This window comes from Rhinoderma darwinii, chromosome 1 (assembly GCF_050947455.1).
Source record: "Rhinoderma darwinii isolate aRhiDar2 chromosome 1, aRhiDar2.hap1, whole genome shotgun sequence".
NCBI lineage: Eukaryota > Metazoa > Chordata > Amphibia > Anura > Rhinodermatidae > Rhinoderma > Rhinoderma darwinii.
Window position 1 is genome coordinate 54,509,500 of NC_134687.1, and position 144,179 is coordinate 54,653,678.

Here is a 144,179-nt window from a genome sequence, read left to right on the forward strand (position 1 = left end):
TAAAAAGAAATGACACGTCGATTGGTAGAGAAAACAAACACGGCGAGGGGGAAGGAGATGTCGGGAAAGAGGTTGGGGGGGGGGGGGCGCCAAACTGAATCTTTGCCCCGGGTGATGGAGAACCTAGCTACGCCTCTGCTGTAACCATAGAAACACATAGTTCTGTGTAGAAGCTGTACACATAGTATGGTATGATATTTTTCAACTGTCTAAATAGGTGGCTTCATTTTCTTTATTTTAACTGCATTTGAAAAAATGTAAAAAACCACATGGTTTTTGAAGTGTATTTACCCTTTAAAATGTACAAAAATATCAGGGAATTGCATATCTAGCTATTTGCTATTTTATGAGAGATATTAATCCAGTGATAGAGGAGATCAGGGGTATTCAAGTTCCCTCAGCTCCCCCATTATCATGATAGCGGACATGGGATTGTTACAGCCACCTATCCCTGCTGCTCCATGGCTTTAAGTTCCTACTGCTGCTCTAGTATTGGATTGATTCCATTAATAAGGCTGGATTCACACATCGCGTATTTGTTGCAGATTTTGAAGCAGATTTTTTTTTAGCCAAAGCCAGAAATGGATCAAGGAGGAAGGAGAAGTATAAGTTCTTCCTTTTATATTTCCCATTCCTTTTGAAACCACTTCCGGCTTTGGCTCAAAAGTCTGCACCAAAATCTGCAACAAATACGTGATGTGTGAATCCAGCCTAAAAGGGACTTGACAATGCCTTCAATGGGAAGGTGAAATGTTGCCTGTATGTTGGGTGATTAAACTTTTGGGATTTTTCTACTACATTGGAGTGCTGCCTCTTCTCTTGGATTGCAGCCTAAGGCCCCATGCACACAACCGTAAAAACACCAGTAATTACGGGCCAATAGACTTCTATTGGCCACGGGTACTTTTCCCGTTTGCGTACGGGAAGGTGCCCGGGCCGTTGAAAAATATGGAACATGTCCTATTTCAGGGGGTAATTACGGCACAGTTAGGCCCATAGAAGTCTATGGGGCTCCCGTAATTACGGGTGGCTACGTGTGTGTGCACACATAATTACGGGAGCGTTGCTAGGCGACGTCAGGGGATTTCAATTTTTGAATAAAGAGAAGCTGGGAAAATGGCATCTGACCCTTTTAAGAGGTTTGGACATGATTGGGACATCATTTCCAGCCCCCCTTTTTTTACGGGTCCGTAAATACGGATGACAACGGTTAAATACTTGTTAAAAACGTGTGACAAAGGACCCATATTTACGGGAGGGAAAAAATACTGTTGTGTGCATGGGGCCTAAAACGGAGATACGCCAATAACAGACTAGAGGTAGACACAGACATCCGGGTGAGGTGTTTTTAATTTAGCAAATGCAAAACCATGGGTGGTTTTTGGTCATAAAGCGCGTCAAAAACTGCTCCAAACGAACGTCCGCCTTTAAGAAGAGCGTGACACTTTTTTTTCCGCAGGTGGACAAAAACGCTCCCTAGAAAATAACGTCCCTACCTCCCATTGAAATCAATTGAGGGAGATTTGGGCACTTTTTTGGAATAGGGCCTCAGACAGAAGAAGGTTGCTTTAAGGTAACAGTCGGCCCCCTTACCTACTGGGCCCCGGTGCAGGTTTGCAGGTTGCACCAATGGTATGTCCACCCCTGTAGCAGATGTATATTAGGGTATATATATTGTATATGTATGCAATTGCCTAATCTATAAGCATGTCGTTTAAGTAAAGCGAAACCTTCACTTTAAATCCTTGGCACACAAATTATTATTTTTTTACAAAAATACTAAATCTTTGGCCATGAGGATAAACACACTCCAAATTCTGAGCATATTGTTTGTTCATCTCTATTCCACAACCCTCTGATATTATCACTTTGCTACGCTGAGTCTAGACTGCATGGGAAATGACACTGTAGTTCATCACAAATGACACTAGATGGCAATATTTAGATGCAAACAAGGATCTTGCATATTACATGAGGGTCATTAATCACTTTGGCAGTGTCATTTCTGTAAAAGTTTCTGTATAATTCAAAGGCACCAGATAAACACGCTTCCCACTGTACTTTATTTTTTATTTTTAATGTGTTAACTAATGCAGTCTGTACAATGGTGTGCAGCAAGTGTGAGTGCCGGAAGATAAAGACCAATGTCTGAAGGTTACACAGGTGTATTCAATCACACGGATGTTGGAACAAGTTAAAAAGCACAAATAAAGATATAGTTCCAAGCAGTGAGCAAGGACGTATAAAAGCAAATAGGAGACAAAACATCATTTGTTACTTGGCAAGGCTGAATGTAACGGACCATTTGTTCGATTGGGGCTGATGGGGTGGCAGGTGAAAAGACATGTGGAGTTGCCATCAGCGAGTTACTTTCTAAGGGCACCATGCCCAGATATGTGTTTGTCAGCGCCAGCATTAAGAAACGACAGCAAAACAAGTCTATGAATATATATATAAAATTAGATAAATTAACCATATAATACATAAAACATTAAATAAAGGTAATTATACTTTAGTAGCTAAGGTTCCACTCCCATTCCATATGTCCTATTAGGGCAGAATACTGCTGCAAACATCAGCACTCGCCCTGGCAGACTCAACACAGCCATGTATTACATGGTAGCCCGTGAATTTAAATGAATATTTCCGCTGCGTATTTGCAGCAAATTTCACAGCTTAAAAAGAAACAATAAAGGCCAATACTCACCTCTCCTAGCATTGCCATAGTAACGTGTCCCCGCTCTTCTGGTTCTTCTGTGTCCAGGCTGCACTCTGTGATGACATTTCATCATATGTGACCCCTGCAGCCAATCACAGGCTGCAGTGGTCACATGATGAAACGTCATCACAGGAAGGCATCTGGACGCAGATCAAACAGAAGAGCAGTGACGCGTTGGTATGGCAACGCTAGAGGAGGGGAGTATAGATATTTATTCCAGCGGTCGCTTTTTGCAGTGGTCAATCCAGAGGAATATTTTCACCAATATTCATGCGAATATTCGGCCTGATCTTCTTGCGAGTTCTGGGTCACATATGCCGCAGACTTTTCCACAGAGTATCCGACACGTATGAACACAGTCTCATGATAGAAACCCACAGTGACGACGGAACCCATTTGACTTTAATGGGTTCCATCGAGTTTCCCTCATGGTGCCCATTATTTTGCCAGACAAAATAACTGCATGCTGCACTATTTTGCACGGCAAAAAGGGATGGACGACGGACGCTCCTAATGGAGCCTCGGACGCAGATGTAAACAGAGACTTACAGCTGCCCATAGAAGTTTATGGGGAGGGGAAGGACGGAGCAGAAGCAGAGTGAGTGAGAGAGAGGCAGAGACACAGTGTAAAGGATCTGCCAGGCACAGCTTCGGGGTTAACTCCCATAATTAATCAGTCAGCACCTGAATCTACATCCCTGAGACTGACTCCAGCTTCCACCACTCAGGCTGGCAGGCTTAGGAGTGGGAGAGCCTATCGCAACCTGGCCAGACTCAGCTAGCTCCCGCCCTCGGTCTATTTAAGCCTGCCCTTCCTGTCCCTCGGTGCTTGTGATTCTTTTCGTGTGGTTTCCTGGCCCAGCTACAGCTCCTTCTATTTTGATCCTGCTCCATACAGACCCTGGCTTACTGACTACTCTTCTGCTCTTCGTTTGGTACCTCGCACACTCCTGGCTTGACTCGGCTCGTTCACCACTCTGGTTGCTCACGGTGTTGCCGTGGGCAACTGCCCCTTTCCCTTGCTTGTATTCCCTTGTATGTTTGTCGTGCACTTACTGAGCGCAGGGACCGCCGCCCAGTTGTACCCCGTCGCCTAGGGCGGGTCGTTGCAAGTAGGCAGGGACAGAGTGGCGGGTAGACTAGGGCTCACTTGTCCGTTTCCCTACCCCCCGTCATTACATAATCACAAGCCCATACCTAGTCTACCCTGGTCCCTGACACCACTATGGACCCCCGTGAGACCCTGGCTCAGCAAATGCAGGGTCTCTCCCTACAGGTCCAGGCCCTGGCTCAGAGGGTCAACCAGCCTGATGCTACCTTGGTAGTTCCCCTCACCTCACCTCTTGAACCCCACCTCAAGTTGCCCGACCGGTTCTCAGGGGACCGGAGGGCTTTTCTCTCCTTTCGGGAGAGTTGTAGGCTTTACTTTCGTTTAAAGCCCCATTCCTCAGGTTCTGAGAGCCAGCCGGTGGGTATAATTATGTCCCGGCTCCAGGAAGGGCCCCAAGAGTGGGCCTTCTCCTTGGCTCCTGACACCCCTGAACTTTCCTCCGTTGATTGTTTCTTTTCTGCTCTCGGACTTATTTATGACGAGACTGACAGGACTGCCTTTGCCGAGAGTCAGCTGGTGACCTTACGTCAGGGTAAGAGACCTGTTGAGGAGTATTGTTCTGACTTTAGGAAGTGGTGCATAGCTTCTCGGTGGCATGTTTAGGTTGGGTCTGTCGAATGCCCTGAAAGACCTGCTAGTTAGCTATCCCTCTTCTGACTCCCTAGACCAGGTTATGGCTTTAGCGGTACGACTTGACCGACGTCTCAGGGAACGACAACGTGAACATTTATGTGTTTTCTCCTCCGACTCCCCCATGATGCCTCCCGAAGTTCCGTTGCTTCGTTGAGACTCAGAGATACCTATGCAACTCGGGCCTCCGTGTCCCCCCAACAAAGTAGAGAATTCCGCAGGAAGAATGGTCTCTGCTTCTACTGTGGGAATGACAAGCATCAAGTGAACAACTGTCCTAAGCGTAAGAATGCAGCCAGAGAACTTCCGCGCCTAAGTGATCATCGGGGAGGTCACTTGGGCGCACAGGTATTTCCCGTAAATAGGAAACGTACTAAGATCTTGCTTCCCTTTCAGGTCTCTTTTGGTGGTAGGTCTGCTACCGGCAGTGCCTTCGTGGATTCAGGGTCCTCTACTAATATCATGTCTGTGGAATTTGCTATGTCTCTTGCTATGCCTCTGATTGATTTGCCTAAACCTGTCCCGGTAGTGGGTATCGACTCCACTCCTCTTGCTAATGGTTATTTTACACAGCATACCCCTGTTTTTGAACTCCTTGTTGGCTCCATGCATTTGGAGCAGTGCTCTGTACTGTTGATGCAGGGATTATCGTACGATTTGGTTCTAGGCCTTCCCTGGTTGCAGTTGCATAATCCCACGTTTGACTGGAATACTGGGGAGCTAACCAAATGGGGTAATGAATGTTTTACGTCATGTTTTTCTGTTAATTCTATTTCTCCCCCTGAGGAGGCGAACACGCTACCCGAGTTTGTTCAGGACTTCGCTGGTTTTTTTCTCTAAGGAGGCCTCCGAAGTGTTACCTCCTCATAGAGAATACGATTGCGCTATCGAATTGGTACCAGGAGCTAAGCTTCCTAAGGGTAGGATATTTAATCTTTCTTGTCCCGAACGTGAAGCCATGAGAGAGTATATCCAGGAATGCCTGGCCAAGGGTTACATTCGTCCCTCTACTTCTTCGGTAGGTGCTGGCTTCTTCTTCGTAGGGAAGAAGGATGGTGGTCTTAGGCCATGCATTGACTACCGTAGCCTGAATAAGGTCACGGTAAGGAACCAGTATCCCCTTCCTTTGATTCCTGATCTCTTCAATCAGGTTCAGGGGGCCCAATGGTTCTCTAAGTTGGATCTACGGGGGGCGTATAACCTTATCCGCATCAAAGAGGGGGATGAGTGGAAGACTGCGTTTAACATGCCCGAAGGCCATTTCGAATACCTCGTCATGCCCTTTGGGTTGTGTAATGCCCCTGCAGTCTTCCAGAATTTCATAAATGAGATTTTGAGAAATTACCTGGGGATATTTCTTGTAGTGTACCTTGATGACATACTGGTGTTTTCCAAGGACTGGTCCTCCCACATTGAGCATGTCAGGAAGGTGCTCCAGGTCCTTCGGGAAAACAAACTGTTTGCCAAAACCGAAAAATGTGTGTTTGGGGTACAGGAAATACAATTTTTGGGTCAAATCCTCACTCCTCATGAATTCCGCATGGACCCCGCCAAGGTTCAGGCTGTGGCGGAATGGGTCCAACCTGCCTCCCTGAAGGCGTTACAGTGTTTTTTGAGGTTCGCTAATTATTACAGGAGATTTATTGCTAACTTCTCGGTAATCGCTAAGCCTCTTACGGACCTCACTCGCAAAGGAGCTGATCTCCTGCACTGGGCTCCTGAGGCTGTCCAGGCTTTTGAGGTCCTTAAGAGGTGCTTTATCTCGGCCCCGGTGCTGGTTCAGCCCAACCAAATGGAGCCATTTATCGTGGAAGTTGACGCATCTGAGGTGGGAGTGGGGCTGTCTTGTCCCAGGGTACCAGGTCCCTCACCCATCTCCGCCCCTGTGCCTACTTCTCCAGGAAGTTTTCGCCAACTGAGAGTAACTATGATATTGGCAACCGCGAACTCTTAGCCATTAAATGGGCATTTGAAGAGTGGCGCCACTTCCTGGAGGGGGCTAGGCACCAGGTAACGGTCCTTACCGACCACAAGAATCTGGTTTTCCTAGAATCTGCCCGGAGACCAGCTCGATGGGCGTTATTTTTTACCAGATTACATTTTTTGGTTACCTATAGGGCTGGGTCTAAAAATATTAAGGCTGATGCACTGTCGCGTAGCTTCATGGCCAGCCCTCCTTCGGAGGAAGATCCTGCTTGTATTTTGCCTCCAGGTATAATCATTTCCTTGATCGATTCTGATTTAGTCTCTGAAATTGCTGCTGATCAAGGTTCAGCTCCCGGGAACCTTCCTGAGAACAAGCTGTTTGTTCCCCTGCAATTCCGGCTAAGGATACTTAGGGAAAATCATGACTCCGCACTATCTGGTCATCCAGGCATCCTGGGTACCAAACACCTCATTACTAGAAACTATTGGTGGCCTGGGTTGCCTAAAGACGTTAAGGCCTACGTCGCCGCTTGTGAGGTTTGTGCTAGGTCCAAGACTCCCAGGTCCCGTCCAGCGGGCTTACTGCGTTCGTTGCCCATTCCCCAGAGACCTTGGAAACATATCTCCATGGATTTTATCACCGATTTGCCTCCATCCCAAGGCAAGTCGGTGGTGTGGGTGGTAGTAGACCGCTTCAGTAAGATGTGCCACTTTGTGCCCCTCAAGAAACTACCCAACGCCAAGACGTTGGCTACCTTGTTTGTCAAACACATCCTGCGTCTCCATGGGGTCCCTGTCAATATTGTTTCGGACAGAGGGGTACAATTTGTTTCATTGTTTTGGAGAGCCTTCTGTATGAAGTTGGAGATTGATCTGTCCTTCTCCCCTGCCTTCCATCCTGAAACCAATGGCCAAACTGAGAGGACTAATCAATCTCTAGAACAATATTTAAGGTGTTTTGTCTCTGACTGTCAATATGATTGGGTCTCATTCATTCCCCTCGCCGAATTTTCCCTTAATAACCGGGTCAGTAACTCGTCAGGGGTCTCTCCCTTTTTCTGTAATTTTGGGTTTAATCCACGGTTCTCCTCCGTTTCACCTGGTAGTTCCAACAATCCCGAGGTAGAGGTCGTTCATCGGGAACTGTGCACAGTCTGGGCCCAGGTTCAGAAGAACCTAGAGGCGTCCCAGAGCATACAAAAAAGTCAGGCAGATAGAAGACGTTCTGCTAACCCCTTGTTTATGGTCGGGGATCTGGTGTGGTTGTCGTCTAGGAACTTGTGTCTCAAGGTTCCGTCCAAGAAGTTTGCTTCCCGGTTTATTGGGCCGTATAAGGTCATTGAGGTCCTCAATCCTGTCTCCTTCCGGCTGGAGTTACCCCCGTCTTTTCGTATACACGACGTGTTTCATGCCTCCCTCCTTAAACGCTGCTCCCCGTCCTTGGCTCCCTCGAGGAGACCTCCTGTTCCCGTCCTCACCCCTGAGGGGGTGGAATTCGAGGTGGCCAAGATTGTGGACAGCAAGATGGTCCAAGGCTCCCTCCAGTACCTGGTCCATTGGAGAGGATACGGGCCCGAGGAGAGGACTTGGGTACCCGCCCGGGATGTTCACGCTGGGGTATTGGTCAGGAGGTTCCACCTGCGTTTCCCCAGTAAGCCAGGTCCACTTAGAAAGGGTCCGGTGGCCCCTCATAAAAGGGGGGATACTGTAAAGGATCTGCCAGGCACAGCTTCGGGGTTAACTCCCATAATTAATCAGTCAGCACCTGAATCTACATCCCAGAGACTGACTCCAGCTTCCACCACTCAGGCTGGCAGGCTTAGGAGTGGGAGAGCCTATCGCAACCTGGCCAGACTCAGCTAGCTCCCGCCCTCGGTCTATTTAAGCCTGCCCTTCCTGTCCCTCGGTGCTTGTGATTCTTTTCGTGTGGTTTCCTGGCCCAGCTACAGCTCCTTCTATTTTGATCCTGCTCCATACAGACCCTGGCTTACTGACTACTCTTCTGCTCTTCGTTTGGTACCTCGCACACTCCTGGCTTGACTCGGCTCGTTCACCACTCTGGTTGCTCACGGTGTTGCCGTGGGCAACTGCCCCTTTCCCTTGCTTGTATTCCCTTGTATGTTTGCCGTGTTTGTCGTGCACTTACTGAGCGCAGGGACCGCCACCCAGTTGTACCCCGACGCCTAGGGCGGGTCGTTGCAAGTAGGCAGGGACAGAGTGGCGGGTAGACTAGGGCTCACTTGTCCGTTTCCCTACCCCCCGTCATTACACACAGATACTGCACCTTCCTGGTAAGGGTTACTGTCTCGTCTCACCCCAGTGCTGGATTCCCAGCTACATTGCTCATTACTGCTTTATAATCTCCATGCTTCAGCAGCCCATATATGTATATGTATATATATATATATATATACACACACACATATACACTACGGTTCAAAAGTTTGAGGTCACCCAGACAATTTTGTGTTTTCCATGAACACTCACACTTATATTTATCAAATGAGTTGCAAAATGACTAGAAAATATAGTTAAGACATTGACAAGGTTAGAAATAATGATTTTTATTTGAAATAATAATTTTCTCCTTCAAACTTTGCTTTCGTCAAAGAATGCTCCATTTGCAGCAATTACAGCATTGCAGACCTTTGGCATTCTAGCTGTTAATTTGCTGAGGTAATCGGGAGAAATTTCACCCCATGCTTCCAGAAGCCCCTCCCACAAGTTGGATTGGCTTGATGGGCAATTCTTGCGTACCATACGGTCAAGCTGCTCCCACAACAGCTCTATGGGGTTGAGATCTGGTGACTGCGCTGGCCACACCATTACAGATAGAATACCAGCTGCCTGCTTCTTCCCTAAATAGTTCTTGCATAATTTGGAGGTGTGCTTTGGGTCATTGTCCTGTTGTAGGATGAAATTGGCTCCAATCAAGCGCTGTCCACAGGGTATGGCATGGCGCTGCAAAATGGAGTGATAGCCTTCCTTATTCAAAATCCCTTTTACCTTGTACAAATCTCCCACTTTACCAGCACCAAAGCAACCCCAGACCATTACATTACCTCCACCATGCTTGACAGATGGCATCAGGCACTCTTCCAGCATCTTTTCAGTTGTTCTGCATCTCACAAATGTTCTTCTGTGTGATCCAAACACCTCAAACTTCGATTCGTCTGTCCATAACACTTTTTTCCAATCTTCCTCTGTCCAATGTCTGTGTGCTTTTGCCCATATTAATCTTTTCCTTTTTATTAGCCAGTCTCAGATATGGCTTGTTCTTTGCCACTTTGCCCTGAAGGCCAGCATCCCGGAGTCGCCTCTTCACTGTAGACGTTGGCACTGGCGTTTTGCGGGTACTGTTTAATGAAGCTGCCAGTTGAGGACCTGTGAGGCGTCTATTTCTCAAACTAGAGACTCTAATGTACTTGTCTTGTTGCTCAGTTGTGCAGCGGGGCCTCCCACTTCTCTTTCTCCTCTGGTTAGAGCCTGTTTGTGCTGTCCCCTGAAGGGAGTAGTGCACACCGTTGTAGGAAATCTTCAGTTTCTTGGCAATTTCTCGAATGGAATAGCCTTCATTTCTAAGAACAAGAATAGACTGTCGAGTTTCACATGAAAGCTCTCTTTTTCTAGCCATTTTGAGAGTTTAATCGAACCCACAAATGTAATGCTCCAGAATCTCAACTAGCTCAAAGGAAGGTCAGTTTTATAGCTCCTCTAAACAGCAAAACTGTTTACAGCGGTGCTAACATAATTGCACAAGGGTTTTCAAGTGGTTTCTAATCATCCATTAGCCTTCTAACACAGTTAGCAAACACAATGTACCATTAGAACACTGGAGTGATGGTTGCTGGAAATGGGCCTCTATACACCTATGTAGATATTGCATTAAAAACCAGACGTTTGCAGCTAGAATAGTCATTTAGCACATTAACAATGTATAGAGTGTATTTCTGAATAATTTAATGTTATCTTCATTGAAAAAAACGGTGCTTTTCTTTCAAAAATAAGGAAATTTCTAAGTGACCCTAGACTTTTGATCGGTAGTGTGTGTGTGTGTGTGTATATATATATATATATATATATATATAATAGAAATAGAAGAGCAGGATTCTCCTCGTCTATGTATGCAGTATATAGGAGACAGGATAGCCGTTAGACTCCGCCCACTAGCTGAGAGAAAACTGACAATTAGAGATAGATCCTGCAGTGGGAAAAACTGCTAAAGAATGCAGAACACAAATCATAGTGTTATTCCACATGTACACACATGCAGTATATGACAGCTTATTCTGAAAAGTTCGGTGCGCTCTAACTCTGGTTCAGGGGAGCTGTACAGAAATAGTTCTGCATCTGCTATTCTAACTGCCGTTGTCTGTATCTAAAGTGCCGCCGTCTAAGGCTATGTTCACACGGAGTATTTTGGGGGAGGAATATCTGCCTCAAAATTCCGTTTGGAACTTTGAGGCAGATATTCCTCTCCCTGCACGCCGATTTTCGCGGCAATTATCGCGCCGTTTTTCGCCCGCGGCCATTGAGCGCCGCGGGCATAAAACAGCGAGATATACGCTTTCTCCTGCCTCCCATTGAAGTCAATGGGAGGTCAGAGGCGGAAGCGCCCGAAGATAGGGCATGTCGCTTCTTTTTCCCGCGAGGCAGTTTTACTGCTCGCGGGAAAAAGACGCCGACGCCTCCCATTGAAATCAATGGGAGGCGTTCTCGGGCCGTTTCTGCCGAGTTTTGCGACGCGGTTTCCGCGTCAAAAAACTCGGCAAAATACCCCGTGTGAACATAGCCTTATGATGCACTTTCAGAAAAATAATATTTTTTTCAGCTATGTTCTCACTGGCATTCTTCTGCCACTAGATTATTTTAAGCAAGGAATTTGCTTTTCTATCCAATGTAAAGACTGAGAGGAGCACGCTCACTTACCAGCGTGCGTCACCATTTACCAATAGTGTCTGTAAGTCCTAAATATTAGGAAGGAGTACAACAGAGACTTCTTGATGGAAAAAGTGGGGTAGGCCACAGCTTTATTGATAAATACAAAATATGAGAGCATAAATATTTGAAGTGGTCATCTCGAATATCGGCCACCGCCTATTTGCGGTGAACATGTATGACGATGTTAGGGCAGATTCACACGAACGTTGCGTTTTTGCGCGCGCAAACAACGCGGCGTTTTGCGAGCGCAAAAAACATTTGACAGCTGCGTGTGTCATGCGTGTCTGATGCGCGGCTGCATGATTTTCGCGCAGCCGGCATCATAGAGATGAGGCTTGTCAACGCCCGTCACTGTCCAAGGTGCTGAAAGAGCTAAATCTTTCAGCACCCTCGACAGTGAATGCCGAACACAACAGCGAAAAACCTGTAAAAAAAAAAGATAAAGTTCCTACTTACCGAGAACTTCCCGGCCGTTGCCTTGGTGACGCGTCCTTGGTGACGCGCCTCTCTTGACATCGGGCCCCACCTCCCTGGATGACGCGGCAGTCCAAGTGACCGCTGCAGCCTGTGATTGGCTGCAGCCTGTGCTTGGCCTGTGATTGGCTGGAGCTGTCACTTGAACTGAAGTGTCATCCCGGGAGGTCGGACTGCAGGAAGGAGACAGGAGTAATCGGTAAGTTAGAACTTCGGGTTTTTTTACAGGTTCATGTATTTTGGGATCGCAAGTCACTGTCCATGGTGCTGAAACAGTTTAACTCTTTCAGCACCATGCACAGTGAATGTCTCCCGACGTCGCGGACCGGAATTTTTTTTGCCGGGTTCGGCCAAAACGAGTTTGGCCGAACCCGGTGAAGTTAGCTTCGGTTGTCGGGGTTCGCTCCTCGCAAAGACACTCCGTTTGGATGCTTGGAAACAGAAAAGCACGTGGTGCTTTTCTGTTTCCATTCATCCTTTTGACAGCTGGTGCGCTGTTTCAGTCTGTTCGTACGGAAGTGCTTCCGTGCGACCTGCCTGGTTTTCACGCACCCATTGACTTCAATGGGTGCGTGATGCGTGAAATACGCAGAGTTATTGAACCTGTCGCGTATTTTGCGCAGCGAACAAACGCTGCGCAAAATACACGGACTGTGTGTACTGCCCCATAGACTTCTATAGGGCATTGCGTGCCGCGCGAAAACCACGCGGCCTACACGCTGCCAAATCACGTTCGTGTGAATCCCCCCTTAGAATCAGATGACCCTTCTTTATGAACACTGCTCTCTCCGCTCCAGCCGTGACAAATGGAAAACAAATATCAATAAACGTCATCTGTACAAAAGATCAGAAAAACCGGAGGCCAACGTGCCTACATTGAATTTCATTGTGAAGAAGAAAAAAAAGGTATACCAAGGGCATCCTGTAAGGGTAAATTTGCATAGGGCGGATTAGCTATGGGTTTTCCATCCAGATTTGTGGATGGAAAATCCAAAGCGTATTACAATAGCAGCACAGAGGATGAGATTTTAACAGATCCACAAATGGAAAAAATCAGCGGAGAAATTGTGCATATATTGACCTGCTGTGTGGATTTTTAATCCACAGCCTGTCAATTTATGCTGCAGAATCTTTGCATTTGTGTTGCGGATTTTCCCCCTTGGGTTCAATAGGGAAATGAAAACTGCAATAAATTGAAAAAGTTGCGAATTTTGCTGTAGAAAAGCTGCGATTCCGCAGTAAAAATCGCAAGTAGGAAAAAAACATTTCCTGATTCAAAATAAAAATAAAGTGCACACTTCTCTCCCTGCTATAGCAACGGCTCCCTGTTCCCCTGGCTCTTCTCTGTGCTGCTGGCCTCCTGGGATGATGTTTAATCCCTTTTCACTGCTGCAGCCAATAACAGGCCGCAGTGTCGCATGGGATGCAGCTCCATCATAGGAGGCACAGAGACCAGACGTGGGGAGCAGGGTCTCGTCGCTATTGCAACACAAGGGAGGTGAGTATGCACTTTTTTTGGTATAGACTTTCGGCTGGAATTTCCTGTGGATTTTCAGTTGCAGTTTTGCGAAATCCATGTGCATGCTGCAGAATCAACCCCATTAAGATCCGCACATGCACGCCCACCTCTCTGTTTGGCCTCCTCCTGTATGTGCCCACCTTTACAGAACTGGGATCAGTGTGCACTGCAGCCTTCTCCAGATAAGTGGGGGTCTCAGAGCTATTCTATCTATCTATCTATCTATCTATCTATCTATCTATCTATCTATCTATCTATCTATCTATCTATCTATCTATCTATCTATCTATCTATCTATCTATCTATCTATCTATCTATCCTTTTATATAATGCCATAGCCCCTGCAGCTGCAAGCACATGGATCCCACCGTACAGACAAATGTTGACAGGTGGAAATAATAGAGTTAACTATGGAAAATTCATGATTTAAAAAAATAGGTTCCCTAGGACAGAAGAACCATCAGAAAATACAGGCAAGTTTCTATATAAACACAGAATGAAATGTAGAGATAAGTTCTCTTTAACAGGTGCCAAAACAAAGCACAAAGCTGGTAGCTGAGAAACGTCCCAGCAGCCGTACATTATGTAGCCGTCTGCAGTGTGCCAGCATGCTACTCTAAGTTCAAGCAGATAAAGGCACGCTCCCCATCTCGGCGGACATGGCTGTTTAGAAGATTTCTCAATGCACCCCCACTACAGTTACATCTTGAAGGTTTTGTCACTAACAGTTTGTTTGTTTGTTTGCTTTATTTTATTGTGCGAAGAACTGTTGTTAAAGTGTAACTCTATTAATTAGAATTGGACCCGTGCTCGATACTCTCCGGGCATTGTACAGCTGCCACGGCAACTGAACCGCCCAGCATACAGGATAGTTTCTCCATGCCCCATGTCAGGACGGAGATTACAAGTAGAGATAAACTATAAGGGTAAGGCCCCATGGGGCGGCACTGGTGCAGCCACAATGTGGCCGGCAGCCCGGCTGGCACCCTGTTCAGCGTGGTTGTCAAATTGCTTGTTAATGGCCGCGCGTTGTTGCGGTTAAACTGCTATGTACCTGCAAAATCGAGCAGCCATAAAAGATATATTCATTAATGGCCGTATGGTTTTGTGGGGTTGCAGCCATTTTACCCGTAACAACATTCGGGCCATTAAAGAGCAATATGAAAGCCGCACTGAACAAGGTGCAAGTGCGAATGTCGGCTGCGTCACTGCTGCTCTGTGGGGCCTCACCCTAAAGTAGCCTTAATTTGCAGGAAACTTACAGTGTGTTCTCCTCAGAGGCGTAACAAGTAGCTTCTGGGCCCTTATGCAAAATCTGTAAACGGCCCCCGCCTACAATGTGTAATTTATTATGTAGCAAAGGAACTTTGCCCAGATGCGACTACTACCCCTGTACCTCTTATAGCTACACCCCTGGATTTCCTGTTTTTACCCCATGACATAGAACTTTAAAAAATGTGTTCAACATAAAAACTTGGTGTAAACAATATGTCACTTACTGACGATAGATTCCCTTTGATATAAAAACGTAGAGTATATGGCTATGTTCACATGGCGCGGGTATGCTGCGTATCCACCATATTGTGGTACAGTTTTTCAGTTTTAATGTCCGCTGCCAAAAACTGTACTAAAAAGTACAAAAAGTTTCATACTTGCGTAGCCATCGTGATGCGTCCTGCAGGCTGGCCCCCTGGGATGACGTTTTATTCCATGTGACTGCCGTGATTGGCTGCAGTGATCATGTGGGATAAAACGTCATCCCAGCAGGCCGGCCTGGATGAAGAAGTTTTTTTTCTGAGTTGCGATTTTTGCGGCGGAATTGCAGCTTCTCCGCCGCAAAAATTGCAACATCTGCTATTTGTGGCAGGTTTTACCTCCCCATTGAATTCAATGGGGAAAACCCACAACAAAAAAAACAGTAATTACGCAAATACAATTGAAATGCTGCGAATTAAAAACCGCAGTGCAGGTCCATTTCAAGTGTTTCTTCCGCTCACCATTTATGCAGCATGTGGATGAGATTTGTTCAAATCTGTATTGTGCTGCGGATTTTTAGCAAAAAAATCCCAGTGGTGAAGCCCCCCAGCGATCAGACAATCCTGTAGATAGGTGATAATTGTCCGATTCTGGTAAAATCCCTTTAAAGTTTAGAACGCTGCAACCTGTGTCACGGCCAAAGACGCAGTGTAGCCCCAGCCTTATGGGGCTTGATAACAACTTAGATAACGTTTGAAGAACTAATACTCCAGAACTGAAATTCGACATTCAATTCAACCCTAACCAAAAACACATAACACCACTTATCCTTACAAATGCGCGACCTTGTTCATAGACTAAGGCCGGATTCACACGAGCGTTGCGTTTTTGCGCGCGCAAACAACGCAGCGTTTTGCGCGCGCAAACACTATTTGACAGCTGCGTGTGTCATCCGTGTCTGATGCGCGGCTGCGTGATTTTCGCGCAGCCGGCATCATAGAGATGAGGCTTGTCGACGCCCGTCACTGTCCAAGGTGCTGAAAGAGCTAAATCTTTCAGCACCCTCGACAGTGAATGCCGAACACAACAGCGAAAAACCTGTAAAAAAAAAAGATAAAGTTCCTACTTACCGAGAACTTCCCGACCGTTGCTTTGGTGACGCGTCCTTGGTGACGCGCCTCTCTTGACATCGGGCCCCACCTCCCTGGATGACGCGGCAGTCCAAGTGACCGCTGCAGCCTGTGATTGGCTGCAGCCTGTGCTTGGCCTGTGATTGGCTGGAGCTGTCACTTGAACTGAAGTGTCATCCCGGGAGGTCGGACTGCAGGAAGGAGACAGGAGTAATCGGTAAGTTAGAACTTCGTTTTTTTTTACAGGTTCATGTATTTTGGGATCGCAAGTCACTGTCCATGGTTCTGAAACAGTTTAACTCTTTCAGCACCATGCACAGTGAATGTCTCCCGACGTCGCGGACCGGAATTTTTTTTGCCGAGTTCGGCCAAAACGAGTTTGGCCGAACCCGGTGAAGTTAGCTTCGGTTGTCGGGTTTCGCTAATCGCAAAGACACTCCGTTTGGATGTTCGGAAACAGAAAAGCACGTGGTGCTTTTCTGTTTACATTCATCCTTTTGACAGCTGTTGCGCAAACACGCAGTTCGCACGGAAGTGCTTCCGTGCGACATGCGTGGTTTTCACGCACCCATTGACTTCAATGGGTGCGTGATGCGTTGAAAACGCTGAATCAACGGACATGTCGTGAGTTTTTTGCAACGGAGCAACGCTGCGCAAAAAACGCTGCCATGTCTGCACGGCCCCATTGTCTAATATAGCTACGGGCAACGCACGTGAAAATCACGCGCGTTGCACGCGCGTATTTTACGTTCGTCTGAATAAGCCCTAAGAAGTGAAGACTGCACCAAGGAAATTTGGCATCTCATTAAAGGATAGGTCATGAATGTTTGATCGTTGGCGGTACATACGGCACTGTGTCTGTATATACAACGGCTATTTATCTGAATTTATATAATCTTATCTGTCATTTGTGTATTATTTTCATTCACAAAAAAATTTATTAATCAAAAGCGAAGTTGTGTGCACAGCTAAGACCTTATTCCAAACAAAACTTTTATTACAGAACATTTTAGAGAAAGGACACATAAAGGTGCTGCTATTTTAGAAGAACATGCAAGGGTGTAGATAAGGGTGTAGACTTCAATCCATGTTACTAACACAAGAATATTCCATACATACAATAAAGTTCTTCGGAAGTAACTTATTTCAGCCCTACGTCAGATCGTGCCCATGGCACATACACTGGCATCTATGAAATTATACAGACAGTCTTGGTGGGTGATTGAACTGAATTCAGATCTGCGGCTAATGAATAATAATGTAAGAACAGACACCGTTCCATGATTGATCTAGCAAGGATTATCCAGGCTGCCTTCATAACATCCTTATTAATATAGTCTATTTATAAAACGCCAACGTAATCCACAGTGCGGTATGAAGTTTTCCGTCCAACAATAACATACTGTGATCGACTAAACCAATGTTTATAAATGCCTCACAGTATTTTATTTAATGGGATCCCATTACCTGCTCATGTTGGGGCAGTGGCCGTAGCAGAGATGCTTATGTTGGTGTAGGTGTACCTGGATAAGGAAGCCCCAGTGGTTCTGCCATCTTCTTCTCCCACTCCTGGCACCGCCCCTCTGCTTTGTACATCTCTTCCTGGGCAACAATTAAAAGTAGCCAGAAATCCAAGCCGAAATCGCTTGTTCATGAAGCAATAAATAATTGGATTGACACAAGCTGAGGTGTAGGAGAGCAGGTGGATAAAAGAGATGGGGGCTCCGGACAGGAGGATTCCAGCAGTGTTGGCGTCGAAGGCTCTCCAGGCATTGACACTGAAGATAGGAGTCCAACAGAGGAAGAACAGAATGACGATGACGATCAACATGCGGATAACTCTCTTCTTCGCCATTAAGTTGGCGGCTGAGCTGTTGCTGCGAACTCTTTCAATCTTAGTGCTGCTGTGGACTGAGGACAGCTGACGCATTTCCACTTTCTTCTTCCTTTTCGTCTTCTGGAGATAACAGCCGTCTCCGTTTTCGAATTGATTACTGCTTATACTGCTTGTCCGTTCTGTACGGAGGAGGCCGAAAAGGAGGAAACAACATAATAATGAATGAAATAAATACACATAGCAACAAAACAACCTGTAATATCCATAATCACCGACATCTGCTTGTTACGTTACCTAACAACGTCTGCACCACAAACTGAATGGCAGGAATGAGCTTGATATTGAGTTAAAAAAATAGACATGACCTACACAAAACTCCAATAGAATTCTAAACATCAGGACATTTTTAGTGAATGCCATCATTTTGTTGGCTTTGTTTAGTGCAGTGTCTAGTAATATTACAATTATTACAGATGTGGCTTATTTACTATCATTTTCACTTATTACTTACTGATTTTATTGTATATAAAAATTAAAACTACTCCCATTACAGGGGACATGTAGTATTACATAGCGACCATTTAAATGAATAGCTGATGATGTAATACATTGACGGGCCGGACCTGTCACGGTGAGAGTCGCTCCTTATTAGCTGCTCTCCCGAGCAGGAGACCCCCCTATCTGCAAGGGGTTGTCTTCATGAGACGTCTTCTTAAACCCACTCTAAACATTGGAGTGTAGCAACAGGTGTGCAAGAATGTATCTTTTATGTAATATAGGGAATTGGATGTTGGTTTTGTGTAGGGGGGGATTGGGGATGACTACCAATATCCTTATATTTTATAGTTAAAAAAAGTATGTCATGTAACTGCGTATATTTTGCTGGCTATTGACTAATAACACTGCCTCGTACATGTAAACTTCCAGAAAAATATTACAATTATACTAAAACTATACTGGAAACCTGCTCCGATCGTCTACAGTCACAATATTTATACTGTACTTTCCCAAAAGCTTTATGTTAGTTCTGTGAAAATTTGCACCTGTTTTTCTTGAATTGAGTATATTTGCCCCATGCACTTCATAAAGTAAGAGGCTGCAGCATAACACATTAGTAATAACCTCGTATGGAGAACTGGATACTTAAAGGGTAACTTTTAAAAAACTTTTGACATGTCAGTGATGTGTCAGAAGTTTTGATTGATGGGGGTCCAAGCACTGAGACCCACTAAAACGAAGCGGCGGAAACGCTCGGATGAGCGATGTGCTGCTTAGTTTCTAAATGGCTTTCCTCGGAAAGTCGGGCGAGCGGTGTATGGACCCATAGACTTTCTGTGATCCTGTACACCACCCCGAGGAATGCCGATCAGAAACAAAGCGGCACAGCGCACACCCACTTTTGCTGCTTTGTTTTAGCAATCAGTGGGGGTCCGAGTGCTCGGACCCCCACGGATCATAAATTCTGACATGTCACTATGACGTCAAAAGTTTTTTAAAAGTTTAGTTACACTTTAAGCAAAGAAGACATGTAGCAAAAATTAATCATTTGTGAATTGAAACTTAACAGAACATTGCAATACTGGCAAAACACACAAACATGGTGAGTACATAAACGCGCTGCATTTCCCTCTCTTACTCCACCCTTACCTTTCTATTTACCTCTCAGTACAGATAACTGTAGGCATTGCATTTCACATACAGGTGCACTTGACACCAGTTTTCCTTTGACTCATGGGAACTTCACACCACTACACTGTGAGGTCTGGAATTCTGATCTTGCAACTTAGACTATGTTCACACGTAGCGTAATTGCTGCAGATTTTCTGTCCGGATTTAGGGGGGCCGAAAATGGTATGACAGCAGCAGCAAAGTGGGAAATTTATGTTCAGAAATTGAGCTGTGGTGCAGATTATTTAATCCGCATCATGTCAATTTATGCTGTAGATTGATTTCGCAATTAGAAGGAAAAAAAACTGTTTTCTACTTCTAAATGAAAAAAGACCATACTTACCGCCCATGGCATTCCCGTAGCATTGCGTCCCGTGCTGGTCTGTGTTGAGCTGGCTTCCTGGGTGGACTTTCTGTCCCATGTGACCGCTGCAGCCAATCACAGGCTGCAGTGTCACATGGGACGAGACGTCATCTCAGGTGGCCAGCTCAACACAGACCAGCACGGGGGAGCAGGGACTCTTCGCTTCGTTAGCGCCAGGGGAGAATCATGACCTATAAAAAACTCTAAGGCTATGTTCACACATCACGATTTGTTGCAGATTTTGATGCATATTATTGATCCACAGCCAGAAGTGGATTCAGGAGGAAGGAGAAGTATAAGTTCTTCCTATATATTTCCCATTCCTTTTGAATCTACTTCCAGCTTTGGCTAAAAAAAAACCCATCAAAATCTGTAACAAAAACTTGTTCTGTATTTCTAGCCTATGGCCTCATTCACACCCTTGTATTTGCCTTTATAGTCTGTCCTTATGGAGTCAGTACAGAATACGCAGCCAATGTTAATTTATTCCGCTATTTGCATTTTGGCGTTTCTTTTCTGCGTGTTTATCTGTATGCATGGCATATTTTTCAAAATGCAGCGTTCCACTAGACGATGTTTTTTGCACCGTATCTCCCTTAGGTGCAGTTTTACAGAGCCATACTGGCCGCAATGCTGTTCCGTATTGGGCCCCGAAATTCACATGCAACTCTGAATGAGGACTAAATCTCAGCTTGAATCCCCTGCTACTTCTTCATTATAAAGTGGAAATCAGAAGCCCTTAGTACGGTTATCCACAATTATTTAATTAGTGAATTGTTAATAAAAGGGATGTACTTGCCATGGAGGCCGGCCACTCCACTGATATTGGGTCTAGGAGATGTCAGGACCCGCTGCCAGGCCGTGCTTTTACCAACTACTGATATTAACCACTGCTGCCAAACTCGGGGAAGGGAAGAGAGGGGTGCTGAGCATATATCTAACGTCTGCAGGCTGAGAGTGCCTGAGGTGGATGGAGGAATTATTGCAGGTGCAGAAGTTTGTATGTTCTGGAACAAAAATGTACAGCGTGGCGCCAAGGGGGTTCTCTGTTTTTTTAAGGCCCTGATGATAGGCAATATTTGTCTATGTAAGACCTTTGTAATTACTATCCTGGTATTTTCACATGTGAGGTCACATCACCCAAGCAATTCCTGTAGCTTCACTTTAACCCCTTTCCGCTGTAAACAAATTTCAGATTTTAATTTTCGTTTTTACCTCCCCACCTTCCTTCCTTTTTATTTTCCCGTCGATATAGTACTATGAGGGCTTTATTTCTGCGGGACGAGTTGTAGTTTTTCGTAGCACCATTTATTTTGCCATATAATGTATTAGGAAAAGGGGAAAAAATTATTTGTGGGGTAGAAAATGAAAAAAAAACAGCGATTCCTCCATGGTTTTTTGCGTGCCGTTTTTACGGAATTCACTGTGCAATTAAAACAACATGTTAACTTTATTCTGCGGGTCAATACGATTACGGCGATACCAAATATATATAGTTTTTTTCTATATTTTACTACTTTTACAAGTAAAAACCTAAGTGTAAAAAATAAAATTTATTTTGTGTCGCCAAATTCCGAGAGCCATAACTTTTTTATTTTTCCGTCGATTTAAGTGGTATGAGGGCTTATTTTCTGCGGGATAAGCTGTAGTTTTTAATAATACTATTTTTGTGTAGATCCGACGGTTTGATCACTTTTTATTTCATTTTTTGTGGGAGATTAGGTGACCAAAAGATAGACATTCTTTACAATTATTTTTTTTACAGCGTTCACCGTGCGAGTTAAATAATTATATATTGTAATAGTTCAGACTTTTACGGACGCGGCGATACCAACTATGTTTATCTTTTTTTTTTTTACTATGCTCTAGGGGGAAAATGGGAAAAGGGGGGTTTTTTGAACTTTTAATATTTTTTTAATTTTTTGACACAAAAAAAAAACTTTAACACATTTTTACTTTTTTTATTAGTCCCCCTAGGGGACTTCAACCAGCGATCGTTAGATCGCTTGCACGATATACTGCAATACTTAGGCTGGGTTCACACAACCTATTTTCAGACGTAAACGAGGCGTATTATGCCTCGTTTTAAGTCTGAAAATAGGGCTGCAATACGTCGGCAAACATCTGCCCATTCATTAGAATGGGTTGTGTAGACGACCTGTAATTTACGCGTCGTCGTTTGACAGCTGTCAAACGACGACGCGTAAATTGACTGCCTCGGCAAAGAAGTGCAGGGCACTTCTTTGCAACGTAATTTGAGCCGTTCTTCATTGAACTCAATGAAGAGCAGCTCAAGATTACAGGCGTCAAAGACGCCTCGTATATTACGAGGAGCAGCAATTACGTGTGAAACGAGGCAGCTGTTTTCTCTTGAAAACAGTCTGTCTTTTCACACGTAAATGCCTGCTATCGTGTGCACATATCCTAATAAATTGCAGTATATCATGATTCTGACAGGCATCCATTAGGCCCCCAGGCAGCCATAGCAATCATCACCCCCCCCCCCCGCGATTGCGTTGCGGGGGGCGCGATGAGCTGTTAGAGGGGGTCGCCGCCCTCTTTCTAACAATTGAAATGCTGCGGTCGCTATTGACTGCAGCATTTAACGAGTTAAACGAGCGGGATCGCGCTCGAGCGCGGATCCGCTCGTTACTCTGAAGTGTCGGCTGTAACAAACAGCCGAAACCCGCATCGTATGGAGCGGGTTCACTCCGTGAGCCCGCTCCATACTTCCCCTACCCGGCTATGACTTAACTGTATGTCATATGTCGGGAAGGGGTTAAAGGGGTTTTCCCATCAGGGACATTTATGGCATATCCACAGGACATCAAGAGAAAAAGGATTTTTGAAGCAGCACTAATCCAGAGTATGGTGCGGTGCACGCTGTCAAGCCAGGCAAACCCACTCCGGCACGATGTAGATTTCAAAGAAGTAGAAGGACAACAGCACACGTCTTCAAATCATCAAAGTGGTTTTATTGTCAAGACATCCACAAACGACAAGCAACGTTTCGACCCATAGTGAGTGAGGGGTCTTTGTCAAGCCTAACATCATGTCTAAAAACATCGTTATAAATAGGTGAATACAAGTAGTCACATGGTCTGTTTCAACCAGTGAAATTCGTGAACCCGGTCTCCCAGGTGAAGCATACATTAGTTTTAATGATGTTCTTCAATTAGTTATATAATCCTCAAAAAGTGTAAAAATGCAACATACAATACATCTTCAATACATCATCAACATCAATATGTCAGTCACTGTTGTTACAATGAAAAAACAAAGGAGGGAAGTTCACCACACTCCAGGTTCCAGTTACGATCCTAAAGCGCTACTGCGCATGCTCCGCAGTCAGTCGTCTCTGCTGCATAAATCGAAACCAGCATTTGATCAAAAAGAATCACAATCGGATATATGTAAATATAGTAATATCTTCAATCATGGTGAGAATTCATCGAGACGTAGCTATATATATAAGTAACTTGAGCCAAACGCAATTTGTGCTATTTAGCTCGTTGTTAAGGACGCCTTCACTAGGTGACCATAAGTCACGTGTGACTAGGTCTCCGAGGAATCAGCAAAACAGAAGGGAAAAAGGTCAGGTTATTTCTGCCCCTAGTTCATAATATAAATCACAAAGTGATGATATTGTCAAATAATCTATTGTGTTCAATCGCCTACATAAATTAGATCACTGAAATGACCCAAATTTTTTTTAGGGGAATGCTCGTAATATCAATTGAGATTTAGGGCAATAGATTGTGTACCGATACTTAGGATGGGAAGGGGATAGACAGAAGCTATTGAAAAAGAAGGCATTACGTTGGATCTTTGAATTAGATTCCCTATACCCCAAAGGTTTGAATCTAGAATATAAGATAATACCTGGACTCTGAGATCCCATTGCTGTTTTTAACATTTTTTTATTAACAATGTACACATGATGGGTGATTTCTTGGATTGCATCTATTTTTCATCTTCCTGTTTTCTTAATGTCTTTTTAAACATTTTTCGAATATTTCTTACAGCTTAAGAATATTCTTGATGGAGGCTCATTCACCACACACCAGCGGATATATGACCAGAATGAAGACCATAATGGCTCCTCCCATGTTCTCATCCATCGGGAGTTTTTTGTGCATTGACTTTTGAGCTTATAGGGACCTTATTAGGGAGGTCACAGATGATGATTGATCATTATTCTATAGTCTTGTGTTTTCTTTGCGGTATAATTGTCTGATGTATCTCGTCGGATAGATATTACGAGCATTCCCCCAAAAATTTTTTTGCTCACTTCAGTGATCTAATTTATGTAGGCGATTGAACACAATAGATTATTTGACAATATCATCACTTTGTGATTTATATTATGAACTAGGGGCAGAAATAACCTGACCTTTTTCCCTTCTGTTTTGCTGATTCCTCGGAGACCTAGTCACACGTGACTTATGGTCACCTAGTGAAGGCGTCCTTAAAAACGAGCTAAATAGCACAAATTGCGTTTGGCTCAAGTTACTTATATATATAGCTACGTCTCGATGAATTCTCACCATGATTGAAGATATTACTATATTTACATATATCCGATTGTGATTCTTTTTGATCAAATGCTGGTTTCGATTTATGCAGCAGAGACGACTGACTGCGGAGCATGCGCAGTAGCGCTTTAGGATCGTAACTGGAACCTGGAGTGTGGTGAACTTCCCTCCTTTGTTTTTTCATTGTAACAACAGTGACTGACATATTGATGTTGATGATGTATTGAAGATGTATTGTATGTTGCATTTTTACACTTTTTGAGGATTATATAACTAATTGAAGAACATCATTAAAACTAATGTATGCTTCACCTGGGAGACCGGGTTCACGAATTTCACTGGTTGAAACGGACCATGTGACTACTTGTATTCACCTATTTATAACGACGTTTTTAGACATGATGATAGGCTTGACAAAGACCCCTCACTCACTATGGGTCGAAACGTTGCCTGTCGTTTGTGGATGTCTTGACAATAAAAACACTTTGATGATTTGAAGACGTGTGCTGTTGTCCTTCTACTTCTTTGAAATATCCACAGGATATGTCATAAATGTCAGATGCGGTTCCCACCGCAGGGACCCGCACTTATCTCTAGAACGGGGCCCTCTTGACCCCATTCTACCGCTCTGTGTTGTGTCTGAAGCGTGTGATTTCCGACCATGAAGAAGAAAACAGCGTAGCTTGCTGAGCTACGTTGTTTCTGTAACTCCCATAGTAGTGAATGCCAGTTACAGAAGCAGCGTAGCATGTGAGCTACGCTATTTCCGTAACTCCTTTTCAGTTCTATGGGACTTAGGCTGGGTTCACACGACCTATTTTCAGACGTAAACGAGGCGTATTATGCCTCGTTTTACGTCTGAAAATAGGGCTACAATACGTCGGCAAACATCTGCCCATTCATTTGAATGGGTTTGCCGACGTACTGTGCAGACGACCTGTTATTTACGCGTCGTCGTTTGACAGCTGTCAAATGACGACGCGTAAAAATACAGCCTCGTCAAAAGAAGTGCAGGACACTTCTTTGGACGTTTTTGGAGCTGTTTTCTCATAGACTCCAATGAAAACAGCTCCAAAAACGGACGTAAAAAACGGCGCGAAAACGGCGCGAAAAACGCAGCGAAAAATGCGAGTTGGTCAAAAAACGTCTGAAAAGCAGGGTCTGTTTTCCCTTGAAAACAGCTCTGGATTTTCAGACGTTTTTGGTCACTACGTGTGCACATACCCTGACAGAAACAGCGTAGCTCAGCAAGCTTCATGGTTTTCTTCTTCATGGTCGGAAATCACACGCTTCAGAAACAACACAGAGCGGTATAACAGGGTTTAGGACCTGCATCTATCTGACATTTATGGCATATCCTGTGGACATTATCGTTTTCGGCAGCACCTGTGTAAATTATAGAATTGTATGAGGAGGAGCGATTGTAATATCGAGCGCTCGTGCCCATACATAGCTCCTTGTGAAAGGAGCAAACGAGCGCCAATCAACAAGCTGTCTCGTTGATCGGCGATCGTTTACACAGCCGACGTCTGGCCGTGTAAGAGGACCCATACTTTAGGAAAGACTTTTCTTATCTCACAGGACAGAATCTGAACCAGTCACTGGCAAAAAATATACGGCTCCCACAGGAAGCCTAAAATGGGGTTTCCACGACTGGACAACTGATGACCTATCCACAGGATAGGTCATCCAGTGGCGGATTATCATTAGGGCGTTTCGGGCGGTCGCCCGGGGCCCAAGACTGCCAGGGGGCCCAAGGAGCCTATGACCGCCCGAACCCCCTCATGCCCAGTGGCGTCGCTAGCACCGGAGGGAGCCCCGGTGCCAGGACCGCACCTGTCAGGCGAGGGGAGCTTTGCTTCTACTTAGCAGCCGTGGTCTGTGCTGCTTTAGAAGCTCCCCCTCCAGCCCCCCTTCCCTGCTCTAAACATCTCTGCTGCTAGCTGTCGGGACATGGGGGAGGGGAGACTGTCGGCGGGCTCTGTGCTGTGAGCAGGAGAAGAGCTGCAGTGAAGACATAAAAGGTAAGTGCATGTGTGTTTAATATCCATATTCATGTGTGTTTAATGTCCATATTCATGTATGTTTAATGTCCATATTCATGTATGTTTAATGTCCATATTCATGTGTTTACAAGGTGTACTTTGTGTATAATGTGCATACTCGTGTATAATGTGCCTACTTAGTGTATAATGTGCATACTCGTGTGTACTTTGTGTACTATGCATACTTTGTGTATAATGTGCCTACTTTGTGTACTTTGTGCATAATGTGTGTACTTTGTGTACTGTGCGTACTTTGTGCATAATGTGCGTACTTTGTACTGTGCGTACTTTGTGCATAATGTGCGTACTTTGTGCGTACTTTGTGCATAATGTGCGTACTTTGTGCGTACTTTGTGCATAATGTGCCTACTTTGTGCGTACTTTGTGCATAATGTGCCTACTTTGTGCATAATGTGCGTACTTTGTGCATAATGTGCGTACTTTGTGCATAATGTGCCTACTTTGTGCATAATGTGCGTACTTTGTGTACTTTGTGCATAATGTGGGTACTTTGTGCATAATGTGTGTACTTTGTGCATAATGTGCGTACTTTGTGCATAATGTGGTACTTTGTGTACTGTGCATACTTTGTGCATAATGTGCGTACTTTGTGTACTTTGTGCATAATGTGCGTACTTTGTGCATAATGTGCGTACTTTGTGCATAATGTGCCTACTTTGTGCATAATGTGCGTACTTTGTGTACTTTGTGCATAATGTGCGTACTTTGTGCACTTTGTGCATAATGTGCGTACTTTGTGCATAATGTGCATACTTTGTGTACTTTGTGCATAATGTGCGTACTTTGTGCATAATGTCCTTACTTTGTGCATAATGTGCGTACTTTGTGCATAATGTGCGTACTTTGTGCATAATATGGTACTTTGTGTACTGTGCGTACTTTGTGCATAATGTGCCTACTTTGTGTACTTTGTGCATAATGTGGTACTTTGTGTACTTTGTGCATAATGTGCGTACTTTGTGCATAATGTGCGTACTGTGTGTACTTTGTGCATAATGTGCCTACTTTGTGTACTAGTGTTTAGGTAGTGTTAGCAATAGTTACGGCGCGGCAGGGTGGTGGTGGAGAAGGGGGGCCCAAGTTTGGGTAACAGCCCAGGGCCCATGGTCTTCTTAATCCGCCACTGAGGTCATCAGTATATGATCGATGCGGGTGTGAAATCTGGATCCCGCACTGATCAGCTGCTCCGGCTGCCAGATGTTTTGAATGGTATACTGACCACTGCATAGCGGCCGTTCTGCGGAACTGCAGCTCTACTCCTATTCACTTGAATAGGAGCAGAGTTGCAGTACTGCAGTACGTCTGCTATTCCGCGACCGTAGCCATCTGCTTAAAGAGGCTCTGTCACCAGATTATAAATGCCCTATCTCCTACATAATCTGATTGGCACTGTAATGTAGGTAACAGCAGTGGTTTTTATTTTGAAAAACGATCATTTTTGGGCAAGTTATAAGTAATTTTAGATTTATGCAAATTAGTTTCCTAATAGTCAACTGGGCGTGTTTTTACTTTTGACCAAGTGGGTAATGTACAAAGGAGTGTATGACGCTGACCAATCAGTGACCAATCAGCGTCAAACACTTCTCATTGTTCCAGCCCATTGTGCACAGCATTATTGTGCAGTGAAAGAAGCTGGGCTGGAACAATGAGAAGTGTATGACACTGATTGGTCACTGATTGGTCAGCGTCATACACTTCTCTGTACAACGCCCACTTAGTCAAAAGTAAAAAACACGCCCAGTTGTCTATTAGGAAAGTAATTAGCATAAATCTAAAATTGCTCATAACTTGCTCAAAAATTATTGTTTTTCAAAATAAAAACCACTGCTGTTCTCTGCATTACAGCGCCAATCAGATTATGTAGGAGATATGGCACTTTATAATCTGGTGTCAGAGCCTCTTTAAAGCTCCAACTACCAGTCAAAACATCCAGCAGCATGAGCAGCTGATCGGTGCGGGAACCGGATGTCGGACCCACACCGATCATATACTGATGACCTGCGGATAGGTCATTAGTTGTCCAGTCGTGGAAAATTCCTTTAATGCAATCATGTGCACAGAGATAAAAGAGAAGGAATTTTTGAGATTCGAATAATATAAACAATAATTTACTCCTTTGTTCTTTATCTTCTGCTACAAATGTGTTATTTCTTTCAGGGAAGGACACATTACTATCCCAGTAAATTGAAATGCAGTTAAGGGGGTTTTACACTGGACGATTATTGGGCAGACGAGCATTCATATAACGCTCGTTGCCGATAATTTCCCTGTCTAAACAGAGGAACGATCAGCAGATGAACGAGCAAACGCTTGATCATCTGCTGGTCGTATCGTTTTACAAAAGTTAAATATTATCGTTGTCGGCAGCACATCTCCGTGTGTAAACAGGGAGACGCGCTGCCGTCATGATAATAATGGATGGGCATGAGCGATCAGAGTAACGACCGCTCGTCCCCATCCATAGCTCCGTGTGACAGGAGCAAACGAGCGCCGAATAACGATGTCTCATTGATCGGAGCTCGCTGCACCGGGCTTATTGGCTGGTGTAAAAGGGCCTTTACTAGCAGATTTTTCCTTAGCAGTCATGACACAGCTGTACAGATAAAACTAAGGATAAGTAATAAATCTGAAAATTTTAGTTTAACCCGTTAGTGACCGCCAATACGCCTTTTAACGGCGGCCACTAACGGGCTTTATTCTGATGCATATGCCTTTTTACGGCACTGCATCAGGATAAAGTAAACAGAGCAGGGAGCGTCAAATCTCCCTGCTCTCAGCTGCTAGAGGCAGCTGAGGGCTGGGAGCGTCCCTGCTCTGCCGGGTGAGATCGATATTCGTATCGATCTCACCTGTTTAACCCTTCAGATGCGGTGCGCAATAGCGTGCACCGCATCTGAGTGGTTTTGGAGAGAGGGAGGGAGCTCCCTCTCTCTCCCACCGACACCCGGCGATACGATCGCCGAGTGTCTGTGTCTCTAATGGCAGCCGGGGGCCTAATAAAGGCCCCCAGGTCTGCCTGGAGCGAATGCCTGCTAGATCATGCCGGAGGCATGACCTAGCAGATGCCTGTCCGTTTTAAACGGACAGGCAGTAAGTAATACACTGCAATACAAAAGTATTGCAGTGTATTATAATAGCGATCGGAGAATCGCATATTATAGTCCCCTAGTGGGACTAGTAAAAAAGTGAAAAAAAAGTTTAATAAAGTTAATTTAAAAAAAAAAATTGAAAAAAAAATGAAAAACCCAGCTTTTCCCCTTACATAATGCTTTACTATTAAAACACCAAAATAAAGTTACAAAGTTACACATATTTGGTATCGCCGCGTCCGTAACGAACCCGACTATAAATCTATTACATTATTTAACCCGCACGGTGAACGCCGTAAAAAAATGAAATAAAAAACTATGGAAAAATTGCTGTTTTCTGTGAATCCTGACTTAAAAAAAATGTGATAAAAAGAGATCAAAAAGTCGCATCTACTCAAAAATGGTACCAATAAAAACTACAAGTCGTCCCGCAAAAAAAAGCCCTCATACGACCGCATCGGCGAAAAAATAAAAACGTTACGGCTCTTCAAATATAGAGACACAAAAACAAATCATTTTGAAAAAAAAGCGTTTTTACTGTGTAAAAGTAGTAAAACATACAAAAACTATACAAATTTGGTATCGTTGCAATCGTAACAACCCGCTGAATAAAGTTATTGTGTTATTTATACCACACGGTAAACGCCGTTGATTTAAGACACGAAAAAGAGTGGCGAAATTTCAGGTTTTTTTCTATTCCCCCCCCCAAAAAAAGTTAATAAAAGTTAATCAATAAATAATATGTCCCCCAAAATTGTGCTATTAAAAAGTACAACTTGTTCCGCAAAAAACAAGACCTTATACGGCTATGTCGATGCAAAAATAAAAAGGTTATAGCTCTTGGAATGAAAAGATGGAAAAACGTAAAAAATGGCTTGGTCATTAAGGTCTAAAATAGGCTGGTCATTAAGGGGTTAAAGGGGTTTTCAGTAATATTGATGGTATATCCAAAGGATAGACAAACAATATCTGATCATGGGGCCCGACACTGGCTCCCTCGCCAATCAGCTGCATGAAGGAGCCATGGTGTTCCAGCAAGCTCCGCGTCTCCATTGTTTACTCAGGCACAGCACTGTACATTTAGTTGTGGCTGTGCCTGGTACTGCTTTGTACATCTTCGAAAACGATTTATGTATTTTCTTTATATATAAAAAATGTCTATCACTGTGTTTGGTGCAACTTTCTAATTACATTTTATTAAAAACTATTTTTACTTTTGACATACAGCTGCTTTGTATCCTGTATACAAAGCAGCTGTATCTAGCGCTGATACCTGTATCTGTCAGGTCCGCGGGACTGACGGGTTCAGTGTCAGCGGGTCCTGCACATCTCTGACATGCAGGATCGAGCTGATACTGATGACATCTAAGTTGATAACTTAGATATGACCAATTACCGCGTGGACCTGCTGATACTGAACCCGATAGTCCCACGGACCTGACTGATATAGGTCTTGGCGCACTATACAGCTGCCCTGCATACAGAATAGCAGCTGTATTTTAAAAAGTAAAAATAATTTTTAATAAAAAAGTATTTTTAAAGTTGCACCAATCACACTGATAGACATTTTTGTTTTTATATTTTATTTGAAAAAAAATAATGTTTTCAAAGTTGTACATAGCCTAGGGGTTGTCCCAAGTTGACTCAAATTTTTTTTTTGTACATTCTAAGCAGGAAATGAATTTGAAAACATATGGTGTTAAAAAAATTTAAAAATTCATTTCCTAAGTGCCTTTTTTTTTACACTTGATAACTCAGCAAGTGCTGGTTATCTTTTCTAAAAAGGGGCGTGAGCGGCTCGATGTCAATCAAGCCGCTCCGCTCTGCAGTGTGCGTGCTCCCGATGTTGCTAGATACTGTAGTTCTAGCAACATCGGGAGAATGTTCGTCTCAAGCGGGCATGGTAAGCCCGATTGAGACGAACTTACCGTGAATGTACTGTACACTACACTACACTACACTACACTACATTCACCCCGTTTCGGCAAGCCACTTTTCCCTCCCCCACCCTGTCACTACATTTTTGTACCCGCCGAATCGGTGCTGCATCGGTGCTGCATCAGCACCCGGCGAACAACTAAAAATATATAAAATAAAATAATAATCACCTAAGACGTTCTAAAGGCGCTCTGAACGGTCCCGTCACTTGCCATCTTCCTTCTTCTTGGCGCCGCTCGCATTCATAGTAACAGTGCGTTGTGGTGCAGATGACGTAATCATATCAGGCCCACGTGATTACGTCATCTGCGCCCACCGCTCTGTTATTGTGAATGGGAGAAGAAAAGTGACGGGACCGTTCAGATCTTCGTGGGAACGTCTTAGGTGAGTTTATGTATGTATGTATGTATGTATGTATGTTGTCATGTTTGTATGTGTATATGTGCATGTATGTGTATATGTGCATGTATGTTTTCATGTATGTTTGCATGTATGTATGTATGTATGTATGTTTTCATGTATGTATGTATGTTGTCATGTTTGTATGTGTATATGTGCATGTATGTATGTTTTCATGTATGTATGTTTTCATGTATGTATGTATGTATGTTTTCATGTATGTATGTTTGCATGTATGTATGTTTGCATGTATGTATGTTTGCATGTATGTATGTATGTTGTCATGTTTGTATGTGTGTATGTTTTCATGTATGTGTTTTCATGTATGTATGTTGTCATGTTTGTATGTGTATATGTGCATGTATGTTTGCATGTATGTATGTTTTCTTGTATGTATGTTGTCATGTATGTGTTTTCATGTAGGTATGTTTGCATGTATGTATGTTTGTATGTATGTTGTCATGTTTGTATGTGTATATGTGCATGTATGTGTATCCAAAAAAGAGAGATAGAAGCAGCACTCAAAAAAACTCTTGTTTATTCATGCTGGATGAATAAACCAGAGTTTTTTTGAGTGCTGCTTCTATCTCTCTTTTTTGGATACACGTTTGTGCAGGGAGAGGTCACTCCCTGTTTGTAAGCTGAGCACCAGCCTTAACAGGCAAGGAATCACAGTGCTGCTCCTACCCTTGATTTGTCTATGTGCATGTATGTGTATGTGTATATGTGCATGTATGTTTTCATGTATGTATGTTTGCATGTATGTATGTTTGCATGTATGTATGTTTGCATGTATGTATGTATGTATATTTGCATGTATGTTTGCTTGTATGTTTGCTTGTATGTTTGCTTGTATGTATGTTTGCTTGTATGTTTGCTTGTATGTATGTTTGCTTGTATGTATGTTGTCATGTTTGTATGTGTACATGTGCTTGTATGTGTATATGTGCATGTATGTTTGCATGTATGTATGTTTGCATGTATGCATGCATGTATGTTTGCATGTATGTTTGCATGCATGTATGTTTGCATGTATGTATGTTTGCATGTATGTATGTTTGCATGTATGAATGTTTGCTTGTATGTATGTTTGCTTGTATGTATGTATGTATGTATGTTTGCTTGAATGTATGTTGTCATGTTTGTATGTGTATATGTGCATGTATGTTTGCATGTATGTATGTTTTCATGTATGTTTGCATGTATGTATGTTTGCATGGATGTATGTTTGCATGTATGTATGTTTTCTTGTATGTATGTTGTCATGTTTGTATGTGTGTGTTTTTCATGTATGTGTTTTCATGTAGGTATGTTTGCATGTATGTATGTTTGTATTTATGTTTTCATGTATGTATGTTGTCATGTTTGTATGTGTATATGTGCATGTATGTGTATATGTGCATGTATGTTTTCATGTATGTATGTTTGCATGTATGTATGCATGTATGTTTGCATTTATGTATGTTTGCATGTATGTATGTTTGCATGTATGTTTGCATTTATGTATGTCTGCATGTATGTATGTATGTTTACATGTATGTATGTTTGCATGTATGTTTGCATGTATGTATGTATGTTTGCTTGTATGTATGTATGTATGTTTGCTTGTTTGTATGTATGTATGTATGTTTGCTTGTATGTATGTGTATATGTGCTTGTATGTGTATATGTGCATGTATGTGTATATGTGCATGTATGTTTGCATGTATGTATGTTTGCATGTATGTATGTATGTTTGCATGTATGTATGTTTGTATGTATGTATGTTTGCATGTATGTTTGCATGTATGTATGTTTGCTTGTATGTATGTTTGCTTGTATGTTTGCTTGTATGTATGTTTGCATGTATGTATGTTTGCATGTATGTATGTTTGCATGTATGTATGTTTGCTTGTATGTATGTTTGCTTGTATGTATGTTTGCATGTATGTTTGCATGTATGTATGTTTGCATGTATGTTTGCATGTATGTATGTTTGCATGTATGTATGTTTGCATGTATGTATGTTTGTTTGTATGTATGTTTGCATGTATGTATGTTTGCATGTATGTTTGCTTGTATGTGCATATGTGCATGTATGTGTATATGTGCATGTATGTATGTTTGCATGTATGTGTGCATGTATGTGTATATGTGCATGTATGTTTGCATGTATGTATGTTTGCATGTATGTATATATGTTTGCATGTATGTATGTTTGCATGTATGTATGCATGTATGTATGTTGTCATGTTTGTATGTGTACATGTGCATGTATGTTTGCATGTATGTATGTTTGTTTGTATAAATGTCTGTATGGCCATGTATGATACTGTCTGCTGGCGCCCTGTATCTAAGCCAACTTTGCCGCAGGCTTCTATACATGGTATAACAGTCAGTATCACACATGAAAGTGAAACTAAGCCTACGACATGTTTTATTTCATTTTTTTTTATATTTTTGATTTTTTACAGGTTTGGTGTTTGGACTACGTCGGTTTCGAGGACTACTTAGATGACGCTTTTTTTTTTTCATCAATAAAATGGTTAATGAGGGTTGTGTTGGGGGTGCTTTATTTCAATAAAATATTTTATCTATATCTTTGTCTTTTCTTTTCAAGTTTTATTACTATCACTTTAGTAATGGCCGCTGTCTGAGTGACAAGGTCCATTACTAAGGGGAGGCTTAGTGTTAGCCGGTACAGAGGCTAACACTAACCACAATTATTATCCCGGTACCCACCACCACCAGGGGTGCCGGGAAGAGCTGGGTACGATCCAGTACCCGACCATCTGTTGTGATGGTCGGGCTCTGGGGCGGCCGCAGGCTGGCACTATGAGGCTGGGAAGGGCCAAAAACAGTGGACCTTCCCACCCTTGTAATGCTAGGCTGCTGCTGCTGTGTTGTATCTGGCTGGTTATAAAAATGGGGGGGACCCCACGTCATTTTTTTAAATTATTTATTTATTATTTTTATTAAAAAGACATGGGGTTCCACCCAATTTATCATAACCAGCCACAAACAACACAGTGTTATTAGCCTGGGAATGTACTAAACCAGTGGCCCTTCCCACCCATGTAATTGCCAGACTGCTGCGGCCTTGTATATGGCTGGTTATTAAAAATGTGGGGGACCCAACGTCTATTGTTAAATTTTAAAAAAAAACGACGTGGGGGTCCCCCACATTTTTATAACCAGCCCGATACAACACAGCAGCAGCAGCAGCCTAGCATTACAAGGGTGGGAAGGTCCACTGTTTTTGGCCCTTCCCAGCCTCATAATACCAGCCTACGGCCGCCCCAGTACCCGACCATCACAACAGATGGTCGGGTACTGGATCGTACCAAGCTCTTCCCGGCACCCCTGGTGGTGGTGGGTACCGGGGTAATAATGGGTGGTTAGTGCTAGCCTCTGCACCGGCTAACACTAAGTACCGCCTTAATAATGGACGCTGTCAATCAGCCAACTACCAAATATCTAGGCACTAATAAAGTTTGAAAAAAAAACACAAAGACAATTTTTTTTTATTGAAATAAGAAATCCCCAACAAAACCCTCATTAACCATTTTACTAAAATTTTCAAAAACCGTAGATCTACGCAGTAGTCCAACGAATCGAAGATGTAGTCCAATTGGTACATCAAAATCTGCAACAACATAAAAAAAAAGTTATCAATGTGAACAATACCGATACTTATACTCACCTACACACACACAAACAACCACACACAAACATATACACAAACACATATAAACACACCAACACATACACACAAACATAAAAACAAACACACACATATACACACAAACACACACATATACACACAAACATATACACAAACACATGTACACAAACACCCATATATACACAAACACATACGCACAAACATATACACAAACACACCCATATATACACAAACACACACACATATACACACACACACACATATACACACAAACCTATACACATATGCACAAACACACCAATATATACACAAACACACACATATACACACACACATATACAAAAACACACAAACATATACACATATGCACAAACACACCCATATATACACACACACACACATAAACACAAACACACACACACACACACACACACACACACATAAACACAAACACACACACACATAAACACAAACACATGTACACAAACACACCCATATATACACACACACATACACAAACACACAAACATATACACAAACACACCCATATATACACAAACACACCCATATATACACAAACACACACACACACACACACACACATATATACACAAACACACATACATATACACAAACACACACGTATACAAAAACACACACAAACATATACACACAAACCTATACACATATGCACAAACACACCCATATATACACAAACACACACACATATACAAAAACACACAAACATATACACACAAACATATGCACAAACACACCCACATATACACAAACACACAGATATATACAAACACACACACACATATACACACAAAGATATACACAAACACACACATATACACACAAACATATACACAAACACATGTACACAAACAAACCCATATATACACAAACACACCCATATATACACAAACACACACACATATACACAAACACACCCATATATACACAAACACACACACACATAAACACACCAAAAAAACACATATACACATATACACACAAACATATACACATATACACACAAACATATGTACACAAACACACCCATATATACACAAACACATACACAAACCCACACATATACAAAAACACACACACACACACACACACACAAACATATACACACAAACATATACACAAACACACCCATATATACACACACACACCCACACCCACACACACACACACACACATAAACACACACCCATATACACAAACACAAAAATATACACAAACATATACACACAAATACACCCATATATACACTCACACATAAACACACACACACATATACACAAACATATACATAAACACATATACACAAACACACCCATATATACACACAAACACAGACACACACACACACACACACACACACACACACACTTACCTTTAGCGGAGCGCAGACTTCTCGCGACGGGTGCCTTCCACTGCATCTCCTTGCATCTCCTGCGCATGCGCTGAGATGCGCGTTCATGAGTAAATAACATCCTCTGCTCAGGACGCAGAGGATGTCATTACGCATGCGCGGCCACCGCTAAAGGTAAATAGCGGTGGCCGGGAACCTAGGCAACGAGCAGGATACAAAGAGGGACCGACCGCAACTTCAATCAACGATATCAAGAAAACGACATCGCTGGACAACGGACAGGTAATTAGAATTCTTCTTATTTTTACATGGGGGAGCTTTATAACTCCATTTATCAACTTGGGACAACCCCTTTAAGTGAAAGGGATTGAGCTGCAGTACCAGCCACAACTACATTTAAAGAAGGAAGGACACAGTGAAGCTGGAGCAACGTGGTCTCTTCAACCAGCTGGCGTGTCGGAAGTCAGACCCCCTCCAATCAGATACTGATGGCCTATACTAAGGATAGGCCATTAATATTAGTCCTTTTAAAACCATTTAATAGAAAAATATACATGGATTAATTCAGTGTTTAAAAAAGAAACAGCATCTTGTGTTATTTCCATTATAAGCATATTAGAATTCATGAAATACTCCATTCTATGCAAATTTGAAACCTCTTTTCTGGAGGATACATGGTCCGATATCTAAACACACAACGTTACTATGAAGACTGTGTTACCTTTCCTCTGATTTGCATCAAACCGGATCCCTCTGTATAATTCCATGGATATTAAGGCATATGCAATAGTCATAACAATCCCAGGAACAAGGAAGAGAATTAACAGAAGAAAAATATACCTAAAATCATAAAGAAAAGAAACAGTCACATAGTATATGAATAGAATATGATAAATATGTAATATTATATCATTGAATTGCATCCATGAACACTGCAAACATAAACACAGAATAATCACCTGTTTTAAATGACAGGTTTTTATTTCGAGCAGTTTCCAAGATCTCTGCTTGCAGCCCTCCAATTAGAACCTTCATTGTTTATTTCCAGGGTACAAAATTGTACCCTGGTCATGTGATCAGGGCCGTATTTAGAATTGATGCTGTCCTAACCAATTTTAGTGTGGACGCCCCCTATAATTCACAAAGTTACGGAAACCGCGTAACTCGCTGATGTTGCGGCTACAGCGCTAGACCCAAGAAAGGTAATTATGATAATTGCTTTGCTTTTTGTGATAACCATTTTACATTTTTTGTTTGTGTTTTTTTTTTTACTGTTGTTGGTCCACTTCGGATTCGAGGACTACTTCGATGATAGCATTTTCTTTATTCTCCAAAAAATGGTTAACAAGGGTTGTGTGGGGGTTTTTTATTTCAATACTTTATTACTACTGCCTTAGGCCCCATGCACACAACCGTAAAAAAACCTCCGGAATTGCGGACCGCAATACGGTCTGCAATTATGGATCCGCCCGGTTCCATTAGCCGTGGAAGGGTGTCCGTGCCGTATAACCGTGCTTTGAAATATGGAGCATCTTACTTTTCGTTATTTGCGGGCCCTGCTCCATACTTTGTATGGGAGCACGGCACGAAAAAGCGACACCGCGGGTGTCAGCGGTGGGCTGTAATTACAGGCACAGCCGTGTGCATGAGGCCTTAGGCCCCATGCACAGGACAGTATTTTCATCTATCTACCGTAAATATGGATCAGTAAGCATCTATATTTCATCCGTATATACGGAAGGGTACAAAAAGGGGAGGTTACAAATGATGTCATCAACGTGTTGCCTAGCAATGCTTCCGTAAATACGGACGTTTTACGGATGCACATCAGTAGCCGTCTATATTTACAAAAGCACCCATAGACTTCTATGGGAGAGTCCTTGCCGTAATTACTGACAAGAATAGGACAGGGTCTATAATTTTTTCAGCACGGACACCCATTAGTAAAAATACTGAAAGGTGTCCGTGGCCAATAGAAATTAATGGGTCCGTAATTACTGATGTTCATCCGTAAACCGTCCGTATTTATGGAAGCATTGCTAGGCAACATGTTGGTGACATAATTTGCAACCTCCCTCTTTTTGTATGGATCCTTATATACGGATGGAATACGGATGCAATACGAACCGTATTATGGACACCCTTCCGTATATACGGATGTAATACAGATGCCTACGGATCTCTATTTATGGACAGTATTTCGGGATAGATGAAAATACTGTCGTGTGCATGGAGCCTCAGTAATAACCGCCGTTTGATTGACAGCGTCCATTGCTAAGGTGGGGCTTAGTGTTAGCCGGTGAAATAGCTAACACTAACCTCCCCATTATTACCCCGGTACCCACCGCCACCAGTGGTACTGGGAAAAGCCGGGTACGGACCAGTACCTGACCATCTGTAGGGATTTTTTTTTCACAGTCTCCCAGTACTATATATGGTGTAGTAAATGATGCCATGAAAAACTACAACTCGTTCCCCAAAAATCAAGCTCTCATGCGGCTATATAGACAGAAAAATAAAAATGTTATGGCGTTTGGAAGGTGGGGAGAAAAATTTGAAAATGAAAATCCGTACAATGGTTGCCGCTGGAAGGGGTTAACCATGTGCAGAAAATATTCCAATCACTACTAGAAAATGGTCTGTGAAAATCACGTATTAAGTATTTGAAAACAATGTGTGAAATGATAAAGCTATTACTTTGTAGTATAATATTTTATACTTTACATAGAACAAATCTTTTTAGAAATTTGCATTCCAGTTTAATCCCCATTACAGAAGTAATAAAATGTGTAGAAGTTTCTATACAAGATTCTACATATTAATAAGACTTCCATGTCACTGCAATTTCCTAGTCACATTATCAGACAAAACCGCTGGCAGAAGGCAAGTAAATACAGCTTTATATCGAGCTCACGACAGTGACATCCAGTGGACACATATTGAATCTTAGTAGGCATCAAGACTGGCAGCTTCTGCTGGAGATTGGCAAATATTTCTGAACATTACTTTCTAGGCAGTATCAATAACATATAAGATACACTATATTGACAAAATTGGGACACCTACACATACAGGAGATTTTTTGATATCCCATTCTAAGCCCATAGACTTTAATATGCACTTGGCCCCCCTTAAGGCCTCACTCAAACGAGCGTGGCGTTTTTGCGCACGCAAAAACGCGGTGTTTTGCGTGCGAAAAACCACTTAACAGCTCCGTGTAGCAGCAGCATATGATGCGCGGCTGCGTGCTTTTCGCGCAGCCGCCATCATTATGACACTCCATTTGGATGTTTGTAAACAGAAAAGCACGTGGTGCTTTTCTGTTTACATTCATCCTTTTGACAGCTGTTGCGCGAATCACGCAGTTCGCACGGAAGTGTTTCCGTGCGGCATGCATGGTTTTCACGCACCCATTGACTTCAATGGGTGCGTGATTCGCGCGAAACGCCGTAAGAACGGACATGTCGTGACTTTTTTTCAGCGGACTCACACTGAGTAAAAATCACGCACATGTCCGCACGGCCCCATAGACTAATATAGGTCCGTGCGACGCGCGTGAAAAGCATGCACGTTGCACGGACGTGATTCCCGTTCGTCTGAATAAAGCCTTACAGCTAAAACAGTTTCCACTCTTATGGGAAAACTTTCTACAAGATTTTGGAGTGTGTCTGTGGGAATTTTACCCATTTATCTAGAAGAGCATTCGTGAGGTCAGACACTGATGTTGCAGGAAAGGGCCTTGTTCACAATCTTCATTCTAGTTCATGCCAAAGATGTTGGTATACCTCTCAACTATCCCGGATTCAGTGGGACATTCACGGATTCCGGGTGTTGTTTCGCTGTCCCGGACGGCCGGGGATATGTCCCACTGTCAACTGTATCTGTGTCCTCAGGATGCAGATACAGTTGAAACCAATACTGAAGCAACGAACTGTCAGCTCCCTGCTTCAGCATTAGTTCAGAACAGGGGAACAGATGGTGCTCCTCCGCTCCCTGAGGACTCCCTGCTCACAGCGCTACTTTAAGCGCTGTGCCCGGGGAAGCCCTTGTCGTCACTGTCCATATATGGACAGTGACGTCAGTGGCTACTGATTAAGCGGAATCCCCATTGCTGATGATCTGGCCAGGCATTCCGCTCCTAGAGAAAACCCCTGTGGTCACTGTCCATATATGGATATTGATGTCATGGTCTCCTCCTGGAGCGGAATCCCCGGTAGGAGTAGCCAATGACGCTTAAGTAGTAGCCACTGACGTCACTGTTCATATAGAGACAGTGACATCCGGGCTTCCCTCTAGAGCGGAATTCCTGGCCTATGCTCTGGCTGGGGATTCCACTCCTAGAGGGAGTCCCAATGGCGCTATCTACAGGGGGGGTTGCGCTATCTTCAAGGGGTGTGTGGCACTATCGACATGGACACTGTGGCACTATGTTGGGGCACTATCTACATGGGCTCTATCTACATGGGCACTGTGGCACTATCTAGAAGGGCATTGGCACTTTATATGTGGGCACTGGCACTAGGGGCAGCTAGGGGGCATTATACTGTATGAGGCAGTTATGGGGCATTATGCTGTATGGGGGCATTAAGCTCTATGGGGGCATTATACTGTATAAGGAAGCTATGTGGGTATTATGCTGCATGGGGCAGCTATGGGGCATTATGCTGTATGGGGGAATTTGTTTGGGTATTATACTGCATGGGGTATCTGTGGGGATTATACTGTATGGGGGCATCTGTGTGGGCATTAAACTGTATCAATGCATCTATGGGGGCATTATACTGTATGATGTTAGGTAGAGGGCATGATACTGTGTGAGCTGAACCTGGTGTGTATGGGGGGGATTGGGTGGCATTAGAGCTGTGGTATCAGTTGTCCCTCTTTGTGTTACTTGAATGTTGGGAGGTATGGTGTGAGATGTTGTTGAGGTCAGGGCTCTTTGCGGCGCAGTCAAGTTCTACCACACCAAACTCACCGAACCATGCCTTTATGGACCTTGCTTTGAGCACTGGGGCACAGTCATTGTAACTGCACTGTCATTTTTACGGCGGCCGCCATTACCTCTCCATGGCGTCTTCTGGCTCCTGGCCGCTGCATTCCTCCATCACCCCGGGTGGTCGTGCTCTTCATCGCTTCTGCACTTCCAAGTGTCCGTGTGCTGATTCTCCCACTGTTAAAAGACCAGTGCACGCCTAATTATCCACCCAGCTTTTCCAGGGTATAAAGGGATCTTCCCTGGTTTAATCACTGCCAGGGCAATTTGGATCCTCCTATCTTGCTAGTAATATCCTGTTGATCGTTTGTTTGGAATTCCTGTGTTTTGACTCTGCCTGTACCTTTAATTATACTTGCCTGCCGCCTGCCCTGACCTCTTGCTACTGACCCGTGATGAACTTATGCCACCTGCCCTGACCACTTGCTCGACCAACCGTAAGTGCCTGTCTGCGGCCTGCCCTGATCTTTGCTATACCTGTCCCTGCATACTGTCTGCCGATTTTAGTCCCATGCCTATTTAAGTAGGATGTCGCCAAGGGAGACAACTCTGGGGTTCCAGATCCCTGTATAGGGGTTGAAGAATGATTACCTGGGGTTCTCATAGACTCCGCTCAATGGTTTAGCCCTACATTAAATCCCTCGGTGCAAAAGTGAGTTTACACCATCCTCTGCAGACCCTGTGACAGTCTCTCTTTCCACGGTCCCCATGGCAGTCATGCTAGAACAGAAAAGGGTCTTCCCCAAACTATTCCCATAATGTTGGAAGCATACAATTGTCCAAAATGTCTTGGTATGTTGAAGCATTAAGATTTTCCTTCACTGGAACAAAGGGTCCTAGGCTAACCCCTGAAAAACAACCCCCATAGCCTTAACCCTTCTTCACCAAACCTTACAATTGGCACAGTACAGTCAGGCAGGTAACGTTCTCCTGGTATTCACCAATCCCAGACTCGTCCATCAGACTGCCAGATAGAAAAGCGTGATTCATCACTCCACAGATCACATTTCCATTGCTTCTGAGTCCATTGGCGGCGTGCTTTACACCACTCCATCCGACCCTTGGCATTGTGCTTGGTGATGTAAGGCTTGCATGCAGCTGCTTGGCCATGGAAACCCATGCCATGAAGCTCCCGGGGCACAGTTTATGTGCAGATGTTAATTTTAGAGGAGGATTGGAGTCAGCAGGGCAATTGCGATTTTTATGCGCTATGTGCCTCAGCACTCACCCGCTCTGTAACTCTACGTGGTCTGCACTTTATGGCTGAGTTGCTGTGGCTCCTAAATGATTCTACTTTGCAATAATATCACTTACATTTGAGCGTGGAATATATAGGAGGGAAGAAATTTCACTATCAGACTTGTTATGATGATGCCATTCTATTACATATCACATTGGAATTTAGTGAGCTCTTTACAACGACCCATGACTCAAATAAGTTGAGTCATATGCCACTTACCATTTAATAAAGCAGACACCAAAACAGAGTTGGATCTTAATGGCCGCAGCAGCCATTTATTATCTTAAATAACAAGGAATTTTTAATAACAAAATAAAATAACTTTTGAATTCCCACAGAGGAATTCATCATATACATAAATAACACACGGTGACCCTATCAGGGTCATAACATTACCATTTTATCCAAAGAATGACAGGGGCAAGTCCTTGAAGCCACCGATATTTTATTTACTGCTCATCTGCCCACCAATACCTAACCCCCAGACGTAACCCGGCTCGGGGGCACCGATTACCTTTTGCAGATGACCTCCACCATATATATCACAGCCTTCAAAAGGGGTAACACCCTAAGAAGTCGATTTCCAACTAATTGGAGGGTGCATGCCGTGATACATTCCCTTCTTTCTTTCACAAATTTTAGTAAAGGCGACTGCATGGCAATGGGACTGAATACACCTATGGCAATGGGACTGAATGAAACACCTTAATTCAATGATTAAGAGGTGTTCCTCAATACTTTTGTCCATATAGTGTATATTGATGAATGTTCCAAACACAAAATAAGTTTTAGTGCAATTATTTAAAATATGATGTATATTGATAATGTAATACATTATTTGTAGACAGTAACCGTTGTACTATTGTGTTTACCTATAAGTCTTGGCAAAATATATCAGTTCTTACCATGATTGTTGGGTGAGGTCGTTGGGCCACTCAAGACGACACATGTGTCCGGTTGTATTTTCAAACTTTGGAAATGGCACCAATGTGCTATAAATTGGATACGGTGACATAATTGTAAATGAAAGGAACCATGTAACTGCAATCACCTTCAAGGCATGTGACTTTGTCTGCCATACTCTTGACTGTAGTGGCTTACAAATTGCACTATATCTCTCCAAAGATATGGCAACCAGATTAAATGTTGACACGCTTACGGAGATGCCTATCCAAAGAAACAAGAATACATTGTTATCTAATGCATTAAATAACTGGTAACAAATTAGGAGGTGGCGGGAAATGCATCATACATTGACATCACATAACCCTATTAGTATTCAGAAGCTGATATTATCAGATGTGATTTGGGAGTACTGAATAATGAGTGACTCTCATTAGTTTTGGCTGACAAGTACATAATTATGTATGAGATAGTAAAAGTGTGGGTTATGTTTAAATAAATAACTTTGGAATTCTTAATTACTAGAGACGGCATCACTTGGAAATTGTTTTGTTGTTTCCAAAATTAGTATACAGCACCTTAGTGCCAAATCATAGCTGTATAATCTCTTCCATGTTGCTGCAGCTATTATATATGTGATAAATAGACATAGCAGAGCAGGATTCTTCTCTACTATGTGAGCAGTGTACAGAAGACATGATAGTCGTTGGGCTCCGCTCACTAGCTCAAAGACAACTGAGAATTAAAGATAGAGCATGCAGAGGGGAAAACGGTTAAATAATGCCATATACAAGTAATATTGTGGCCAGAAATAGTGTTATTTCTCATGCACACACATATGAACGCTTTAAGTAATTTTAATCACATTTTCTGTGACCTAAAAAAGAAATGATAAGAAAATATGTCAATACAGTCTTACATGTTCCAGACCAGATTTGTCCGTAAAGGAACATTAAAGAGGCTCCTTCACCAGATTTTCAAACCCCTATCTCCTATTGCAGCAGATCGGCGCTGCAATGTAGATAACAGTAACATTTTGTTTTTTCAAAAACTAGCATTTTTGCCCAAGTTATGACCATTTTTATATTTATGCAAATGAGCCTTTCTTATGTACAACTGGGCGTGTTTAAAGTTATGTCCAACTGGGCGTGTATTGTGTTCGTAACATCTGGGCGTTATTACTTGTTTTACTAGCTGGGCATTGTGAATAGAAGTCTATGATGCTGACGAATCAGCATCATCCACTTCTCTTCGTTACCACCCAGCTTCTGGCAGTGCATAGACACACAGCGTGTCCTTGCTCATCCAACGCGATGAAGTTCCTGTGGGAGGAAGTGAGTGACGTCACAGCGTGATCTCGCGAGGACACGCTGTGTGTCTGTGCACTGCCAGAAGCTGGGTGGTAACGAAGAGAAGTGGATGATGCTGATTCGTCAGCATCATACACTTCTATTCACAACGCCCAGCTAGTAAAACAAGTAAAAACGCCCAGATGTTACACACACAATACAAGGCCAGTTGGACATAAGAAAGGCTCATTTCCATAAATATAAAAATGGTCATAACTTGGCCAAAAATGCTCGTTTTTGAAAAATACTAAACGTTACTGTTATCTACATTGCAGCGCCGATCTGCTGCAATAGGAGATAGGGGTTTGAAAATCTGGTGACAGAGCCTCTTTAAACAGACAAAATACACAAGTAAACTCCCAACAATTCTTTCCTTATTCTTCTCCTTCCCTTAACCCCTTAACAACATCCAACATACTAGTACGTTGTTGTCGTTAAGGACTACTGGTACGTTGTGTTGCTGATGCAGGCTCAGAAGCTGGATGTCGGATGTCGGCTGTATATTACAGCTGACACCCTGGGGCAAGGCCAGGACCTGAGCTAGTCTTCTATCTGGCCGATTAACACCTTAGATGCAGCGCTCAAAAGCGAGCTCTGCATCGATCGTGTTTCCTAGCAGATCGGAACCCCGCAATGCAATCACAGGGTTCCGATGACTGCTCTGGCAGACCGGAGGCCCAACAATGGCCTCCTGTCTGCCAAGTACAGAAGCCTGCTAGGTCCTGCCTGGAGGCAGGGCCTAAAAGGCTTCTGGACGCAAAAGAAAGATGGCGCAGGCTGAGGAGCTGAGCCTGCAACATCAGCCGCTGGTGTCAGCTGTATTTTACAGCTGAACCGTGCTGTAGCAGCAGGGAACAGAGCTAGCTCCGATCCCTGCCATTTTAGTGGTTTTTAGCGATCGGCATCAACATGATGTTATCGTGAGGATTCCGATCGTTACTATGGCAACCAGAGGCCTAACAATGGCCTCCTGGTCTGCCACATATCATAGCCAGAGACGGGACCTAATAGGCTTGCTGTCAGTGAATGACTGACAGCTCTAATGCATTGCACTACGTGGGTAGTGCAATGCATTAGAGAATAGATCAGAGGTGCAAACCTTCAAGTCCCCTAGTGGGACAAATTTTTTTTAAAATAAAAGTGTAAAAATAAAAGTTTCAAGTTAATAAAAAACAAGACAGATACTGGCTTTTTTTTCTATAATAAGACTTTTATTATGGGAAAAAAATGAAAACTTTAAAAAAAGTACACATATTTGGTATCGCCACATCTGTAACGATCCAAACTATAAAACTATAATGTTATTTTTCCCACACGGTGAACACTGCAAAAAAATAAAATAAAAAATCAATGCCAGAATCGCTATTTTTTTTATCACCACCCCTCCCAAAACATGGAATAAAAAGTGATCAAAAAGTCGCATGTACCCCAAAACAGGACCAATAAAAACTATAACCGGTCCCGTGAAAAACAAGTTATGGCTCTTAGAATATGGTGAAAAAAATTAATAAAAGTGATTTTATTGTGCAAACGCTGCAAAAGTAAAAAAAAAAAACGATATACTTATGTTATTGCCGTAGTCGTATCGACCCACAGAATAAAGTAAAAATGTAATTTATAGCCCACGGTGAACGCCGTAAAAAAAAGAATAAAAAAACATTGTCAGAATTGCTGGTTTTTGCAAACTGGGCACAACATATTGTGCACTAAAATGGCATATCCGTGGAAAATTTTAATTTTCACTTTGCACTATCCGCTGCGCATTATGCAAAAACACCCGTGGAGTCAAAATGTTCACTACACCCCTTAAAATGCCTTAAGGGCTGTACTTTCCAAAATAGAGATCACTACTTCGGGGTTTGTTTTACTATTTGACCTCCGAGCCCTGCAATTGTGGGCCAATGCTGTGAAAATCACCAAAATACACTTCAAATGCGCATGGTGCTCTCCACTTCTGAGCCCTGTCATATGTCCAGGCAAATGATAAATGCCTTGAGGGGTGTTGTTTCTAAAATGGGGTCACTTCTTGGGGGCATCCACTGTACTCTGGTACCTCAGGGTTTTGAAAATGTAACATGGTGCACAAAAGCCAAGCCAGCAAAATCTGCATGCCAAATAGCGCTCCTGCTTTTCTGCCCAAAAACCATTCCAGCAAAACTTGAGCTTCGAAAGCCAAATGGTGCTTCTTCCCTTCTGAGCCCTGCCGTGTGTCCAAACAACAGTTTATTACCACATGTAGGGTATTGCTGTAATCGGGAAAAATTGCTTTTCTAATGTTTGGGTGCTTTTTCTCCTTTTTTCATTTAAAATTTCCGCGTTTTATCAGAAAAAATGAAATTTCCAATTTCACAGCATAATTCCACTAAATTCAGCAAAAAAACTGCGGGGTCAAATTCTCAGTATACCCCACGATAAATTCCTATCAGGGGTGTAGTTTCCCAAATGGGTTCACTTTTGGGTGGTTTCCACTGATTTGGTCCCGTAGCGGCTTTGCAAATGCGACATGGCGCTGCAAACCATTCCAGAAAAATTTGAGCTCCAAAAGCCAAATGGTGCTCCTTTCCTTCTAAGCCCTGCCGTAGGTGCAAACAGCAGTTTATCACCACATATGGAGGTATTGCTGTGCTCAGAAGAGTTCATGTTACAAATGTTGGAGTGCTTTTTTTCTCCTTTATCTATTGTGAAAATGGAAAAAATCTGAGCTAAAACTACATTTTTTTTAGAAAAAACTTAGATTTGAATTTTCCCAGCCTAATTCAAGTAAATTCAGCAAAAAACTCGTGGGGTCAAAATGCCCACTATATGTAATGGCAGGGGGTAGGGAGACGGACAAGTGAGCCCTAATCTACCCGCCACTCTGTCCCTGCCTACTTGCAACGACCCGCCCTAGGCGACGGGGTACAACTGGGCGGCGGTCCCTGCGCTCAGTAAGTGCACGACAAACACGACAAACATACAAGGAACACAAGCAAGGAAAAGGGGCCGTTGCCCACGGCAACACCGTGAGCAACCAGAGTGGTGAACGAGCCGAGTCAAGCCAGGAGTGTGCGAGGTACAAAACGAAAAGCAGAAGAGTAGTCGGTAAGCCAGGGTCGGTATGGAGCAGGATCAAAAATAGCAGGAGCTGTAGCTGGGCCAGGAACCACAAGGAAAGAAACAAAAGCAATAACAAGCACCGAGGGACAGGAAGTGCAGGCTTAAATAGACCGAGGGCGGGAGCTAGCTGAGTCTGGCCAGGTTACGATAGGCTCTCCCACTCCTAAGCCTGCCAGCCTGAATGGTGGAAGCAGGAGTCAGTCTCAGGGATGTATTCTCAGGTGCTGACTGATTAGTTCTGGGAGTTAACCCCGCTGTGCCTGGCAGATCCTTTACAGTACCCCCCCTTTTATGAGGGGCCACCGGACCCTTTCTAAGTGGACCTGGCTTACTGGGGAAACGCAGGTGGAACCTCCTGACCAATACCCCAGCGTGAACATCCCGGGCGGGTACCCAAGTCCTCTCCTCGGGCCCGTATCCTCTCCAATGGACCAGGTACTGGAGGGAGCCTTGGACCATCTTGCTGTCCACAATCCTGGCCACCTCGAATTCCACCCCCTCCGGGGTGAGGATGGGAACAGGAGGTCTCCTCGAGGGAGCCAAGAACGGGGAGCAGCGTTTGAGGAGGGAGGCATGAAACACGTCGTGTATCCGAAAAGACGGGGGTAACTCCAGCCGGAAGGAGACAGGATTGAGGACCTCAATGACCTTATACGGCCCAATAAACCGGGGAGCAAACTTCTTGGACGGAACCTTGAGACGCAAGTTCCTAGACGACAACCACACCAGATCCCCGACCATAAACAGGGGGTTAGCAGAACGTTTCTTATCAGCCTGAGTTTTTTGTACGCTCTGGGACACCTCTAGGTTTTTCTGAACCTGGGCCCAGACTGTGCACAGTTCCCGATGAACGACCTCTACCTCAGGATTGTTGGAACTACCAGGTGAAACGGAGGAGAACCATGGATTAAACCCAAAATTACAAAAAAAAGGAGAGACCCCTGACGAGTTACTGACCCGGTTATTAATGGAAAATTCGGCGAGGGGAATGAAAGAGACCCAATCAAATTGACAGTCAGAGACAAAACACCTTAAGTATTGTTCTAGAGACTGATTAGTCCTCTCCGTTTGGCCATTGGTTTCAGGATGGAAGGCAGAGGAGAAGGACAGATCAATCCCCAACTTCATACAGAAGGCTCTCCAAAACAATGAAACAAATTGTACCCCTCTGTCCGAAACAATATTGACAGGGACCCCATGGAGACGCAGGATGTGTTTGACAAACAAGGTAGCCAACGTTTTGGCGTTGGGTAGTTTCTTGAGGGGCACAAAGTGGCACATCTTACTGAAGCGGTCCACCACCACCCACACCACCGACTTGCCTTGGGATGGAGGCAAATCGGTGATAAAATCCATAGAGATATGTGTCCAAGGTCTCTGGGGAATGGGCAACGAACGCAATAAGCCCGCTGGTCGGGACCTGGGAGTCTTGGACCTAGCACAAACCTCACAAGCGGCGACGTAGGCCTTAACGTCTTTAGGCAACCCAGGCCACCAATAATTTCTGGTAATGAGGTGTTTGGTACCCAGGATGCCTGGATGGCCAGATAGTGCGGAGTCATGATTTTCCCTAAGTACCCTTAGCCGGAATTGCAGGGGAACAAACAGCTTGTTCTCAGGAAGGTTCCCGGGAGCTGCACCTTGATCAGCAGCAATTTCAGAGACTAAATCAGAATCGATCGAGGAAATGATTATACCTGGAGGCAAAATACAAGCAGGATCTTCCTCCGAAGGAGGGCTGGCCATGAAGCTACGCGACAGTGCATCAGCCTTAATATTTTTAGACCCAGCCCTATAGGTAACCAAAAAATTGAATCTCGTAAAAAATAACGCCCATCGAGCTTGTCTCGGGTTTAGCCTCCGGGCAGATTCTAGGAAAACCAGATTCTTGTGGTCGGTAAGGACCGTTACCTGGTGCCTAGCCCCCTCCAGGAAGTGGCGCCACTCTTCAAATGCCCATTTAATGGCTAAGAGTTCGCGGTTGCCAATATCATAGTTACTTTCAGTTGGCGAAAACTTCCTGGAGAAGTAGGCACAGGGGCGTAGATGGGTGAGGGACCTGGTACCCTGGGACAAGACAGCCCCCACTCCCACCTCAGATGCGTCAACTTCCACGATAAATGGCTCCATTTGGTTGGGCTGAACCAGCACCGGGGCCGAGACAAAGCACTTCTTAAGGACCTAAAAAGCCTGGACAGCCTCAGGAGGCCAGTGGAGGAGATCAGCACCTATGCGAGTGAGGTCCGTAAGGGGCTTAGCGATGACCGAGAAGTTAGCAATAAATCTCCTGTAATAATTTGCAAACCCCAAAAAACACTGTAACGCCTTCAGGGAGGCAGGTTGGACCCATTCCGCCACAGCCTGAACCTTGGCGGGGTCCATGCGGAATTCATGAGGAGTGAGGATTTGACCCAAAAATGGAATCTCCTGTACCCCAAACACACATTTTTCGGTTTTGGCAAACAGTTTGTTTTCCCGAAGGACCTGGAGCACCTTCCTGACATGCTCCACGTGGGAGGACCAGTCCTTGGAAAACACCAGTATGTCATCAAGGTACACTACCAGAAAAATCCCCAGGTAATTTCTCAAAATCTCATTTATGAAATTCTGGAAGACCGCAGGGGCATTACACAACCCAAAGGGCATGACGAGGTATTCGAAATGGCCTTCGGGCGTGTTAAACGCAGTCTTCCACTCATCCCCCTCTTTGATGCGAATAAGGTTATACGCCCCCCGTAGATCCAATTTAGAAAACCATTGGGCCCCCTGAACCTGATTAAAGAGATCAGGAATCAAAGGAAGGGGATACTGGTTCCTTACCGTGACCTTATTCAGGCTACGGTAGTCAATGCATGGCCTAAGACCACCATCCTTCTTCCCCACGAAGAAGAAGCCAGCACCTACCGGAGAAGAAGAGGGACGAATGTAACCCTTGGCCAGGGATTCCTGGATATACACTCTCATAGCTTCACGTTCGGGACAAGAAAGATTAAATATCCTACCCTTAGGAAGCTTAGCTCCTGGTACCAATTCGATAGCGCAATCGTATTCTCTATGAGGAGGTAACACTTCGGAGGCCTCCCTAGAGAAAACATCAGCGAAGTCCTGAACAAACTCGGGTAGCGTATTCGCCTCCTTAGGGGGAGAAATAGAATTAACAGAAAAACATGACGTACAACATTCATTACCCCATTTGGTTAGCTCCCCAGTATTCCAGTCAAACGTAGGATTATGCAACTGCAACCAGGGAAGACCTAGAACCAAATCGTACGATAATCCCTGCATCAACAGTACCGAGCATTGCTCCAAATGCATGGAGCCAACAAGGAGTTCAAAAACAGGGGTATGCTGTGTAAAATAACCATTAGCAAGAGGAGTGGCGTCGATACCCACTACCGGGACAGGTTTAGGCAAATCAATAAGAGGCATAGCAAGGGACATAGCAAATTCCACAGACATGATATTAGTAGAGGACCCTGAATCCACGAAAGCACTGCCGGTAGCAGACCTACCACCAAAAGAGACCTGAAAGGGAAGCAAGATCTTAGTACGTTTCATATTTACGGGAAATACCTGTACGCCCAAGTGACCTCCCCGATGATCACTTAGACGCGGAAGTTCTCTGGCTGCAACCTTACGCTTAGGACAGTTGTTCACTTGATGCTTGTCGTCCCCACAGTAGAAGCAGAGACCATTCTTCCTGCGGAATTCTCTACGTTGTTGGGGGGACACGGAGGCCCCGAGTTGCATAGGTATCTCTGAATCTTTCGGGGAGGAACGAAGCAACGGAGCTTCGGGAGGCATCATGGGGGAGTCGGAGGAGAAAACACATAAACGTTCACGTTGTCGTTCCCTGAGACGTCGGTCAAGTCGTATCGCTAAAGCCATAACCTGGTCTAGGGAGTCAGAAGAGGGATAGCTAACTAGCAGGTCTTTCAGGGCATTCGACAGACCCAACCTAAACTGGCACCTTAAGGCAGGGTCATTCCACCGAGAAGCTACGCACCACTTCCGAAAGTCAGAGCAATACTCCTCAACAGGTCTCTTACCCTGACTTAAGGTCACCAGCTGACTCTCGGCAAAGGCAGTCCTGTCAGTCTCGTCATAAATAAGTCCGAGAGCAGAAAAGAAACAATCAACGGAGGAAAGTTCAGGGGCGTCAGGAGCCAAGGAGAAGGCCCACTCTTGGGGCCCTTCCTGGAGCCGGGACATAATTATACCCACCCGCTGGCTCTCAGAACCTGAGGAATGAGGCTTTAAACGAAAGTAAAGCCTACAACTCTCCCGAAAGGAGAGAAAAGTCCTCCGGTCCCCTGAGAACCGGTCGGGCAGCTTGAGGTGGGGTTCAAGAGGTGCGGTGCGGGGAACTACCAGGGTAGCATCAGGCTGGTTGACCCTCTGAGCCAGGGCCTGGACCTGTAGGGAGAGACCCTGCATTTGCTGAGCCAGGGTCTCACGGGGATCCATAGTGGTGTCAGGGACCAGGGGTAGACTAGGTATGGGCTTGTTATTATGTAATGGCAGGGGGTAGGGAGACGGACAAGTGAGCCCTAATCTACCCGCCACTCTGTCCCTGCCTACTTGCAACGACCCGCCCTAGGCGACGGGGTACAACTGGGCGGCGGTCCCTGCGCTCAGTAAGTGCACGACAAACACGACAAACATACAAGGAACACAAGCAAGGAAAAGGGGCCGTTGCCCACGGCAACACCGTGAGCAACCAGAGTGGTGAACGAGCCGAGTCAAGCCAGGAGTGTGCGAGGTACAAAACGAAAAGCAGAAGAGTAGTCGGTAAGCCAGGGTCGGTATGGAGCAGGATCAAAAATAGCAGGAGCTGTAGCTGGGCCAGGAACCACAAGGAAAGAAACAAAAGCAATAACAAGCACCGAGGGACAGGAAGTGCAGGCTTAAATAGACCGAGGGCGGGAGCTAGCTGAGTCTGGCCAGGTTACGATAGGCTCTCCCACTCCTAAGCCTGCCAGCCTGAATGGTGGAAGCAGAAGTCAGTCTCAGGGATGTATTCTCAGGTGCTGACTGATTAGTTCTGGGAGTTAACCCCGCTGTGCCTGGCAGATCCTTTACACTATACCCCTAAATTCCTAGCAAATGTGACATGGCACCTGAAAACCATTCCAGCAAAACTTGAGCTCCAAAAGCCAAATGAGCTTCCCTTCTGAGCTTTACCGTGTGTCCAAACAGCAGTTTATTGCCAAATATGTGGTATTTCCATAATCAGGAGAAATTGCTTTTCAAATGTTGGGGTGGTTTTTCTCCTTTATGCCTTGTAAATATTGAAGATTTCTAAATTTTATTGGAAAAAATTAGGATTTTCATTTTTACATCCTAATTCCACTAAATTCAGCAAAAAAAACAAAAACAAAACCCTGGGGTCAAAATGCTCACTATACCCCTTGATAAATTCCTTGAGGGGCATAGTTTGCCAAATGGTGTCTTTTTTTTTGGGGGGGGGGGGGTTCTATTGTTTTGGCACCACATAGCCTCTTCAAACCTGACATGGTGCCTAAAATATATTCTAATAAAATGGAGGCACCAAAATCCACTAGGTGCTCCTTTGCTTCTGAGGCCGGTGTTTCAATCCGTTACCACACTAGGGCCATATGTGGGATGTTAATAAAAACTGTAGATCTGGGCAACAAATATGGAGTGGCATTTTTCTGGTAAAACCTTCTGTGTTACAAAAAAAAATAATTAAAACAGATTTTCTGCAAAAACTAAATAAATTTGTAAATTTCACCTCCACTTTGCTTTAATTCCTGTGAAACACCAAAAGGGTTAAGAAACTTTCTAAATGCTGTTCTGAATACTTTGAGGGTACAGGTTTTTTTACATGGGGTGTTTTATAGGGTGTTTCTAATATAAGAGGCCCTCAAAGCCACTTCAGAACTGAACTGGTCCATGAAAAAATAGCCCTATAAAATTTTCTTGAAAATGTGAGAAATTGCTGCTAAAGTTCTAAGCCTTGTAATGTCTTCGAAAATTAAAAGGAATGTTCAAAAAATGATGGCAACATAAAGTAGTCATATAGGAAATGTTAACTAGTAACTATTTTGTGTGGTATTACTATCTGTTTTTTAAGTAGATACAAATGCTAATTTTTGAAACATTTTCTCTACATTTTGGTATTTTTCACAAATAAACACTAAATGTATCGACCAAATTTTACCACTAACTTAAAGTACAATGTGTCACGAGAAAACAATCTCCTAATCGCTTGAAAAAATAAAAGCATTCCAAAGTTATTATCAGTGACACATGTCAGATTTGAAAAAAATGGCCTTGTCCATTAACAAAAATCGTCTGTGTCCTTAAGGGGTTAAATCATTTTCTGTCTCATATTGCAATCAAAATTGAGAAATATATAAAGTATTCTTCTTAATGGTTACAGGAAATCACCACATTATAAGTGCCCTATCTCCTACATAAGGAGATGGGCACTATAATGTATGTGACAGCAGTGCTTTTTATTTAGAAAAACTATCTATTTTTACCACGTTAGGAGCGATTTTAGCTTTATGCTAATTACTTTCTTAATGCCCAACTGCGCGTGTTTTTACTTTAGACCAAGTGGGCTTTGTACAGAGGAGTGTATGACGCTGACCAATCAGTGACCAATCAGCATCATACACTTCTCTCCATTCATTTCCTCAGCGCATAGGGATCCTGCTAGATCCTTATGTGCTGTCTTATACTAACACATTAACATTACTGAAGTGTTTAGACAGTGAATAGACAATCCTTCCAGCCAGGATGGGATGTCTATTCACAATCCCGACACTTCGCTAACGTTTGTGTAAGACTTACAGCAGAGCAAAGCGTAATCTCGCTGTAACCTGTCATTTACAGCGTGATCTCGCGAGATTACGCTTGCTCTGCTGTAAGTACCACAGAAACGTTAGCGAAGTGTCGGGATTGTGAATAGACATCCCGTCCTGGCTGGAAGGAATGTCTATTCACTGTCTACACTTCAGTAACATTAATGTGTCAGTATAAGACAGCACATACTGATCTAGAAGGATCCCTATGCGCTGACTAAATGAATGGAGAGAAGTGTATGACGCTGATTGGTCAGCGTCATACACTCCTCTGTACAACACCCACTTGGTCTAAAGTAAAAACACGCCCTGTTGGGCATTAAGAAACAAATTAGCATAAAGCTAAAATTGCTACTAATGTGTTAAAAATAGATTGTTTTTCTAAATAAAAAGCACTGCTGTCACCTACATTATAGTGCCCATCTCCTTATGTAGTGCCCATCCAATACAAGTAAAGGGGGTTTTACACAGGACGATTATAGGATAATTGAGAAACACTCGATCATCTGCTGGTCGTATAATTTAAAAAAAGAAAAAAATTATCGTTGTCGGCAGCACATCTCCCAGTGCAAACAGGGAGACGCGCTGCCGACATGATAATAATAGATGGGGACGAGCGATCGGAGTAACGACTGCACGTCCCCATCCATAGCTCCGTGTGACAGGAGCAAGCGAGCGCCGATCAACGATGTCTGCACCGGACGCTTATCGGCCGGTGTAAAAAAGCCTTAAGGCTAGGTTCCCGCCATGTTTATGCTCCCACCATGTTTATGCTCTATATTCAGCATATACACTGGGAAAATACATATACATATAATGTGCCCATAGACTATCATTAGATAATTGAATGTTAAAAGAGTATTCTTTTGGCATATGTTTTTTTTGTCAGTATATATCTGCATACCTCTCCCACTGAACCTAATGCCTGAACACAGAACCTAGCCTAAGTAGGCTGTATCACGATTAGAATACACACACAAGTGTCAGAATAATATCAATAGTGCAAGATAAGGTCTTCACAAATGTTGAGTCCAAAAGGTTGTTGAGTATGTAAAGGACTCATTAGGAGTGTCACAACACTTTTATTTTCATTTCATGACGCTTTGAGGGTTACATGCCTGGTAACAGTGGCGGATTAAGTAGACCATGGGCCCTGGGCTGTTACCCAAACTTGGGCCCCCCTTCCTCACCGTAACTATTTTTAACACTACCTTTTTGGGCAAGCATTAACAGTGTTACGATTCCCCTTGTCACAGCGCGGTGTCCCTACATACTGACAGGATCACACTGTGCAGGGACACAACCTCCTGACAAGGGGAATTGTCTATCAGTCCTGGACCGCAGAAAGACTTTTTGTGAAATACAAGGATTTCCTATAATAAACATGTCAGGAGAGGTGACAGATTCTCTATAAATCTAGTGACTCACAGGTGACGACGTCTCAGATTCTAGTAGTTTTTTTCCTCTTTTCTTCTCCATCCGGTCCAGCGCTCATGACGACTTCTCCCGGCCATGACTCATTTCTGCAGAATTTGCCACTTAGACGTCTCCTCACTTTTCCAACATTTCCACACCTATAAACGAAAATAAAGTTATCATGGTGCCACATAGTGTACCCCTAAATATAATAGCAAAAAACACTGCGCGCCTGAATATAATACCACACACTGTAAAACACCATACACACAGCCCCCTGTACATAGTGCCACACACAGCCCCTGTAGATATTACACACCCCCATAGATATCGCCATACACAGCCCCCTCTATATATCACACATCCCCCTCGTAGAGAGCGTTACACACAGCCCCCTATAGATAGTGCCATACAGCCCCCCTGTAGAGCGCCACACAGCCCTCCCCCTCTTGTAAATAGCACCAAAAAGCCCCCCCTATAAAGAGCGCCACACACATACCACGGTGGATAGCACTACACAGCCCCCCCTTGCCTCACAGCGCTCCCCCTTGTATATAGTGCCTCACAGCGCTCCCCCTTGTATATAGTGCCTCACAGCGCTCCCCCTTGTATATAGTGCCTCACAGCGCTCCCCCTTGTATATAGTGCCTCACAGCGCTCCCCCTTGTATATAGTGCCTCACAGCGCTCCCCCTTGTATATAGTGCCTCACAGCGCTCACCCTTGTATATAGTGCCTCACAGCGCTCCCCCTTGTATATAGTGTCACACAGCGCTCCCCCTTGTATATAGTGCCACACAGAGCTCCCCCTTGTATATAGTGCCACACAGCGCTCCCCCTTGTATATAGTGCCACAAGGTTATGTACACATTTAAAAACTTTATATTATAATTATATATATATATATATATAGTATGTCTGTGTATCAGTGTGATTGATTGATTTTATTAAAAAATATTTTTACTTTTTGAGATACGGCTGCTTTGTATCCTGTATCCGTCAGGTCAGCAGGACTGACGGGATCAGTGACACGCAGGATCCACCTCAAATCTATCACATCTAAGATTATAATTTAGCGCAGGGCCCGTTTCACTGATCCCGTCAGTCCTGCTGACCTGACGGATACAGGATACAAAGCAGCTGTATCTCAAAAAGTGAAAATATTTTTTAATAAAACGTAATTACAAAGTTGCACCAAACACACATTTTTATTAAAAAAAAATAAAACCGACGTTATTTTTGCGACGTTTTTTCCGTAGACAATGCAGGTTTCGTTTTTTATCGTTTTTATGCACACATTTTTTGCCATTTTAGAATTTTTATTCATAAAGTTTGAAAATAATAGTAAAAAAAGAAGCTTTTTTACGTTTCAGCTATTTTTTTTTGGTAATAACATTGTTTTACCCTAAAATAGACCTTTTATCTGTGATCGTCATTGTCTACCGTAAATTTTAATATATTACATGTCTATATTAGGGTAATTGGGTCAGCGCTAGCGTTACAACAATGATTGGCGGGGGGGGGGGAACGTTTTTTTTGGGGTGGGTATTTTATGTGTATTTATTATTATTTCTTTTTTTTGCACTTTACTATTTTTTATTACTATGTTCTGATCCTCAAAGGTCAAAAAAGACCTTTGGGGAACTTTATATCTACTTTCTCTTTGTTTTACACCATGTTTTTCCACTGTAACTGGAGCTGCACAGCAGCCCCAGTTACAGGGGAAATAAGCCCTCTCATAGTGACGATTGTCACTAATAGGGCTGTGCTGGGTCTAGTAAGACCCAGCAACAGTCTGCCACTAACGGCACCCGGCGATCATGTGACCTGTCACATGATCACCGGGAGGAATAGAGACAGCGCCGCTGCTGCTGTCTCTATTCCTGTACACAAGCGTTCATTGAACGCTGTGTAAGAAGACATCGGAGAAGACAGAAGCAGCGAAAGCTGCTTCTGTCTTCTCCTCAGGGTCCCCGGCAGTCACTGACAGCCGGAGACCCGACATTCAGCTGCCCGATCGCGCGGGCAGCAAGTTAAAACCCGAGCCGTAGAAAGTCTATGGCTCGGGTTTTAAGCACCCGTCCCTGACCGCTGGCCGTAAAAATACAGCCAGCGGTCGGGAACCAGTTGGGCAGGAGGATAATCCTGTACTGACCTCAGCGCCGGTGACCGCCCGCCGGCTCTTCTCTTGCTGCTTTGGAGTAACAGAACAGCCGTCCGTCGCTGTTCTGTTACTCAATGGCGGCGGCCCGCACTGTCAGGGAGGCGTGTCCTACCCCTGGATCCCGGCGAATTCCCTGCTCCTCCCCATCTTCGGCCGTTAGCAGCGCTAGCGCGCTGAATAGATTTACAAGATAATGTGCGTTTCGGGCTGCCATGGCCCCCCTGGAAGCCTCGGGCCCCGGGCGGCCGCCCGAAACGCCCATATGATAATCCGCCACTGCCTGGTAAGGGGAGAGGACCAACCCCACATGCTGCTTAACAGGGAAATAGTTTTGTATGTTCACTGTGTAACTGCATTAGACAAATGTTTACGAAACCTAGTTTTAAGACTATCAGTTGTGCAGCCTACACATTGCTATTTACATATACCACAAGATGTAAAGAGGACGCTTTTAGTACAACACATAACTTTATTTTTGATCTCACACAGAGGTGACTTTAAGTGGCAAAATACTTCTTTGGTTACAAGCATACTTGATGGGATGGACAGATGAACACCAACTTAATATATGATATAGCGGACTCTTACCGTGCCTGAAGGACCGTGAAAACCGTCACGTCTGTCCAGAAGGTTAGGTTGCTGCCGACTCTTGCCCGAACCTTCTGTGCCGCTGTGGGTCTCTGGTAGGCTACACCCTGCCGCAGCCTACCACACTTAGGTATATCTTGTGAAGTTGCTCCAGCCACTTGTCTACTGTTGCTCAGTGCCTCTGTTTCTTTGCGACCCCTAAGCCCCTACCCTTCATGGAATTACCTCCTCACCACCTAGGCTTGTATATTTACAAACACGTTAGCCAGCCAATACGTCCCCTTACCACCAGGAGCTCCAAGCAGCTTAAATCCAAGTGTTTGGATAGGGACACTGCCGGGGGCAAAGTGCAGGTTACTTGTGGTTTGACCCTCTAAAAAAATATCAAAGTTAAAATATGACCTTGTTCGTAAATAAAAAACGTAATTGATTTACTGAAATACCTTCAGTATGTCAGTAAGGCCCCATGCACAGACCGTAAAAATCTACCGCAATTGCGGTCCTCAATTACGGACCCATTCACTTCTATTGTCCACGAACACCTTCCCCCTTATTTACGGGAAGGTGTCCGGGCCGTAGAAGTGTACCGCAAAAGATAGGACATGTCCTATCTTTTGCGTTTTACGGGCCGTGCTCCCATACTTTGTATGGGAGCAGGGGCAAAGAATGTGGCTGTCCGCGGCCGGCCGTGCCTGCAATCACAGCCTGTGATTACAGGTAAGGCTATGTGCATGGGGCCTAAAGCCGCATGTTCCAGACTTGGGCTGATAATAGAGACAATTATAATGAGACCCGAGAAATGTTACTAAATATGTTGCAGACGTCACTCAAAATAATGACATTTTTTACACGGTACCAGAACTTATCCTGATCTTTTATGCATGCTTATCATATAGTGCACTTTATACTGTATAATCAGTTTGTCTGCTAGTGGGAATAAATTACTAGAGGATACAAATAGGCCCTTTTAATTTGTGTCCATATTCTATGAATATTAACATAAAGCAGACTGACATGTACACACAGTCGTAAAAATGTGCAAAAGTCTGCAAAAGTTAGTCAAAAAACACATTCTCCTGATTTTTGGAAAAGGGAAAAGCTAAATATGATATATTCCCGATAATTTTAATGCAGCATTATTGTATATTCCATGATTATATTACAGTTGAAAACAAATAAAACATTAAAGTTGTGAACATAAACAATCATTTGAAAACCATGCTGATTTACAGTGAAACCGCATGTCGGCATGTGTCATGTCTGTGGCTGTGGGCCGTCAGGTTCACTCTCCCCCTGATGGCCACAGCCATGGGTCTGCGAGCGCTGGCCCCAGTCTCCCCCTCAGGAGACGCCAGCGCTCACTTGCACTCACATCGGCCGGGTCCCGTAGGGTGCGTCTGCTCTTAAAGGGGCAGCGCGCGCACTGGACTTTAATGTTTTAATCAGCCCATTAGTGCCCTGGACTATAAGAGGGGTCAAGCCCCTTGCTTCTATGCCTGAGCGTTGTTTGTCATATCCTAGTTTGTCTAAGCTATTGGTCTCCTAGTGTTTTCCAGTTCCAGTGTTCCCTGTTCCTGTATCCCGTATCCTGTATCCCGTGCTATCCTGTTCTAGTGCCGTGCTGTGCTGCGCCACGCCTGACGTCTACTCGCTGCCTAGTTCCAGCCGAGCCTACCTTGCTACTGTCCGAGCTGCCACAGGTACCTTATACGAACTGTGGACTGTGACCTGAGTAGTTAGGACCCCTTGTGCACATATATAGTAGTTAGGCCCCTTTGTACCCTCCATATAGCAGTTAGGCCCTCTTGTGCCCTCCATATATTTGTTAGACCCCCTTGTGCCCTCCATATAGTAGTTAGGCCCCGTTGTGCCCTCCATATAGTAGTTAGGCCCCCTTGTGCCCTCCATATGGTAGTTAGGCCCCCTGTGCCCTCCAGACAGTAGTTAGACCCCCTGTGCTCTCCATACAGTAGTTAGGCCCCCTTGTGCCCTCCATAAAGTTGTTAGGCCCCCTTGTGCCCTCCATATATTTGTTAGGCCCCCCCTTGTGCCCTCCATATAGTAGTTAGGCCCCCCTTGTGCCCTCCATATAATAGTTAGGCCCCCTTGTGCCCTACACACAATAGTTAAGCCCCTTTGTGCCCCCCATGTAGTAATTAGGCTCTCTTGTGTCGTCCATACGGTATACTAGCTGGGTCCCCTTTGCTCCAATAAAAAAAACAAAAAAACTTTCCTAACCCTGCTCCCACAACAAGCGGATAGGTCCTCTTCTGTGGCTCAGCATCGTGACGTCATCACGTGACAAGTGTCGGAACGCGGACGTCCTCCCGGCCTCTAGAAGACCACAGGCCTTAACCAGCCTGTGGCCTACAAAAGTATGTGGCGGGGCAGTGAGACAATGCAATGACTCTCTGTCCTGCAGCTTGAGAAAGATGCAGCTCGGCGACTGGGCCCACCTGAGGATCCTCTGGTCCTCCAGTGGGCCAGTCTGATACTGGGCCTTACCCTTTTGTCTCAGAACTGAATCAACATGAAAGGCCAATGTGTAAAAAATTCCATAACTTTATAAGTTCTTTGACCCTTTAAGAATTTATAAAGGTTTTGTTCTAACTCTCAACAGCCATATGCTCCTTCAAGTAGCCGATGGAGGGTCTGAAAATAAAGATGATTGACTCCCCCAATGCAGAAGAAGGCTTAAAAAAATATCTAAACGCTTACTGCTTGCAATTTCCAATGTGCTTTAATGTTTTCATACAGTGACTGCTACCAGAAACTGGTCAGATATGTAAAGCAAAAACCCGATATCACTGCCAAAAACCTGCAGAAACATGACTCCCATGTGGATAGTGGTGCACTGGTCAACTGCACATTCTTGCTTACACAAACATTATCTGCCTGCAAAAGTAATCAGCAAAAATCTTTACCTATGATCTGCTAAAAAAAAGTCGACATCTCAAGTATTTCACAGAACGCTTAGATAAGCCAGAGATATTTTGGAATCAAAGATTTAAACTCTTTGGCTACACTCATCAAAGGCATGATTGGCCAAAAAGAAGGAGAATCATTTTAAGAAAAGCACACCTTGTTATCTGTTGAAGCGTTTGTCTCATCAGACAATTCCTTTTATGTGGAAGCTGACACCCGGGCCAACAGCTGATTTTGCAAGGGAAAGTCGTGGCTGCTGCATAAGTTTCCTGTCCTCTATTGCATCACTCACTAAAGAATTACAAATTTCCTCTGCAAGTGACATCAATACAAGAACCGTGCGTCAGGAGCTTTATGAAATTGGTTTTCATTGTCGAGCAGCTGCACACAAGCGTAAGATCACCCTGCACAATTCCAAGCTTCGGATGGAGTGGTGTAAAGCACGCTGCCACTGGTTCTCTGGAGTGATAAATCACGACTCACTATCTGGCAATCTGAAAGATGAGTCTGGGTTTGGTGGATGCCAGGAGAACATTAGAACCAGAATTCATAGTGCCTACAGTAAAATTTTGCGGAGAAAAGATAATCGTCTGGGGGTGTTTTTCAGAGTTTGGGCCAGGTCCCTTATATCCAGTGAAGGGTGCAATGTTAATAAAGCAGATAATTGTATGCTCCTATCTCAGTGGCAATAGTTTGGGGAAGGCCCTTTCCTGTTTAAGCATGGCTGTGCTTCTGTGCACAAAGTAAGGTCCATAAGACATGGTGTGAGGATTTTGGCGTGGAGGAAATTGAGTTGCTCCACAGAGCCCTGACCTCAGCCCATCCAACACATTTCTGATGAAGTGGTACACACCTTCTGGCCCAAAATCAGTTTCTGACCTCACAAATGCTGCTTTGGCTGAATGGGCACAAATTCCCAGACACACTACAAAATCTTGTAGAAAGCCTTCCCAGAAGAGTTGAGTATGGTAAAGCTGCAAAAGAGGGCCAAACTCCATATTTACACTAATGGTATTGGAAAGGGATTGTCACGTAGTGTACGTGGACCCACTGGGCCGTTCCGCATTGATGGTATGGCAGCTGGCCAACAGGACACAGGAGGAAGTCTATAGATCTATAGGTGTACCTGTGGTAACTCTCAGACAGTAGCAGACAGGCCCAGACGGGACTTAGGCAGCAGGCAGGCACCAAGCTTGGTGTAGCGGAGCAGGCGTAGACTCAGTGCAGTACAACTCCAATATCACATGACACTTTAGACTAGGATAACACGGGATACAAGTTACAGGTAGCTGGAACGGGGAACACTGGGAACTGGAAGACACTTAGGAGACCATTTGCATAGACGAACATAGAATAACGACAACAAAGCTCAGACAAGGCAGGAATGAGCTGGCCCGTCTTATAATCCAGGGTACTCATGGGCTAATTTTGTACTTTAACTCACGTGCGCGCGCCGGCCCTTTAAGAGCGGGCAGGAGCATGCGCGCGCTCCCTACGGGACCCGGCCGAAGCGGAAGTGAGCGCTGGCGTCTCCTGAGGAGGAGACTAGGGCCAGCGCTCACAGATCCATGGCTTCGGCCGTCAGACGGTGAGTGAGCCTGACAGCCCGTGGCCATGGGCCTGACAGGGATCTCCGACAAGTTGATATAGGTGTGTGATTGTCAGGTGTCCACATACTTTTGGCCAGATAATGTACTTCAAAATCAACCTTGAATTACTTAAATATTAGACTTGATTCAATTATAGACTGTGGGTAGATCTCAAACATGCTGCGCATGCAAAAACTATCAAAGATTAATTCTGAATTAGGCTCTGTTCACACAGTTTTTTTTACTCATTTTTTGATGCGGAAACCGGGTCGGAAATCGCACCAAAAAAAGTCCGAAAATGCCTCGCATTGATTTCAATGGGAGGCGGAGGCGTTTTTTTCCTGCGAGCTGTAAAAAACGCTCACTGGAAAAAGAAGCAACATGCCCTATCTTCGGGCATTTACGCCTCTGACCTCCAATTGACATCAATGGGAGGCAGATAAAGCATATTTCGCATTTTTGCCCGTGGTGCTCAATGGGCGCAAGCGAAAAGTGCAGCGAAAAAAGCAGCAAACGGCGTGCAGGAATTTTGAGGCAGAATTTTCTGCCTGCAAATAACTCTGTGTGAAGTCTTCTGCAAGGAAGAGCGGAAAAAATCCTAAAGAAAGAAAACAAAGACCGTTTGCTGGCTACAAGAAACACTTGGAGGCTGTGATTTCTGCTACAAACTGGTGTCACTGTGTACAGGGTGGGCCATTTATATGGATACACCTAAATAAAATGGGAATGGTTTGTGATATTAACTTCCTGTTTGTGGCACATTAGTATATGGGAGGGGGGAAACTTTTCAAGCTGGGTGTTGACCATGGCGGCCATTTTGAAGTCGGCCATTTTGTATCCAACTTTAGTTTTTTTAATGGGAAGAGGGTCATGTGACACATCAAACTTATCGAGAATTTCACAAGGAAAACCATTCCCATTTTATTTAGGTGTATCCATATAAATGGCCCACCCTGTATTATCTGACAGAACGTCAAACTTTGCCAAGTTTAGTTCTTTGGTAAACTATAATCACAATCATGAGAAGCCAGAATGGACTGTATTCAATTCCATATCGTATTACTATCAGAGGCAGGAAATGGTAAAGACTTTTTTTTTTTATTTTTTAAATCAAATAGTTTTTATTAACATTTTCAAGAAAAAGAAACACAGATACACAAGTGTACAGACAAGAAAGTACAGCATACAGACATTGTTACACAATGTAAACTTACACATCCCTCTTCCCTCCACGGTAAAGGTGAATCACAAATCTAACACCACGGCTCTCCCATTGGTTGGTAAATTCCTTTTTAGTTTATAGGTTCTACTAAATAGTCTTTTAATTCTGACGGTCATGACCATCCGGCCTAGGGATTGAATTTAGATTTGAAGACCTCTTTACCCTGACAGGGGATGTTCTTTTCGGTGCTCATTTCCACCACCTGAAAAGAAACGCACTTTCTGAAAGTGTGGAACCGGAACTGACAATTGCTCTGTGCACACTTCCGGCATAAAACATGGTTTTTCAGCTGTTGACCTGCTAAACTATGTTTTATTTCTTAGTAACAGTATCTACTATTATGCTGCGCCCTAAGGATGAGAGTTGATATAAATAAATAGCAGGATTTTTATATCTGACAGAAATTGATCTTTAAACTACAAGTCATCGATGTCGCGGAGTCTCCCTGTCAAAGCCATGACCTCAAGTCCATTATGATTCTGTGGAGTGTCTTAAAGTTTAAATCTCTGCGCAGTTTTATATAGTTTAAACACTGTTATAAAGAAAAAAACTGTAGTGTCAAGATGTACAATGTTCATGCCGACTTATCCAAGTAGACTTGACATGCATTTGCAGTAAAAGCTCTTTCTACGACATATTCAGACATTGGGTTTTATACTTTATTAGAGGTAGAAAGAGTGTATTATCTTGTCAGTTGACTTCTAGCTGGTTTTGCAATATTTTTTTTGTGGGATGATCAATAGTATAAGCAATTTTAATTGTACAGTGCAGTAAAGTTAATAGTATGAAAATCAAGGGAGATATATATATATTGTGTAGCTCTTTGTGCCTTAGTTATTCTCCAAAGTAAAACTGAAAAAATAAATAAAAAAATAAACATAAAACTTCATGAGACCCAACCAAATGAATTCCAAGAAACAGAAATTCAATAAAAGACAATAATCTCTGTTGAGGAGCTATACATACCTCCAGTTGGTTGTGAAGGAGCTTAAAGAAAATGTCCACCCTTGAACAACATTTTATGTTATTGAACTAAATTGTTGTAAAATTCTATGCTAATGAATTTCTTAATATATTTTAATAGCGGTCGGAGCTTTGTTTTTCTTATATAGAGCTCCGAATCCCCTTCATAAACATAGATTTAACACATAACATGCTGGCTACGTGCAACCACCACTAGAGGGAGCTTTGGAGCCTCCTGCATACTATTATACATTAAACTCAATAATTATATAGTATGCCCCGACCATCCGTCAGCAACCCATAGACCAAGGCTTATTAGGGGTGTGGTGTAGATATCAGTGTTCAAATTATGTCAGAGGGCGAGATAACTCAGGTCATGGGGACAATGCTTGTAAAAATCCTCTGATCACTATTTAACATATTTACGTTTTCATCAGTTAATCACAATCGTGCTAACATGAATAGACAATGTTATAAAAGTTTAGAAGATGATTCAAGTGCAACTTATTCAGACTGATGATCTGTTTGTTGTTGTGATCCATCTCAAAGAAATCCATACTAGAAATCAAATACTGTCTACACTGCAAATATACAAACACCATAGGGATAAACTAAATGGCTCTTCCAAATCCCATATGAGCATACCTCAACAAATTAGAAAAGTAACATAAATCAAGAGTGGTCAGGTGGTTGGAAGAAGATGAATTAAATGGAACATTAAACTGGAAGAGAGTCCTTATGCACACAGATAAAGCGGTGTGTACGGACCCTGTATGGCGGAACATGGAGTCCATACTGTTCCATATTGTGGCGTGAAAGGATCTCTGTGTGCTGCCTTATGGTGTCTCTATAAGGAACTGTATTTATCCCTATGCTTATTAGTTTGTATAGTTAATAGTTTTGTGATAATATGTAAATTAAAGACTGAAGAAGAACATGAACATGCATGAAGAAGTTATTGAACAAAGAATCACCCTAAAGTTCTCTCATACCTCCCAACTTTTTGGATTGTCAAAAAAGGACACATATAATTAAAGGGGTTTTCCCAGAATAGGTAATAATTTTCTCATCGCTAGGGGCCCCATCGATCGTGATAATGGGGGTTCCCAACCCTCATACCTCCTCACTGTCCGACCGCAGTGAGGAGGAGCTTCAATAGAGCGACGGTCAAGCATGTGCGCTGTGCCCCCATTTAAAGTCTATGGGAATGACACAAACAGCTGAGCACTGTACTGTTTCCATCATTCCCATAGACTTTGAATGAAGCGACCATCGCTCCAATCAATGTCCTGCTCACTGCGGTCGAGCAATGATGAGAAATGGAGGTTCGGGGCAGCCATTCTCACAATCAATGGGGGTCCCAGTGGTCGGGCATTCAGTAATCAGAAACTTATCACCTATCCTGTAGATAGGTGATAATTTATGATAATTTGAAAATCCCTTTAAAGCTGGGTTCACACGACCATGTTACGTCCGTAATGGACGGACGTATTTCGGCCGGAAGTCCCGGACCGAACACAGTGCAGGGAGCCGGGCTCCTAGCATCATAGTTATGTACGACGCTAGGAGTCCCTGCCTCTCCGTGGAACTACTGTCCCGTACTGTAATCATGATTACAGTACGGGACAGTTGTCCGGCAGAGAGGCAGGGACTCCAAGCATCGTACATAACTATGATACTAGGAGCCCGGCTCCCTGCAGTGTGTTGGGTCCGGGACTTGCGGCCGAAATATGTTTCGTCCTTTACGGACGTGACATGGTCGTGTGAACCCAGCTTGAATGTTGATATTCTGTGCGGATTTTCCGTGCAGAATTATTGTCTGCAGAAAATATGCAGCGGATTACAATCCCAGTCATGTAGAAGAGATTTGAATAAATCTCATCCACATGCTGCTGAAAATTTCTGGACAGAAATCATAGCATGCTGCAGATTTTAAAATCTACAGCATGTTTATTCTGTTCAGAAAGTTAACTGCGGATTTCCCTTTTTTTCAATGTAGAAGGGGTGAAACTCACAGCAAAATCCGCACATAACACGTGCAAAGTAAAAACAACCAAAGAGGGACGGAAGGATTTCGTTCAAAAGTATGGACTATATATAGAACATTATGGTGATATAAGTCTGGTTCAGCAGAACAGCAGGGGGTGGGGGGCTTTCATGTAGCCATAGTACTGCGGTCTGTAACCGCCCTAAATGCAATTTATTATTCTTGAGAAAAGTGTGAATGGATTCCAAAGAAGAAAGTAGGTTAAACCATTGAATTAACTTACTTCCAGTTTTGGGCAATATAGGGCAGATTTTTTTTACTAAACTGAGAACTATTGATTGCCCTTTAGGTTACATTTTGGTGTCTTTTGACATTGTAAGTCTCTACACTTCAATTGATCACAACAGAGGGTTGGAGGCAGTTCAATCTCGTCTGAACAAAACCACCATGTCTAGAACTTTGATAGCCTTCGCCTATGGACTGTTGGAAATCATCCTCAGACATAGTTATTTTATGTGTGGTGATGACTACTATGTCCAGAGGCGGGGCACAGCAATGGGGGGCAATGTGGCCTCTACATACGCCAGTATATTTATGGCAGAGTTTGAGAACAGGTTTGTGTACACTTCTGATTTTTTTCAATATATGTATATATATTTGTTCCTAGATGAGCTAAATGGGATTTACCCTGAATTGGAATTTACAATGGTCCACTCCACGACTTCTTCACAATTTCTTGACACATTGGTTACATTGGATAATGGAAAATTACAGACGGACCTTTATGTAAAAAGTACTGATCGCAATAATATTAACAGCCAACAGCCTAGACCAATGGTGGAGTCTTTTCCGTGGAGCCAATTGCTCTTGGTTAAAAGAAAAGTTTCTGGCCCTAACTTAATGGATTTAAGAACAGATCAAATGTATGAGAAATTCAGGTATGGGTGGTACCCCTCCAGAATACTTGATAAACATATACAAAAACTGAATGGTTTCATCAGTATCGTCTGTTGCCTAGTGACAGACATCACTGAATCAGTTCAGTCAGCCAGACTGCGTGTGAAACCCCTTTGGTGGGTTTTTCTGTGTTTTTTTGTTCTTGTAAAAATACTAGAAAAATTGAAAAATATAAAAAAAAGTTTGTTAGTGAGCGACAGGGATAGTAAATTAGTTAGGGATAGTATCAGACTAGCTTGTTAGAGTGTACGTGGTGTAAGGTTAGGTACTGTCAGGGCTAGTTAAAAATAGTTTAGCATTAGGGTATTAGGTAGGGCTAATTAGGGTTAGAGGTTCAGGGAGTTAAAAACGATTACAATGACAAAGCGGGTTTTCACTGCTGAAGAGGCGTACACCTTATTCTGTGCAGAGTCTGACAGTGGAGATGAGGTGACATTTTTGATGTCGTCATCCTCAAGTGACGCGTCTAGTGATGAACCCCCCCATAGACGTTCTAGGGCTAGTGCGCAAGCACAACCAAATTCAGATGCCCCTGCGTGGATTGCCCCTGATAATTATATGCCCCAGGTGCCTGAATTTACTGCCACCCCAGGCACCAACGTGGACACTACTAGATTTAGAGAGATAGATTTTTTTAAATTATTTTTCTCTGATTAATTAATTTGTCTTCTGGTACAGCAGACAAATATTTATGCGGCACAATTTATTGCCCGCAATCCCAACAGTTATTATGCAAGGCCCCAAAAATGGACCCTTACCAATGCAAATGAAATACAGAAATTTTGGGGCCTACTACTTAACATGTGCATTACAAAAAAGCCCTCTATTCGCTCCTATTGGAGCACTGATATGCTACACCATTGCCCACTTTAACGCCTCGCCATTCCTAGGGCTCGTTTCGAGATCCTGCTATGGTTCCTGCATTACAACAACAATGAGGAATGCCCACCCACAAATGACCCCAGTTTTGACAGACTGTTTAAAATTAGACCTGTAGTGAAACACTACAATTCAAAATTTAGAGAGATTTACACCCCACAAAAATGCATTTCAGTGGACGAATCCTTGGTGCATTTCATGGGCAGGCTACACTTCCACTAGTACCTGCCCAACAAAAGGTCTAGGTATGGCGTGAAGCTGTATAAAGTGTGTGAAAGCGTGTCTTGATACACTTTTAAATTCAGAATCTATGAGGGAAAAGATTTTGCAATAGAGCCCCCAGACTGTCCCCCTGTCCTAGGAATAAGTGGGAAGATAGTATGGGATTTGCTGCACCCCTTACTGGACCAGGGATACCATCTATTTATTGACAACTTTTATAATAGTGTCCCCCTTTTGAAGTGCCTTGATGCTAGAGGAACCGCAGCATGCGGCCCAATTAGGAGAAACCAAAAGGGTCTCCCCAAGGACTTTGTAGATCATACAGTGCGCCGAGGGGAAAGCAGGGCTGTTTGCAGTGACAATTTGATGCTGGTCAAATACAAGGACAAGCGTGATGTCCTTGTATTGACCACTCTCCATGCAGACCGATCCAGCCCTGTCCCAGTGCGAGGAACCACAGAGCACACCATCAAGCCTGTGTGTATCCAGGACTACAACCAGTTCATGGGAGAGGTGGCTCTTTCGAACCAGGATCTGCAACCCTACAATTCCCTCAGAAAATCAAGAACCTGGTATAAAAAATTGGCCGTATACCTGACACAAGTGGCACTATACAATTCCTTTGTTCTGTATAAAAGTGCAGGCCATAGGGGGACTTTTCTTGATTTTCAAGAAAAAATTATTAAAACGTTGATTTTTGGAGACTAGGAAGGGGAGAGCGGCAGTGGAAGCAGCAGTGCTTCTGGAATAGTGGGCTCAAGAATTGTTCATGGGCAGAATTTCCCTGGCGTACTTCCCCCCACTGAAAAGAAAAGGAGGCCCCAAAGAAGGTGTCTAGTGTGCTCGATGAGGGGCATTAGGAAAGACACCACTCACTACTGTGAGACCTGCCCATCTAAACCGGGCCTCTGCTTTGGAGAGTGCTTTAGAATATACCACAGCTCTGTTGATTTTAATTAAGTCCCTTTTCTTGCTGCCTTCTCCTATCGCCTGGGTATTTACTTTCTAAAATGTATTTTATTTCCCATTTTGTCCCAATTTTATTCAAGGAGTCATTTTATGAATTTTCTAAATGTTCTGGCACCCGTGTTGCATAAAATCTTACAAGTAAAAAGTGGGCCCTAAAAACCTCCTGGCACTCCTTCAATTCTGAGTTCTGATGTGCAATCCTGACATCCCAGTAAAACCACTAAATAGAACTAAAAATTTCCATTATACCCCTAGATGAATATCTTGAAGCACAGGAGAAAAGGCACGCTAAATATTAAGGCCTCAATATTTGTAGGGTCTAAATACTCCCTACACACCTAGAGAAAAAGCATAAGGGTTATAGTTTTCAAAATGTGACCCTATGTTGTCACTGAAATGGCATTTTTTTTTTTTTTTCAAAATGTAAGATGACCTGTAATGACTATGTCCTGCCGCACAAAGGTAAATTTTTTTTGCTGTATCGTGAAATGGGCATATTTTTTTTATTTGGAGGATCTCTAATAATCGAGCTGTTCCAAATCAATACACCATGGGCTTTACTACAGTTTTATTCGGGTTTTTACTGGATCTCTTACACCCGACAATACTTCTGGCAATACTGACATTATTTTGGGGACTAGTGATCCTTTACTGTTCCCATAGATGGTTTTGGACACTGTCCCTTTATATATTCTGTAGGTGATTGGTTGTTGTACGCATAGCGGTTCCTACCTTGCCGGGCAGGTGTCTGTTATTGTGTACCGCATCGCTTGGCACGTTCGTCCCTTATATAGGGATTGATGAGGCTAAAGAGACGTTGTATGACCAGTCACTATAAAAAACAAGATGTCATCATAGCCCTACAGGTGTTTTTTATCTCGGGAACAAACTCCAGTTTGCCACAAAGTTGGATACGTTTTCCTCCATTTTTTTTATAAATATATTGCCTTTCACTCCCAGAACAGTTGATTTTTCCCACTATATTATATTATATATCAGACTAGAATGCTGTTCACAACGGCATCAGAATGACACAAATGTGGGACAATTGCTTTGTTAGCAAGACATAGTCAAACAGGCAAATGCATTTTTCAGGACATGCCTCCTTTATGAGAACATAGTGGTCAGCATGCTCACTACACTCCTGAATAGCTTAAGGTGTGTCGTTTTAAGAATGGATCATTTCTTGGGGGTTTCTATCATTCTGTCAGTTCAAAGCCTCTCCAAATGTGCATTGGGGCCTAAAACATTTTCAAGCAAAATTGGTGCCCTGAAAGCAACCAGGTGCTCTGTTCCTTTTGGGCCCTGCCGTGTGTCCAGGCAGCGCATTAGGGCCACAATGGGGGTTTTTGAACACAGGAGAAAGAGGGTGATGGGTTTTGAGGTGTGTTTCTCATGTTCGCTTTACAAAGTAATTGGTCTTCAAAGTGATACTTTTATGAAAAAAGTGAATTATTTTTTTTCACCTGCTATGCATTAAATTTAGCAAAATACTGTGGGGTCAAAATAATCACTATACCCCTAGATAAATACCTTAATGGGTCTAGTTTTCTAAATGGGGTCACTTGTGGGGCTTTCCATCATTCTAACACCTATGAGCCTCTGAAAACCTGGCTTGGTGCAGGAAAACAAAATGTACTTCAAAATTTATAAAATTATTATTCAATTTGTAAGTCCTCTAAATTGCTGAAAATTTATTTTATTTTTTCAAAAGTGCCGCCAAAATAGAGTAAAGAGATGGAAATATATATTTAATTAAAACAATTGTACATATGTGACATATTGCAGTTAAAAATTGGGAAAAATGTTCATTTTTACAAAATTTCTTCAATTTTTCTATTTTTTTTATTAATTTCCTCAAATCGTATCAGTCTACTTTTACCACTAAAATAAAGTACAACATGTGACGAAAAACAGTGTCAGAATTACTTGGATATTCAAAACTTTCGCAGAGTTATTCTCTGATAAAGTCAGACATACCAGATTTGACAAATCTGGCTTGGTCATTAAGGTCCAAACTAGCTTGGTCATTAAGGAGTTAACGGAGAAAGTGTTTTTCATCCACCCACTAGAAAGAAGTATATGATTAATAATAGAAACACTTGCAGATTGAGCTATGTAATTTACGAATGACCTTGTGGGTTATTATATGTGGGCGAAATGCTGAACGAATGTCGGGGTCGGTTGAATGTCCATAAATCCTCAATTAGGTTAAGGAAAGCGGGATTGCCAGTACCTAAACACTTTGTTACCTGTAAATACAATGCAAGTCTATTGCGCTTCAGAATCATTGATAGAGAAAAACTGTGTAAACAGGGCAACGATCAGCCGATAAACGAGCAAACGCTCGTTCATCGGCTGATCGTATAGTTTCGGCAGCCTAAAATATTATCGTTGTCAGTAACACATCTCCCTGTCTAAAAGGGAGACGTGCTGCCGACATGATAGAAATGTATGGGGACGAGCGATCAGAGTAACGAGCGCTCGTCCCCATACATAGGTCCTTATGAAAGGAGCAAACGAGCGCCGATCAATGAGCTGTCTCGTTGATCGGCGCTTGTTATTACAGCCAAAATGAGCCAGTGTAAAAGGACCTAATGGGACTCAATTTGGATTTTAGTTTTAAACCCTTTATATTTATATGAGATGGATAAAGTATAGGCTTATATACCGTGTGCATGCTAAATTTCTTTACGATTGTATTTAATTTTGCTAACATTTGTCTTTTTGTGTATCTTAGCACTTTGATGAAAATTGTTGAGAAGACGAACACATACCTACTCTGACCGCTGTATTAGAATTCCAATGAGATCGGATGTTTTTTTAAATTAAAAATTTTTTTTGTATAGATTATTATGTTGTTAGTCATATGCTTTGCCTGTAGGGAGAGAGGTCTATAGGTTTGGAGATAGGCATGTACGCAGAACTTTGTATTAGGTCTGTTTGTTTGAGTCTCCACCCACTAACATGTCACTGTATTGTCATGGGACTGTTTGTACAAATGACTGATGTGCATTGAGACATCCAGTGTGTCTTGCTGAGCGGTGGGTTAATGGTCCCCACACGTGCACTGACTGTTGTCACCATTGCGCATACACCATGTTACTTAGGGCATGAAGCCGGTTCCGGACATGCGCAATAGACATATATACAAATGGAACAGTGCAAAGGATATGATTATGTTAAATTCTAATATATTCTAATCGTTTAGGGACAGGAACAATTATGTTTTCCATGAATACCAATGCGTATGCGGTGATACAGTGAATAATCCCGCACATGTTGCTATGACAGTAAGATACTTTATTGTAAGGGGCATAAATGTTGTGTGTGTCTTATAATAAATATCTACACACAACAGAGACTAGCGTTGTGGTAAAGGACCTCTCCGGTCACCTCGCTGTGTATTTACTGATATAATGATTCATGCCTCACAGCAGTGGAAAATTACTAACGGTTAATACGTTGTCAAAAATTGCATTGATGAAATGTAATGGGGATGGGTGCGTGTCAAGAAGGGAAATTATTCCTCATGTCTTCAGGCAGCTGATAGAGGACGAGCAGTGCTTTCCATTAACATCACACCATTGTTCAACACAAATAAAACCATATGCCTACTTATCATACACAAACAGAATATCAGGCTGAGGTGAACTCATTTAGCAGAGGAAGCTACGTAAAATTGTATCCTCCCCCAGCCAAGAATATACAGAGGACTTTCTCATGAATGAGTTGCTGAGTTACATGTAATGACACTTTTATGCAAATATTTATTATATTGCTATATTTGCTAATGTGTGTGTGTGCAGGGTCAAAATTTGGTATTTCTGCGGCCCCAAGCAAAGTTATTTCTGGGGGCCTTAACCAAAGACACCTATTGAGTGTGTCACGCACAATGCCCCCTGTAGATAGTGCCATACAGAGTGCTCCTGGGAAATAGTGGCACACACAGTGTTGCCTGTAGATAGTGTCCCACACAGTACACCCTGTAGATGGCACACCTAATCAATAATAGTGCCCCCCAAATAAATAAATTTATACTCACCTAGCCCTATTTCCACAGCGAATGCAGCAGGCCTCCTTAGCCACGTTAGGCCCTCAGCATATGAGACGCCGGCACAGGACCATTGCGCAATGCGGCATGATGCGGTGATGTCATTGCGCTAGCCTGCACAATGATCCTGTCCCAACGTCTCATAGGCTGCAGGCATAATGTGGCCTGTAGCCTAAATAAGAATGAGGATGCACATACAATTGAATGTGCCTTATGCCTCGGATGGGGCTGACAACAAGGCCATTGTAACTGCTTCCTGAGTACGCAGATACAGTTAAAAGTTGTGACACTGTCAGGGGTAAAGACCGTCACTGTAGGTGTGTATAAAAACAGTATATATGTATATATTTTTTTTTTCTTTTAAAAATATATGTGTATGTATTTGCTGATGTGACTGTAAGGACACATGCACAAAGAAGTGCCGTGTGCACATTACCTGAATAACAGCACACAAAGTCCTTATGGCTTTATACCACAAAGCCACAGGTAGTCCACGTGCCACTGCATGGTCTCTCCATATGGCATAGTATTATGGAGATAATCTCCTCTAGAAGCAATGGTTCTCGGGAAGAATATCTCCATAATACAGCATTTGTATGAACCCTACAGAATAAATCTCCATGTTGTCCCTTTTGGAACTTTCTCCTTGTGGGAGTGCCAAAAAGAGATGGTTAGAATGGGGCAGTTTAAAAATATATATATGGTTGTCACCAAAGTTGTTGGGCTTTAGACTGTGGTGAAGGAAAGAGATACCTGTGAGTAACCGGGTTGCTAGTGCGCCTGGAAGTGAAATAGGCCCAGGGAGAGCCGGAAACACTGTGACGTAACCGAGTCTACGTGTCTGAGGCCATGGTAGTGTAGGAGCGCCTCATGTGCTGAGAGATAAATGAACAGAGGCTGTTCCGCAACCGAGCATGAGGAAGTAAGGAATAAGTGATGTAACGTCCCCTGGGTTGTGGACCCTCTGGACTACTACACAGATGAGAGTAGCAGCTGGCAACAGTCAACAGGCCACAGGCAGGTACTTGGTAGCTGGATACAGGCGGGCAACTGGTAGATGGATACAAGTTGGTGCCGGATTTCTGGACACAGGCTGGTGCCGGACTACTGGACACAGACAGGTGCCGGACTACTGGACACAGGCTGGTGCCGGACTACTGGACACAGGCTGGTGCCGGACTAGTGGACACAGGCTGGTGCCGGACTACTGGACACAGGCTGGTGCCGGACTACTGGACACAGGCTGGTGCCGGATTACTGGACACAGGCTGGTGCCGGACTACTGGACACAGGCTGGTGCCGGACTACTGGACACAGGCAGATTCCGGATTACTGGATACAGGCAGGTGCTGGATTACTGGATACAGCCAGGTGCCGGATTACTGGATACAGCCAGGCGCCGGATTACTGAAGGCAGGCACAGGGTACAGGATACCGACAGGTAACAGACTCAGGATACCAACAGGTAATGGACTCCGGATACAGGATTCCAAAAGGTAACAGAGTCAGGGCACAGGATACCAACAGGTAACGGTCTCAGGGTACAGGATAGCATCAGGTAATGGACTCAGGGTACAGGATACTGACAGGTAATGTACACAGGGTACATGATTCCGACAGGTAACAAACTCAGGATACAGGATACCGACGGATAATGGACACAGGGTGCAGGATACTGACAGGTAACGGACTCAGGATACAGAACCTTCGCAGGATTACACAAGGTTTGTACAACTTAGCTCAGGCCCTGAAGCAGAGGGAAGACTCAATTATAAAGCTCTGGGTGTGCAGGGATAGGCTGGGGACACTTTTACTGGTGCGCGTGCTGGCCCTTTATGATGCAGAAAGTAAGCGCGCGCCCGCCCTATAGTCAGACCCAGCAACACCAGCAGAAGAAGGAAGTGCACGTGCACAGCAGTGTGGAGATCCAGGAACCGTACAGCGTGTATCAAAGGTAACCTGGCTATTGCGCTTGCTGGGAGCAGTACGCCGACGAGCGCACTGACACCTGATTGACTGCATAGGGACCACGACGAGAGAGTTCAGAGATCCAAGGAGGTACCTGAGAGGGTTAGAACAACGCCCTATATTCACTGAAGGCCGTCTGTCCACATTGGATTGATGATCCATTCCTAGAGACTGAAAGAGCCTAAAAGTGGGAGTTTCCATAGTGAACCTCTCTACATAGTTGTCTGTACCAGAGACAGTTGCAAATGATTGTGAAACGTTAAAGAATTATTGCCTCTCTGTGAGAAGACAAGTTTCAGTAAGGGCACGTTCAGACGTGGCGGAATTTTTCCGCTGCAAATGTCGGTGCAGATTCGGGGCCATTACGCAACGAATCTGCACCAACATTTGCATATTTGACAGGTAATTCAGTCGTTGCAGATATCACAGGGGACTTGCCACAGATTTCAGTTTTCGCATTGCAAAGGCTGAAATCCGCAGTGAAATTCCGCTGCTTCTCTGCAATGGAAAGTGCATGCTGCGGAGGGGAAATTCTGCACCGCAGCCTAATTTTCGCAAAGTAATTTTCTTGAACGTCTGAACTAACTTTCCTAAAAATGTATAGAAAGAAATAAAAAAAACGGCCGCTGCAGAATTCCACTGCGGACTGTCCGCAGCGGGATTCCACAACAATTCCGCCACGTCTGAACGTGCCCTTAAGCTCCAGTTATCCGCACTGTTTGCGTCCGCGACATGTCATACCTGCTGATGGGCCATTCTGATCCCCTTATTAGGTGTATACCCAGACACTCTTACATAACCACATACTTTGTCCTCTCTCACCCTTTTCCTTTTGAACATTCTCATTACTTATTGGTAGTGGACACCCGTGTGGTTATCTATTATTTCTCAATTAAGATCAACCAACACCTGTAAAGCCAATATCTGGGGATTTTGCATACCCCTTTAAAAATTGAGACGATTTATCTTCTCAAACTGAAAGTCTCTAGATGTATTGGGCTGAATCTGTTTTTTATGTGATTGCCTGGATCAATACAGTTTTTAACACCATTGGATGCTGCCATCTGGATTACTTTTTTTCTAATACAGATAATTGTCATTCCGCTCTATACTTTAAAACATTTTAAATGGGAAGGAAGAAACAGGACAGTGAAAGATTCAACCAGGGAAATATGTAATATTTTTTTTCCCATCTGTTGCAAAACCCCTCAGTTTTTTACATCATTAGTTTACAGAATAAATGTTGTCTTAAACAGTCAAAATGTTTGCAAATAGCTGGCAATAAACCAGCAAGTCTGCATTAAATACTAATAAAACTCAAATACAAGCACGCCTTACAAGACACTCAGAAGATGCATCAAGTAAATGTGAATACAAATGTATCAGGAAATGTCTAGAACTAAACACATTAAAGCTACAGCTTCTGAAAAATAATAAAACTGAAGAAGTCACTACACCACGTTCCAAATGATTATGCAAATGTTATTTTTCGCTGATTTTCCTAAATAGTCGATGCAAATGACAGTCAGTATAATCTTCAAGCCATCAACCGTTGTAGTATAATGCGAATTTTATTGAACAAATCTCCTAATGATAACAGATTTTTTTTTAGAAGTAAAAAAACTCAAAATGCACTGTTTCAAATTATTATGTACAACAGAGATCAAAACATTTTAAAGGTTGTAAAGAGAACTAAAATGGTAATTTGTTGAATTTGCAGCATTAGGAGGTCATATTTACAGAAATCAAAAGCTCTTTCAATCAAAAAAAACTTAACAGGCCAAGTTACATGTTAACATAGGACCCCTTCTTTGATATCCCCTTCACAATTCTTGCATCCATTGAATTTGTGAGTATTTGGACAGTTTCTGCTTGAATATCTTTGCAGGATGTCAGAATAGCCTCCCAGAGCTTCTGTTTTGATGTGAACTGCCTCTCACCCTCATAGATATTTTGCTTGAGTATGCTCCAAAGGTTCTCAATAAGGTTGAGGTCAGGGGAACATGGGGGCCACACCATGAGTTTCTTTCCTTTTATGCCCATAGCAGCCAATGACAGAGAGGTATTCTTTCCAGCATGAGATGGTGCATTGTCATGCATGAAGATAATTTTTGCTACGGAAGGCACGGTTCTTCTTTTTGTACCACGGAAGAAAGTGGTCAGTCATAAACTCTAAGTACTTTGCAGAGGTCATTTTTACACCGTCAGGGACCCTAAAGGGGCCTACCAGCTCTCTCCCCATGATTCCAGCCCAAAACATGACTCCGCCACCTCCTTGCTGACGTCACAGCCTTGTTGGGACATGGTGGCCATTCACCAACCATCCACTACTCCATCCATCTGGACCATCCAGGGTTGCACGGCACTCATCAGTAAACAACACGGTTTGAAAATCAGTCTTCATCTATTTCTGAGCCCACTGCAACCGTTTCTGCTTGTGAGCATTGTTTAGGGGTGGCCGAATAATAGCTTTATGCACACTTGCAAACCTCTGGAGGATCCTACACCTTGAGGTTTGCGGGACTCCAGAGGCATCAGCGGCTTCAAATACCTGTTTGCTGCTTTGCAATGGCATTTTAGCAGCTGCTCTCCTAATCCTATTAATTTGTCTGGCAGAAACCTTCCTCATTATGCCTTTATCTGAACGAACCCGTCTGTGCTCTGAATCAGCGACAAATCTTTTCACAGTATGATGATCACGCTTAAGTTTTCTTGAAATATCCAATGTTTTCATACCTTGTCCAAGGTATTGCACTATTTCACGATTTTCGGCAGCAGAGAGATCCTTTTTCTTTCCCATATTGCTTGAAACCTGTGGCCTGCTTAATAATGTGGAACGTTCTTCTTAAGTAGTTTTCCTTTGATTGGCACACCTGGAAAACTAATTATCACAGGTGTCTGAGATTGATTACAATGATCCAAAGAGTCCTAAGACACAATACCATCCATGAGTTTAATTGAAAAACTAATAATTAAATGTTTATGACACTTAAATCCAATGTGCATAATAATTTGGAACACGGTGTAAGAGCCTGGAAATCTGACAATAAAGGACAGTTAGTGCAATTTGTAAAGCACAGGAATAATAAAGTGTTCTTAGATATAACTGTCAATCAGATCTGTCTATCGTCTACACAAGCTTGGAAAGCACAGGGTAATAATAATCGGTTGCCTTGAGACAAATCACATATCTTCTTTGCACCATTCAAATATATAAAAGCAAATAATTTGCACATAGTAATATAGTAAAAATCTACATAGCAAGGTATAGGCAAATTTACAGAGCAGTAGTATAAGGGTAAGTTCACACGGCAACGCCAATTACGTCTGAAATTACCGAGCTGTTTTCAGGTGAAAACAGCTCCTGAATTTCAGACGTTTTGACAAGTGCACGCGTTTTTCGCGGCGTCCATTACGGACTTAATTGGTGTTGTTTTTCTATGGAGTCAATGAAAAACGGCTCCAATTACGTCCCAAGAAGTGACATGCACTTCTTTGAGGCGGCCGTCTTTTGATGCGCCGTCTTTTGACAGCGGCGCGTAAAAAAAAGCCCGTCTGCACAGAACACCGTAACACTGTAACACCGTAAGACCCGTAAAACGCCTGAATTACGTCCGTAAATAGTGCATGTGAACATACCCTAATGATAGTAAATACTTAGAATTGAAGTGTATCTTCACTATTGTGACTAGTATTATTAAAGAAAAACTCACACACCCTCTCCAAAATCATAAGAGGCATTCATAGATAAATTACTAGTAGATCCAAAATCCAGCAGTTGGGACCAGAAATTGTGGTGCATATCAATAATAATAATCTTTATTTATATAGCGCCAACATATTACGCAGCACTTTACAATTTAGAGGGAACATGAAATAAACAATATCAGACATTACATAGTGACAAAGTTCATTTACAATTCAAACCTGGAGAGTGAGGACCCTGCTCGCAAGAGCTTACAATCTATGAGGAAATAAAGGAGACACAAAGTGTAACAGTCTTTGTTCTACCTGCCACCAGCCTTTGTATTAAATATGAGTGATACTTCCGGGCAGATCAATACTTTTAGATCACTCGTGAGGCTATAAGAACCATCTAACACCTCTTGCACATGACCAAGTTCGGGCCGTGAAAAACGGTCCATGTGTCGGCCCGACACACGGCACAGGTGAACAGGACTCCTGCCATCATAGACATTTTATGATGCTAGGAGTCTCTGCCTCCTCACAGAACTACTGTTCCGTACTGAACAAAATTATACAGTACGGAACAGCAGTTCTGTGGGGAGTCAGAGACTCCTAGCATCATAAAATGTCTATGATGCCAGGAGTCCCGTTCACCTGTACCGTGGTCAGGCCGGGAAATGTGCATCTTTGCAATGTAAACAACGAACAAATAAATTGACCCAGTAAGTGGACCTACACAAAATATAAATAGAAATTAAGCTCTTCTTCTGTTTACTGTCACAGATTACAGAGGTACACAATCATAAACAATTATGGCATATCCATATTCTGTGCACATGGCTGTTTCTGTATCTCCTATAGACTGTAATGGAGAGAGCAATGCATATTCTTGACCTCGTCTCTCCTTCTTCTCCTCCATTTCTCATCTGCTATTGACTGTTTTGAATGACACATTTCTTTGCATAGGTCCAAGCTCTGTCTATCAGACATTTATGACATTTCCTATGGTTTAACAATAGGTGTCCACAGCCTTGAAAGGCTGTGGACACCTTTGACATTAAAAAAAAATATTTTTGTATATGGTATTGGTTACCTGGAGTTAAAAAAAAAGCTGAACTATGTTTCAGGCTGCAATCTTTATTACTTCATCCATTGCCCTGCTCCTAGTTTTATACGTGTACACGTGGAGGTGTCCCTCCCAGTAATACAAGCTGGATGTGAATTCTATGTGTCCGGGATACTGCTGTCTTCACTAGCTCTTATGTATCATATAATAAGGGGCATGGAGAATCTAAGTTATGAGGAAAGATTAAAAAAATGAAACCTATTTAGCCTTGAAAAAAGACGACTAAGGAGGGACATGATTAATATATGAATGGCACATAAAAAAAATATGGTGAAATCCTGTTCCATGTAAAACCCCCTAAAAAAACAAGAGGGCACTCCCTTCGTCTGGAGAAAAAAAGGTTCAACCTGCAGAGGTGACAAGCCTTCTTTACTGTGAGAACTGTGAATCTATGGAATAGTCACCGCAGGATCTGGTCACAGCAGGGACAGTAGATGGCTTTAAAAAAGGGTTAGATAATTTCCTAGAATGAAAAAATATTAGCTCCTATGTGTAGAAATTTTTACCTTCCCTTTTCCCATCCCTTGGTTGAACTTGATGGACATGTGTCTTTTTTCAACCATACTAACTATGCAAGAACAGCTTCATTCCTGTACTGGCTGCTCTCTACACTAATAGCATGTGTGATTCTCCCTCCCTCCTCCTCTTCTTTTCACCCTATCTTCACTATGATACCGACAGCCTTTGTAGTATGCTTTCCCTAAAGACTTAAATGCTTTCCTCCCTCTCCACACTATGATCTGCGTACACAACCTTCCCCTTCCTACTGCTATCTCTAAGGCTCCGTTCACATGTGTCAGATGTGACACAGATTTTGGCGTGGATTCCACGTTGAAATCCGTTCAAATCCGATGAGAATCCTTATCCCATGCATGTAAATGAGGTTTCCACAACCCTGTTCACACACTACAGAAAATGTTTACGCTGAAATTTGTCCTCACCGCAGAAAAAAAAAAGCCTGGCCAAACAATTCTGTTAGAATGTGACAGACTAAATACTTTGCATAGGGACACATTTAATTTAACAAGGTGTTGCCTATAGCTCGAAAACTAATTTAAAAAGTACATATTAGTTTTTCAAATTGCCAAGTTTCAGGACTGTTTGCCTCTAAAATAAAAACAAAAATGAAACGGTTGTTCACAAAGTTTATTCCAAATCAATGCGTTCTTAGAGGACTTGGAGAAAATGAGGCTCATGAGACTGAAAAAAGCTTAATCATGTGTTTAATAATTAAATAAGAGATAGCTTAACAACACTGTAATTCTTCGAAATGATTGTTCAAGTAAAGTGTTTCCAAGGACAAAACTTGAAGCACCTGGTGGTCCCCAATGAAAACTTAGGGTCCCCCACCTACCATGGACAATTTATAAAGGGGTAATCCAACTTGTTAACATTTATTAGAAATAGCTGCAAATGTCCCAATGGAAAAAAAAATCAGTACTCACCCATTCTTTCCGCCCGGCGATTCAGTGCTAGCGCTCTGGTGGTCCTTCCTGTGTTTGTTTACATGTTGCCAGCATGTTAAAGGGGTTTGCACGTCAGGGACTCTCATGGCATATCCAGATGTCAGATAGATGTGGGCCCCACCTCTGGGACCCGCACCTATCTCTAGAACGGGGCCCCCTAAACCTCGTTCTACCTTTCTCGGTTCCTGCTGCCTGCCGGGCCTCTGTAATTTCTGACCATCTAATCAAGAAAACAGCGTAGCTCGCTGAGCTACGCTGTTTCCGTAACTCCCATAGAAGTGAGTGGAAGTTACGGAAGCAGTGTAGCATGCGAGCTACACTGTTTCCAAAACTGCCATTCACTTCTGTGGGAGTTACGAAAACAGTGTAGCTCAGCAAGCTATGTTGTTTTTGTCATTTCTGACCATGGAATCAGGAAGTTGCCTGGGAGGCAGTGGGAACCGAGAAAGGTAGAACGGAGTTTAGGGGGCCCCGTTCTAGAGATAGGTGCATTTATGGCATATCCTGTGTATATGCCATAAATGTCCCTGATGGGCAAACCCCTTTAATGCAGCAGCCAATCGGAGGCCTCATTGGTAACGTGATATATTCCAAGCATTATGGTGCCCATTGATGAGTGTTCATGCCAGGAATAGGGCACTTGACTGCTGAGGCCTCTGATTGGCTGCAGCGTTCACATTCTGGCCACGTGTTAACAAACCCCAGGAGGACTGCCAGAGCGTCAACTCTGGATTGATGGGGGAAAAGACAGGGGAGTTCTTTTTTTCATTTAGGACATTTTCAGCTGTTTCTAAAAAAAAATAACTGCACATGACTCACGTCCCAATAGCCTCACCACAAGTCGAGGACTGGATGCAGTTCCGTTTGGTAATAAAGGGAATTTGTGTTATATAGAACAAAATGCTGTTTAGAAGTTGAAATAAGTCAGTTCACCCGAGCGTTGATAGATCACTTGTAATGGATCATATCATGCCTGATTATGTGAAATTATCTGCTACTACTGAGGTACGTGACATATGACATTGTGTATTACTGATGGAAGTGGTTTGCAGTTATGTCTCTACAAATGCATTTCAATGGACAATCTAAAAGACAGTTTCAATAATGACAAACTTCGAGTGATAATGTTTTTAAAGGGTTTGTCCAAACCGGACAACTTTCCATTTTGAGTGATAGATTAGGATCCCAAGTGGTGGACTCCAAGTCCATCATGTACATATACCCTAATAGGGCAAATTGAAAGGGGTGATCCTAATGGGACGTTCTCTCTCAACTAGAGATTGACATTTATAATATAGACTTATTATTTGACAAATCTTATATTTTTTCATTACATTTGTTCTTATAGGGGTTGTCTATGTTTAGAAAAAAGTGGGTAACTGCAATACCTGACATAGCTCATGGACAAGAGTGGCGCTATTTTTGGGAAAAAAAGCATACTCTTTTTTTTTTTTTTATCTCAAACAACCCTTTTAAGCCACTTACATTCACACAGCATTACAAGATATTTTTTGAAACATCGAAAAAAATGTCAAAAAAAACCTTTCCATTTGTAGCAGGAGTAATAATAACTATCAGCAAATAAAATGTTAAATAGTTACAAAGGTTGAAAAAATAAAAATGACCATCAAGTTCAACCTCCATAATGTCTGAATTATTTCTATAGAAAAGATTTCCTTAATTAAAATAAATGCTTTGTTACCATAGATCAGGAGTCTCAGACACGGGAGGGGGGCACTGTAGCTCCCTCGGGAGAGGAGAGAGCAGGCCAAATGACGTCATGAAGGAGTGCAATCCCTTTCCCGTGCTGGATCGCTGGTGGTGGGTGAGCAATGGCCACACAGCCCCCTGTAGAAAGTGCAACCCCCTGTAGATATTGCCCCACACACAAACCCCTGTAGATAGTGCTACATTCCCCCCTGGGCACCATACCTCCCAACCGTCCCGGATTTAGCGGGACAGTCCCGGATTCCGGGCTGTGTCGCGCTGTCCCTAGCGGCCGGGTGTATGTCCTGCTGTCAACTGTAACCTGTCCTTAGACAATGATATCATATTCCAGCGGACATTTGGACATTTATGATATATACTAGGGATATGCCGTCAGTGTTTTAAGTGGGAAAATATCTTCAAAGAACATTTTTAGCTTAAATTTAAAGAACAAAAAACTGTAACTATCAGTGGATTCAATTGTCTATTCAAATAAACCTATCCTTTTTATTTATTGTTTAGTAATATCTGCTGCTGGGAAAGCTTGGTGAAAAAACAATATTATTATTGAATGCCACACCTGCCTAATTATGCTGCTGTTTTGGAGCATGGGATGTATTATTGGGGTCAGACTCCGACGATCCAATATTGATAGCCTATCCTAAGGATCAGCCACAAGTCCCAGAATACCCTCTTTGAAGGCTCATATACACCACTATAGTACGGCTGTGTAAAACTTTGAGTTTTAAGGAGCAGTACTACGGTGCCCTCGGACGTCTATGGGGCTCTACTGCACCTCCATATGCCTCCAATTTTATAAGATGCATATGGAAGTGGAATAATCCGCCAGACACCACATTATGGAGCTATTCTCTCCTGGAAGCAGGCTTACGTTATATATATTGTAAGCTATACTAACAGACAAAGTACTCGTCATGTTGTTTAACTCCACAGGAATTAATATATAGATATACTATATGAATATAATAAAACATTATACATTAGTAAAGGCGTTTAATGCAATATGAATATTATATAATCCATTACTAGCATACCATTCACATAAATGTCCCATTGCTATTGCAGCATGTCATTATTTTTTTTCTTGTCAAATTTGCTGGTAGTCCAAAAGCGAATACACTTAGGGCTACATTCCCAAGTCTGCAGATTTAGCAGAGCTGTCATTTTCACATTGTATTGGTAAGATAATACTGTAGATTTTCATGCAGTCCTCAGTAAAAACCATAGACAACAAATCGTCACAGTAAGGCGATACAGGTAAGTTTCTTGATGTTACATAGTGCCAAATGACGGATTTAGCTCTGCTACATCTATACGGCCTCATACTTAAATTTCTACAGTATACCAATGATATTGCTAGAACCATAAAGCAGGGGCATTAGTTAGGGGGAAACTGGTGCCTTGTTCTACATGCCAGGGAGATCACCAACAAGGCATTCTGCCTTGGCCAGGGTATTTATATATTTATATACAAGTCTAGGGTAGCAAATTAAATCATTGTCCCAGTTGAAGGAAAGCCCGGCTACGACTAATAAACAGTTTATTCACAACTCATGCTTGCCTATAACTTTTGAACAAGACAAGGTCTGGTATTTATGGTTCAGCATACTGTTCACTTACCCATGAAATAGAAAGCAGCACTGCAGACCGTGCTACCAAATATAAAGTCCTCCAGCAAGTTAGGAATAAGGGTGAAGGGTATGCAGAAAAGGCAGAGCATGAGATCACTGACTGCCAAGGACAATAAGAAGATGTTTGTGACGGTCCTCATCCTCTTATTCCTTATTAGGACCACTATAACCAAGCTGTTGCCCAAGACACCCAGAAGAAAGATCAAGGAATACAGGAAAATCCTCACTGCCTGGTGCAAATCTGTAATACAAAAATGTGGATTTTAGCCGTCATAATCCGCTGGTTTTTTTAAATTAAAATCCCATTTACAAAACTTATCTATGGAAATGAAACAAATAATAACAAAGTGAGGTCTAGATGTAGCAGATTTGTGTTTTTCATGTAACTTCTTTTGGGCTTTATTGTCTGTGAATCATTAATAATATGTGGCAAAGAGCTGTACCTATTGACAAATTCAGCTCTGCTACATCTTTTGAGACTGTGCATCATGGCAACTCTGAGTTAAGATTATAGATATTGTCACTTAAACGGCAGTTCTTTGTAAAACCGCAAATAACATTCTGATATCAATTGACAAATTACAAACTTGGCTCTCCTACTCTTGACAAGCTCCCCTATATCTGTATACCAATAGACAAAAAAAGATTTGATTACATGCCCATATTTATTAATAAAGCTTTATTATGTCCAGTCAATTTCTACTTGTTACATTATTCACTAAAGTGGATGCATTATTTATTACATTACATTACATCACTGTCCACAATATTTAATTGTAGCGAGTACAATAAAAAATAAATCTAAACAGTGCACATCATACACAATAATATTTGTTGTGTTAATATTGAAAAGTCTACATTCCATCTCTCTCTGGTTACAAGTCTCAGTATTTCTAACTAGTTGGTATGCTTTGACTTGTAGTTCCATAAGCCACTCTGCCTCAATGAAGCGCTTCCTGTAAAAATATCTAAACATTCTGACCATACAATCATGACACATACCTTTGCCAGTGTTAGTTGTATTGTGTGAATTGTCCCCTAAGCAGCTGATGATGGCTCCATTATCTGTGATCTCACACAATATACCATTGTCACTTGTATCATTGTCCACATGAAGATTATACAGGGTTTCCATGTCTGACAATGTAATATAGGGTTTATAAGAGACTATTGGCTTCCCATGCCTCCCTATGCATAAGATGCTTGCTGAGGTCTGCTGGCAGAATTCCTATGAGAGAGATATGTGTGCAGCCCTCTATCCAGGCTGTAACTCCACACACTGCATGCACTGCACATACACTGAAGTGTAACTCATATTCTGCAGTGTCCCACCCTCTCTGATTATTGGTCAGGACCTCCTCATTTCTAGTTAGAAAAAGCTCTGTTATCTAAGGGTAGAAGACAGCGCACCTGACATTTTCTGTGCACTTTTCCTCCCTGGCTCCTTGCATAATAATTTAGTAATGGGGAGCATTAACATTGCAAAATTATAGGAAAAACTCCATACTAGTAACTAGATTCCATAAAGAAAAAGTTGTATATATGAATATATGTATATAAACAGTAGAGTCACATTATTATAACCACCAGCTAATATCTAGAGCAGGGGTCTCAAACTCGGCCGGGTAAGTGGGCCGCATATAGAAAAAATGGGAAGTTGACGGGCCGCATTACTTTCAAATTTGCTACAATACAAAATTATTGTTAATCAATTAGTTATTTGAACTACTATAACACTATATTACTAGAATAATAACACTACATTACTATAATAATAGCGCTAGGTTTAAAATTTGAGATATTTCTCCACGTGCTTATTTCAACAATCCAGCTTTCCAGTTTAAGTGTCGCTAAATGCAGTCCGGCGGCTCAGTTAGCACACATGTCAAGATTGGGCAGCCCCTTTTTAGATAGTGCCGCAGTGCCCTCTGTGGATGCTGCCGCAGTGCCCTCTGTGGATGCTGCCGCAGTGCCCTCTGTGGATAATGCAACACACCCCTAGATAAGGCCACAGTGCCCTCTGTAGATAAGGCCACAGTGCCCTCTGTAGATAAGGCCACAGTGCCCTCTGTGGATGCTGCCGCAGTACCCTCTGTGGATAATTAACACAATCCTAGATAAGGCCACAGTGCCCTCTGTAGATAAGGCCACAGTGCCCTCTGTAGATAAGGCCACAGTGCCCTCTGTAGATAAGGCCACAGTGCCCTCTGTAGATAAGGTCACAGTGCCCTCTGTAGATAAGGCCACAGTGCCCTCTGTAGATAAGGCCACAGTGCCCTCTGTAGATAAGGCCACAGCGCCCTCTGTAGATAATGCAACACACCCCTAGATAATGCCAGTGTCCTCTTCAGATACTGTCACACACCCACTTGTAGATAACGCCACAGTGCCCTCTGTAGAGGCTGCCCCAGTGCCCTCTGTAGAGGCTGCCCCAGTGCCGTCTGTAGAGGCTGCCCCAGTGCCCTGATTAGAGGCTGCCCCAGTGCCCTCTGTAGAGGCTGCCCCAGTGATGTCAGGGGCTTGCCCAGAGCTGGAGTCCCACGCAGAGCGCTAGTAGGCTCTTCCTGGGACTCCAGCTGTGCTCCTGACATCACTGGGACTCCTGCTCTGGGGAAGCCCCTGACATCATTGTCGATGTATGGACAGCGATGTCAGAGGCTTCCCCAGAGTCCCGGAGCAGAGCCGATAATAGCGCTCTGCCCGGTACTCCGCTCTGGGGAAGACCCTGACACACTGTCCATATATGGGCAGCGATGTCAGGGAATTCCACAGAGTCCCGGAGCAGAGCCGACACCAGCGCTCTGCTCCGCTCTGGGCAAGACCCTGACACACTGTCCATATATGGGCAGCGATGTCAGGGAATTCCACAGAGTCCCGGAGCAGAGCCGACACCAGCGCTCTGCTCGGGACTCCGGCTCTGGGGAAGCCCCAGACATCGCTGTTCATATGTGGACAGCGATGTCAGGGAATTCCAGAGTCCAGGAGCAGAGCCGACACCAGCGCTCTGCTCGGGACTCCGGCTCTGGGGAAGCCCCAGACATCGTTGTTCATATGTGGACAGCGATGTCAGGGAATTCCACAGAGTCCAGGAGCAGAGCCGACACCAGCGCTCTGCTCCGCTCTGGGCAAGACCCTGACACTGTCCATATATGGGCAGCGATGTCAGGGAATGCCACAGAGTCCCGGAGCAGAGCCGACACCAGTGCCCTGCTCGGGACTCCGGCTCTGGGGAAGCCCCAGACATCGCTGTTCATATGTGGACAGCGATGTCAGGGAATTCCAGAGTCTCGGAGCAGAGCCGATACTAGCGTCTCAGTGTCCCGCGGGCCGCAGATGACAGCCCCAGGGGCCGCATGCGGCCCGCGGGCAGCGTGCTTGAGACCCCTGATCTAGAGTAACCGCTATGTGCAGCACGGACAGCAGCTAGAGGGGCTGGGAGTGATGCAATAAGCTGCTGGTCGGTTGTCTCGGGTATCTGGGCCATGCTGAATGCAGTGCACCCCACATTTGCTGGAGAGTACGTGGGGGAGGATCCATAAAGTGAACAAGACGATCCAGTTGGTCCTACAGATGCTCCATTGGGTTCAAGTCTGGCGAATTAGGGGGCCAGGGAAGTAGTTGGAAGTCTTGGTCGTGCTCTTCCACCCACTGTCGGACATTTCTAGCCATGTGACGACATGTCCATTGCCCCAGGGAAGAGAAACAGCATGCATGAGTGGATGTGATCTGCAATGATGGATTCATACCCAAATCGGTTCAGAGTGCCCAGAGAATGTCAAAATAAAATTCCCCAGACCATAAAGCTGCCGCCACCAGCTTGTGTTCTTCCAGCAATGGTTGCAGGGTGTTTGTTCTCTGATGTTTCTCGCCTGACACGCCAACGTCCATCCGTTCAATGAAGCAGAAAATGTAACTCATCGGTGTTCCAATTACGATACTGCCGTGCAAATTGAAGCCTTTATTCCAAAGCTAGTGAAAATGTGCTGACCACTACTAGTAGCATAAAAACCAGTGTAGATAGTGCCAAATTCAGAGCCCCTTATAGATAGTGCCCCACACTGCCCCTGTAGATAGTGCCAGTGTCTCTTTTAGATCGTGACACACACTGCCCCCTGTAGATAGTACCGCAGTGCCCCCAGTAGATAGTGCAACACAGCCGCCTGTAGATAGTGCCACACAACCCCCCCTTGTAGATAGTGCCACACATTTCTCCCTGTAGATAGTGCCACATCCCCCCTTGTAGATAGTTCCACACACAAACCTTCTTGTCGATAGTGCCACACACACCCCCCCAAGTAGATAGAGCCACACACTTCCCCCTTGTAGATAGTGCCCCCCAAACAAATAAAAATAAATTATTCTCACCTAGCCCCATGAACAGAGCTGCAGGTATCCTGTCCCAGCATCTTATAGGCTGCAGGCCTAACGTTGCTTGTAGCTAAGTGAATGGTGGAGCACGGAGCTGATAGCTTTCGGCTCTGCCATAATATTCAATTCTATCTGCGTCCTGAGAACGCAGATACAATTGAATGTGGCAGTCACCCGGAACTCTGGGCACTGGGACAAAAATACGGGGCTTGGGCCCCGGATGCCCGATGCTAGCAACACCACTGGTCCCATAGTATGTAAGGGCCTTCCAGCCCTGGTCACAGTGGAGGGTTTCCGGGCAACTGGAACCCCCCCACCCCCGCGTGTGCCCCTGAGGTTAAAAAGGCATCACAAATATTCTATTCTTAATTAATATAGCATTCCTTTTGGAGGAGACTATGTATGTGGTACAGCATGCCACTGAGTGTTAGAAAAAAGTTGCACAGCGGTCCAACTTTTCTTAGAACCCTGTGTTGTACCATTCCACTGTTATTCCTCATTCAAATGTATAAATAAATTGACAACTTGGTGTAACCAGTTGGGCGTGTGTCCCTATACAGTCTGACACGTCTAATGAGTGCTCAGACAAGCCCCTTTGACAAGAGGAACGATAACACTCAGTTGTCAAAGTATTAATACATTTCCAGGAAGAATAACAGAGGAACGGCACAATGAATAGTTCTAAGAAAATATGTTCTAGAATTATGATTTTATGGGGAATATAAGTATTCACTAAAACAGAATTGTCTGAAGAGCTGCCAAGTCATCTTTAATGGCTATATAAACCTTTGAAAGGCAAAAATAAAAGTTTAATAAAAAAAAAGGTGTATCAGTATGTTTTGTGTAACTTTGTAAATACATTTTATTAAAAATGTATTTAACTTTTTTTTATATACAGCTGCTCTATATATATATATAGCAGCTATATCTGGGGCTATTCACTGAATCCGTCAGTCCCGCGGACCTGACGGCTTCAGTGACAGTGGGTTCTGTCGGCTTTCCTCAAAAATGATTTTTATCCACTTAATACCAAAGGTATTTTAAACCTTAATGACCAAGCAATTTTTTTAAGTTATGCATCGTCGCATTAATAGAGCTATAACTTTTTTATTTTACAGTCGACATAGCTGTATAAGGACCTTTTTGCATCTTAATTTTACGCAGTTTACCCTGTGGTATAAATAACATAATAACTTTATTCAGTGGGTTGTTACAATTGCGGCGATACCATATTTGTATAGTTTTTGTTAAGTTTTACTACTTTTACTCAGTAAAAACACTTTTTTTTCAAAATTATTTGTTTTTGTGTCGCCATCTTTAAAGAGCCATAACTTTTTTATTTTTCCACCGATGTAGTTGTATGAGGGCTTTTTTTTGTGGGACGACTTGTAGTTTTTATTGGTAACATTTTGGAGTATGTACGACTTTCTGATCACTTTTTATCACATTTTTTTGAAGGTAGGATGAACAGAAAACAGCAATTCTGGCAGTGTTTTTTATTTTATTTTTTACGGCATTCACCGTGTGTTTTAAAAAATGGAATTGTTTTATAGTTGGGGTCGCTACGGATGCGGCGATACCAAATATGTGCAACTTCTTTTAATAATAAAGTATTTTGTAAGGGGAAAAAGCAGATTTTTTTTTTTTACTTGGGACATTTATTTATTTCAAACTTTATTTAACTTTTTTTCACTTTTTTTTAGTCCCACTAGGGGACTTTACTCTGCGATCTTTTTATCCCTTTTATAATACACTGCAATACTGAAGTATTGCAGTGTATTATTGCCGGTCAGTGTAAACCTGACAGTCATCTGTAAGTCCATGCCTCTGGCCTGGCCTAACAGGCATTCACTAAAGGCACACCTGGGGGCCTTTGTTAGGGCCCCAGGCTGTCATAGAAACCATCGTCACCCTGCGATACACGCGGGGTGCCAGAGGGTTGAGAGAGGGAGCCCCCTCCCTCTAAAACCACTCAGAGGCGTCGCTCGCTATTCAGCGCCGCATCTGAGGGGTTAAATATGATCAGAAACTGCTGCTAGTGGTCTCCAATCATTGCTCTGAAGCCCCAGGCTGTTAGCAACAGCCCGGGTTCCAGCAGATCCTTGCATGATGCGGAAAACGTTTTTCTGAAATGCTGATGTGAAAAGGTTGCACTTCAGAAGAATTATCTTGAACGGCCGCTGTAAAAAGACTATACGGCGGTCGTTAAGGGGTTAATAAAAAGTATTTACAAAGTTACACAAAACACACTGATACACCTTTTTATTGAAAACGATTTGTTTGCCTTTCAAAGGTTTACATAGCCTTTAAATTTTCCCAGGACTCATAGAGAAAGCCTGTGAGTCCTTCTTCTTCCACCCACACTGAATGATTGACAGCTCATGCAGGAAAAATTGTCAATCAGATGGAGGGCACAATTTATGAATAAAAAATTATGTGCATTTTAATAATTTTTTAAAAACATTTGGAAGCTGCGTCTGAGCTACTAATAACGTCTGTAGGGTCTGGGATATTATTCCCTTTAGTGCATTGCTGAGGGAGCAAGACTTTCACTGTGTGACAGGCGAATCCTGTCTGAGAGGCAGTTGATTGAAGAGAGCAAGAAGATGATGATGGTGGTACATCCCGAAACTCCTACAGTGGGCACCAAGAGAGCTTGTCCCGTCTCTGGAAACAGGTAATCATGGGGTGGTCATGCATTTATTTAAAATGCTTTGTTTGGTGAGATTAGAAGAAAAAAATATTTTTTTCCATTTTGGTTGGCCTTTCTTAATCTGGTCAGGTACTAATATAAAATGTTGTCAAAGTAAATAGAATTAAAAATTTTTTTTTAAAACTTCATCAAAAGATGCTTCTGCTCATGTGAACTTGAACTCTGCTAGCAACATCAGTTCATCCAAATAAGCTTTTATTTGGAATTGTTCCTTAAAGCAACGGCAGATAATGAGCCGTAATGAACACAGGAAGTCATTCTGTTGACTCAAGCAATAAGATTAGAAATTCAACCTCTGAATTAACTAAGTTAAAAGGCTCAAGATCTCTTAGTCCATTTGGAGAAAAAGGCACTTTCTTGCTAAGTAAACAAGCTCTTTCCTTGCCATAAAGGCTTGGAGTTAGAAGTGATGTATGGTCAATTTAATATGCAATATTATATCTTTGTCACCCATACCCTTTCACTCTCAGAGGAAAAAATATATACAGTACTGTGCAAAAGTTTTAGGCAGTTGTGGAAAAATGCTGCAAAGTAAGAATACTGTCAAAAATAGAAGTGTTAAAGACTATGTAATCCTTTGGAGGGCAATTATTATTATTATTATTTTTCATAAAATGGTTAGTCAGTGTGATTGGTGCAACTTTCTAAATAGTTTTTATTGAAAATGTGTTTTTGAGATACAGCTGCTCTGTATTCTCTATACAAAGCAGCTGTATCTAGTGCTAAATCCTGCTCCCGTCAGGTCCGCGAGACTGATGGGTTCAGTGAAAGCGGGTCATGCGTGTCTCTGAGTTCATAACTTAGATGTGATAGATTATAGGTGGATCCGGTGAGGTCCGCGGGACTGACAGATTCAGGTCAAAGCAAAATATACAGCTGCTCTCTATAGAGAATACAGAGCACCTGTATATCAAAAAGTAAAACAAATTTTTAATAAAAACTAGTTAGAAAGTTTCACTAATCGCACTGACTAACATTTTTATTTAAAAAAATTGCCCTCCGAAGTTGTACGTAGCCTTTAATAGTTTTGTTTTTTTTGTCAATTAACAAAATACAAAGTGAATGAACAGAAGAGAAATCTAAATCACATCAATATTTGGTGTGACCACCCTTTGCCTTCAAAACAGCATCAATTCTTCTAGGTGCACTTGCACAAAGTCATACATTTTGTAAGTTTATAGTCAGGTGTATGATTAATCATTATACCAAACAGGTGATAATGATCATCATTTTCATATGTAGGTTAAAACACAGTCATTAACTGTAACAGAAACAGAGTGAAACCGCTATATACGATGCTGTTGTCGGCTGTATGTTACAGCCGACACTTCAGAGTAACGAGCGGGATCGCGCTTGAGCGCGATCCCGCTCGTTTAACTCATTAAATGCCGCGGTCAATAGTGAACGCGGCGTTTAAATTGTTAGAAAGAGGGGGCGACCCTCTCTAACAGCTCATCGCACCCCCCGCAATGCAATCGCGGTGGGGATGGTTGCTATGGTTGTCTCGGGGGCCTAATGAAGGCACCCAGATCCGCCATCTCTGTGCTCCTATCAAGCGCTGCCTCCGGCAGGGCTTATTAGTAGCCTGTCAGAATCATGATATACTGCAATACATTAGTATTGCAGTATATAGTGCAAGCAATTTAACGATCGCTGGTTGAAGTACTCTACGGGGCTAATAAAAAAAGTGAAAATTTGTAAAATAAAGTTGTAAAAATATAAAAATATTAAAAGTTAAAAAAAACAACCTTTTCCCATTTTCCCCCTAGAGCATAGTAAAAAAATAAATAAATAAACATAATTGGTATCGCCGCATCCGTAAAAGTCTGAACTATTACAATATATCATTATTTAACCCGCACGGTGTACGCCGTAAAAAAAAAAATTGTCAACGCCAGAATTGCTCTTTTTTGGTCACTTCACCTCCCCCAAAAAATAAAATAAAAAGTGAACAACGTCGCATGTACCCCAAAATAGTATCATTAAAAACTACAGCTTATCCCGCAAAAAATAAGCCCTCATAAAACTTAATCGACAGAAAAATAAAAAAGTTAGGGGTCAGAATTTGGCGACACAAAATAAATTTTATTTTTTACACTTAGGTTTTTACTTGTAAAAGTAGTAAAATATAGAAAAAACTATATATATTTGGTATCGCCGTAATCATATTGACCCACAGAATAACGTTAACATGTTGTTTTAATTGCACAGTGAATTCCATAAAAACGAAGCGCAAAAAAACAATGGAGGAATCGCTGTTTTTTTTCATTTTCTACCCCACAAATAATTTTTTTCCCGTGTCCTAGTACATTATATGGCACAATAAATGGTGCTACGAGAAACTACAACTCTACCGCAAAAATCAAGCCCTCATAGGACTATATCGATGGAAAAATAAAAAGGCCTGATTGGCCTCAAATTTATTCTGCAGCAGGACAACAACCCCAAACAAACAGCCAATGTCATGAGCTATCTTCAGTGTAAAGAAGAACAAGGAGCCATGGAAGTGATGATATGGCACCCACAGAGCCCTGATTTCAACATCATCCAGTCTGTCTGGGATTACATGAAGAGACTGGAGGATTTGATTAAGCCTACATCCCCAGAAGATCTATGGTTAGTTCAACAAGATGTTTGGAGCAACCTCCCTGCCGAGTTTCTTCAAAAACTGTGTACCTAGAAAAATTTATAATGTTTTAAAATGCAAATGGTGGTCACAATAAATATTGATTTAATTTAGATTTCTCTTCTTTTTTTACACTTTGTATTTTGTTAATTGATAAAAACAAAATAATAACACTTCTATTTTTTTAAAGCATTCTTACTTTGCAGCATTTTTCCACAATTGCCTAAAACTTTTTTACCGTACTGAATATAATGAAAGACATCTCATATTTGCACCCACTAAAAAGACCCCAAAATTCCCAAATCAAAAGTATTTTCTATATTTATACACCTCAGTCAGTCAGAAGTGCCGAGAGTGCTACATGATGCCTCGTAGAATATTGGGCAAGGACGCACTTCTCAATAGATAAGAGGACTTTTTGGGAGGTGGGAATGTGCAACTTGCATATAGAGGAATATAGAGGCCCCTAGATTTTGCCCTGTTGGCACCCAATATGTCACTTCTATCTACAGGTGCTCTTCTGGTCATGATTTTTTTTTAAATTTAAATATAGAATTTTGGAGGCTCAGGCCTAAAATGATGGTACATGTATATGTGTGCTGCAAATTATACCACTCCAAGGCCCTCTAACAGAATACCACGCAACGACATAAACAGCAATGAAGACCAGTGCTGGAAGATAATCATTAGGTAGGAATTTTTACAAAATTTAAAGAGAGCTGACATTGCAATTAAGCTTATTTTAATTCTCAATTGACAGGTAGCAGTTTTACTAGTATTTTCCTTATTAAAATATGTCAAAAACGAAAAAATAAATATTTTTACAACAGAAAAAATATTTTAGATTGTATATAGGGAGAAACTTGTTTAGTGGCAGAGCTAAGTATACTATTACAAAAATAGGGGAAAAGCGGTGTATAAAAGGCTTAACCCCTTAATGACCAAGCCATTTTTTCCATCTTCACATTTTTTCATCGTCGCATTCCAAGAGCTATAACTTTTTTATTTTTGCGTCGACTTAGCTGTATAAGGTCTTGTTTTTTTGCGGGACAAGTTGTAATTTTTAATAGCACCATTTTGGGGTATATAGAATTTATTGATGAACTTTTATAAACTTTTTTTTGGGGGGGAATAGAAAAAAACCTGCAATTTTGCTACACTTTTTTGCAGCCTAAATTTACGCCGTTTACCGTGTGGTATAAATAACACAAAAACTTTATTCAGTGGGTTGTTGCGATTGCAACGATACCAAATTTGTATAGATTATGTATGTTTTACTATTTGTTTTACTATTTGTTTTTGCGTCTCCATATTTGAAGAGCCATAGCTCTTTTATTTTTTTGCCAATGCAATTGTATGAGGGCTTTTTTTTGCGGGACGAATTGTAGTTTTTTTCGGTACCATGTTGGAGTAGATGCGACTTTTTGATCACTTTTTATTACATTTTTTCTAAGGCTGGATTAAAAGAAAATAACAATATTTGCATGTTTTTTTATTTTATTTTTTACGACGTTCACCGTGCGGGTTAAATGATATAATAAGTTTATAGTTGGGGTCGTTACGGATGCGGCAAAACCAAATATTTGCAACTTTTTTACTTTATTTTGTTTTTAATGATAAAGCTGCTTGTAAGGGGAAAAAGTGGGTTTTTCATTTTTTTTTCCCACTTTTTATTAAACTTTTTTTTACTAGTCCCACTAGGGGACTTCACTATGCTATTATCGGATCACATGTATAATACACTGCAATACTTCTGTATTGCAGTGTATTATGCCTGTCCATGTAAAACGCACAGGCATCTGTTAGGTCATGTCAGAGGCATGACCTAGCAGGCGCACACTACAGGCAGACCTGGGGGCCTTCGGAGATCTTATCGCCAGGTGTCAGTGGGATGAGAGGGAGCTCCCTCCCTCTCTCCAGACACAGACACTTGGTGATCTTTTCGCTCCCTCCCTCTCTCCAAAACAACTCAGATGCGGCGTTCGCTATTGAGCGCATCTGAGGGGTTAAACGGGTGAGATCGATACTAATATCGATCTCATCCGTTCGAACAGGGATGCCCCCAGCCCTCAGCTACCTCTGGCAGCTGAGAGCAGGGGGATTTAACGGCTCCCTGCTCTGTTTATTTATTCCGATGCAGCGACGGGAAAAGGCTATTGCATCGGAATAAAGCCCGTTAGTGGCCGCCGTAAGAGGCTCTGTCACCATATTATAAGTGCCCTATCTCATACATAATCAGATCGGCGCTGGAATGTAGATAACAACAGTGGTTTTTATTTTGAAAAACGATAATTTTTGACCAAGTTATGAACAAGTTTAGTTTTATGCTAATTAGTTTCTTAATAGGCAACTGGCATGTTTTTACTTTTTACCAACTGGGCGTTGTACAGAGAAGTGTATGACGCTAACCAATCAGTGACCAATCAGTGAACAATCTGCGTCATACACTTCTCATTGTTACAGTGTGATTGTGCATTGAAAGAAGCTGGGCTTGAACAATGAGGAGTGAGTGTATGACGCTGATTGGTCACTGATTGGTCAGTGTCATACATGCCTCTGTACAACGCCCAGTTGGTAACAAGTAAAAACACGCCCAGTTGTCTATTAAGAAATGAATTAGCATAAATCTAAAATTGTTTATAACTTGGTCACAAATGATCGTTTTTCAAAATAAAAACCACTGCTGTTATCTACATTACAGCGCCGATCAGATTATGTAGGTGATAGGGCACTTATAATCTGGTGACAGAGCCTCTTTAATGTGCAGACAATATCTATGATACAAAAACGGTACACTTTTATTAAATTAATATACAGAAACATAGACACAAAAAAAACTTTAAAAATCATCCAAGCATAATAAGAACGTTGTGGCAGAAACCTTGATAAGTTATACCTATCGTAATAAAACGCCTCGTAAAAAGAAGGACGTAGCATGTTACTTCTTGAGGCCTTTTTGGAGCTGAGTTTCCATTGAAACTATGAAAGACGCCTCAAAAAAAGCCTCAAAAGAAGCTTCAAATTAAAAAAAGCTTCATTTTCAGCTGCAAAAAATGCCTTGAAATCAGAGGCTGTTTTTCCTGGAAAACAGCTCCATAATTTTCAGCCATTTCTTTTTTTACGTATGAACATACCCTTAGGGTATGTGCACACGACCTCTTTTCAGACGTAATGGAGGCGTTTTACGCCTCGAATTACGCCTGAAAAGACGGCTCCAATACGTCGGCAAACATCTGCTCATTGCTTGCAATGGGCTTTACGATGTTCTGTGCAGACGAGTTGTAATTTTACGCGTCGCTGTCCATTGACGGCGCGTAAAATTACGGCCGCATCAAAGAAGTGCAGGACACTTCTTAGGACGTAATTGGAGCCGTTTTTCATTGACTCCAATGAAAACCAGCTCCAATTACGTCCGTAAAAGACGCCGCGAAAAACACGTGCACTTGTAAAAACGTCTGAAATTCAGGAGCTGTGTTCTCCTGAAAACAGCTCCGTAATTTCAGACGTATTTGGCGTTGACGTGTGAACATACCATTAGACATTCATTTATAGCAGATGACAGCATGCAATGTTGAAACTTAGCGACAATACAACCAAGTTCCCTAGCCTTACCAGGTTTGTCTGAGATTAAAGTGTCATTTTTTTATTCTAATGCTTAGCCCCATTAGAGCATGATGTGTTCGTTTTAAACCACATTATACCAGATCAACATCTTTGTGGCTTTTCTCCATTGACTTCCATAGGGAACGTCTACCCCTACCACTTTATCTGCACCTGTAAAACTGTGCTTGCATGTTTTTCTTGATCTACCATAATGTCGTTTTTCATAGCAGCAGTCCTAGAAGCATTTACTGGTTGTTGTTTAACACAATATAGAAAAATGGTAACGTGACCTAAGGCTTCGACAAAAAAAGCATCACCTCACTGCTGTCATAAAAGTAGCGCAGCACCACTATATACAAAGCAGTGGCATTTTATGACACAAAATTTCTTGTTTATGAGGATGATTCACAGATAAATAGATTACAAAAAATATATATCATTATTTTATAGAATATACTTTTTAAAATCAGATACATGACAGTACATTTAATTATTTCCTGCCAATTCTGTCAGATGTTGATGTAAAAATGGGTCTGAATTTCAAAGTAATTAAATGTAAAAACAATGGTACATGATTTAAATGAAAGCATACATCTCAAGGGGTCTAATAAAATAAAAATATAATTGGCTTTAGATATACTTTAAATGTTTCTTGTTTGTCACATTGCATTTTATCTTTAATTTAATTAGCAAATATGTCAAGTTTAGTATCAATATCCGCAATGATGGATTCAATAACAATTTATACTGATTATTTTCATTATCTAAATATATATGTAAGGTCAGAATACATTTTTAGGATTATCGAATTAAGTCAGGTCTATGACTTTATACTGACGCTTGCAATATCCTAAGCATATATAAATGTATACGTATGAAGTGTGATATTTCTAGTGGGTTTGTACAGTTGGCTTAATGGGGTTATCTCACTAAGCACATCGAAGGCAAATCGCTAGGAGGCATTTCATTTTCCAATGCCCCTTTAATTCTACCCTCATCATCTCAGACTTGTATCTTTAGACATCTCACCTTTCTTTTTTTATTAATCTATGTACAAATTTGTTAAAAAGCACCTGATTACTAGTACAGATAGAAAAAATAATTAACCAGGTTCCAGTTTACTGCAAATCAGGCCATAATCCTTAGAGAAGGTTCCCTAATTTCTGATAACTTCACAAAATACTATCTGGATAGTAACACTTGTAACTACATTTCTTTTAGGAATTCAGATTTCTCCTAAATAAGAGAGTGCAATAATTTAGCATCTTGGAGATGGCTTGTCAAAGTTCTTACCGGGAAGTGGATCCTTTAACTGCAATTGGTTTGACGCTAACTAAACTGAGGTGTGGAGTCAAAGGAGTCTCCCTGTCTATTACCCTAGAAACCCTGTAAGAGGGTGTGTTCATTCCTGGTCACTTTTCTATGTCACGGTCAGCAGAGTAGTCATTAATTGGTGGCGGTTGTGCAGAAATATGGAAGCAATGCGGAATTAGAGGCTAATTGAAGCCAATAATCATCACACTGAGAGCAGTTAGGATGCGACAAGCCATAAGAGACGGGCAGGGGTCAAACTCCAGGGCTTGTATAACAAATACCAGATGACCCAACAATGCAGCACTAGCAGCCAGGGGCGTCACTATGGTCTTATAACATCAGGGGAAATAGCCCCAATACATGTGTCCCCCCCTATAAACTATGGATAGGATTAGATACAGTGGCTCAGCAGACAGTACCACACATGACTGTATTAGATATAGGGCCCAGCTCACTGACATTGCGGCTCCAGCGCTGGACCCAGGAAAGGTAAGAATAATAATTGTTTTGCCTCTTTATGTGTTACTAATTATTTTTGTGTGTTTGTGTTATTTTACAGGTTCGGTCGTTGGACTACTTCGGATTCGAGGACTACTTCAATAACAGCAGTTTTTTTTATTCCCAATAAAATGGTTAAAGAGGGTTGAGTGTTTTTTTTTTATTTCATTGAAATATTTTTTCTATGTCCTTGTGTTTTTTTACTTTATTATTACCACCTTAATAATAGCTGCTGGCTGATTGACAATGTCCATTACTAAAGCGGGGCTTAATGTTATGCCGGTGCAGAGGCTAATGCTAACCCCCATTATTACCCCGGTTCCCACCGCCACCAGGGGTACTGGGAAGAGCCGGGTACGAACCAGTACCCGATCATCTGTAGCGATGGTCGGTCACTGGGCGGCCGCAGGCTGGTAGTATTAGGCTGGGGAATGCCAAAAACAGTGACCTTCCCATCCTGGTAATGCTGCCTGATGCTACTATGTTGTATCTGGCTGGTTATGAAAATTGGGAGGGGACCCCACATCGTTCTTTCCAATTATAATTTTTATTTTAAACGACTTGGGTTTTTCATAACCAGCCAGACACAATAAAGCAGCAGCAGGCTAGCATTAACGGGGGGAAGGGCCGCTGTTTTTGGCCTTTCCCAGCCTGATAATACCAGCCTGCGGCTGCCCCAGTCTCCGACCATCAATACAGATGGTCAAATACTCTATCGTACTCAGCTCTTCTCGGCACCCCTTGTGGCTGTGGGTACCGGGGTAATAATGGGGGTTAGTGTTAGCCTCTGCACCAGCTAACACTAAGCCCCACCTTAGTAATGTACGTTGTCAATCAGCCGGCGGTCATTACTAAGGCGGTAGTAATAAAGTTTAAAAAACACAAAGACAGAAAAAATATTTTATTGAAATAAAAAAAGCCCTCACAACCCTCATTAACCATTTTATTGATAATAAAAAAAGCCATCATTGAAGTAGTCCTTGCATCCGAACCTGTAAAAAAACACAAACACAAAAAAACGATTAGTAACACATGTGGTAGGCTTAGATACAGGGTCCAACAGACAGTATCACATATGGGCACTGTATCTAAGCTTACCATGTGGTTATGTAAGATGCTTAGATACAGGGCCCCAGCAGATAATCTTATACAGTATAATCTTATTACTGTGTGCTGTGGCCCTGTATATAAGCCTACCATGTGGTAGGCTTATATACAGGGCTCATCAGACAGGATCACACATGGGCCCTGTATCTAAGCTTACCATGTGATTGGCTTAGATACGGGGCCCAGCAGACATCATCACACAATCTGTGATCCTGTCTCATGGGCCCTCTAAGCCTGCTACATTGTAGGCTTAAAGGGGTTGTCCAGTCCCTAAACATTGATGGCCTATCCTCAGGATAGGCCATCAATAGCTGATGGTCGGGGTCCGACTCCAGGGACCCCACCAATCAGCTGTTTTGAAGGGGCCGCAGAAGTCGTACGAGAGCAGCCAGGGATATTAATCTTACCCTCCTCTTCAGCCGCAGCGGAGGTCCTGTCCTGACTCTATCCAGGGTCGGGATGTTGTGCGCGATGCATAGCGTTGTGACGTCATGCGCTATGCACAGCGCTGTGACGTCAGGACCTCCGCTGCGCTGTGGAACCAGGTGGGTAAATACTGTCAGTTATTATAGTAACAGGGGCCCGTGGCCCTAGTTACTATAGTAACTTTTTATTGATGTGGTGCGGGGGGCTGGTCGCAATTGCGACTGCTGCGACCCCTATAGCTAGGCCACTGGTTGGCGCTATATAAGTAACAGAAATAAATCTATGGACCGGTTTTTAGCAAATGTGCTGGGAGATTTTCCCGACACACATTATGAATGTGCACAACAAACATGGTGTGAACATAGCCTAGATAAAATATTATCATCACAATAAATGAACATTATCTAGATAGATATATTTAAATGTCTGTTAATCAGCTGTTCCTTCAAAATCTGTCTGATTACTATGTTAAAATAGCAAAACAGACAAAAGTCACCTGTTGAATCCACCGCTGCTTCAGATATACCCTGTGGTCCCCCGCCAGTGGCGGATTAAGTGTACCATATACCATAGGCTTTGGACTGTTCACAACACTTGGGCAACCCGCAACCCCCCCCCCCCCCAAATCTATAGTCAGTTGCAATGAATGACAATTGGGCAGAAAGGGGAGATCGAACAGGACACTAAATGGGCAATAAATGTCAAATGGGCCCAGAATTTAGTGCCTCCTTAGTAAACATTTGCCATTTATTGCCCCTTTAGCATTCTTCTGTCACAGTAGGGCACTAAAATGGCAATGGAAGGCAAATGGGCACTAAGGAGGCACTGAATAGAAGGGCACTAATAGAGCGAGTGGAGCAGTGTACCGTTCTGTGCCCACTAATATTATAATGTGACTATGCCATAATAAGCTCTGACAATAAGTAACATGGAGGGAGGTCAGGTGTGCACAGGTATAATGCAGATATGCCTAAGAGGTCATATTTCATCACATTATGTTAATAGCAGGATACTGGTGAGAGGCAGTGAAGTGACATGCAGCCTAGCACTGCATGGACTAACCTATCCCGTAGTGGATGCACGTTGCATGTGTGCGCGGAGTGGGGCATTGAATTACTAATTGGAAACGTAGCTCAGGTGGTTTGGACCCGATGCTGCCGAAAACAGACATATTGTAATCTGCCATTGTCCACCACTGACCTCTGTGTACAGATGTAGTCAAGTTAATATTGACTCTGATAACTTGCAGCGTGATATCACACAACCAAAGCCATTGAAAATCCATCCATTGAAAAAGTCAAATGAAAGTTTCTTGCCACTATGTATTTAATGCGTTAAAAGTCAAAATAAAGATGGCTACATCTGTATATCGCAGCAGCGAAGATGTGCTGTACTAGCATGTGACCGATGCAGCCAATCAATGGCGGCAGCAGTCATATGCCGTACTCACTGGCATCAAGTAATAACATGACAATATATATATGGAAATATAACAATAAATATTTTTCTTTTTCGTTAGGCGTGGTGGTGGTGGGGGGGGGGTTAAGCTGAACTGCTGCAGCAGCACCCATGAGCCTTCAGCTATGCCTCCGTATATGACCTGTGTTAGGCTGGGTTCACACGACCTTGTTACGTCTGTAATGTACGGAACGTATTTCGGCCGGAAGACCCGGACCGAACACACTGCAGGGGGCCGGGCTCCTAGCATCATAGTGATGTACGATGCTAGGAGTCCTTGCCTCGCTGCAGGACAACTGTCCCGTACTGTAATCATACATCACTATGATGCTAGGAGCCCGGCCCCCTGCAGTGTGTTCGGTCCGGGTCTTCCGGCCGAAATACGTTCCGTACATTACGGACGTAACATGGTCGTGTGAACCCAGCCTTAGGGTATGTGCACACGATGAGAAGCTTTTACGGCTGAAATGACAGACTGTTTTCAGGAGAAAACAGCTGCCTCGTTTCAGCCGTAATTCCTCCTCCTCGCATTTTGCGAGGCTTCTCTGACAGCCGTAAATTTTGAGCTGTGCTTCATTGAGTTCAATGAAGAACGGCTCAAATTACGTCTGAAAGAAGTGTCCTGCACTTCTTTTGACGAGGCTGTATTTTTACGCGTCGTCGTTTGACAACTGTCAAACGACGACGCGTAAATGACAGGTTGTCTGCACAGTACGTCGACAAACCCATTCAAATGAATGGGCAGATGTTTGCCGACGTATTGTAGCCCTATTTTCAGACGTAAAACGAGGCATAATACGCCTCGTTTACGTCTGAAAATAGGTCGTGTGAACCCAGCCTTAGTGTCCAACCTGTGTTGGTTTGCAATCTGTATCTGTGTACATCCTGTATCTGTTAGGTTACAGGCTGTGTGAGTATACCCCCGGGTGGAAAAAGTCTGCAGTAATGTAATGTAGCAGTTAGACATTTGCAGGTACACTATAGCCATCTGGTGTAGCTGTTCTTTGACTATATGCCAGCTGCTTTGAACAGACTAAAATGAATGTGGTCTAAAATATCACCTGACGGAGGTCTCCAGTAACAATATATATTTATATCTGCATCACTAGCTACATTGACCGCATGATGGTAGTAAAGGAAGATTTTTACTACTTATACGGTGTCAATCTCGCAAATGTATTCAGAAGAGTTTTCTTATTCTGCATGTCATCATACCATTATAGATCTATAATATAAGTCAATGGAGAATCTGTAGTGGTGTGTCTATAAATAATATTTATATAAATATAATTTCGTGTTCCCATCAATTATATAGAATTAGCAAAGGACAAAGGATCGGAAGCTCACATTGAAGAACTTTCTGACCTAATGACAACTTGTATCTTGTATATAATGTAATGTCTACACACCCAGCTTAATATACACAGTGCTAAATATAACAAAAAAAGGTATTGTCAGTGCTGTACCTACTATAGATGCAGGGCCCATTAGTGCTATTGTGCCCATGTGTAAATATAAGACCAATGGTAAGAGGGGGCCTGTACTGAACAGCTTCCCCTGCTGGAAGTGACACTGTCATAGAAGGTACCTGCAGCCACCACTAGGGGGAGCTCACTGCATACAGATTTACACAGATGCCATTAAATTCAATACTAGCTGTATAAATCCATGTGCCATTAGCTCCCCTAGAGGTGACTGCTTGCAGCCAGAATTATATCATTCAATCAGGAAAACGGAGATCCTCTAGATAGATTTATAATTAAATTAATCAGCACAATGGGGATTTTCCATCATTAACTGTTATAGAATGTCGCTAAAATATTCCATAACATTCTTATCAGTGGTGGTCCAAACTCTGGACTCCCGTCTATCCTGAGAATGATTGAGGCTGTACTGCAATTCTCAGGAGCGTCGCTGTTTAAGGGGAATCTGTCAGTGCTCTGAACCCTTCATTCCCATGATCAGTGTAGGTCCCGGCTGTTGGACCTTCACTGAACAGAAGCTGATGGCATTTCCTAGCGATTGTAATAAAGATGTAATACATGTGTACGCCCTTTCTGTTCTCGGTAGCATCCTACCTTCCATATCTTCTCCCCTCATCCTGTTTCTCTTGCTCAGTTTACAACTTTACCCTCAAGTTATATGTGGCCTTTGTATGTGTACACTACAGTCTGGTCCTAGAACATGCGCAGTACTCTTTGCCCTTGCCCCTCTCCAGTAAAGATGAAGGGGGAATTTATAAAGTCTTCTATGCCAGTTTCCTGGCAAAGCAAATTCGCAATTTGCTCAAAAACCGCTTTTTGCGCAAAGAAAATTACCAACTTTTACATTTTGGCCCTTGCCACTTTAAAAAAAATAATAATGGATGGGAGGGGATGGGACCACTGTGGCCTGATAAAATTACTATAATTCAAACAAGGAAAATGGTGCAAATTATAATGCAAATCTACTCCAGCTCTTCTGACGCATGAGCGGACAGAGATGCACTTAATTTATTAAGTGCACCTCTTAATAAATTAGGCGCATCTTACGCTAACTCTCTTTAGATTAAGACTGGTATTTTTGAAATGCCAGCGTGAAAGTAGCTAAACGTTTGACAAACTTCTGACATGTCATTGTGACATGTCAGAAGTTTGGATTGGTGGGGGTCCGAGCACTGAGACCCCCACCAATCGCTAGAACGAAGCAGCTCAAGCGCTCAGCCACTTCGTGTCTGTTCGGCTTTTTCCCTAAATAAATGTATCGGTGTACGGACTCAATAGAAAGTCTATGAGCCCGTACTCCGATACATCGGCTTTCCGGAAAAAGACGAACAGACACGAAGCAGCTGAGCGCTCACACATTATATAATGTTTAGCTACACTTTAAATAGCATTTAAATAGTATTTAAAAAAGTAATTAAAAGTAATTTAACATAAGTTTTCTTATTCTCTTATTTAGTACGCTATAGTAGCGTTTATTATTTATTTTACGACAGTTACTGGTCTAAATTATGATAAATGTGCCCCCTTTGCTAAGCTCTACCCACTTTTTAGGAAAGTAACGGGCACAAAATTGCAAATTGTGACTTTTGTGTAGTTTGTAACTTTTCTATGCCAGAAAACTGGCGTAGAAAAGTTAATTAATTCCCCCAAGAAACTTGTAAAAGTTATTACTCTGGCTTGACACTCCAGAAACTCTTTAAGAACAGACAGAATTAATTAAATCAACATTCACACTAAGAGAAGGCTTCTCTTTCTTCTCAAAAAGGTTCTAAGACAACAGGGGCAATGCATACACTGGGATGCTTACAAGTCCAAAATAATAGTGCACCATTCCTTTGTTGTAATATCCTTCTTGTCAGCCTGAAATGCAAACTGTGGAAGAAGTGCATATGCTAAAACTCAAACATAAGAATTGGCTTACCTAGGAACGCCGGTCATTACAACGGCCTGTCATATAATGTACAGATGATAAGTATGGGCAAGGAATACATCAGAGAGGGATAGAATCCCTTAACTGAGAGACCTTGGTTTATCACTCCGGCAGATCACTAGGCGCATGTCGCCGAGATGTCAGCACTGTTCAATGTTGTGTGTTCTGGGGGTTGGGAGAACAACAACGAACAGGAATGACAGCAAGATGTGCGTGGAGGCGAACCTCTGCACGGACGGAACATCTGATTGGAAGAACGGCGCGTAGTGATCCATTCTGTACTGCAAGTGAAATTGCATGTCACATCCCAAGCCTAGAGTTGCAACCAGTTTTGGCACAAACAATTAAAAGGCTTTTTTACGACATTGAGCCACGAGCCAGACATCCAGTTACAGGTGTTCCATTGACTATGGGCCACCGTTATCAAAGGCTATCATGGTGCACAGCAAGTCAGCAATGGAGACTGGAATGGAGGTCTATCCTCTTCAGCTTTTGCCTCAGATGCAATGATAGCCGGAGATTGGTCTGGAGACCACATACCGCAATACCGTGAAGAGAGCTTCACAAGGGAACATCACACCGGTCCTACTCCCGGGATTATGGTGTGGGGTGGCATAATGTATGGCAGCTGGACCCCTCTAGTTTTCTTTTCAGGTACACAAACAGATCTGTGTTACATTGATTTGGTCGTGGAACCAGTGGTTTGGCCATTTCTCCAAAATGTCCCAGAAGCTGTTTTTCAACAGGACAACACAAGACCGCATGTTGCTCGTTCTACTGTGAGCAGCCTGCGTGGCCCAAACGTGCTACGATGGCCTGCAGCATCTCCAAACTTGTCTCCCATCGAGCACATCTGGGACGTCATTGGTCGGCAATTGCAAAGAGAGCTGCCAGCAGCCAATCTTGATGATTTGTGCGCCCCAGTGCATTCAGCGTGGCATAACATTTCTCAGATGACCATTAAAACCCTCATTGATAACATGCCAAGGTGTGTAAGTGCGTGTATTTCTGCGCGTGGTGCTCATACTTGATACTGAATAAATTAAGATGTTTGGAATATTTTCTTTCCATTTTTTTTATAATTTGCATATCATTATCATGTCTATCGATCCTTTGATTTTCACAATTCCAAAACTTTTCTTCTTGGTGTTGCAATTTCAAAGTTGAGGAGTGTACATTTGTCATTATTATATATTTATCTTGTTTCAATCATTGCCGTTTGCTAAATTGATCAAATGAAGCTGACTTTGGTATCCAAGATTGAAAAGGAATAAAAGCAATTTTAAAAGCTGTATTAAACATAAACATACTTTTTTTTTGTACTTATGTTTTCAAGGGCTGCATAAACCATAGACATACCGTGCTGACCACGTTCCCATTCTTTGCATGAAATGGGTCTATTTTATTTATCTATTCCTCTGCGACTGCTATTCGTATGCCACAGTTTATTATAAAACATTCCTGATGCATAAACATCTATTGTGCGCAAAATAATATATTGTTTCATTTCTGCAGTTACAGCAGAAGTAATCGCGTGGCTGAACCCAGTTTTTATAAATGACATTCTTTTCTCTGGTATTTTCAGCAATCAGACAAATAAATATTTGTAACAATAGACTAAAATAACTATAACCCTATGAGGTTTTATAATTTTCTGTGTGCAGGGCCGAGTTCACCAAAAGTGTTGTGTTGTATTATTATTGTTATCGTTATGAACAAGGAGAAAATGTAATCTCATCAGGAGAGATGCTAGCGTCCTCTAAACAAACCCTGGGTGCGCATGTAAGGTGGGTCAAAAGCACATTAATCCAATGAACAGAGTTGTACGAATATATTACAAGTAATAAGCGTGTTCATACACTCTGACAGCAGATTCATTGTGAAGCACTCTTGCCTTGTCCCAATGGGTGAAGTAAAAGCTGTAAGAAAATAAATAGTTAATAAAGCATTTCTATGGAGAAATAAAGATAAGGACTTTGAGAACATTCAATTACTGGTATCTTATTCGTGTAACATAATTTTGTATTCACAGACATGATTACTTTGCTTCAACAAGACATAAGGGTCATTCTAATTTATATAGGTTGCAGCAACATGCATGCCAGCTAAACTATATGTAAACACTTGGATTTAAAACATTACAAAATCTTCAGGTAATAATTGGCAAACACTTTTAATTAAGCAAATGCCCCTGAAATTAGCTGATCACTAGTGGTCCCACTGCAGGGGAACCCCCATGATCAGCTGCTATCACCAGGGTGGTCACTTGGTGTTTGATCTTTTTAACACTGCAGGGGAACGGAAGAATTACATGGCTTTCAGAGCAAGAGGCACTCTCCTGGACTAATGGGGGATAACATCAAACCCCACATGCCCTAAAAGGCCAGATGGAGATGGATGTCCAAAGAGGACCTTTGTTTTAAAGGGGTAATGTGGGACTTTTCAAAATTGGCAACAGGGCAGAGGTAGTGTCCCATTCTCCAGCGCTGAGGTTCTGTTCTCTGCTGTACACGGAAGATCTTGCAGCGCTCACGTTCCATTCATTGGTCACATGTCACTGCAGCGAATAGTTTGCCGCAGCATCACAACACTTGACTGCTCAGGCAAGCGATTGGCTGCAGTGGCATGTGACCAATGAACAACACGTGACTGCTGCAGGATCTTCTGGGAGCTTTTCTGTAGCTGTGTGGATGCAGCTGTGTCACTTACTTTGCTGCTACTGTAATACACTGAAGATTTTCCACCTACAAATTTGGATGGAGAATCCACAACGAATCTGTCACGTGAAGGGTCAGGCTGGGCTGGGGGGCATGTGCCCGCCAACTGGTCCCCGAATAGAAGTTTAGGGCCACACCAGCCAACTACGCCTTTAGCAGCAAAATCTGCTCCTAGAGGGCCCGCAGCATGAGGGGGCCCCCTTGCATATTTAATTGCTTCTGCGTACTCAGAACGCAGATACAATTGAATACCATGGTGGAGCAGCTCCCTGCTGCACCATTCTCTAGGCTACGGGCCACATTAGGCCTGCAGCCTATAAGACGCTGGGACAGAATCCCTGCACAAGATGGCGTGATGACATCACTGGATCACACCGGCCTACGCAAGGGACCCTTCTCTGCATCTCGAGGTTGTGGAGCAGCTCCGTCCGTCACGGGAACGAGGCTAGGTGAGTTAAAAAAAATTGTTATTTGTTTGTGGAGCTATGTGAAACTATCTACAAGGGGTGGCTATGTGGCACAATCTACAAGGGGGGCTGTGGCACTTGCTACAAGGGGGGCTGTATGGCACTATCTATAAGAAGGGGATGTGTGGCACTATAATTAATAGGGGCTGTGTGGCACTATCTACAAGGGGGGGCTGTGTGGCACTATCTACAAGGGGATTTGTGTGGCATTATCTATAAAGGGGGCTGTGTGCCACTATCTACAAGGAGGGGCTATGTGGCACTATCTAAAAGGGGGGCTGTGTGGTACTATCTATAAAAGGGGCTGTGTGGCACTATCTACAAGGGGGCTGTGTGGCACTATCTACAAGGGGGTTTGTGTGGCACTATCTACAAGGAGGGGGGCTATGTGCCACTATCTAAAAGGGGGGCTGTGTGGCATTATCTATAAGGGGGGCTGTGTGGCACTATATACAAGGGGGGCTGTGTGGCACTATCTACAAGGGGGCTGTGTGGCAATATCTACAAGGGGGCTCTGTGGCACTATCTACAAGGGGAGCGGTGTAGCATTATCTATAAGGGGGGATTTGACGCACTATCTACAACAGGGGCTGTGGCACTATCCACAAGGGGGGCTATGTGGCACTATCTACAAGAGGGGCTGTGGCACTTGCTACAAGGGGCTGTATGGCATTATCTACAAGAAGGGGCTGTGTGGCACTATAAATAAGAGGGGCTATGTGGCACTATCTACAAGAAGGGGCTGTGTGGCACTATAAATAAGAGGGGCTATGTGGCACTATCTACAAGGGGGGCTGTGTGGCACTATCTACAAGGGGGTTTGTGTGGCACTATCTACAAGGGGGGCTATGTGGCACTATCTAAAAGGGGGGCTGCGTGGCACTATCTATAAGAGGGGCTGAGTGGCATTATCTATAAGGGGGGCTGTGTGGCACTATATACAAGGGGGGCTGTGTGGCACTATCTACAAAAGGGGGCGTGTGGCACTATCTACAAGGGGGGCTGTGTGGCACTATCTACAAGGGGGTTTGTGTGGCACTATCTACAAGGAGGGGGCTATGTGGCACTATCTAAAAAGGGGATGTGTGGCACTATCAATAAGAGGGGCTGAGTGGCATTATCTACAAGGGGGCTGTGTGGCACTATATACAAGGGGGCTGTGTGGCACTATCTACAAGAGGGGGCGTGTGGCACTATCTAAAAAGGGGCTGTGTGGCACTATCAATAAGAGGGGCTGAGTGGCATTATCTATAAGGGGGGCTGTGTGGCACTATATACAAGGGGGCTGTGTGGCACTATCTACAAGAGGGGGCGTGTGGCACTATCTACAAGGGGGCTGTGTGGCAATATCTACAAGGGGGGGCTCTGTGGCACTGTCTACAAGGGGGGCGGTGTAGCATTATCTATAAGGGGGGCTGTGTGGCACTATATACAAGGGGGGCTGTGTGGCACTATCTACAAGAGGGGGCATGTGGCACTATCTACAAGGGGGCTGTGTGGCAATATCTACAAGGGGGCTCTGTGGCACTATCTACAAGGGGGGCGGTGTAGCATTATCTATAAGGGGGATGTGTCGCACTATCTACAACAGGGGCTGTGGCACTATCCACAAGGGGGGCTATGTGGCACTATCTACAAGAGGGGCTGTGGCACTTGCTACAAGGGGGGCTGTATGGCACTATCTACAAGAGGGGGCATGGGGCACTATCTACAAGGGGGCTGTATGACACTATCTACAAGGGGGTCCGTGTGGCACTATCTACAAGGGGGGCTCTGTGACACTATCTACAAGGGGGCGGTGTAGCATTATCTATAAGGGGGGCTGTGTGGTACTATCTACAAGGGAGGGCTGTGGCACTATCTACAAGGGGAGCGGTATAGCATTATATATAAGGGGGCTGTGTGGCACTATCTACCAGAGGGGCGTGTGGCACTATCTACAAGGGGGGCTGTGTGGCACTATCTACAAGGGGGCTGTGTGGCACTACCTACAAGGGGGGCGGTGTAGCAATATCTATAAAGGGGCTGTGTGGCACTATCTACAAGAGGGGGCATGTGGCACTATCTACAAGGGGGGCATGTGGCACTATCTACAAGGGGGGCTGTGTGGCACTATCTATAAGAGGGGCTATGTGGCACTATCTACAAGGGGGGCTATGTGGCACTATATACAAGGGGGGCTGTGTGGCACTATCTATAAAAGGGGCTATGTGGCACTATCTACAAGGCGATTTGTGTGGCATTATCTATAAAGGGGGCTGTGTGCCACTATCTACAAGGAGGGGCTATGTGGCACTATCTAAAAGGGGGGCTGTGTGGCACTATCTACAAGGGGGCTGTGTGGCACTATCTACAAGGGGGTTTGTGTGGCACTATCTACAAGGAGGGGGGCTATGTGCCACTATTTAAAAGGGGGGCTGTGTGGCACTATCAATAAGAGGGGCAGAGTGGCATTATCTATAAGGGGGCTGTGTGGCACTATATACAAGGGAGGCTGTGTGGCACCATCTACATGAGGGGGCGTGTGGCACTATCTACAAGGGGGCTGTGTGGCAATATCTACAAGGGGGCTCTGTGGCACTATCTACAAGGGGGCGGTGTAGCATTATCTATAAGGGGGGATGTGTCACACTATCTTCAACAGGGGCTGTGGCACTATCCACAAGGGGGGCTATGTGGCACTATCTACAAGGGGGCCTGTGTGGCACTATCTACAAGAGGGGCTGTGGCACTTGCTACAAGGGGGCTGTATGGCACTATCTACAAGAAGGGGCTGTGTGGCACTATAAATAAGAGGGGCTATGTGGCACTATCTACAAGGGGGGCTGTGTGGCACTATCTACAAGGGGGTTTGTGTGGCACTATCTACAAGGGGGCTATGTGGCACTATCTAAAAGGGGGGCTGCATGGCACTATCTATAAGAGGGGCTGAGTGGCATTATCTATAAGGGGGGCGGTGTGGCACTATATACAAGGGGGGCTGTGTGGCACTATCTACAAAAGGGGGCGTGTGGCACTATCTACAAGGGGGGCTGTGTGGCACTATCTACAAGGGGGTTTGTGTGGCACTATCTACAAGGAGGGGGCTATGTGGCACTATCTAAAAAAGGGATGTGTGGCACTATCAATAAGAGGGGCTGAGTGGCATTATCTATAAGGGGGGCTGTGTGGCACTATATACAAGGGGGGCTGTGTGGCACTATCTACAAAAGGGGGCGTGTGGCACTATCTACAAGGGGGTTTTTGTGGCACTATCTACAAGGAGGGGGCTATGTGGCACTATCTAAAAAAGGGCTGTGTGGCACTATCAAAAAGAGGGGCTGAGTGGCATTATCTATAAGGGGGGCTGTGTGGCACTATCTACAAGGGGGCTGTGTGGCAATATCTACAAGGGGGCTCTGTGGCACTATCTACAAGGGGGGCGGTGTAGCATTATCTATAAGGGGGATGTGTCGCACTATCTACAACAGGGGCTGTGGCACTATCCACAAGGGGGGCTATGTGGCACTATCTACAAGAGGGGCTGTGGCACTTGCTACAAGGGGGGCTGTATGGCACTATCTACAAGAGGGGGCATGGGGCACTATCTACAAGGGGGCTGTATGACACTATCTACAAGGGGGTCCGTGTGGCACTATCTACAAGAAGGGCTCTGTGACACTATCTACAAGGGGGCGGTGTAGCATTATCTATAAGGGGGGCTGTGTGGTACTATCTACAAGGGAGGGCTGTGGCACTATCTACAAGGGGAGCGGTATAGCATTATCTATAAGGGGGCTGTGTGGCACTATCTACCAGAGGGGCGTGTGGCACTATCTACAAGGGGGGCTGTGTGGCACTATCTACAAGGGGGCTGTGTGGCACTACCTACAAGGGGGGCGGTGTAGCAATATCTATAAAGGGGCTGTGTGGCACTATCTACAAGAGGGGGCATGTGGCACTATCTACAAGGGGGGCATGTGGCACTATCTACAAGGGGGGCTGTGTGGCACTATCTATAAGAGGGGCTATGTGGCACTATCTACAAGGGGGGCTATGTGGCACTATATACAAGGGGGGCTGTGTGGCACTATCTATAAAAGGGGCTATGTGGCACTATCTACAAGGCGATTTGTGTGGCATTATCTATAAAGGGGGCTGTGTGCCACTATCTACAAGGAGGGGCTATGTGGCACTATCTAAAAGGGGGGCTGTGTGGCACTATCTACAAGGGGGCTGTGTGGCACTATCTACAAGGGGGTTTGTGTGGCACTATCTACAAGGAGGGGGGCTATGTGCCACTATTTAAAAGGGGGGCTGTGTGGCACTATCAATAAGAGGGGCAGAGTGGCATTATCTATAAGGGGGCTGTGTGGCACTATATACAAGGGAGGCTGTGTGGCACCATCTACATGAGGGGGCGTGTGGCACTATCTACAAGGGGGCTGTGTGGCAATATCTACAAGGGGGCTCTGTGGCACTATCTACAAGGGGGGCGGTGTAGCATTATCTATAAGGGGGGATGTGTCACACTATCTTCAACAGGGGCTGTGGCACTATCCACAAGGGGGGCTATGTGGCACTATCTACAAGGGGGCCTGTGTGGCACTATCTACAAGAGGGGCTGTGGCACTTGCTACAAGGGGGCTGTATGGCACTATCTACAAGAAGGGGCTGTGTGGCACTATAAATAAGAGGGGCTATGTGGCACTATCTACAAGGGGGGCTGTGTGGCACTATCTACAAGGGGGTTTGTGTGGCACTATCTACAAGGGGGGCTATGTGGCACTATCTAAAAGGGGGGCTGCATGGCACTATCTATAAGAGGGGCTGAGTGGCATTATCTATAAGGGGGGCGGTGTGGCACTATATACAAGGGGGGCTGTGTGGCACTATCTACAAAAGGGGGCGTGTGGCACTATCTACAAGGGGGGCTGTGTGGCACTATCTACAAGGGGGTTTGTGTGGCACTATCTACAAGGAGGGGGCTATGTGGCACTATCTAAAAAAGGGATGTGTGGCACTATCAATAAGAGGGGCTGAGTGGCATTATCTATAAGGGGGGCTGTGTGGCACTATATACAAGGGGGGCTGTGTGGCACTATCTACAAAAGGGGGCGTGTGGCACTATCTACAAGGGGGTTTTTGTGGCACTATCTACAAGGAGGGGGCTATGTGGCACTATCTAAAAAAGGGCTGTGTGGCACTATCAAAAAGAGGGGCTGAGTGGCATTATCTATAAGGGGGGCTGTGTGGCACTATCTACAAGGGGGCTGTGTGGCACTATCTACAAGAGGGGGCGTGTGGCACTATCTACAAGGGGGCTGTGTGGCAATATCTACAAGGGGGAGCTCTGTGGCACTATCTAGAAGGGGGGCGGTGTCGCACTATCTACAACAGGGGCTGTGGCACTATCCACAAGGGGGGCTATGTGGCAATATCTACAAGGGGGGCTGTGTGGCACTATCTACAAGGGGGGCTGTGTGGCACTATCTACAAGAGGGGCTGTGGCACTTGCTACAAGGGGGGCTGTATGGCACTATCTACAAGAGGGGGCATGGGGCACTATCTACAAGGGGGCTGTATGACATTATCTACAAGGGGGTCTGTGTGGCACTATCTACAAGGGGGGCTCTGTGACACTATCTACAAGGGGGCGGTGTAGCATTATCTATAAGGGGGGCTGTGTGGTACTATCTACAAGGGAGGGCTGTGGCACTATCTACAAGGGGGGCAGTGTAGCATTATCTATAAGGGGGCTGTGTGGCACTATCTACAAGAGGGGCGTGTGGCACTATCTACAAGGGGGGCTGTGTGGCACTATCTACAAGGGGGCTGTGTGGCACTACCTACAAGGGGGGCGGTGTAGCAATATCTATAAGGGGGCTGTGTGGCACTATCTACAAGAGGGGGCATGTGGCACTATCTACAAGGGGGGCATGTGGCACTATCTACAAGGGGGGCTGTGTGGCACTATCTATAAGAGGGGCTATGTGGCACTATCTACAAGGTGGGCTATGTGGCACTATCTACAAGGGGGGCTGTGTGGCACTATCTATAAGAGGGGCTATGTGGCACTATCTACAAGGGGGGGGCTGTGTGGGACTATCTACAAGGAGGTTTGAGTGGCATTATCTATAAGGGGGCTGTGTGGCACTATATACAAGGGGGGCTGTGTGGCACTATCTATAAAAGGGGCTAAGTGGCACTATCTACAAGGGGATTTGTCTGGCATTATCTATAAAGGGGGCTGTGTGCCACTGTCTACAAGGAGGGGCTATGTGGCACTATCTAAAAGGGGGGCTGTGTGGCACTATCTACAAGGGGGCTGTGTGGCACTATCTACAAGGGGGTTTGTGTGGCACTATCTACAAGGAGGGGGGCTGTGTGGCACTATATACAAGGGAGGCTGTGTGGCACCATCTACAAGAGGGGGTGTGTGGCACTATCTACAAGGGGGCTGTGTGGCAATATCTACAAGGGGGCTCTGTGGCACTATCTACAAGGGGTTTTTGTGGCACTATCTACAAGGGGGGCTATGTGGCATTATCTATAAGGGGGGCTGTGTGGCACTATATACAAGGGGGGCTGTGTGGCACTATCTACAAAAGGGGGCGTGTGGCACTATCTTCAAGGGGGGCTGTGTGGCACTATCTACAAGGGGGTTTGTGTGGCACTATCTACAAGGAGGGGGCTATGTGGCACTATCTAAAAAGGGGCTGTGTGGCACTATCAATAAGAGAGGCTGAGTGGCATTATTTATAAGGGGGGCTGTGTGGCACTACATACAAGGGGGCTGTGTGGCACTATCTACAAGAGGGGGCATGTGGCACTATCTACAAGGGGGCTGTGTGGCAATATCTACAAGGGGGGCTCTGTGGCACTACCTACAAGGGGGGCGGTGTAGCAATATCTATAAGGGGGCTGTGTGGCACTATCTACAAGAGGGGGCATGTGGCACTACCTACAAGGGGGGCATGTGGCACTATCTACAAGGGGGGCTGTGTGGCACTATCTATAAGAGGGGCTATGTGGCTCTATCTACAAGGGGGGCTATGTGGCACTATCTACAAGGGGGGCTGTGTGGCACTATCTATAAGAGGGGCTATGTGGCACTATCTACAAGGGGGGGCTGTGTGGGACTATCTACAAGGAGGTTTGAGTGGCATTATCTATAAGGGGGCTGTGTGGCACTATATACAAGGGGGGCTGTGTGGCACTATCTATAAAAGGGGCTATGTGGCACTATCTAAAAGGGGGGCTGCGTGGCACTATCTATAAGAGGGGCTGAGTGGCATTATCTATAAGGGGGGCTGTGTGGCACTAAATACAAGGGGGGCTGTGTGGCACTATCTACAAAAGGGGGCGTGTGGCAATATCTACAAGGGGGGCTGTGTGGCACTATCTAAAAGGGGGTTTGTGTGGCACTATCTACAAGGAGGGGGCTATGTGGCACTATCTAAAAAGGGGATGTGTGGCACTATCAATAAGAGGGGCTGAGTGGCATTATCTATAAGGGGGGCTGTGTGACACTATATACAAGGGGGGCTGTGTGGCACTATCTACAAGAGGGGGCGTGTGGCACTATCTACAAGGGGGCTGTGTGGCAATATCTACAAGGGGGGGCTCTGTGGCACTATCTACAAGGGGGCGGTGTAGCATTATCTATAAGGGGGGCTGTGTTGCACTATCTACAACAGGGGCTGTGGCACTATCCACAAGGGGGATATGTGGCACTATCTACAAGGGGGGCTGTGTGGCACTATCTACAAGGGGGGCTGTGTGGCACTATCTACAAGGGGGCTGTGTGGCACTATCTACAAGAGGGGCTGTGGCACTTGCTACAAGGGGGCTGTATGGCACTATCTACAAGAGGGGGCATGGGGCACTATCTACAAGGGGGCTGTGTGACACTATCTACAAGGGGGTCTGTGTGGCACTATCTAAAAGGGGGGCTCTGTGACACTATCTACAAGGGGGCGGTGTAGCATTATTTATAAGGGGGGCTGTGTGGTACTATCTACAAGGGGGGGCTGTGGCACTATCTACAAGGGGGGCGGTGTAGCATTATCTATAAGGAGGCTGTGTGGCACTATCTACAAGAGTGGGCGTGTGGCACTATCTACAAGGGGGGCATGTGGCACTATCTACAAGGGGGGCTGTGTGGCACTATCTATAAGAGGGGCTATGTGGCACTATCTACAAGGGGGGCTGTGTGGCACTATCTACAAGGGGGTTTGTGAGGCACTATCTAGAAGGGGGCTGTGTGGCACTATCTACAAGGGAGCTGCGTAGCATTATCTATAAGGGGGCGGTGTCGCACTATCTACAAGGGGGCTGTGTGGCACCATCTACAAGGGGGTTTGTGTGGCACCATCTATAAGGGGGGCTGTGTGGCACTATCTACAAGGGGGGCTGTATGGCAATATCTACAAGGGGGGCGGTGTAGCATTATCTATAAGGGGGCTGTGTGGCACTATATAAAAGGGGGGCTGTGTGGCACTATCTACAGGAGGGGGCGTGTGGCACTATCTACAAGGGGGAATGTGGCACTATCTACAAGGGGGGCTATGTGGCACTATCTACAAGGGGGTTGTTTGGCACTATCTATAAGAGGGGCTATGTGGCACTATCTACAAGGTGGGCTGTGTGGCACTATCTACAAGGTGGTTTGAGTGCCATTATCTATAAGGGGGCTGTGTGGCACTATATACAAGGGTGGCTGTGTGGCACGATCTACAAGAGGGGGCATGTGACACTATCTACAAGAGGGACTGTGTGGCACTATCTACAAGGGGGTTTGTGTAGCACTATCTACAAGGGGCTGTGTGGCACTATCTACAAGGGGGCTGTGTGGCGCTATCTACAAGGGGGGCTGTGTAGCATTATCTATAAGGGGGGCGGTGTCGCACTATCCACAAGGGGGGGCTGTGTGGCACTATCTGCAAGAAGGGGCATGTGGCACTATCTACAAGGGGGGGCATGTGGCACTATCTATAAGAGGGGGCTGTCTGTCACTATCTATAAGGGGAGGCTGTGTGGCACTATCTGCAGGTGGGCTGTGTGGAACTATCTACAAGGGGATTTGTTTGGTACTGTCTACAAGGGGTGCTGTGTGGCACTATCTACAAGGGGGGCTGTGTGGTACTATATACTATCTACAAGGGGGGCTGTGGCACATGCTACAGAGGGCTTTGTGGCACTATCTACAAGAAGGGGCTGTGTGGCACTATCAATAAGAGGGGATATGTGGCACTATCTACAAGGGGGTTGTGTGGCACTATCTACAAGGGGGCTGTGTGGCACTATCTACAAGGGGATTTGGGCGGCATTATCTATAAGGGGGGCTGTGTGGCACTATGTACAAGTGGGGGCTAGGTATCACTATCTACAAGGGGGCTGTGTGGCACTATCTATAAGAGGGGCTATGTGGCACTATCTACAAGGGGGGCTGGTAGAACTAACTATAAGAGGGGCTATGTGGCATTATATACAATGGGGACTGTGTGGCACTATCTACATGGGGGGGCTGTGGCGCTATCTACAAGGGGGGCTGTGTGTGTTATTTGGGTTTGAGTGCAAGATACAGCTTCTATGTATCCATGATACATAGAAGCTGTATCTCAAAAAGTAGTAAAAATCAATAACAAAGTTGCACTAAACACCATAATACACTGTTATATATTTTTTTTTAAAAGCGTTCAAAGGTTTCTGTAGCTTTTAAGGTCCTATTACACGGCCCGATATGATCTGTGAAAATGAGCGCTGATGAACGAGACAGCTCGTTGATTGGCGCTCGTTTGCGCCTTTCACAAAGATCTATGTATTGGGTCAAGTGCTCGTTACAAAAATCAGGGCCAGATTAAGTCTGCCAGCAGTATGGAGCAGTTATTTATGATGGGGCTCCCCACCCAACAAACACAGGATGCTCCACGAAAATGCTTCTAGGCATAGTACAACCTATTATAAACTGTGTCCCTCAAAATAGAAGGCAGAGTTCTTGAGATATTAGAAACAAAGTCTACTAAGTTAAACATTAAAAGGAGTGACTTACATTTGATGTCCATCATTCTTTGCTCTGTTCCCATAGATGGTGGGTGGCATGTAGTGAGTGTAGGTTCGTCTTTGCTAAGTGCTAAAAAGAACTGCAGATAACATTACACTCATTGCTGGCTGGGCCGGTTGCTCTCATGAAACATAAGCATGATTAAACCAGGTGTCTTAAAAAGAACACGCTATGCTGGAGGTAACCGAGACACCAGTGACCAAATGTAAAATTTACATTATATATAAAATATGTGTAATTAAAGATGTTTTCTCATCTCATACATATCCACAGGATAGCACAGCGAGCTACACTGTTTTCTTAACTCAGGAGTCTTATACATTATATCATACATTTATGGGATATCCACAGGATAGCTTGCTATGCAATTTGGTTAACCCAATTGACCTCTATTGGAGTTATGCAAACAGCTGAAAACAGCCTGCTTGGCTATTTCTGTACCTCCCGTCCACTTTAGAAGACATGACAGGTGTCAGGAGACCTGCATTCTCGAGATAGGTGCAGGTCCCAGAAGTGATTCCTGCATCTATCGGACATTTATAGCATATCATGTGGAATTGCCATGAATTTATTAGATTCAAAAACCCATTTAATTACTGCAATATTTCTAATAAGCAAATAACAGTGAGGTTCTTGCCACACAGTTTAATCAAATTTGATCAAATTGTGTGAGCCCACCTGCCATGACAAGGCAACCTCATTCAGATGGGTACAAGAAACGGCAGGTGCAGCAGTGATTACCAGTGCTTGCCTGACTAGAAAAAAAAAATTCTTGAAGGAAATGCTGTACAAACTTTCCTAATAGCAAAAGATTCTTGTTTTAAAGAAGCTTTTTAATATGTTGCAATTTTTTGTAAGAAGATTTAATATTAAATAGAATGTCTATGAGAGCCATCTTCAACCTGACGATGAGTGAGGCTCACAGCCGAAGGTGCAAAGCGCTCAGCTGAGTATACCTGCGCCTTCGTTTCAGCAACGGTGTGGGTCTCAGTACCCGGATCCACACCGATCCAAACTTTTGATTTGTCTCTATGACATATCAAAAGTTTGATGAAAGTGTAGTTACTCTTTAAAGTATTGACAGTTATTAAGTCAAAATGTGGTTCCAGAAAATAGGAGGAACTGAAACACCTAATTGGAAGCTAACATCTATATACTTATATAACCAAGAGGCTTTGCATTATTCAAAACCTGCTGAAGCAAATAGATAGTGGGTAGGAGTGAGATGGAAAATGTATTGTTAATTGGATCCATCTAACACCTTTTTTAGAAAAAAAAAAAAGTTGGAAATGGCATGACAACATTGCTCAGTTGACTTCTGCCAAGCTGCATTTCTCCCTCCCAATTCCACCCAGCGCCAACCAAAGTAAGTATGGTGTCACACTGTTTTTTTGTGACAGTTCTTGATGCAGTTATTTAAACCAAATACAGAAGTGGGTACAAAAGAGAGGAGAAAATATCAGTCTTTTCTTTATACTTTTCCTTTTTTCAGGAATCAGTCCTTGAGTTTGGCACAAAAAAAAAAAAAAAGAAAACGCATAAAAAACTGCCACCCCCCAAAAAAAAATACTTATGAAAATAAAAAAAAACATCTTCTCTGCTCACAAAATAACTTTCACGTTTTCTGTGCTGCAAAGCCTGAAATTATATCTTCATAATTCATTTTCTGAAGGAGGTTTCTTTCAATGCTCAATAGACACAGAGCATTCAATCGTTGATCTGTCATTGATGAACGTATATCATTACTTTGGACATTTTTGAAAATGCCCGTTCTGCACTACAATTTGCTACCGGAATGGTAAAATAAATGCGGAAAGCAATCTCAACATTGTAATTTGTTATTGCGGATTATTTTAAGGCATTCCAGTGCTAGTGGAGTTTCATTACTTTGAATACATTTTGAGTACTGCAACATTTCGTCTGGTAAGGATTTTTCTAAATTATCACAATATGATTCACATAACATTTTTGCTGCTTGAAGATCTGAAATATGTAAAAAATCCAAATATTCTGTCAATTTTCTTATACTCTTGTTGGCGGCTCTTAAGGCAGGTATCGAGGAGATGAACAATGGGTATAAAGTTTCTACATAAAATTTTGTTAGGCCATGTAGTGTTATTTGGTGGTCACTCCTTTCACAAGGTAGCTTGCACTTATGTGGCCTTGATTTTTCATTCTTGTACTGTTGGTCGATAGAAGGTGAAAGGCTATGTATGCTGGTTGTTACGATCTGTGGGTCTGTGGACCCACTAGGCCGTACCACCGTAGCGGGATAGCAGCTGGCCAACAGGATACCTAGTCAATGTCTATACACCGTGTTCCAAATTATTATGCACATTGGATTTAAGTGTCATAAACATTTAATTATTAGTTTTTCAATTAAACTCATGGATGGTATTGTGTCTTAGGGCTCTTTGGATCATTGTAATCAATCTCAGACACCGGTGATAATTAGTTTGCCAGGTGTGCATAAACCAAAGGAAAACTACTTAAGAAGGACGTTCCACATTATTAAGCAGGCCACAGGTTTCAAGCAATATGGGAAAGAAAAAGGATCTCTCTGCTGCCGAAAAGCGTGAAATAGTGCAATACCTTGGACAAGGTATGAAAACATTGGATATTTCAAGAAAACTTAGGCATGATCATCATACTGTGAATAGATTTGTGGCTGATTCAGAGCACAGACGGGTTTGTTCAGATAAAGGCATAATGAGGAAGGTTTCTGCCAGACAAATTAATAGGATTAGGAGAGCAGCTGCTAAAATGCCATTGCAAAGCAGCAAACAAGTATTAGAAGCCGCTGGTGCCTCTGGAGTCCCGCGAACATCAAGGTGTAGGATCCTCCAGACGCTTGCAAGTGTGCATAAAGCTATTATTTGGCCACCCCTAAACAATGCTCACAAGCAGAAACGGTTGCAGTGGGCTCAGAAATACATGAAGACTAATTTTCAAACCGTGTTGTTTACTGATGAGTGCTGTGCAACCCTGGATGGTCCAGATAGATGGAGTAGTGGATGGTTGGTGAATGACCACCATATCTCAACAAGGCTGCGACGTCAGCAAGGAGGTGGTGGAGTCATGTTTTGGGCTGGAATCATGCGGAGAGAGCTGGTAGGCCCCTTTAGGGTCCCTGACGGTGTGAAATGACCTCTGCAAAGTATGTAGAGTTTATGACTGACCGCTTTCTTCTGGTACAAAAAAAAGAACCGTGCCTTCCGTAGCAAAATTATCTTCATGCATGACAATGCACCATCTCATGCTGCAAAGAATACCTCTGTGTCATTGGCTATGGGCATAAAAGGAGAAACTCATGGTGTGGCCCCCATGTTCCCCTGACCTCAACCCTATTGCGAACCTTTGGAGCATCCTCAAGCAAAATATCTATGAGGGTCGGAGGCAGTTCACATCAAAACAGAAGCTCTGGGAGGCTATTCTGACATCCTGCAAAGATATTCAAGCAGAAACTGTCCAAATACTCACAAATTCAATGGATGCAAGAATTGTGCAGGTGATATCAAAGAAGGGGTCCTATGTTAACATGTAACTTGGCCTGTTAAGTTTTTTTTGATTGAAAGAGCTTTTGATTTCTGTAAATATGACTTCCTGATGCTGCAAATTCAACAAATTACCATTTTAGTTCTCTTTACAACCTTTAAAATGTTTTGATCTCTGTTGTGCATAATAATTTGAAACAGTGCATTTTCGAGTTTTTTACTTCTAAAAGAAAATCTGTTATCTTTAGGAGATTTGTTCAATAAAATTCGCATTATACTCCAACGGTTGATGGCTTGAAGATTATACTGACTGTCATTCGCATCGACTATTTAGGAAAATCAGCGAAAAATAACATTTGCATAATAATTTGGAATGCGGTGTATTCATTGCTTTTGAAATACATAAATAAAGATATACTTAAATTAAACACAATCAAACAAATGCTTTATTATAACAAAAATAACGATTAAAAATAAACACAGAACAAATGGTGCTCAATTAGTGTGAACGGACGGAAAATCACCACTACCAGAAATATGACACGTTCAGGCTAATCATTGTTCTGCATGTGGACATCTGCTTGTTTGTTCAGAATCTTTCATATATATTCTCCTCATTGAATTTTGTCCCATTACACAAGCTTTTTTATAACAATTTTAAATTTTTTTGTGACTGTTGTTGCTGTTCTGTACATTTTAAAAAAAAAGTATGTGGCGCAAACACCCTGACAGTATGCCAAAAAGACACTCTTTTGGCATACATTGGGTAAATGGGCCCTTTTGGATGCGTTCAGGAGATGCACTGAACATAAAGTAAAAACGCTTTTTGAACATTATTATGCTTCTCTGTTTAGGCCTATGAGTGCATGATGCTATGTATGGGCTGTGGGTCTGGTTGGGTCATTTACATCTTGAATTCTTGATTAACACATGGAAACCCAATGCAGGTATTTATATATCTTCTACATTACAAAGAGCGAAGTGAAGAATGAGAAAAGCAAGCAGGCAATTAAGATATATTCATAAAGATGATAGATTTTATATTTGTTCGCTTAAGGCCTTATTTACACGAGTGTATTTCACATCCGTGATACGCACGTGAAAATCACGCACGTCGCACGGACCTATGCAAGTCAATGGGGCCATCCAGACATTCCGTGTTTTTCACACAGCGTGTCCGCTGCATGAAACTCACTGCATGTCCTATCCTTGAGCATTTTTAGCGCATCACGCACCCATTGAAGTCAATGGGTGCGTGAAAATCACGGACAGCACACGGACGCACATCCGTGTGCTGTGCGTTATTCGCCTAAACAGTTGCTCAAGAAATTATGGGAAAAAGAAAACCACCTCCTTCATTTCATTTTGTAAACGTCAAAACCGCGTGACATAAGGATGGCATACACGCGAAAGTAACGCAGACGCGCACCAAACACTGATGACACACAGAACTGCAACGCGCGCAAAACGCTGCATTTTTTACGCGTGCAAAACGCACACGTTCGTGTAAATAAGGCCTTATAGTAGGGTTTTAAAACTGAAGAAGCTATGTAATATCGCTTCCTAGTCAGTGGGGGTCTGACTGCTGGGACTCCCACCGATCCTCAGAATGAAGGAGCTGCAGCTAGTTAGACCCAGCAACTTCTTCAGTTTTTACCCGCTCAGCGATGCTTTTGTCCACCTTCACTCTAAGGGTATGTTCACACGGCTTATTGTCGGCTGTTTTTTGGGCCGTAAACAGCTGAAAAATCAAAAGCAGAATGCCTCCAAACATCTGCCCATTGATATCAATGGGAAAAATCGTGTTGTGTTCCGACGGGCCATTTTTTTACGCGGCTATTTTTAAAAACAGCCACGTAAAAAAACGCCAGCGAAAAAGAAGTGCATGTTACTTCTTGTGCCGTTTTTCATTGACTGTATAGAAAAACAGCTCCAAAAATGGACGTAAAAAACGCCGCAAAAAACGCGAGTTGCTAAAAAAAAATGCTGAAGATCAGGAGCTGTTTTCCCTTGAAAACAGCTCTGTGTTTTCAGACGTTTTTTTAGTAAGCGTGTGAACATACCCTAAGACTTTTGAAGGGAAAACAGCTCCTGATTTTCAGCCTTTTATTTAGCAACTCTCGTTGTTCGCAGCGTTTTTTACGGCCGTTTTTGGAGCTGTTTTTCTATGTAGTCAATGAAAAACAGCTCCAAAAATGGCTCAAGAAGTGAAATGCACCTCTACTTCGCGGCCGATTTTTTTAAAAATGGCCACGTAAAAAAACGACCTGTCGGAACAGAATGCCGTTTTCCCCAATGGGCAGATGTTTGGAGACGTACTGCTTCCGATTTTGCAGCCGTTTTTCGGCCATATACGGCCTGAAAAATGGACGAAAATAAGCTGTGTGAACATACCCTGGGGCTGTGTTGCCGTTCCCAGCTCAGCCATTGAAAGAAACCCAAGATATGCAGAGAAAGCTTCTGCCCCTTCATTTTCCTAAGGTCGGATTCACACGAGCGTGTGCGTTTTGCGCGCGCAAAAAACGCACCGTTTTGCGCGCGCAAAAGGTACATAACAGCTTCGTGTGTCAGCAGCGTATAATGCGTGTCTGCAGGATTTTCGCACAGCCGCCATCATTAGGACACTCTGTATGTTTGTAGCACGTGGTGCTTTTCTGTTTTCATTCATAGATCTTACTGTTGTTGCGCGAATCACGTGCGTCACACGGAAGTGCTTCTGTGTGCTGCGTGTGATTTTCACGCACCCATTGACTTCAATGGGTGCGTGATGCGCGAGAAATGCACAAATATAGGACATGTCGTGAGTTTTACGCAGCGGACACACGCTGCGTAAAAATCACTGACTGTCTGAACGGCCCCATTGACTAACATAGGTCCGTGCGAGGCGCGTGAAAATCACACACGTTGCACGGACGTATATCACGTTCATCTGAATAAGCCCTAAATGAAATGGGTCCCAGAGGTCGGACCCTCAGAGATTTTGAAGTCTTGGCAAACTCTAGAAAAATGTTATCACTTCTTAAAATGGGTATACCCCTTTCAGTGGCGGATTAAGTAGACCATGGGCCCTGGGCTGTTACCCAAACTTCGGCCCCCCTTCCTCACCGCCGCCCTGCCGCACCGTAACTATTTTTAACACTACTTTTTTGGGCAAGCATTAACAGTGTTACGATTTCCCTTGTCACAGGGCTGTGTCCCTACATACTGACAGTATCACACTGTGCTAGGACACATCCTCCTGACAAGGGGAATTGTCTATCAGTCCTGGACTGCAGAAAGACTTTTTGTGAAATACAAGGATTTCCTATAATAAACATGTCAGGAGAGGTAACAGATTGTCTATAAATCTAGTGACTCACAGGTGACGACGTAGTTTTTTTCCACTTCTCCATCCAGTCCAGACTTCATGACTACTTTTCCCGGCCATGACCCATTTCTGCAGAATTTGCCACTCAGATGTCTTTGGCTCCTCACTTTTCCAACATTTCCACACCTATAAACAAAGATAATATTATCATGGTGCCACACACTGTGCCCCTAAATATAATAGCACCAAACACTGCGCCCCTGAATAAAATAGTACAAACACTGTGCCCCTAAATATTATAGCACCATAGACTGCGCCCCTGAATATAATTGTGTCAAACACTGTAGATAGCACCACACACAGCCCCCTGTAAATAGCGCTATACAGTCCTCCCCCTCTGTAAATAGCGTCACATAGCCCTCCCCCTCTTGTATATAGTGCTACACAGCAATCCCCCTTAGATATAGTGATACACAGCGCTCCCTTCTATATAGTGCTATACAACAATCCCTCCTTGTATATTGTGCTACACAGCGTCTCCCCCCTTGGACCTGCAGCTCTTGTAATTGCTCAGTATAATGTCCCCCGTAGCTGCCCCCACAGTATATTGCCACCCATAGCTGCCCCCACAGTATAATTCCCTTCATAGCTGCCTCTACACAGTATAATGCCCCATAGATGTGACACAGTATAATGCCCCCATAGCTGCTACACAGTATAATGCCCTTCATAGCTGCCTCTACACAGTATAATGCCCCCATAGCTGCAACACAGTATAATGCCTCCATAGCTGCGACACAGTATAATGCCTCCATAGCTGCGACACAGTATAATGCCTCCTTAGCTGCGACACAGTATAATGCCTCCATAGCTGCGACACAGTATAATGCCCCTATAGCTGCGACACAGTATAATGCCTCCATAGCTGCGACACAGTATAATGCCTCCATAGATGTGACACCGTATAATGCCCCATAGCTGTGACACAGTATAATGCCTCCATAGCTGTGACACAGTATAATGCCTCCATAGCTGCGACACCGTATAATGCCTCCATAGATGTGACACCGTATAATGGCTCCATAGCTGCGACACAGTATAATGCCTCCATAGATGTGACACCGTATAATGCCTCCATAGATGTGACACAGTAAAATGCCCCATAGAGGTGATACAGTAAAATGCCCCATAGAGGTGATACAGTATAATGCCCCATAGCTGACACAGTATAATGCCCCCATAGCTGACACAGCATAATGCCCCATAGCTGACACAGCATAATGCCCCATAGCTGACACAGTATAATGCCCCATAGCTGACACAGCATAATGCCCCATAGCTGACACAGCATAATGCCCCATAGCTGACACAGCATAATGCCCCATAGCTGACACAGTATAATGCCTCCATAGAGGTGACACAGTATAATGCCCCATAGCTGACACAGTATAATGCCCCATAGCTGACACAGCATAATGCCCCATAGCTGACACAGCATAATGCCCCATAGCTGACACAGCATAATGCCCCATAGCTGACACAGTATAATGCCCCATAGCTGACACAGCATAATGCCCCATAGCTCACACAGTATAATGCCCCATAGAGGTGACACAGTATAATGCCCCATAGCTGACACAGCATAATGCCCCATAGCTGACACAGCATAATGACCCATAGCTGACACAGCATAATGCCCCATAGCTGACACAGCATAATGCCCCATATGTACGTACCTAATAAAAAAATAAAACATAATTACTTACCTATCCCGGTTCCCACGACGGTGGGGGATGCGATGCTTCTCCTCCTCTGCACTGTGCTGTGAGTGACTCCGTGCAGACAGGCGCGATGACGTCACTACATCGCGCCTGCCTGCACCGAGCCGCTCACGGCAGAGTGAATGCTGGAGCGAGGCTCCAGCATTCAACCCAACTGAATCTGCGTCCTGCGGATGCAGATTCAGTTGGAAGCGGGCAGCGCGGCAGCGCTGCATAGTTTTTAAATTTTGTGTGCGGTTCGGGCCGCGATGGGCCCCCTGGCAGCCTCGGGCCCCGATGGGCCCCCTGGCAGCCTCGGGCCCCGGGCGACCGCCCGAAACGCCCATATTATAATCCGCCATTGACCCCTTTTAAGGATCAATCACACCCTAACGGCTATGGATGCTTTTGTACAGAATTTTTTTTTTTTTGCATATTTGCTTCCTAACACAGCAAATCAGAGTGTTGAGTGGGGGAAACAACCAAATCTTTAGGGAGGGCAGATCATTCAGGCTGAACTGTATCAGCGTGTAGATAGGAAGAAAACCACACACAAGGCATTTTTCAGGTAGGAGGTTATGAACCCAACAAGCTGTGTATGAGGCCGGATTCACACGAGCGTGTGCGTTTTGCGCACGCAAAAAAACGCGCCGTTTTGCTTGCGCAAACGGCACTTAACAGCTCCGTGTGTCAGCCCCATATGACGCGCGGCTGCGTGATGTTCGCGCAGCCGACATCATTATGACACTCCGTCTGGATGTTTTTAAACAGGAAAGCACGTTTTCGTGCTTTTCTGTTTTCATTCATAGTTTGACAGCTGTTGCGCGAATCACGCTCGTCCCACGGAAGTGCTTCAGTGTGGCATGCGTGATTTTCACGCACCCATTTACTTCAATGGGTGCGTGATGCGCGAACAATGCACAAATATAGGACACGTCGTGAGTTTTTCGCAACGGACTCACGTTGCGCAAAAATCACGGACTGTCTGCACTGCCACATAGACTAACATAGGTCTGTACGACACGCGTATTAAACGTTCTTCTAAACAAGTCCTAAGTGTAAAGAGAAAAGAGCACCCCTGGCAACTGTACAGAGGTAGGGATTGAACCCTCCTCGGCATCAGTGTCTTTCAGCATTAGAAAGTGTAATGCCTGATGTCGCTGAATGTCGGCATTCCCCACTTACCGGAAGTCGCGACCACAGGCCTCTCAGTACTTGCTGCCGTCTCCTCCTGCAGAGAGCCGTCACACACTGCCAGGGCCGCCATCAGGAATTTCAGGGCCCCCTACAGCTAAATTTCCTGGGCCCCCCTACCGTGGCACCGCCTGTTAACGGTACTCCGTCCAGCACTATATCATGGTACCCAGGGCCGCCATCAGGGGGGTATTAGGGGTACTGATGTGAAAGGCCCGGCCAAACCTAATTGAAAGGGGGGCCCGGCAAACTGCCGCGACTTGCCTTTGTTAGAAAAAAAACAGGCCCCTGCAATGGGGCCTGTTATTTTCACCAAAAGAATGTCATGAGCTGTGGGCCCCCCTTTTAATTAGGTTTGGTCGGGCCTCTCACATCAGTACCCCTAATACCCCCCCTGATGGCGGCCCTGGGTAGCATGGGGGTCGTCATGAGGGCCGTCAAACACTGCCGCCCGTGCGACCGATCGCACGCACCCAAAAACTCCTGCGCATGCGCACCGGCGACCGAATTTTGAGGCAGATTTTGACCTGCCCACACTATCTTGCCGCGTTTTTTTGCTGCGTTTTTTGCCCGCGGCGATTGAGGACAGCAGACAAAAAAACGCAGCGATAAATGCATTTTCTGCCTCCCATTGATTTAGATGGGAGGTCAGAGGCAGAACCGTGGCAAGAAAGGACGTGCTGCTTTTTCTTTTTTCCGCGACTGGCTCCCATTGATTTCAGATTAAATCAATGGGAGGCGGTTTTGGAAGTTGTTTGGTGCTGATTCTGACGCAGTGTCCGAGTCAATATCAAGGCCCAAAAACTCTGTGAACTGGGCCTTATTGTTAGGGCTTATTCAGACGAACGTGTAATACATCCGTGCAACGCGCGTGATTTTCACGCGCCTCGCACGGACCTATGTTACTCTATGGGGCCGTGCAGACTGTCCGTGATTTTCACGCAGCGTGAGTCCGCTGCGTAAAACTCACGACATGTCCGATATTTGTGCATTGTTCGCGCATCACGCACCCATTGAAGTCAATGGGTGCGTGAAAATCACGCCCAGCACTTCCGCAGCAGTATAAGCTATAAATGAAAACAGAAAAGCACCACGTGCTACAAACATACAAACAGAGTGTCATAATGATGGCGGCTGCGCGAAAATCACGCAGCCACGCATCATACGCTGCTGACACACGGAGCTGTTATGGACCTTTTGCATGCGCAAAACGCCACGTTTTTGCGTGCGCAAAAAGCACACGCTCGTGTAAATCCGGCCTTCGGGTAGGAACACACTAGGCATGAACACTGCGGATTTTATGCAACACATTTTATTGTGGAGAATCCGCAGCGTATCACAGTCGCAGCAGAGTGGGTGAGGTTTGAACAAATCTCATCCACACGCTGCAAAAAAAATGGACCTGCAGTGTGACTTTTTAAGCCGCAGCATGTCAATTTATTCTGCAGAATCGCTGCTCCTCTTTTGCGGAAATGCTGCGGTTCTGCCGCAAAAATCACACGAGAAAAAAAAAAAGGCACTTTTTTAAATTTATAAAAAAGTTTAGACTTGCCCCGGCCGTAGTCCTGGTGACGCGATCCTCTATTCTCAGCGCAGCTCGGCCTCCTGTCATGACGTTTCATCCCATGTGACTGCTGCAGCGGTCACATGGTCTACAGCGTCATCCCAGGAGGCGGGGCTACGTTCAGAAGAGAGAGATGCGTCACCTAAACTACGGCCGGGGCAAGTTTAAACTTTTTTTTCCCTGCAGGATTCCCACAGCGGACATGCCTCACGAAACCTGCGCCACTATTTGGTGCGATTTTGCTGGCAGAATTCCCTGCGGCTACCGGGGCGGATAAGCTGTGTAGTTTTACTCAGCATATCCGCCTAGTGTGTCCCTTATGATGTCGCTCCAGAAGCTGCTGCCTGTCTCTAAATAGGCAGTTGGTCCAGTAGAATTTGGAATTATTTTTTTTTGTGAACCAGCTTAAAAAAATACAAAACTTTTGTGTTAGGGCCTGATCACATCACCGTTCGCTTCCGCTCCGGGGTTCCGTCTGGTGAACCCCGCAACGGAAAGTGAAAGTGACAGCACAGCTTCCGTTTCCGTCACCATTAGCGCAGTCGACTGCGCTATTGATTCCGTCAGAAAACCAGCCGGAATGGTGACAAACGGAAACCATTAGCGATGTTTCCGTCACCATTGAGATCAATGGTGACTGAAACGGAAGCTGTGCTGTCACTTTCACTTTCCGTTGCGGGGTTCACCCGACAGAAACCTCAGACGGAACCCCGGAGCGGAGGCGAACGGTGATGTGAACAGGCCCTAACACAAAAGTTTTGTATTTTTTTAAGCTGGTTCACAAAAAAAAATAATTCCAAATTCTACTGGACCAACTGCCTATTTAGAGGCTTCGTTCGCGGGTGCGCGCTTCCGTGCTTTCGCGGGTGCGCGGGCGGTCTTGAGTGCGGGCTTTCGTGGGTGCGTGCTCGCGGACGCTCGTGAGTGCGCACGCGCGGGAGGTTCCTTGTGCGCGCGCGGGAGGTTCCTTGTGCGCGCGGGCGGTTCTACGGCCCCCATGACGAGAGGGGGGCCCGCAGCTCACGACATTCTGTGGTGAAAAAAACGGGCCCCATTGCAGGGGCCTGTTTTTTTCTACCAATGGCAAGTCGCGGCAGTTGCCGGGCCCCCCTTTCAATTAGGTTTGGCCGGGCCCCTCACACCAGTACCCCTAATACCCCCCTGATGGCGGCCCTGCACACTGCTCTCTCCTCCTGCTGTTGCTCTTAGGGTATGTTCACGCGGCAGCGTCCGTAACGGCCGAAATTACGGGGCTGTTTCCAAGAGAAAACAGCCCCGTCATTTCAGCCGTAACGGCATGTGCAGGCGCTTGAACGCTGCGTCCATTATGGACGTAACTGGAGCTGGTTTTCCATGGAGTCCATGGAAAACGGCTCCATTTACGTCTGAAGAAGTGACATGACACTTCTTTGGCGCGGGCGTCTATTTACGCGCCGTCTTTTGACAGCGACGTGTAAATATACGCCTCGTGTGAACAGACAAACATCAGCCCATTGCTTTCAATGGGCAGATGTTTGTCAACGCTTTCAAGCCGTATTTTCGGACGTAATTCCAGGTGTAAAACACCCAAATTACGTCCGTAAATAAGGCGTGTGAACATACCCTTAGGGTATGTTCACATGACCTCTTTTCAGACGTAATGGAGGCATTTTACGCCTCGAATTACGCCTGAAAAGACGGCTCCCAAACGTTGGCAAACATCTGCCCATTGCTTGCAATGGGTCTTACGATGTTCTGTGCAGACGAGCTGTCATTTTACGCGTCGCTGTCAAAATACGGCACGTAAAATGACGGCTCGTCAAAAGAAGTGCAGGACACTTCTTGGGACGTTTTTGGAGCCGTTTTCTCATAGACTATTGAAAACAGCTCCAAAAACGGCAGAAAAAACGCAGCAAAAACGCAGCGAAAAACGAGAGTTGCTCAAAAAAAACGTCTGAAAATCAGGAGCTGTTTTCCCTTGAAAACAGCTCCGTATTTTCAGATGTATTTTGTTAATCGTGTGAACATACCCTTAGGTTGCGTGTGCATGCTCATCCCCGTTTATAAAGGGCCAGCAAGCACACGAGCAACTTAGTCCCTGTCCAATCCCAGCATACCTGGGACTTTAAGAAGGACTCTGCCTACTTCCACCTTGCCTGAACAATGTTGTGTCTTCCCTACGTTTGTCTTGCAAAAGGTTCCTTAGCTGTATCCTGTTTCCCATGTCCATACTTACATAGTTCGTACGGTTGAAAAAAGACACATGTCCATCAAGTTCAACCAAGGGATGGAAAAGGGAAGGTAAAAATTTCTACACATATGGCCTGATTCACACGAGCGCTGCGCATCTCGGACATGAAAAACTGCAGTTTTTCACGTCCGAGGTGCATCCGTGCTCAGCGCTGCGGGACGCGATGTCACGCATCCCCTATAGTTGAGAGTCTATGGAGGGATGCGTGATGCGCGGAAAGAACGGACATGTCCTATTTTCGCACGGACCCTTCACACGGTCCGTTGAACGGCTGTGTGAACGGCCACATTGAATTACATAGGTCCGTGGGACGGCCGCTGTTTCTACGGCTGTCCCACGGACGTTAAACACGTTCGTGTAAATAAGGCCTAAGAGCTTATATTTTTTTGTTCTAGGAAATTATCTAAGCCTTTTTTAAAGCCATCTACTGTCCCTGCTGTGACCAGCTCCTGCGGTGACTATTCCATAGATTCACAGTTCTCACAGTAAAGAAGGCTTGTCGCCTCTGCAGGTTGAACCTTTTTTTTCCAGACGGAGGGAGTGCCCCCTTGTTTTTTGAGGGGGTTTTACATGGAACAGGATTTCACCATATTTTTTGTATGTGCTATTTATATATATTGACATTGCATGCTGTTATTTAGTTTATGATTTACAAGTACACCCAGATCCTTCTCAACAAGTGACTCCCCCAGTGTAGCTCCCCCTAGGACATATGATGCTTGCAGGTTGTTGGTACCCAGATGCATAACTTTACATTTATCTACATTAAACCTCATTTGCCAAGTGGACGCCCAAACACTTAATTTGTTTAAATCTGCTTGCAATTCACGACCATCTTCCATAGACTGAACATTATATTACATAGCATGGTGTCATCTGCAAAAATAGAAATAGTGCTATTAATACCATCCTCTATATCATTAATACCATCCTCTATATCATCACTTAATAAATAAGTTGAATAGTAGTGGTCCCAGCACTGAACCCTGGGGTACACCACTTATAACCGGGGACCATTCAGAGTAGGAATCATTGACTCTGGATACGGTCCTTGAGCCAATTCTCAATCCAATTACAAACTATACTGTCTAAACCTATAGTCCTTAATTTACCCATTAGACGGCTATGAGGGACAGTGTCAAATGCCTTTGCAAAGTCCAAAAACACTATATCCACAGCGGCCCTCTGTCTAGGCTTCTGCTCACCTCTTCATAAAAACAGATCAGGTTGGTTTGACAACATCTGTCCTTAGTAAAACCGTGCTGGCTGTTACCTCTAGTACTATTTTTTGTCACATAATCCTGTATATAGTCCCTCAATAGCCCCTCAAACATTTTCCCCACAATGGATGTTAAGCTTACTGGTCTATAATTACCCGGGGAAGACCTAGACCCCTTTTTGAAAATAGGCACCACATTTGCTCTGCAGCAGTCCCTTGGCACTATACCAGTCACTAGAGAATCTCTAAATATTATGAAGATGGGGACTGAAATAACTGAACTAAGCTCTTTAAGAACTCTAGGGTGTAACCCATCTGGTCCTGGGGCCTTGTGTACATTTAATTAATTTAACTTAGCTTTGACCATATCTACATTCAGCCAATTCAGTATATCAACTGATATATTAACAGCACTAGCACCGGCTACATCAGCTGCTCTTTCTTCTGTTGTATATACAGAGCTAAAGAACCCATTTAGTAACTCTGCCTTCTCTTGATCCCCTGTGACCAACTCCCCATTACCACTATCTAGGGTTCCTACATGTTCAGACCTTGGCTTTTTTGCATTTGTATACTTGAAGAATTTTTGGGATTTGTTTTACTATCCTTGGCCACCTGCCTTTCATTTTGTATTTTTGCTGATTTTATTACTTTTTTACAAATTTTATTTAGCTCTTTATAATTTAAAAAGGCTGCAGATGTACCCTCAGATTTGTATTTTTCAAATGCCCTTTTATTGTCATGTATTGCCATTTTTACAGAAGGTGTAAGCCATGTGGGGTTTAATTTTAGTCGTTTATAGTTGTTACCTATAGGAATAAATTTTGCACTATAATTACCCAAAGTAGATTTGAAAATCTCCCATTTATCATTTGTACCATTATTTGACATTAGTTCTTCCCAGTCTATATCCTGAATTGCAGCCCTCATCCTGGGGAAATTGGCCTTCTTAAAATTAAATGCTTTTGCCCTCCCAGGCTGTGTTCGTTTTTTACAGTATAGGTAAAATATAACTATATTATGATCACTGTTACCGAGGTTTTCACGAACATTGACATTCCCAACAAGCTCTGCATTATTAGAAATGACCAGATCCAACAGAGCTTCCAGTATCTGTGTTCTGTTCTAGTGCCTAAGTCGAGTGTCCAAGACGACTTCACCATCTGTGTCCGGTGCCTGTGCCAAGCCAAGTGTCCAAGACAACTTCACCATCTGAGTCCGGTGTCCTAGCCAAACTTTATTATCCTGAACAGGCCTGCTTCCCCCTGACTGTCTGGCATATACCCACTTCTGACCTTCCAGGTACTTTATTATTATTGACTCTCACAGGCTCTGTTGATCAGCAGCTGCTCCGTTATGACAGAGTGGTCCAGTGGGTTCACATGCCTGTAAGTTGTTACAGAAGGAGATATCCTCTGTAGAACTAGGAAGCAGAATGAAGCTGCTTTGGTACATGAGACATAGACATAGAGTCCCCAAACTTACATGCAGCATGTATTTGGGTTCCATCAAGCTGGTATTTTGTCGATATACCTTCTTTTTAGGTTTGGATTAGCATAGTAGAATTTTTAAAGTCAAGCCGTGCCTCTATCCCCACCAATTCCTGTCCTTGCACGCCTATTTCTGCCCAGTCTAGTGTCTCTCTGCAGGAATTCAGCATTAAAACAGCACAGCAGCCTCTTCATTTTTAGGATTGAAGGCATAAGTAAGAAAAAAATTGTGCATGTTCTATCAGACGGCGTATGTACAGAGATATTCTTAGTATTGCGCTAGTACACGAAACTTGTACGGCTCTGTCCTAAGAAGCCCTAGCTCGATCTAATATTTAAATTAGTCACCATGATCATCATATAATAATATACATTATTATATGATTTTTATTACATGAGGTTCACAGTAACTAATATAAATCTTAATATATAAATAAATATATAATGAACATAAATCTGCACTCTATATACAGAGACCATATAATACCTTCACACCAATAGCGTAAATTACAACCACAAAGACTAATACAACCAATAATATCACCATACAGTGACTATATACTGGTCACATACCAGTTCTACACTGGCGCACTGCAAAGTATAATCATGCTTTGAATACAGTGCAATGAATATGCAGGAACCCAGATTAAGGGGGGAAGGGACACAGACGAGTGAAAAATGTAAGGAGTAGTCACGGTGGCTAGTCCCATATCCCAAGGCTCCATGGGTTGAACAGTTGTAAATTATATATTTATAAACTATGGTCTCTCTCTGGAGAAAAAGGGATACTACTCGGTGTAAACGGTGAAACTTTACTACAGTCTTGGTTCAGACAAAATATATAGGCATATATATGAAAGGTTTACAGTCCAGTACAAACATGAGTAATCTGAGTATTATTAATAATACTAAAGACTTGGTCACAGTTCCTTTCCATGGCAGCTCAGTCCAATATAATTACTTCTGCTAAAGAGGGCCTTCTCAGCTTGGCTCACTGAGGTGAATATATATATCTTCACATGAGGGTTACTCACTATTTGATACGGCACAACTCTGGGGACCAAATGAACGCAAATGAACGTGACGTGAAACTCACAATGCACCCACTCCGGCAAAACCAATAAAAGAGTGCGGTGAAGCAGAAGGGTCCTTGCACAGCTCTCTCCCTTCTGTCTGAATATTGACTTTTCCTTTTGAAGCAGGATAACCTTTATGCCTTATTACCGTAGACCGGATAAAGGTATCGTTCCTGGATGTTGAAGAACATAGGAACTGGGCTTGAGGCCTATCTTAGTTATTCTCTGAGGAGATGCTCAGGTGGAACAGCCCTCCTCTGGCTATGCCAGGTTGGATCTCTCAAGTTCACCGCGAGGGGGTGGCAGTTTAAGCCAGGAGACTTCTCCCTCAGAAGGTTCCAGAAGCTTCAACTTGAAGCCCCTCTGAGAGAGTGTCATGTGACCATCGGAGCCAAAAACGGAGCCATTCACTTTCATTGAACACTGACACCTTTCCGTAGTACTACGGAAGGGTGTCAGTGCCGTGGAAATGTTCCGGGAATTATGGAACATGTCCGTTCTATCGCATTTTGCGGGCCGTGCTCCCATACTTTGTATGGGAGCACGGCCCGAAAATGCGTCTGTCAGTCAGCGGCCGGCCGTGCCCGCAATCGCGTGCCGTGATTGCGGGCACGGTCGTGTGCATGGGGCCTTATACATTACATAGACATAAAATCGACCAGTAGATGGCAGCAAAGGACAGCTATGAAACCCCTAGACCAGGGGTCTCAAACTCGGCTGGGTAAGTGGGCCGCATATAGAAAAAATGAGAAGTTGACGGGCCGCATTACTTTCAAATTTGATACAATACAAAATTATTATTAATCAATTAGTTATTTGAACTACAATAACACTATATTACTATAATAATAATAATAATAATAATAATAATAATAATACTATATTACTATAATAATACTACATTACTATAATAATACTACATTACTATAATAATACTACATTACTATAATACTACATTACTATAACAATACTACATTACTATAATACTACATTACTATATGTAATGGCAGGAAGGAGGTGAAGGGAAAGTGAGCCCTAATCTACCCACCGCCCTGTCCCTGCCTACTTGCAACGACCCGCCCTAGGCGACGAGGTACAACTGGGCGGCGGTCCCTACGCTGGCTAAGTGCACAGGAAGACAAACAGGGAACACGCAAGGGAAGGGGCAGTAGCCACGGAACGCCACGAGGAAACGGGGCGGCGAACGAACAGTCAGGACCAGGACGAAGTGAGTACACCCGAGCGGACACGGAGACAGAAGCAAGCCAAGCAGGTCAAGCAGAACTGCAGCAAGGCAGAAGCACGGCAGAAGCAGGCTGGAGCAAGCAGCAGTGGGGCCAGGAATCCAAAAGAATTACAAGCACTGAGGGAGAGCACAGGGCAGGTAATAAAGGGCAGGGGGCGGAGCTAACTCCGAGAGACCAGGCCGCGATAGGCTCTCCCACTCCTGAGCCTGCCACCCTGGTTGGTGGGAGAAGGTGTCAGTCGAACAGGTCTGGCCTCAGGTGTGGATTGATTAATCCCAGGAGTGTAGCTAGATGAAGTACCTGGCAGATCCCTAACAGTACTCCCCCTTTTATGAGGGGCCACCGGACCCTTACTAAGGGGACCCGGTTTAGTGGGGAAGAGGAGGTGGAACCTCCTGATCAATACCCCAGCGTGAACATCACGGGCAGGTACCCAAGTCCTCTCCTCCGGCCCGTATCCTCTCCAATGGACCAGGTACTGGAGGGAGCCCTGGACCATCCTACTGTCCATAATCTTGGCCACCTCGAATTCCACCCCCTCAGGGGTGAGAACGGGAACAGGAGGTATCCTCGAGGGGGACCAGGACGGGGAGCAGCGTTTAAGGAGGGAGGCATGGAAGACGTCATGTATGCGAAAGGATGGGGGGAGCTCCAGACGGAAGGATACAGGGTTGAGGACTTCAATGATCTTATAAGGTCCAATAAATCGGGGAGCAAACTTCCTGGACGGGACCTTAAGGCGCAAGTTCCTGGACGACAACCAGACCAAATCCCCGACGACAAACCGGGGGTTAGCAGAACGTCTACTATCCGCCTGAATCTTTTGTGCGCTCTGGGACGCCTCTAGGTTCTTCTGAACCTGGGCCCAGACAGTGCACAGTTCCCGATGAACCTCCTCTACCTCAGGATTATTGGAACAACCAGGGGAGACGGAGGAGAACCTAGGGTTAAACCCGAAATTACAGAAAAACGGGGAGACCCCTGACGAGTTACTGACCCGGTTATTCAGGGAAAATTCAGCAAGGGGAAGGAATGAGACCCAATCGAATTGACAGTCAGAGATGAAACACCTTAAATATTGTTCCAGGGATTGGTTGGTCCTTTCCGTTTGGCCATTGGTTTCGGGATGGAAGGCGGAGGAGAAGGACAGATCAATCTCCAACTTTTTACAAAAAGCTCTCCAAAATAAGGAAACAAATTGTACCCCTCTGTCAGAAACGATATTGACTGGGGCCCCATGGAGACGCAGGATGTGTTTCACAAACAAAGAAGCTAACGTCTTGGCGTTAGGTAGCTTCTTAAGGGGCACAAAGTGGCACATCTTGCTGAAGCGGTCGACTACCACCCACACCACCGACTTGCCCTGAGATGGAGGCAAATCGGTGATAAAATCCATGGAGATATGGGTCCAAGGTCTCTGGGGAATGGGCAAGGAACGTAGTAGGCCCGCAGGTCGGGACCTAGGGGTTTTGGACCTAGCGCAAACCTCACAAGCGGCGACGTAAGCCCTAACATCTTTAGGCAACCCAGGCCACCAATAGTTTCTGGTAATGAGGTGTTTGGTGCCCAGGATGCCAGGATGACCGGATAGAGCGGAGTCATGGTTTTCCCTGAGTACCCTCAGCCGGTATTGCAGGGGAACAAACAGTTTGTCCCCAGGGACGTTCCCGGGAGCTGCACCCTGATCAGCCGCGATATCAGAAGCTAAATCAGAATCCGTGGCAGAGACGATTATACCAGGGGGTAAAATACAAGCGGGATCCTTCTCGGAAGGAGGATTGGCCATGAAACTACGTGACAGAGCGTCAGCCTTAATATTCTTGGACCCAGCCCTATAGGTAACCAAGAAATTAAATCTGGTAAAGAATAGTGCCCACCGAGCTTGTCTAGGATTAAGCCTCCGGGCCGATTCTAGGAAAACCAGATTCTTGTGATCCGTAAGGACCGTTACCTGGTGTCTGGCCCCCTCCAGGAAGTGCCGCCACTCCTCAAAAGCCCATTTAATGGCTAGAAGTTTGCGGTTGCCAATATCATAGTTACTCTCCGTGGGCGAAAACTTCCTAGAGAAGTAAGCACAGGGGCGGAGATGGGTGAGGGAGCTGGTACCCTGGGACAGGACGGCCCCCACTCCCACCTCGGAAGCGTCAACCTCCACAATAAATGGCTCCTCTTGGTTGGGCTGAATCAGCACGGGGGCCGAGATAAAGCACTTCTTGAGAGTCTCAAAGGCCTGGACGGCCTCAGGGGGCCAATGGAGGACATCGGCACCCTTGCGGGTAAGGTCCGTAAGAGGCTTAGCGACGACCGAGAAGTTGGCAATAAATCTCCTGTAATAGTTGGCGAACCCTAAAAAACACTGTAACGCCTTAAGGGAGGCAGGTTGGACCCATTCCGCCACAGCTTGAACCTTGGCAGGGTCCATGCGGAATTCATGAGGAGTGAGGATTTGCCCTAAAAATGGTATCTCCTGTACCCCAAAGACACATTTTTCAGTCTTAGCAAACAGATTATTCTCCCGAAGGACCTGGAGCACCTTCCTGACATGCTCCACGTGGGAGGACCAGTCCTTGGAAAACACCAGTATGTCATCAAGGTACACAACAAGAAAATTACCCAGGTACTCTCTCAGGATTTCATTAATAAAATTCTGGAAGACAGCAGGGGCATTACACAACCCAAAGGGCATGACCAGGTATTCGAAATGACCCTCGGGTGTGTTGAACGCAGTTTTCCACTCATCCCCCTCTTTGATGCGGATAAGGTTATATGCCCCCCGTAGATCGAACTTAGAAAACCATTGGGCTCCCTGAACCTGATTAAAAAGATCCGGAATCAAAGGAAGTGGGTACTGGTTCCTTACGGTGACCTTATTCAGGTTACGATAATCAATGCACGGCCTAAGACCACCATCCTTCTTCCCCACGAAGAAGAAGCCAGCACCTACAGGAGAAGTCGAGGGGCGAATGAAACCCTTGGCTAGGCATTCTTGGATATACACCCTCATCGCTTCACGTTCAGGACATGAAAGATTAAATATCCTACCCTTAGGAAGCTTGGCACCATGCACCAAATCGATGGCGCAATCGTAATCTCTATGGGGTGGCAACACCTCGGAGGCCTCCTTAGAAAACACATCGGCGAAGTCCTGAACAAACTCAGGAAGTGTGTTTACCTCCTCCCGGGGAGAAATAGAGTTAACAGAAAGACATGACATCAGACATTCATTACCCCATTTGGTGAGATCCCCAGTATTCCAATCAAATGTGGGATTATGCAACTGCAACCAGGGAAGGCCTAAAACCAGATCAGACGATAATCCCTGCATCACCAGTACAGAGCACTGCTCCAAATGCATGGAGCCAACCAGGAGTTCAAAAACAGGAGTATGCTGAGTAAAATAACCATTAGCAAGGGGTGTTGAGTCGATTCCTACTACAGGGATAGGATAAGGTAAATCAATACAAGGCATCTTTAGAGACATAGCAAATTCCACAGACATGATATTAGCAGATGAGCCAGAATCCACGAAAGCACTGCCCGTGGCAGACCGGCCAGCAAACGAGACCTGAAAGGGAAGCAAAATTTTATTGCGTTTCACATTAACGGGAAATACCTGTGCGCCCAAGTGACCTCCCCGATGATCACTTAGGCGCGGAAGTTTTCCGGCTTCTTATTCTTGCGCCTTGGACAGGTGTTCAGTAGATGCTTGTCGTCCCCACAGTAGAAGCAGAGACCATTCATTCTGCGAAACTCCCTACGTTGTCGAGGGGACATGGAGGCCCCGAGTTGCATAGGTACCTCCGAGTCCTCCGTGGAGGGGCGAGGAGACGGGACCTCGGGGGGAATCGCAGAAAAGTCAGAGGGGAGCACACTGAAGCGTTCTAGCTGACGTTCCCTGAGACGTCGGTCAAGTCGTACTGCTAGGGCCATAACCTGGTCAAGGGAGTCAGGCGAGGGGTAGCTAACCAGCAGATCCTTCAGGGCGTCAGATAATCCTAACCTAAACTGGCAC

The 144,179-nt window shown here is 43.9% G+C and overlaps 1 protein-coding gene across 1 annotated transcript; it reads right to left on the bottom strand.

Annotated features, from left to right (window-relative positions):
• Positions 1 to 16,961: 16,961 nt before the first annotated feature.
• On the bottom strand, positions 16,962 to 88,074 carry CCKAR (cholecystokinin A receptor). Its single transcript, XM_075849512.1, has 5 exons — positions 87,833 to 88,074; positions 86,820 to 87,071; positions 44,015 to 44,276; positions 37,598 to 37,716; positions 16,962 to 17,942 (listed from the first exon to the last, which is right to left on the bottom strand). The coding sequence occupies exons 1-5, from the start codon at positions 87,963 to 87,965 to the stop codon at positions 17,398 to 17,400; spliced, it is 1,311 nt and encodes a 436-aa protein (XP_075705627.1). The 5' UTR covers positions 87,966 to 88,074; the 3' UTR covers positions 16,962 to 17,397.
• Positions 88,075 to 144,179: the final 56,105 nt, after the last annotated feature.

Coding starts and splice junctions, on each gene's coding strand:
- CCKAR (XM_075849512.1), bottom strand. CDS start 87,965: ATGGAAACCCTGTATAATCTTCATGTGGACAATGATACAAGTGACAAT. Junction 44,277..86,819: donor TGCTGCTTTCTATTTCATGG/GTAAGTGAACAG, acceptor TTCTTTGGATAG/GCATCTCCGTAAGCGTGTCA. Junction 17,943..37,597: donor TGATGCAAATCAGAGGAAAG/GTAACACAGTCT, acceptor TCCTCCGTACAG/AACGGACAAGCAGTATAAGC.